The sequence below is a fragment of the Rhinopithecus roxellana genome, chromosome 18, assembly GCF_007565055.1.
Source record: "Rhinopithecus roxellana isolate Shanxi Qingling chromosome 18, ASM756505v1, whole genome shotgun sequence".
Classification (NCBI taxonomy): domain Eukaryota; kingdom Metazoa; phylum Chordata; class Mammalia; order Primates; family Cercopithecidae; genus Rhinopithecus; species Rhinopithecus roxellana.
In genome coordinates this window covers 79,368,471-79,512,649 of record NC_044566.1, presented here as the reverse complement: position 1 = coordinate 79,512,649, position 144,179 = coordinate 79,368,471, and the positions used below count along the sequence as shown (strand labels likewise).

The window sequence follows — 144,179 nt, the reverse complement described above, 5'->3', positions numbered from 1 at the left end:
CTGACTTCACATCACTACACTCCAGCCTGGGAGACAGAGCTAGACTCTGTCTCAACAAAAAAAATTAGTTCAAATATTGTATCTTGTACAATATGGTACATTTAGGAACCTTCTTAATAGCACTCACGGATCAGTAGAAATGCCGAATCTAATTCACATATTCCTTCACATATTTTGTCACTACCTTGAAAGTATGTTTAAAAACTAAAATTAAGACAACTATACAGAGAAGACACAGAGTAGCCAGTCAAATAATAGCTTAAAATATCCAACATACCAAAATGGAGTCACTGAATCTGAGAATAAGTTGTAAGGTCATGTAATGACAAAACACATCCTATTAATCCAAAACTTTGTCAAGAATGGAATGGTTGACTCTCAAAAAAATGCTTGACTCTCAAAAAAAGCAGTTTGGGTTTACTATTAAGTAAGTATTTTTTGTTTTCTTTTTTTTCATAAAAGGAAGAAAATCTTTTATTTTATTTTATTTTGGGGGGTCTATTATAAATCTTTACTTTTTAAGATTTGAACACTTGCAGAATTAAATATAAAAGCAATCCAAAATCATAATATTTTCTAAAAATAGTTTTCCATTTGGGGCTTGTGGCCCTCTTCAATAAAATCATTCTGAAGATTTAAAGGAGTTTCAGCTTCAAATGTCTCAGAATAAAGATCCCTTTTAATAGGGGCTACAGAAGTCCTCCTGCTCCTTTAAAACTAGCAGGCAAAGCAAAACAAAACAAACCTCCTAGAAAGCAAACATGACCCTTCTCAATACAGAGCTTTCCCCACCCCAATTTGTAGGTTTTCAGAGACGACTGGGGAAGTAGGTAACAGCCAGCAAGTCATCCTGTGAAGAAGGCCTGGAGCGAGCCCTGGAGTTGGGGCTCCCTAAGAAGGGCCGCAGCAGCAGGGACTTCTCACTCCACCTCTCCAGTCTCTGATCAGCACGCATTCGGGGAAGCGCTCACACTTGGAAAAGCTTCCAGCAGGCAGCTCTTCAGTCTTGACCAAGGCACACGTGGTCCATGGACAATTTTATCCTGTGAAGTGGTTTCTCACAAAGGTTGGCCAGCACGTACAAATGCCTCAATGCACACTCGCACGTGGGGGAGTGCCAGTTGAAACAGTGGGTCTGGAAGTCGAAGTGCGGCAGGGCCTCTGAGGGGCAGCTATGCTCCATGAGCGGTGCTCTCTCCCACAGGAGCCTCGGACGCTGCCAGCAAGGAGGCGATCTTGCGCACTGACTTCTCAGTGAGGTGCCTGGCATCCAGATGGCTCTGGATCTCCTCCGTGAGCTGCCTAGACTCCTCCAGATCACTGGTGTTCATCAGTTTGCTTTTCATGATCGCGAGGGGCACATCAGAGCTGGGGGTGAAGTCATCAGGCTGGGGGTGTGTGACGAGGCAGGGAGATAGGAGAACTGGCTTTGTGTTACATACCCTGAAACTGCATCACTTTGATGGTGGAGATCGTTTTGTTTCCCTACTGCATGACGTGGCTGGTATTGGTGTGTGATTTTACCAAGTGATACTGCTTGTAAGATCTGACTCTTTAGTCAGATCTTCCATGTCTGAGTCTTCCATCCAGTTGACGCTGTACCAGTCCCCCAGGTACGTGGACCTCTTCTCATCTTAGTAACAGGCATAGGACAACTCTCTGCAGTTGGCAGTAGTAGTTGCATAAACATTGATGCCACCAGACAGGTGGTTCATCATGGACCCAGACCCACAGGCTTCAATGCAGAACACCATCTTTTGGTACATTTTATGTTTGTACATGTAATGGATAGTCTCATTCAGATCCTTTACATGAAGATCTTCATTGGGAAAAACCAGTATTCCAGTAGATCCATGGTCAGTGAAGTAAACAAACACGTGATCCTGGGGGCCGCTCTCCAGGACTTTCCTGATCCTATGTCCTTCACTGCTTCTGCATAGCCTGTCAACATAGCAAGGAAATTTTGTGGGGTAACATCCTCTCCAGTGCAGTCCTTTGGGACTCCCTGATAGACATCCGTGCCATTGGGCCTGTTGAACACAATTCCTGGAGTGGGATTGTCTTCAGAGTGAGCAATGTCATCATACATCATCACAGTGATCTCGTCAGGAATCCCATTCTGGTAAATGATCTGGTAGTCATGACACGCATCTGCCTGGAGCCTATAAGTATACCAGCCATTTGAACCTGCCACGATCACCACCCAGTGCTTGTCTCCGTCTTCAGGATCATCTATGGGAACAGCACCAGTGCCCAGTGCCACGATGAGGAACACAGCTACTTTCCAAACCATTCTACAGTTTGGAGTTCAACTGCAGAAACTTGTGGCAGGAGAATGTGGTGGCAGCGGTGGTGGCGTCAACGACAAAAGTCCAGGGTGGTGGCGGCAGCGGCACCGCGAGAAAATCTTAATTATACATTTGAAAATAATTTAAAAGTACAGCATAACATTCTCAGATAAAACATATCCAAGCAAATACAATGGATATATTTGGCATCATGGGAAAGTTGCTGAAAGTATTTATTTAGTTTGCTAAATCTAATAAAATATATCTTATTGTACTTTCTGCACTTATTTACAGTAAATGTGTAACAGTGCTTGTTTCTCCTTGACAGTACTTTTTAAAAATTGTAGTCGTTTTCCAACCTTTTATTTGACTTCAGCTTATTTTTTAAAACATTTTAACACACAAACAATATACCCACTTATACTTGTTTCCTATTTTTTCAGTTGTATTGTACCATTTGAGATTTCCTTTCTGATGTATTATTCTCTGGTTATTTTGTCAAAAAGCCTGTATGTATGGTAAATTTCTGGATCCTCGTATGTCAGAAAATTTCTGAACTTAAATTTCTCTACAAGTCTCAGTCAAACATTGTCCTTAAAGTCATTTCTCATTTTTTCTTCCTGAAATTGTCAGTTATAAGAAACAGCTGGTATCTTTCATTAAAATAAATTTTATTTATTTATTTATTTATTTATTATTTATTTATTTATTTATTTTTTGCAATCTTTTGGATTGGACCTTTAAACAAAATGCCCCAGGTTTCATTAAAGTGTGTTTATTTGTAGGTTTTTTTTTTTTTTTTTTTTTTTAAATCTCAGTTGGCTGTTGGTATTCTTTTTTTCTGAATAATGCTTTTTAAATCTTCTTTACAGAAAGTATTGGATTATATTTTCTTCAAATATTCTCTTTTTTCCCCCTTCTTAGGAGCTTTAGGTCTTTTTTTTTTTTTTTTTTTTTTTCCTATTTCTTACATGGATTTTGAATCTTATGGATTTATTCTTAGTTTCTCTTAGCTTCTCTTTCAAGCCGCATTTTGAAAAAATTCGTATTTCTATTTCCATGTATTAATTACTCTCCAATCCTTTTCACTTGTCTAATCCAAGTAATATTGATATGAATAATCACTTTTTTTTTAAATTTGCAACTTGTTAATACAAACTCTTTATATAGCCATCTTATGTGATTCTTCCCTGACTCTTCTTCAGTTCTATTAGGTAATAGCAGTGATGCCATGGATCATGTCAAATATTCAAACTCTTAGTGAACACCCAAAGACAGACACTCAGATAGCCATTGCTTTTCTAATGAAGACAAAACTTTGAAGCACCTGCTGCTTCCATGAACGTATCCAAAATATTCATCCGGCTTTTTGCTAATGTTTTTCCCCCCGTTTCTACCTTCCATCGAGGATAATTCCAGAACATTGATCTTTCATCTGTTTGGCTGAAGCTTTGCAGTTGTGGCTGACTTCTCAGGCCTATAAAGAATGCTCGGATCCTCTGGATCAGTGAGAGTTGCCTGTCTCTCTCTCTCTCTCTCTCTTTCTTTCTCTTTCTTTCTTTCTCTCTCTCTCTCTCTCTTGAGAGAGAGATAGAGGAGGGACGGTGAGGGAGGGAGGAGGGCTGCGGAGGAGAGATCGAACGAGAGGGGGTCGGGGGGTGGGATGACAGGAGTAGAGAGCTCAGAAGGACTGACGGCCGGGGGGCACGTCGAGGTACGTTTGTTGGGTCTGTCTTGCTGGCTGCGTTCTGTCGGGATTTCTTCGCGGGCGTGATGGGATTTCCGTCTTCGGAGGAAGGCTCCTTCCTTCCTTCCTTCCTTCCTTCCCTTCCTTCCTTCCTTCCTCCTTCTTCTTCTTTTCTTTCTTCTTTCTTTCTTCTTTCTTTTTTCTTTCTTTCTTTTTTTTTCTTTTTTTTTCTTTCTTTCTGCCATAGACTAGAATATAGATATAATCTATTTTGTGGAGTCAATATGTTGCCAAAAAGTGAAATAGAAAGATATTTCAAAACTTTATTTTTATGATTGAATTGCATTTTAAAATTATGCATCAAAATTATTGAACATATGGAAATAAAACCAAATATGTTTAAAACAAAAATATATTGTCACCTATTGGCAGAATTAATATTTCTGCAATTGTCCCCCAGTATAATTTATCTTAGTTATTTTTATACTTGAGATTATAATTCATAAATTTGTGGCTCATTTACATTCATTAAATTACATTAATGCTATCATGTAATGCTGTAACTTATTACATATGCATATACAATATATTTCTAGGTCATTAAATTTAACAGAATATAATTTTAATAATAATATTAAATTGCATGAATATAACATGATATGCTTAGTAATTTTCTTGATTTCAGATTTTCAATTTTCTTACAATTTCAGCAACAGAAATGAGGCTGACAGGCCCTTCAATTTACAAAACTACCTTTGCCTTTCTCTTAGACTTGTACTTCAAATGGATTAACAAGGTCAAAGAACATTTCTAGATTCCAAAGTATGAGTCTTATCAATATATATTCAAAGAGTTTTATCAATTTTTGTATCTATATTAAGCACCATATTAGAGCATAAGTATTGGCAACATATTATTTAATGTTTAACATTCTGGAATCTGGATGAATGTGTTTTAACCCTGACCTGATACTTACCGGTCTTGAGATCATGTGGAAGTAGCTAAGTCTCAATCTTATCATTCAGCAAATGGACAATTATGATTGGCTTGTAAGGTGGTTGTAAAGATTTTTTTAAAAGATGATTTAGGGAAGGAGGGAAGATGGCAGATTAGGGGCAGGAATGACTTGTAGCTACCACTCAGATGGACAAAACAGTGTGTGGAGACTCATATCATGAACTTTTGCTCCAAGAACTACTGAAGAAGCATACCAGGAAACCTGAAAGAGTTAACAGACGCTTTGAAAGAAGTGGCTTGCTGATGCAAACTCTGTGAGACAGCTGAAAATCGTTGAGTATCCAAAGTGTGAGGGGGAAAAGTACACCTTAGAACATACATCCTCACCAGAGAGCCTGAAAATCCAGATTATGGGAGAATAATTTAACTTTGCCCAGAGCTGAGGCAAATTTGGAGAGCTGGGTGAAATATAAAAGAAAAAGCAATGGGAAAAGCCTTGGAAGCACTCCCAGGCCCTAGAAAAGCCCAGGGAAGCCATTTCTGAATTCATCTCACATGGATCCTTGGGGCAGGCTGCTAATGGAATTGGGGAAAGAACACAGGGAGAAGGAAACTTCTAGCTGAACTGTATAGTGATTTTGACCCAGTGCAAATTTTCCAGGGGAGAATCTGGGGATGGAGGTGAATAAGAAGTACAGATATGAGCACACAAGTCGCACTGGGGAAAGGCAGGGCCTGAATGTCCTGCTTGTTTTCAGTGTGTAGAGGCTTGTAGCAAGGCACAAGTTCCCAGCCCTGATCACCAGCTGCCAGCCTAGAAACTTGGGGCCGTTGGGGAAGCATGAGAGGAACAAACGGGCCCTTCTCACTGCAAGGGAGCTGGATGAGGCTGGTCACTGCCAGCTTTTCTCTACTTCCCTGGAGACCCACATGAAGGAGTGGAGGTAGCCATAACCACCCTGGGGTCTATCTGCCTAATAACCTAACCCCCTTCCCCCACAGCAGCCACAGCAAGCCCCACCCAAAAATAGTCTGAGCTCAGACACACCTAACACTGCTCCCACCTAATGGTCTTTTTCTACCTGCCCTGGTAGCCAAAGGCCAAAGACATCATCTCTTGGGAGCTCTATGACGCTGCATGTCACCTGAGAAACCCCAATACTTACCTAGGCTACACTAGAGCAAGCTTGTTTCCTCTCTACACCACCACACCTGATGCTCTCTTGAAAGTGCCACCTCCTGGCTGGAGGCCAAAAAACTCAAGCCATTACAGCAGAACAATCCTGCCCCAAGAAAGCAATAGCTAACTCTACTGCCTGTAACATCCTGGCTAACCAGAGGTCCTGAGTCTGTCCATGTGATAAGTTTACTGCCAGCACAACAAGCATTAGAAAAAAACAGTGTACTGAATAAAACTACAACCAAAGCCCCCCACAGAGTCCCCTTCACTCCCCTGCTGTCTCCACCAGGGCAAGTTCTGGTATCCATGGCTGAGAGACCTGAAGTCAGATCATACTGCAAAACTCTTTGCAGATACTTTCCAGTACCAGCCTGTAGCCTGGTAGCTCCACTGGGTGGCTAGACCCAGAAGAGAAATAACAATCACTGTAGTCAGGCTCTCAGGTAGTGCCATCCCTAGGAGAAGGGGGAGAACACCACATTAAGAGAGCAAGCACCCTGTGGGTCAAAAGAATCTGAAGAACAACCCTGGAGCCCCAGATCTCTCCTCTGACATAGTCTACCCAAATGAGAAGGAACCAGAAAAATATTCTGGTAATATGAAAAAGCAAGACGTTTTAACACCTCCAAAAGATTGCACTAGCTGACCAGCAATGGACCCAAACCAAGACAAAATCTCTGAATTGCCAGAAAAAGCTAATCAAGGAGGCACCAGAGAAAGGTGAATACCGACTTAAAGAATTAAAAACAATGTTACAGGCTATGGATGGAAAAGTCTCCAGAGAAAAAGATAGCATAAATAGAAAACAATTACAACTTCTGAAGATGAAAGACACACTTAGAGAAATGCAAAATACACTGGAGAGTCTCAACAATAGAATTGAACAAGTAGAATAAAGAACTTCAGAGCTGAATTAACCCAATCTGACAAAGATGAACAAAAAAGAATTTTTAAAAAATGAACAAAGCCTCCAAGAAGTTTGATATTTTTTTTTTTTTTTTTTGAGACGGAGTCTCACTCTGTCGCCGGGGCTGGAGTGCAGTGGCCGGATCTCAGCTCACTGCAAGCTCCGCCTCCCGGGTTCACGCCATTCTCCTGCCTCAGCCTCTCGAGTAGCTGGGACTACAGGCGCCCGCCACCTCGCCCGGCTAGTTTTTTGTATTTTTTAGTAGAGACGGGGTTTCACCGTGTTAGCCAGGATGGTCTCGATCTCCTGACCTTGTGATCCGCCCGTCTCGGCCTCCCAAAGTGCTGGGATTACAGGCTTGAGCCACCGCGCCCGGCCATAGAAGTTTGATATTATGTTAAATGACCAAACCTAACAATAATTGGTGTTCCTAAGGAAGAAAGGAAATCTAAATGTTTGAAAAATGTATTTGAGGGAATAATTGATGAGAACTTCTTGGTCCTTGCTAGAGATCTAGACATTCAAAAACAAGAAGCTCAAAGAACACCCAGGAAATTTATCATGAAAGTATTATTGTCTAGGCCCATAGTCATCAGGTTATCTAAAGTCAAGATGAAGGAAAGAATCTTTAGAGCTGTGAGGCAAAAGTATCAGGTAAACTATAAGGGAAAACCTGTCAGAATAACAGAAGATTTCTCAGCAGAAACACTACAAGCTAGAAGGGATTGGGGTCGTAACTTTAGCCTCCTAAACCAAACAATTATCAGCCAAGAATTTCATATCCAGTGAAACTAAGCTTCATCAATGAAAAAAGGTAGTCTTTTTTCAGACAAACAAATGCTTAGAGAATTTGCCACTACAAAGCCAGCCCTACAAGAACTGCTAAAAGGAGCTCTAAATCTTGAAACAAAACCTCAAAATACACCAAAATGGAACTTTCTTAGGCATAAATCTCACAGGACTTATAAAATAATAACACAATGAAAAAAATACAAGGTATTCAGGCAACAATGAGCATTATGAATAGAATAGTACCTCACATCTCAATACTAACACTAAATGTTAGTGGCCTAGATGCTCCACTTAAAAGATGCAGAATGGCAGAATGGATAAGAATTCACTAACCAAGTATCTTATGTCTTCAGGAGACTCATGTAACACAAAAGGACTCGCAGAAACTTAAGGTAAAGTGGTGGAAAAAGATATTTCATACAAATGGACAGCAAAAATGAGCAGGGATAGCTATTTTTATATAAGACAAAACAGACTTTAAAGTAACAACAGTTGAAAAAGACAAAGAGGGACATTATATAATGATAAAATGACTAGTCTAACAGGAAAATATCACAATCCTAAATACATATGCACCTAGCCCTGGAACTTCCAAATTTATAAAACAATTACTACTAGACCTAAGAAATTAGATAGAGGGAACACAATAATAGTGAGGGACTTCAATATTCCACTGACAGCACTAGAGAGGTAATCAAGACAGAAAGTCAACAAAGGCACAATGGATTTAAACTACACACTAGATCAAATGGACTTAACAGATATTTACAGAACATTCTACCCAACAACTGCAGAATATACATTCTATTCATTAGCATACGGGACATTCCCCAGGATAGACCATATGATAGGCCACAAAATGTGTCAACAAATTTAAGAGAATTGAAATATCAACTACTCTCTCAGACCACTTTGCAATAAAGTTGGAAATCAACTCCAAATGAAACCCTCAAAACCATGCAAATACATGGAAATTAAAAACCTACTCCTGAATGATCGTTGTGTCAACTATAAAATCAAACTAGAAATTTAAAAATTCTTTTAACTTAATTATAATAGTAACACAACCTATCAAAACCTCTGGGATATAGCAAAAACAGTGCTCAGAGGAATGTTCATAGTATTGAATACCTACATCAAAAAGTCTGAAAGAGCCAGGCACAGTGGCTCACACTTGCAATCCCAGCACTTTTGGAGGCCAAAGTGGGTGGATCACTTGAGGTCAGGAGTTTGATACCAGCATGGCCAACATAGTGAAACTCCATCTCTACTAAAAATTAGACGAGTGTGATGGCATGAGCCTGTGGTCTCAGCTAATCGAGAGGCTGAGGCAAGAGAATCTCTTGGACCTGGGAGGCAGAGGTTGCAGTGAGCCAAGATAGTGCCACTGCACTCCAGCCTGGGTGACAGAGGACAGAATGAGATTCCATCTCAAAAAAAAAAAAAAAAAAAAAAAAAAAAAGGGAAAGAGCACAAATAGACAATCTAAGGTCATATCTCAAAGAACTAGAGAAACAAGAACAAACCAAACCCAGCAGAAGAGAAGAAATAACAAAGATCAGAGCAGAACTAAATAAAACTAAAACAATAAAAACAATACAAAACATAAATGAGATAAAAAGTTAGTTTTTTTTGAAATGATAAACAAAATTGATACACTATTAGCACAATCAACCTGGGAAAGAAGAGAGAAGATCCAAATAAGCTAAACTAGAAAAAAAAGGAAGATATTACAACAAACCACAGAAATGCAAAAGATCATTAAAGGTTACTATGAACACCTGTAAGAACAGGAACTAGAAAATCCAAAGAAGATGAATAAATTCCTGGAAATATACAACCCTTCTAGATGATTTCAGGGAGAAATATAAACTCTGAACAGACCACCTCACATCAATCAAAATGGTGATTGTTAAAAAGTCAAAGAACAACAGATGCTACTGAGGTTACAGATAAAAAGAAATGCTTTTATACCATTGGTTGGAGTGTAAATTAGTTCAACCATTGTGGAAGACAGTGTCACCATTCCTCAAACATCTAGAAGCAGAAAAACCATTTGACCCAGCAATCCCATTACTGGGTATATACCGAAAGGAATATAAATATTCTATTGTTAAGATACATGCACCCTGTAAATAGTGTCATTTATTGCAGCACTATTCACAATAGCAAAGACATGGAATCAACCCAAATGTCTAACAACAATAGACTGGATAAAGAAAATGCGGTACATATACACCATGAAATACTACACAACCGTAAAAGAGAACAAGATCATGTCCTTTACAGGGACATGGAGGGAGCTGGAAGCTGTTATTCTCAGCAAATTAACACAGGAACAGAACAACAAACACCCCATGTTCTCACTTATAAGTGGGAGCTGAATGATGAGAACACATGGACAGGTTAAGGGAATAACACATAGTTGGGCTTGTTGGGGAATTGGGGAGAAGAGCATCAGGAAAAATAGTTAATGGATGCTGCGCTTAATACCTGGGTGATGGGCTGATTTGTGCAGCAAACAACCATGGTACATGTTTACCTGTGTAACAAAGCTGCACATCCTGGACAGTTAGTGGATTTACATTTGGTGTATCTATTGTATTTAATTGATTTATTTTTCTATGCTTGCACCAACCCATGTAATTTTGATTGCTGTATAATGATACAAAGTAGGGTACATCCTCCCAAAACTTCCAAATTTCAAGGGTTTTTTGTTTTGTTTTTAACTATAGTGACCATGCTGCACAATAGTTATCTTGAACTTATTTCCTCTCACCTAGTTATAATTTTGTATCCTTTGACCAACATCTCCTCAACCCCCAGTTCCAAACTCCCACCTCCAAACATCCCAGCCTCTAGTAACCTCCATTCTACTCTCTACTTCTGTGAGAGCCACATATATACTTCAAAACATCATGCAATATATACAATTATATGTAAAGTCATTTAAAAGTGAATACATGTATGAAGTAATAAACAAATGTGTCATTGTAATAATCAAAAATGTTTTTGTTTTTTTTCTTTATCTTATTGTTGTCTTAGGCTAGCTCTTTTGTGTTTACAAGAAAATCACTTTATATTTGTAATTTTATTTAAAATACCTTTAAAATTTTTCACATGTTTTAAATCTGTAGATTATTTTAGATAGAATTGATACATTAAAATGAGTCTCCCCGCCTGGCGTGGTGGCTCACGCCCGTAATCCCAGCACTCTGGAAGGCTGAGGTGGGCAGATCACCTGAGGTCAGGAGTTCCGGACTAGCCTGACCAACATGGTGAAACCCCTCTTGTATTTTGTAAAAATACAAAAATTAGCGAGGTGTGGTGGTGCATGCTAGCTACTCGTGAGGCTGAGGCAGGAGAATTGATTAAATCCGGGAGGCGGAGGTTGCAGTGAGTGGAGATCAAGTGTCATTGCACTCCAGTCTGGACAGCAAGAGCAAAAAACTCCCTCTCCCCGCCCTTCCCCACCGCAAAAAACAGTCTTCCAATTCTGTAGGTGATAAATCCTCTTATTTATTACAATCTTCTTTAAATTTCTTAAGAGTGTTTTATGAGTAGGGACATGTCCATCTTTCGTTAAATATATATGCAATATTTAAATATTATTGAAGTTTTGGAAATGTTTTATTCAAATATTTAAATAGCCGATTAAAGCTTTGCTTCTTTTCTAGTGTAATTGTTTAAAGTTATGTTTCCCTCTAAGCATATTTGAACCGTATTTTATTTTATCACACAGTTCAATGACTGGCTGGGGAACTTGTACTGGCTGGTACAAGTTTATTTACTGCTTTGTTAGCCCGAGATGTGTTGAAGCCCGGCAAAATTTATGAAGCTTCTTCAACTTGTTGGTATGAAAACAACCCCGTTTCTCCTGTGGTAGGCAGCAAGCAAAACCTCTGTTCAGTTCCTTCAGTCTTCCAGTTATTGTTTCCCACATGAATTTCCTTGAATTCAACCTTGCACACACACAATTCAGGTTTCAGCCATTGTCTTCTTATTAGAGGTAAGCATTCTTATTTATTTTTTTTTTTTGGTTAGTTTTTATTTGTTTGTTTTCCCAGAGATAGTGTATTCCCTTGGATAATTGTAATATCTTTTTTTTTTTCTTTTTCTTTTTATTTTCCTATTTTATTTTATTTTTTTGAGAGAGAGTTTGGCCCTGTCGCCCAGGCTGGAATGCAATGGTGAGATTTCGGCTCACTGCAACTTCCACCTCCTGGGTTCAAGCCATTCTCCTGCCTCAGCCTCCCAAGTAGCTGGGATTAGAGGCACGCGGCACCATGCCTGGTTAATTTTATGTGTTTTTAGTAGAGACAGGGTTTTGCCATGTTGGCCAGGCTGGCCTTGAACTCCTGACGTCGTGATCCGCCCGCCTCGGCCTCCCAAAGTGCTAGGATTACAGGCGTGAGTCACCGCGCCTGGCCCTTTTTCCTTTTTCTATGAGGGAAATTTTATTTTATAATTAATTTTGATTTTATGCATAATATAATTTTTTGGTTATAGAATTTCATTTTCCCCCTCCTGTTCTTTATCTTTATGCTATTTTTGTCATATAGTTCAGTTTAACAACTTAAAACTAATGTGCCTGGTTATAATCTTCTTTAAATTACTTCGTGCTAATGCTAATTTCAACATCAAAAACATTTGTGTGTTTTTTTTTTTCCACTGTAGATTATGCGTTACATTTTTCCAGCTTCACTAAAAGGCTCATAATTTATATTTCACTGGCCATTTTCATTGTTGCGTACATTCTGGGTTATGTTATCTTCTTTTACAAAATGATGTATTTTATTCAAGCAGAGGGTCAAGTTATCAGCAGATGACCTGATCTTGTGTGAGCTGATATTAGAAGTTTATTACAATTTGCCTTGTGTCCAAGGACCCACACCTTGTTCTCACCATATGATACTTTTCTGCTAAATTGTGACCTCTCTCAAATTTTCTGAAAAGATCCAATTGTTTACCAAATTCTAAATTGATAGTACTTGACTCTGTCTTCATAGCAGCAAATAGTTACTGAAATCTCAGCTCAGGTATTTCTGCATATCAGCTATTGTTTTCTTTCGGATCCTGTTGTCTGGCCCAAAATATGCCTACATTATGACCCAGTGAAAGGCTGGAAAATAATTTATATTCAGATTTTGGGGCTCTCCTTCTACGATTTCCCCTTTCCTTCAATTTCCTGTTATTCTGTAATCCAAAACTCTGATATCTCTACCTAGTAAGGCCACTGAATTCTGTTGAACTCTAGTCCTTGTGTGTTAGGCAGGCAACGGAGTGGCCTTCTGGAAAAGTCAGTTAAATAGAGACCTCATCCAGAGGGTTTCCCTTTTCTCTAGAGTATATCCTCCAGTTTCAGTCATATTTGGTCACCCTGGAAAATCTTTAAAAAGTAGTTAATTGTCATTGGTAAGAGGGTTCATCTAATAAAATCTACTAATCAATTATTAGAAGCAGTAAGGCTCTGCTAGATGTACATGTACATACATATAAATTTTATATCTATTACCATCTCTTTCCAGAAAATTTCTAATCCTGCATGTTCACCAGTGATATTTGGGAGTATTCTTCCTAAATTCCTAAGAACAAAAGATGTTATATAACTTCTAAAACATTTATAGCCATACAAACAACATAAAGTGATATGTTTTTATGACTTTAATTTGCATTTTTTTGGCTACTAACCTATGTTTGGCTATGATTTTGATTTGCTTTTTTACTTTTTTAAATTCACATTGCTTTTTTAGTTTATAATTAATGTTCAGTTTTTACCTTGTCAGTTTGTGAGAGCTCTTTCTAGAAGTACAGCAGGTCCTCAAATAACATCAATTCCATTCCACCTCATTTTGTTTTAATACTGATGAGAAGAAAATCAATATCAAGCCAGGTCCACTCTCTGAGTGGAGTGTGTTCATTCTCTCTTGTTTGGATGGGTTTCCCCTGGGTATTCTGGTTTTCTCCCACACCCCAAATATGTGCGTGTTTGGTGAATTGGCATGTTTACTTGATCCCCATCTGAGTTAGCATGGATGTGTGTGTGAGTGTGCTTTGTAATAAGATGGGGGCCTATCCAGGCATAGTTCCTGCCTTGGGCCGTGAGGTTCCAGGACAGGCTCTGGCCACCTGCCACCCTGAGCTGGACTAACCATGTTGGAAAATGAATGAATGAATGAATGAATACAAATTTTTGTCAAATAGAAATTTGGGGAAAATTTCCAACCTGCTTAAGATAAGCATGCAATGGCAAAATAATAAACAATAAAGTGTGGTTAAAATAAAAAACAATGAACCCACCATAATGGCTATTGTTCATTTTTGAACTGTGTGGTGGTACAAAATGCACATCACAATTTTCATTTTGTACACATTTATTTGATTTAACTCACCACTGAGACTAATGCTTTCATTCATCGAGTCACCAAAAATTTGATAAATAATTACCTTTTTAGTTTTGATTAATGTTTCTTAAATACATGGATAGCTCATATCGACTTCAGTGTTTAATAAAAGAAGTATTTTGGGTCTTTGTCTAGAAATTTGGTGGTGCTTTTGTGACCTGAAATATGCAGTAGAAACCAAACTCTTGTTTATGCCAAATTGGATAATGGTAAAGTTGGTTTTTTATGTCATTTCTATGGAAGTTGCAGTTTCCTAGATCCTATCAATGATATTAAAGATTTTCTGTATTAAAGTATATGTTTTACCATTAGAATTTGTTGCATAATATATTTTGTTTTACAATCAGAATTATCTAATTAAGTCTGAAGTTTAATCAATATCATAGAACGAACACAAAGTAAGGCCATTTAATAAGGGAAATATAAACATAAATAAATAACTAATAATTCCATGGTGCTTAAAAAGTGCTGGGCATTGTGCCAAAAAAATATATTTATACATTTAATCCTTCGAGCAATCCTAGGATTAAAGAACTATTCTTATTCCCATGTTAATAAAGTAAAATAGGTACTCTGTTTAGTATATTGCCCAAGGAAACAACTATGAGTAAATGGAAAAGTCAAATTTTAAATCTCGCCAGTCTTGCTCATGACCTGCATTTGTAGGCATCACAAAATACTGTTTCATGTATATATGTACAGAAGTATTTTATTGACAATGTTTTTTGCCTGTTCCTCAAATCAGATTACTCTTGGTCTTAAAATACGATTATTAATTTCATTTTAAAACCAGTTATTTACTATGTTTTTTTCTACATATATCAAAATATAGGAGCACACAAGTTTGTTGATATTTTAGTTCTTATTTTAAATTCAGGGAGTACATGTGAACATTGGTTACAAGCGCATACTGCATGAAGTTGAGGTTTGAGGAAAAACTGAACCTATCACTCAAGTAGTGACCATGGTATTCAATGGTAATTTTTAAATCCCTGCCGTGTCCCCACTTTTGTTGTAGTTCACAGTATCAATTGTTCTCATCTTCATGTCCATGAGTATCCAGTGTTTAGCTCCCACTCATAAGTAAGAACATGCAATATTTGGTTTTCTGTTCCTGTGTTCATTAACTTAGGTTAAGGCCTCCAGCTACATCCATGTTGTTGCAAAGGACATGATTTCATTCTTTCTTATTGCTGCGTAGTATTGCATGGAGTATTTATACCATGTTTTCTTTATGCAATCCACCATTGATGGGCATCTAGGTTGATTTCACATTTTTGTTGTTGTAAATAGCACTGAAATGAACATGGGAGTACATGTATCTTTTTGGTAAAATAATTTATATTCTTTTGATATATACCCAGTAATGGGATTGCTGGGATGAATCGTAGCTCTGTTTTTCGTTCTTCGAGAAATCTCCAAACTGCTTACCTCAGGAGATTAATTAATTTACACTGCCACCAGTGGTGCATAAGTTTTCCCTTTTCTACACAGCCTCACCAGCATCTGTTTTTTTTTTTTTTTTTTTTTTTTTTTTTTGGCTTTTTAATAATAGTCATTCTGGTATTTCATGGTAGTTTCTATTTTCATTTCTCTGATGATTAATGATGTGGAGAATTTTTCATAAGCTTGTTGACTGCATGCATGTCTAGTTTTGAGAAGTGTCTGTTCATGTCCCTTGTCCATTTTTTAACGAGGTGGTTTGTTTTTTGCTTGTTGATTTGTTTAACTTCCTTATAGATTATGGATACTAGGCCCCCGTTGGATGCGTAGTTTCCAAATATATTTTCCCAGTCTGTAGTTTGTCTGTTTACTCAATTGGTAGTTTCCTTTGCTATGCAGAAGCTCTTTAGTTTAATTGGGTCCCATTTGTTCATTTTTGTTTTTGTTTCAATCGTTTCTGTGGATGTAGTCATAAATTATTTGCCAAGGCTTTGGCCAGGAAAATATTTCATAGAGTTTCTTCTATGATTTTTATAGTTTTAACTCTTACACTTAAGTCCTTTATCAGTCTTGAGTTAATTTTTGTATGTTGTAAGATGTATGGGCCCAGTTTCATTCTTCTGCTTATGGATGTCCAATTATCCCAGCACCATTTATTGAATGGGGAGTCTTTTCCCTGGTTGATTATTTTTGTTGACTTTGTCAAAGATCAGTCAGTTTGGGGTATGGCTTCATTTCTGGGTTTTCTAATCTGTTACATTGGTCTATGTGTTTGTTTTCGTACCAGTACATTCTGCATTGGTTACTGTAGCCTTGTAGTATAGTTTGAAATGTGATGACTCCAGCTTTATTCTTTTTGCTTAGGATTGCTTTGGCTATTCTATCTCTTTTTTTGGTTTCATATGAATTTTAGAATAGCTTTTTCTAATTCTATGAAAAAATGACGTTGATAGTTTGATAAGAATAGGGTTGAATCCATATATTGCTTTGGGCTGTATGATCATTTTAAGAATATTGATTCTTCCAATTCGTGAGCATGAAATGTTTTTCCATTTGTTCGTGTCATCTCTGATGTCTTTCAGCAGTGTTTTGTAGTTCTCCTTGTAGATATCTCTCACCTCCTTGATTTGCTATATGCATAAGTACTTTATTTTTTTGTGGCTGTTATAAATGGGATTGTGTTCTTGATTTGGTTCTTACCTTGAACATTATTGGTGTATATAAATACCAGTGATTTTTGTATGTTGATTTTTTATCTTGAAACTTTACTGAAGTAATTTATCAGTTCCGGGAATCTTCTGGGAAAATATTTAGGGTTTTCTAAGTATAGACAGTCATATCACCAGTGAAGAGTATTAATCTAACTACTTCTTTTCCTATTTGGATAGTTTAATTTATTTCTTTCTTGTCATAATTTTCAGCATTTCAAATAACAAATTTTTTTTATATATTTATCCCAGAAAATGATTATACTTTCCTTTAAAAGAGGTAATATGATATATTCATATTTTCCCCCAGAGTGAGAAAGGGAAATGTAGTATTTGACTTCGCAAATTAAGATTGAGTTAGTAAATTAACATACATGAAAGATGATTTGTAATGATAATGACTCATTAAAGTCTTTGTATGTCCACCCTTATAAAATATATGTTTTATAATCCATAGTTTTACTTTGTAGATAGTGGTTTCTTAGTATATATTTGTTAAATTGAATCATGACCAAAAAAAATACAGATGGCTCTTGTAAAGAATCATGTCAATTTTACTAATGCATTCTACCATGACACTTTACAAAAATAAGCAACATAAAAATGATAATTATATTGTTAAAGAGTGTCCCCACATGTTGTGAAAGTATCACAGAGCCTCCCTTTCTACAGCAAATCACATCCTTTCTACACCAAATCAGATCCTGTTGTCAGTGCCAAAATAGATGGCACAGGAAATCCACCACAACACAGACCATCTGCAAGAAACATCTGAGAGAGACTTCTGGTTTTAGGCTTGAATACCAACCAATCAGACTTCACTTGCCCCAGCCAATCAGGTTTCAGCTTTACTAACCAGTCAGAATTCAGCTACACCTACCACTCTGAACTAAGCTAGTTTTAATCCTTTATTTCCCAAAACGGATCAGATTGAGAATTTGGGTAGAAACTTTTTATATAAAACCTGAACCCTTTCTTTCTTCTCTGGAGTGCACCTTCATTTTACACCGAAGGCTATGTCTCCTAGTTTGCAAACTGTTCACTGGAATAAAGTCTTTTTCCTCCAAATTCCTTTTCAGAGAACCTTTGTTTCACAATATATTGATTTTTACCTTGTTGAAATACATGTGAGTAGATCTGAAATAAAAGATACTAATTAAATTGCACCACAGGATCTCATGAAGATAAAGAGAAATCCTACAGAGATAATGCTGGATGGGAAATTATTAGTCAGTAATAAGAATTTGAGTGATTGAATAAATATAGCTTTAAAAGTTGATGTTTGTTATTCAACTTGGCATCTGTGACATAAAGGGAATAAAAGATTTTCCCATACCACTGTGTCTCTGAGGTATGTAGTTCAAATAGCAGTGACATCTATCTACCTAGAGAAACAGGCATGAACATCTCTGTCTATAACTTCTTTCCATTCTACAAATTGAGATTGTGTATGAGTATCCTCACATGTTGCACAATTAAAATTACCTTTAGCAACAGGAAAAAGAAAAAAAAAAAAGATAAATGGTTTTAACAGAAAGATTTCTGTTAGTTTTCCATATCAAAGACAAGGTGATCAGGAGATTAGAGGGAACTCAATACCCATGATGCATGCCTCAGAGGACTGAAGTTAAGTGTAGTCTAACAGTGTACTGCTTGTGTTTGCATAATGGCTCTCTATTTCCATCGGTGCCAGAAGACATTCTTTTATATCCTGAGAATATGGATCTAGCTCTTATTCCCAACAAAGTCAAACTCTGACTAAAAGTAACCTAGATCAAAATCAGCCTCTAGGGGTAAAATGTGATATAACATAAATCTATGGCATTTACATATTTTTTTCCTTGTGTGAGAGTAAAAGCATCTCTTCAAAAGCAGTATAAGATAACCATGTTTAGAGATTAAACCAACTATATTTATACACATTTATCTTAGAGTCATGCTTCCAGCAAATGCTACTTTCTGAAACACAAGCTCAAACTTGATTTTTTAAAATAGTTTTTGGCCTATATTAACTATCACAAGGCTACACTTTTTAAAACAGAATTAATTCTCACATTTATTACTTTTTGAAAATCTAATACCTTTATGGTCTGTTTATATCCATTAAGTCAAATTCTTATTATACTGATTTACCTTTAATTCTAGGTCATGACATGAGAAGCAGCAAAAGAAATGAGGAACATAGTAGCAGCATCACTGACACTAGAAAAGACAGTTGAAATCAGAAAATAAAATAAAGCCATACATAAAGCTTTATAAAAAAGCCATAAAACAATTATGAAACAAAAATAAATATATTTGAACATTGTAAAAATCACATTGGATTTGTTTTATTTTTGTATTATCACTTAAAAAGAAAGAAAATACTTGCTTACATTGTATGTAATATATTACATATGTATATATTTAACAACAGTATATGTATATTTATATGACATATATTTGCATGTATATATATGCACTTCTTTATTTAAAAAAGAAATAATGTCAAAATACAGAGTTACTTAATGCTGAATTATATATCAATGCCAAATTCTTTATAAAATCTCTCTTTAACTGGCACTATAGAATGAGCCATTATTATAAAAATATAAAAAAGTAAAGTATAAATATGACATGTATGTAAAATATTTGGTATTTGTTTAACTACCTCATACAATTTTTTGTGGTATTCTGTTAGATTCAGATGCAGTACAATATGTAAATTTACTTTAGATTGAAACTCAAAGCTTTTCTTTATGGGTAGGTAAATGGTTTTGGTTTCTTGTTTTTAAAAAACAAACATTAATATAATTATTGACATTTATATCTAAATGATATCTATATCTGAAACATGAAAGTAATTCTATACAAGGAATTATATAAAAAGGAAGTTGATAACCAGCTTTTCTAATCTTTTAAGTAGTATAATAAGACCAATGCTTTGCCATTTTACTAAAAATACGTATTCATGCTATTGTCAAGAGGACAAATTATTTATATGTTTTAAATAACTCTTTCACACTGAGGAAAGAGTAGTTTAAACTGCTGAATACATTTATGATATTTAAACTTCATGATGTGAATTAAATAATGGTTTTAGCTAAGATAATTTTACAGTAAGCTCTAATAGATTTTAGGAAAAGAAGCATACATAACATTATTTATGGATATAAAATTTTCTGTTAATTATATACCCACAGAAAAGATAATTTACTTTAAACTATTTTAATCTTTAATTTTAGATTTATTCATGATACACTTTCCCAGCTCTGAAATTAGAGGATTTTGTTTTCACTTAATGCATTATTATTAACTTCGTTTCTCTAAGAATTAACAGTCAGATGGTTCTAATCAAGCAAACTCTTTCCATTAAGAAATGCAAACACATATCAGATTTTATCATGTGATTTGTGTTTGAGTTAGATCTAGCCATTCAAAACAACTAGTTTTCAACTCACATTTTGGTCCTAGTGCTAAACCTCCTTTAAAAAATAATATTTTTCTAGAACTGTAAAACTATACTTACATTACTTGAGTTAAAAAAAGAAAGCTACTACTTATAAATATGCAAGTATAAAGAAAATCCAAAGCCAATACATGTGTTTTACAATCTTATTGGTCGTTAATTTTTTTTTCAAGCTCTACAAATGAGGCAAAACATAGCCAGCAAGTTATTTGAGTATCAATGGGACATCACCAGCCTAGAGAAGAATCATTAGACTCTAAGGGACATATAACTCTGACAAACTATTTACAATTAAATAAATTCCACACACGTAGACATTTACAGCTTTGGTGCTTTACATATATCAGTGTCATTTAATCTTTACAATAACCCTATACTGTATTTTTGCTACATATGCTACATATGCAAAGTCTTCTAACTATTACAGATATGTCGGTTAGGAGGACTGGCTCCATTTATATACAAGAAAATTACAATTCAGAGTTTAAATAACTTAATTCATACAGCTAATAAATGATGAAGTTGGGAATTCTAATCTATCTGTCTCCTGAGCTCATGCTTTTTCACACTTAACATTCACAAATTATCTCAAAGTAATTCTTATTTTGAATGATAAAAGTAAGATTTTATGGTCATAGAGTTCAATCACATATCCAGGTCTTAAATTGCCACAAATAGGTGCTATACACACTATACATTAGAGAGAAAACACTGAATTTCAAAATAACCTTTGCTGTTTCGCGACACCTCTCCCTTTCCTCTACCCTTACCCCAGCCAACACTTAGAGAGATCTTCTTTATATCCAAATGATATGTATAATAAATTGAATTCCTTTTCAGGAATCTGGTTTACCAACGTTTTAACCTTATGTCTCTCTTCATCACCCTGCCAAATCTTTTGTAATTATACTTCATGAAGTGTTTTAAGTCTTCTCTTAACTTTCCTGAGGCTCTCTCTTGAATGTATTTTATCTAATCATATGTTCTTACTCTAATTTGGGGGCAAAAATATCATTTTCTATTTCATATTATCTCATAAGATGTTTTTCTCACATTTTATTTTATTGTTTCATTGTCCTTATTAGTATTTTCTCTACCTTCCCTTTTAGCACCATCTGTGAGTTCTCTGACTTTGCATTTACTCTCTTTTAACAACAATTAGGATGGTAAATAAGATTAAGCTGCACTAATCTTTGTTTTGTCCCCAGTAGGTTATTTCCAATTTTTGCACTGTCTCATACTAATAACCCTGTTAACAGCTTCATAGAAATATCGTAATAAGCGTTCTGAACCAAATTCAACTGAATTCACTAGTTTACTACTGGGCATGATATGAATACATTCTGTAATTGAAAAATTTATAACATTACTTTTTAAAACCTGAAATAATTGCACTTTCATTAGCTTTACATATTTTTCATTGCTTAGTCATTATCAATTTCAGGTAAAGTTATACATGCAGAATTATTCTAGTTATTCTTTAAAGACATATTTTTTCTGAATACTATTTATCTGAAAAAATAAATTGTATTGTTAAATCATATATTAATATTTCAATCTACATAATCTTTACATTAAGTAAATCATTATTTGTTGTTGATTAACGTGAAGGTAGGATAAAAATGACAGAAGCCACAAACATTCTCTGTAAAGTATAGAAGCCTTTAAAATTTAGTCCCAATACAGAAGTTCTTCTAAGTTTTCTATTTTTCCCTGTATAAATGATAAAGAAATTTACTCAGTCTCCCAAGAACTGGGCATGAGATTGGCAACATGGGTAGAATGAAAAAGCAGTTTGGAACTTTAAAATAATCAGTTCTTCCAAACTAATCAGTCATTCAGTTACTTCCAAATTAATCCAGTCTTTCAGATTTATTTTTATTTTTACCAGTGTTCTTTGTATTTTTCCAACGTTGTTCAAGAGAAACAATGCATATGTGGTATGAGACAACTGTTCACCTTTTCCCACTTTGGTTTTCACAGATTTGTACTGGGAGGGTCTCATATTCTGAGGTTTTTAGGTGTCAGACACGATTTCCAAGTTTTCCACTGTTATTTGATGTTTTATTTTCCTTACTTACATGATATATAATGACTGCTCAGAGCTAATTTTCTTTTAAGCTTTCATGCCTCCTCTGCACACATCATTCTACTGAGAGATCTCCAGTTTTGATCAAGACAATTTTCCAATTGCAAAACCCCAAAGAGAGTTTGCTAATTCTTACCTTCACCTTAAAAATTTCAGTAGAATGACCACATATACAATATAAATTTTAATTGTATTAAATAATAAATTTATAAAATATGACTAAGTTTAATTTGAAATGTATTTCATAATATGATATGTTTGGGTGAGGGAGAAGGGACAAGATGGAGGAAGGTGAACAAGAAGGCACAGCCCCTGTTGCTTCTGGGTTCTTCATCACCAACTTACCCGCGAGTGGGAAAATGCAGCCCACGCCCGGGAAAATGCAGATCAACTGAGCAGGCGCCCTGTGACATCAATCTGAGGAAACCGAAACTTACCCAGCCACGCCTATGGAGATGCCCCTATCAGGCCCTTATCCTGCCCAGTGCCCTCCCCCTTCCAGTACCAATGCATGAAAGTCTGCCGCGGGCAGGAGCGGGCGTGACTTCTTCGGCCCCTCTTACTGGTGGACCAGAGAACCTCACCTGAGAGTGCCAGCACAATTTCCCTGGCCCCCCACACCTGAGGACCAGAGAACCTCCCCCGAGAGTGTGCACGTATTTGCAATAAAAGACTGCCACTTTCTTATGTACTTTGGCCTCATGTTTAATTATTTAGCTCTCCTAAATTAAATTAAATTAAACAAAACATGATAAATATATTAATTTATTCATGCTACATATCATGAATAATAGGCTATTCACATTTATTTTGGAAATCATTTTTATTATTCAAATAAAAGAATAGTATACACTTTTCGTTTAAAGTAACACAATTGTTAAGCAAAGTGGCTTTCAATTTATTTGTTTTCTCTTTACAAAATATATAGATTTAATTGTAAGGGGAATCACTAGAAAAAATGTGATGCTTAATTTTCAGTAGAAAAAAGCATAACCTCTCCTTCCATACTAAATAAAAATTGGCCTTTGGAATTCCATAAGGATGCTAACTTCCTAGTTTGCAAGTTAGATGTGAAGCTGTGTGACGGGTTAGTTTTATGTGTTCATTTGACAGGCCACCAGGAGCCTAGATATTTTGTTAAATACTCTTCTTAGTGTGTGTATGAGGATGTTCCTAGATGAGATAACATTTGAATCATGGATTGAATAAAGCAGATAATCCTCCCATTGTGAGTGAGCCTCATCCAGTACATTGAAGGTCTGAATAAAATGAAAGGCTGGGTAAAAAAAAATTCTCTTCCTCTGCCTGACAATCCTTGAGTTGGGTTTTTGTTCTCCTGCCTTCAGGGTTAGGAACTTACATCATTGACTCTTTGGTTCTCAGGCCTTTGGACTAAAACTGGAATTATACCATCAGCTCCAACAGGTCTCCAACTTCCTGAATGTGGTTCTTGGGACCCTCAGCCTCCATCTTGTGTGAGCCAATACCCTACATTAATCTTAACACATATATATCTTATTGCTTCTTTTTCTCTCAAGAATTAAGACTAACCCAACCTGTAATAGACATGTATTCTATGTTTTTATTGTGGACTCACAAGTGAAAAAAACATAAGGTTATTCCAAGAAGTAATATGTAAAGCAGCTAAATTATAAATGTATAAAAATAAAAATGTCTAAATCATTAGCTAGCTGCATTCATCATAGTACCACATTAACAATTAGTTGTGATTATTGCCTCCTCTATGGTGCAGTTTGTCATGAATCCAGTACTACTTTACAATTTAATATTCCTTTAAAATAGCCATTTTTCAAGGAGTGAACATCAGATGGGCAAATAATAAAACACAGATGGACGCAAATATAGAAAGCAAGAAAATCAGTGTTCAAAGTTAGGTGAATTTCTAGGGTAAATTTAAGTGATTCAATACGCCCATAGTACAGGTTGTTAATCAGCCACAGACAATACTTCAGACAGATTCAACTCTGTGTATTCATTTAGAAACACTGATGTAGCTTTCTGTAAGCAAAGACAATAATTATGAACTCATAAAATTTCCCCAAAACAGTTAAAAATAACTTTGGCAACAACACTCTGAAATGATTTTATATATATTTTACATTTAACAATATTTGTTTACCATAAATGCACTGTATTTAATTATTATGACTACATCTTTCCATAAAATGTTAAAAATTATATTAGGTTAAAGAGTTCAATAAATAAACAATAATATGCAGAAATAATTATTATCTCTTGTCTTTCAAAAACTCATCTTGGGTTTATGATACAGACATGATAGATACCTCAATTAAAAAGGGGAATTCATTTTGTCATAGCAACTCTTCTGTCTATAGACCTGTGAATAAAACATCAAGCAGTAAAAGCTACATTATTAATTAAACTACATATCCCTTAGCCCAATTATCTACAAGTGATAAATATAAATTGTTTATCCCTACAAGTTTCTCCAATGCTAATTCTTATTTATTGGCTTTGAAAAATATACGTATTTGTTTGAATATACCTATGTGATATTTCATTAAATAACCAATTTTAAAACAATAAGAACAAAATACTTGGAGGAAAAAATAATGTGTAGAGTGAGTGCATTTTAGAAAATAATTTTAAATTGATTATTTTGTATATTCTGCATCAAACACAGTTAATAATGGTAGTCTGTATATCCACAGTCAAGTTAGAATAAATAAAATTTGAATTTTCTGCAAAATATTTAAAATGGTATAAATTAATTTACTAAACCTAATGCAATTAAATTAATTCTCACATTTAACAAAAAGTTACTATTTTAAAGTACTTTTACAATTTAACCATCTAGTTTCAAACAACACAGTTACAATTATGATACTACCAATACTCATATAATCATTGTTTTGTTTCTTAAACTTAGATATTAGGCATCATTATAATTTATTCTTTATTTTCTAACTGAAAGGATATGCTTTCCCATATAAGAAAAAATCTTTTATTTTATTTTATTTTACTTTTTTTTATTTTTTTTATTTTTTTTTTTTGTTATACTTTAAGTTCTAGGGTACATGTGCATAACGTGCAGGTTTGTTACATATGTATACTTGTGCCATGTTGGTGTGCTGCACCCATCAACTCGTCAGCACCCATCAATTCATCATTTATATCATGTATAACTCCCAATGCAATCCCTCCCCCCTCCCCCCTCCCCATGATAGGCCCCAGTGTGTGATGTTCCCCTTCCTGAGTCCAAGTGATCTCATTGTTCAATTCCCACCTATGAGCGAGAACATGCGGTGTTTGGTTTTCAGTTCTTGTGACAGTTTGCTAAGAATGATGGTTTCCAACTGCATCCATGTCCCTACAAAGGACGCAAACTCATCCTTTTTTTGGCTGCATAGTATTCCATGGTGTATATGTGCCACATTTTCTTAATCCACTCTGTCACAGAGGGACATTTGGGTTGATTCCAAGTCTTTGCTATTGTGAATAGTGCCGCAATCAACATATGTGTGCATGTGTCTTTGTAGTAGAATAATTTATAATCCTTTGGGTATATACCCAGTAGTGGGATGGCTGGGTCATATGGTACATCTAGTTCTAGATCCTTGAGGAATTGCCATACTGTTTTCCATAATGGTTGAACTAGTTTACAATCCCACCAACAGTGTAAAAGTGTTCCTATTTCTCCACATGCTCTCCAACACCTGTTGTTTCCTGACTTTTTAATGATTGCCATTGTAACTGGTGTGAGATGGTATCTCATTGTGGTTTTGATTTGCATTTCTCTGATGGCGAGTGATGATGAGCATTTTTTCATGTGTCTGCTGGCTGTATGAATGTCTTCTTTTGAGAAATGTCTGTTCATATCCTTTGCCCACTTTTTAATGGGGTTGTTTGTTTTTTTCTTGTATATTTGTTTGAGTTCTTTGTAGATTCTGGATAATAGCCCTTTGTCAGATGAGTAGATTGCAAACATTTTCTCCCATTCTGCAGGTTGCCTGTTCACTCTGATGGTAGTTTCTTTTGCTGTGCAGAAGCTCTTTAGTTTAATTAGATCCCATTTGTCAATTTTGGCTTTTGATGCCATTGCTTTTGGTGTTTTACACACGAAGTCCTTGCCCATGCCTATTTCCTGAATGGTACTACCTAGATTTTCTTCTAGGGTTTTTATGGTATTAGGTCTAACATTTAAGTCTCTAATCCATCTTGAATTAATCTTCGTATAAGGAGTAAGGAAAGGATCCAGTTTCAGCTTTCTACTTATGGCTAGCCAATTTTCGCAGCACCATTTATTAAATAGGGAATCCTTTCGCCATTTCTTGTTTTTCTCAGGTTTTGTTAAAGATCAGATGGCTGTAGATGTGTGGTATTATTTCTGAGGACTCTGTTCTGTTCCATTGGTCTATATCTCTGTTTTGGTACCAGTACCATGCTGTTTTGGTGACTGTAGCCTTGTAGTATAGTTTGAAGTCTGGTAGCGTGACGCCTCCAGCTTTGTCCTTTTGACTTAGGATTGTCTTGGCAATGCGGGCTCGTTTTTGGTTCCATATGAACTTTAAAGCAGTTTTTTCCAATTCTGTGAAGAAACTCATTGGTAGCTTGATGGGGATGGCATTGAATTTACAAATAACCTTGGGCAGTATGGCCATTTTCACGATATTGATTCTTCCTATCCATGAGCATGGAATGTTCTTCCATTTGTTTCTGTCCTCTTTGATTTCACTGAGCAGTGGTTTGTAGTTCTTCTTGAAGAGCTCCTTTACATCCCTTGTAAGTTGGATTCCTAGGTATTTTATTCTCTTTGAAGCAATTGTGAATGGAAGTTCATTCTTGATTTGGCTCTCCGCTTGTCTGTTACTGGTGTATAAGAATGCTTGTGATTTTTGCACATTAATTATATATCCTGAGACTTTGCTGAAGTTGCTTATCAGCTTAAGGAGATTTTGGGCTGAGACGATGGGGTTTTCTAAATATACAATCATGTCATCTGCAAACAGGGACAATTTGACTTCTTCTTTTCCTAACTGGATACCCTTGATTTCTTTCTCTTGTCTGATAGCCCTAGCCGGAACTTCCAACACTATGTTGAATAGGAGTGGTGAGAGAGGGAATCCCTGTCTTGTACCAGTTTTCAAAGGGAAATTTTCCAGTTTTTGCCCATTCAGTATGATATTAGCTGCGGGTTTGTCACAAATAGCTCTTATTATTTTGAGGTACGTTCCATCAATACCGAATTTATTGAGGGTTTTTAGCATGAAGGGCTGTTGAATTTTGTCAAAAGCTTTTTCTGCATCTATTGAGATAATCATGTGGTTCTTGTCTTTGGTTCTGTGTATATGCTGGATTACGTTTATTGATTTGCGAATGTTGAACCAGCCTTGCATCCCAGGGATGAAGCCCACTTGATCATGGTGGGTAAGGTTTTTTATGTGCTGCTGAATCCGGTTTGCCAGTATTTTATTGAGGATTTTTGCATCGATGTTCATCAGGGATATTGGTCTAAAATTCTCTTTTTTTGTTGTGTCTCTGCCAGGCTTTGGTATCAGGATGATGTTGGCCTCATAAAAAGAGTTAGGGAGCATTCCCTCTTTTTCTATTGATTGTAATAGTTTCAGCAGGAATGTTACCAGCTCCTCCTTGTACCTCTGGTAGAATTCAGCTGTGAATCCATCTGGTCCTGGACTTTTTTTGGTGGGTAGGCTATTAATTATTGCCTCAATTTCAGAGCCTGCTATTGGTCTATTCAGGGATTCAACTTCTTCCTGGTTTAGTCTTGGGAGAGTGTAAGTGTCCAGGAAATTATCCATTTCTTCTAGATTTTCTAGTTGACTTGCATAGAGGTGTTTATAGTATTCTCTAATGGTAGCTTGTATTTCTGGGGGTCGGTGGTGATATCCCCTTTATCATTTTTTATTGCGTCTATTTGATTCCTCTCTCTTTTCTTCTTTATTAGTCTTGCCAGCAGTCTGTCAATTTTGTTGATTTTTTCAAAAAACCAACTCCTGGATTCATTGATTTTTTGGAGGGATTTTTGTGTCTCTATCTCCTTCAGTTCTGCTCTGATCTTAGTTATTTCTTGCCTTCTGCTAGCTTTTGAATGTGTTTGCTCTTGCTTCTCCTGTTCTTTTAATTGTGATGTTAGAGTGTCAATTTTAGATCTTTCCAGCTTTCTCTTGTGGGCATTTAGTGCTATAAATTTCCCTCTACACACTGCTTTAAATGTGTCCCAGAGATTCTGGTATGTTGTATCTTTGTTCTCATTGGTTTCAAAGAACATCGTTATTTCTGCTTTCATTTCCTTATGTACCCAGTAGTCATTCAGGAGCAGGTTGTTCAGTTTCCATGTAAAGTGGTTTTGATTGAGTTTCTTAGTCCTGAGTTCTAGTTTGATTGCACTGTGGTCTGAGAGACAGTTTGTTATAATTTCTGTTCTTGTACATTTGCTGAGGAGTGCTTTACTTCCAATTATGTGGTCAATTTTGGAATAAGTGTGATGTGGTGCTGAGAAGAATGTATATTCTGTTGATTTGGGGTGGAGAGTTCTATACATGTCTATTAGGTCCACTTGGTGCAGAGATGAGTTCAATTCCTGTATATCCTTGTTAACTTTCTGTCTCGTTGATCTGTCTAATGTTGACAGTGGAGTGTTGAAGTCTCCAATTATTATTGTATGGGAGTCTAAGTCTCTTTGTAAGTCTTTAAGGACTTGCTTTATGAATCTGGGTGCTGCTCTATTGGGGACATATATATTTAGGATAGTTAGCTCTTCCTGTTGAATTGATGCCTTTACCGTTATGTAATGGCCTTCTTTGTCTCTTTTGATCTTTGATGGTTTAAAGTCTGTTTTATCAGAGACTAGGATTGCAACCCCTGCTTTGTTTTGTTCTCCATTTGCTTGGCAGATCTTCCTCCATCCCTTTATTTTGAGCCTATGTATGTCTCTGCATGTGAGATGGGTCTCCTGAATACAGCAGACTGATGGGTCTTGACTCTTTATCCAGTTTGCCAGTCTGTGTCTTCTAATTGGATCATTTAGTCCATTTACATTTAAGGTTAATATTGTTATGTGTGAACTTGGTCCTGCCATTATAATATTAACTGGTTATCTTCCTAGCCTCGATGGTCTTTACATTTTGGCATGTTTTTGCTTCTTTAGTGCTTCCTTCAGGGTTTCTTGTAAGGCAGGCCTGGTGGTGACAAAATCTCTAAGCATTTGCTTATCTGTAAAGGATTTTATTTCTCCTTCACTGATGAAACTTAGTTTGGCTGGATATGAAATTCTGGGTTTAAAATTCTTTCTTTAAGAACGTTGAATATTGGCCCCCACTCTCTTCTGGCTTGTAGAGTTTCTGCCGAGAGATCTGCTGTTAGTCTAATGGGCTCCCCTTTGTGGGTAACCCGACCTTTCTCTCTGGCTGCCCTTAAGATTTTTTCCTTCATTTCAACTTTGGTGAATCTGGCAATTATGTGTCTTGGAGTTGCTCTTCTCGAGGAGTATCTTTGTGGCATTCTCTGTATTTCCTGAATTTGAATGTTGGCCTGCCCTACTAGGTTGGGGGAGTTCTCCTGGATGATATCCTGAAGAGTGTTTTCTAACTTGGTTCCATTTTCCCCCTCACTTTCAGGCACCCCAATCAGATGTAGATTTGATCTTTTTACATAATCCCATACTTCTTACAGGCTTTGTTCATTTCTTTTTCTTCTTTTTTCTTTTGGTTTCTCTTCTCACTTCATTTCATTCATTTGATCCTCAATCGCTGATCCTCTTTCTTCCAGTTGATCGAGTCGGTTTCTGAAGCTCATGCATTTGTCACGTATTTCTCGTGTCATGGTTTTCATCTCTGTCATTTCGTTTATGACCTTCTCTGCATTAATTAGTCTAGCTGTCAATTCTTCCACTCTTTTTTCAAGATTTTTAGTTTCTTTGCGCTTGGTACGTAATTCCTCCTTTAGCTCTCAGAAGTTTGATGGACTGAAGCCTTCTTATCTCATCTTGCCAAAGTCATTCTCTGACCAGCTTTGATCCGTTGCTGGCGATGGGCTGCGCTCCTTTGCATGGGGAGATGCGCTCTTATTTTTTGAATTTCCAGCTTTTCTGCCCTGCTTTTTCCCCATCTTTGTGGTTTTATCTGTCTCTGGTCTTTGATGATGGTGACGTACTGATGGGGTTTTGATATAGGTGTCCTTCCTGTTTCATAGTTTTCCTTCTGACTGTCAGGACCCTCAGCTGTAGGTCTGTTGGAGATTGTTTGAGGTCCACTCCAGACCCTGTTTGCCTGGGTATCCGCAGCAGAGGTTGTGGAAGATAGAATATTGCTGAACAGCGAGTGTACCTGTCTGATTCTTACTTTGGAAGCTTCCTCTCAGGGGTGTACTCCACACTGTGAGGTGTGGGGTGTCAGACTGCCCCTGGTGGGGGATGTCTCCCAGTGAGGCTACTCAGGGGTCAGGGACCCGCTTGAGCAGGTAGTCTGTCCCTTCTCAGATCTCAACCTCCGTGTTGGGAGATCCACTGCTCTCTTCAAAGCTGTCAGACAGAGTCGTTTGCATCTGCAGAGGTTCTGCTGCTTTTTTGTTGTTGTTTTTTATCTGTCCCCTGTCCCCAGAGGTAGAATCTACAGAGACAGGCAGGTTTCCTTGAGCTGCTGTGAGCTCCACCCAGTTCAAGCTTCCCAGCGGCTTTGTTTACCTACTTAAGCCTCAGCAATGGTGGGCGCCCCTCCCCCAGCCTCACTGCTGCCGTTTCGGTTAGATCACAGACTGCTGTGTTAGCAATGAGGGAGGCTCCGTGGGCGTGGGACCCTCCTGGCCAGGTGTGGGATGTATTCTCCTGGTGTGCCCATTTGCTTGAAGCACAGTATTGGGGTGGGAGTTACCCAATTTTCCAGGTGTTGTTTGTCTCAGTTCCCCTGGCTAGGAAAAGGGATTCCCTTCCCCCTTGTGCTTCCCAGGTGAGGCGATGCCTCACCCTGCTTCAGCTCTCGCTGGTCGGGCTGTAGCAGCTGACCAGCACCAATTGTCCGGCACTCCCTAGTGAGGTGACCCCAGTACCTCAGTTGAAAATGCAGAAATCACTGGTCTTCTGTGTCGCTCGCACTGGGAGTTGGAGACTGGAGCTGTTCCTATTCGGCCATCTTGCTCCTACCCCCCAGGAAAAAAATCTTAATGTATAGCTATTATTTAAAAATTGTTTAATATCTTATGCCAACTTCATATATATATATATATATATATATATATATATATATATATATATATATATTTAACATCTTGTTGGCGAGATCCAGAATACACTTCATTTAGTATGTGGAGATTACACTTTTTTCTATTTGGTGCAATTTAGCAAAGCATGAGTAAAAACAATTAAATATATATCCAATTCTCAATGATTCACACTAATGGAGGGGAAAAAAGGTATATGTAGCATGAAGACAAAGTAAAAATCCTAACTCATTTTTAGCTTGAAAGTATAATTCATCACATCCATACCTTTCTGTGGCAGTTCACATTTAATATCTTTCTGTGGTAAAGTCCTGTTCATCAAAGCTTTAACATCAAGAGTTCAAATAACCTGACCAGACTCTTTTGAAATGTCAGGCGTGCAAAAAATAATTTAGAAAACTCACATGTTACTAAAGGTAAACTGGAATTAGAGCAACACAATCCACACTATTTATAAACATTCTTATTTTTTGATTTAATACATATGCAAACCTCCTTGGTAGTTATATTTATATTCTTTCATTTACCAAATATTTACTAGATGTTTGTTACCTTCTGGGCAACTTTTCATGTGCTGAAAATGTATCCTTGAAGTAAACATAGATCCTGCTTTCATAGACATTGCATTTTTTTTTACTGGGAATCAGATAATCAGCAACCAAAAAAATAGATATATGCCAGTGGAGGTAGATGTTAAGAAAAATAAGAATGGTGAGAATGCCATTTTAGATAGGGTTATCATAAAATATCTATTTATTATATATAATTTCAGTAGAGACACAAATAAAATGGAAAGTGATCCAAGAATACAGCTGAAGAAAATACTGAATGCAGAGGGAGCCACAAATGTAAAGGCCGTGTGGTGGGCTCAGCTTCCCATGTTTCAGGAACAGCAAAAGACCACATAGTATCTGAAGGTGAATGAGGGAAGCAGATTATGTAGGGCACTGTGTGGTTTGGGTTTTAGTCTGAATGATATAGGAAGCAACTGGAGGATTTTGAACAAGACTGATGTGCTCTGTCTTATAGCTTAACAGAATCTGTCATGTGGACTTTAACTGTAGAAAGAAAAGTATAGATCTGTGGTAACAACTTAGGGTGCTGTAAAAACTAAGATGGTGGTGGCAAGGAATATTTTGATCACGTATTTACTATAAGTTGTGTTGTTCTTATTTTTTTAGATCTATAAACTTATTTTTAGACATTTTTAGTTCACATTCTTGAGTATGACTACACTTTCCACTGCTTCATTAAAAAGTTACATAAAAAGGTCAATGATCACCTCATTCACTTTTCACTTTAACATCCCCTTTCAACTCCATTAAAATTACTCTTCCTAAGACCTCATAACCAATTCTGTTAAACACAATTTAAACTGAGCCTATGTAACTATTTTTTTCTTATTAGCCCTTTGGTTTTATCTTGACTTCCACAGAGATTTATTTTAGAAAGCATGAAGTGTATTTAGATCTGTTAAGCAAACCGAATTCTTTTTTTTTCCACAGTAGAAATATCATTTCTCCCATTGTGCCATGCACTTTCTCATTTCAATACTTTTGCCTTTCCGGCAACTCAAACTTTAATGCTTTCTCACTCTTCTTTACCTTCTTGACTCGAGGTCAAATGTCACTTAATCAGGAAAGTGCTTCTGCACCTGTAGGATCAGATACTGTGTTATATATTTTAATTCAGGGCAATGACCATACCTGTACTTTTACATGGAAACTGTGCCAACTTGATTTATATCTATCTCCTCCAATTATATTAGTGCTCTTGATAGAATGAGACCCCAACCCTAGACATGCCACAAATAGGAGTTCTAAAGATATTTGTTAATAAATTATTGGAAAATAACATCAAACTTACCTTCATTTGGGATTCCATTTTGTGTTCTGAATTCTTGTTGCCGGGAGTATGGATATTTTCTTTTATTTTTTTCACTAAAAATTTGAAGAAATACATTATATTCTGATTTTATTTCTACTAATGCTTCTGTTTGTGTTTTAAAATAGTCTTTCATCTATGTTTCTGTCCAAAACTTCCTCTCTTGTTATGCTTCCTAATCTCTGCGCCCTAACAGATTGAGATTTCTCTCATGCTCTGCTTCTCATTTTTTGTGCTTGTCAATGTTATAACCATCATTGTTGTAGTAGAATTACAAATTTATTGATACTTCTCTTTAAAAAGTAGATTTTATTGTGCATTTCTGTTGCAATAATACTTTAGGATATTTGCCATGGTTTTGTAATCATATTTATAATAATTATTTATTCATAGACAGCTATTTACAAGGCTCACAGTGGACTCTTTTATATTCCAATTTTCTTATTTTTTAATGAGCTCTTATTATTTTTTAAGAAATGTTATCCTGACTTCTGAAGGTAAGACATGGTTTTCGGGAGGAATTTGAGTAATTTTCAACAACATGTAGTTTAATAGAGTTGGCAGATAAAATGCAGGACACGCAGTTACATTGAATGTCAGATAAAGCACAAATAATTGTTTAGTAAAAGTGATTGCATTTATTTGCATGTCCTATACTATCGGGGGAACCCACCCCCAGTAATTCAATGTGAGTCCTTTTCTATTTTCCCTAAGAGTCAGTCGGTCTGAGAAATAAAGGGAAGGAGTACAAAAGAGAGAAATTTTTAAAGCTGGGCGTCTGGGGGAAATATCTCATGTCGGCAGGTTATGTGATGCCCCCCAAAGCTGCAAAACCAGCAAGTTTTTGTTATCATTAACAGTGATTTTCAAAAGGGGAGGCAGTGTGTGAATAGGGTGTGGGACACAGAGATCACATGCTTCACAAGGTAATAAAATATTACAAGGCAAATGGAGGCAGGGTGAGATCACAGGACCGGGACAAAATTAAAATTGCTAATGAAGTTTCAGGCACGCATTGTCATTGATAACATCTTATCAGGAGACAGGGTTTGAGAGCAGACAACGGGTCTGACCAAAATTTATCAGGTGGGAATTTCCTTGTCCTAATAGGCCTTAGTGCACTATGGGAGACCGGGGCTTATTTCATTCCTTCTCTGCAAAGGTAAAAGACAGACATTCTTAGAGTGGCCATTTTAGATACCTTCCCCTAGGAAGGCATTCTCTTTCTCAGGGCTGTTCCTTGCTGAGAAAAAGAATTCAGCAATATTTCTCCTATTTGCTTTTGAAAGAAGAGAAATATGGCTCTGTTCTGCCTGACTTTCAGGCACCCAGACCTAATGGTTATCTCCGTTGTTTCCTGAACATCACTGCTATCCTGTTCTTTTATCAAGGTGTCGAGATTTCATATTGTTTAAACAATTTGTGCAGTTAACACGATCATGACAGGGTCCTAAGGTGACATACATCCTCAGCTTACAAAGATGACGGGATTAAGAGATTAAAGACGGGCATAGAAAATCACAAGAATATTGACTGGGGAAGTGATAAAAGTCCACGAAATCTTCACAGTTTTTGTTCAGAGACTGCAGTAAAGACAGGTGTAAGAAATTATAAAAGTATTAATTTGGGGAACTAATAAATGTCCATGAAATCGTCACAATTTATGTTCTTCTGCCATGGCTTCAGCCAGTCCGTCTGTTCGGGGTCCCTGACTTCCTGTGACACTATACACAGAGAGTAGGTAAGTAGGTGCCATTCTCTAATGCCATGCTAAATGTAGTAATCAATATTCTTTAACACAAACAAACAACAAAAAAAATTTTCCATAAAACTCTTGACAATTGCTTTGTGGCATTTTTAAAGTAGGAAACTATTTTTGGGTAGCCTTAATTTCTTCCTTGTTTAGAAAACTTATTTTCAGACTTAAATTCTTATTTAATAATGAGAATTTTTATAAATTATATGTGTCAATTAATTTTAAAATTAAATTTAAAATTATGGTTCCATTCTGGAATGTTAATTCATTTTCAAAATTATTTTTTTCACAGAAAGCCATGAAACTTAGATATTTCTTCCAGCAACTTTGACTCTTGCTTCTGTTCAATTTTCTATGAACTCCATTTATAATTGTTTCTGCTATGGCTTTCATATTTGTCATCTTTCTAATTATTATTATCATGTACATTTTTCTCCAAATTAGGGAAAACTTTTCAACCTTGTCTTGTACATTACTTATTATAATAGCAGATCAATATTTGTAATACTGTTTTTTCCTGCAGTATTTCTAATTCTATTTTAAATTATATTATTCTATTATGTGTTCTTATATTATCTTCTTTCTCAGCTAAATATTCAATCTTATTTATTTTTCTTATATTATCTTTATACCTTGCTTAATAAAGTCAATATATATTTGAAAAATATTTTTTAATACAGAACAGATGCCATGTAAAACGCGTTTTTTCTTCCTGAAGGAAATCTTCTCTCTCTCTCAGAACTATGCTCTTACCTTGCCTCTAGAAGAAAAATACCTTAATTTTTGTAATTTATAAAATGATTTAATGTTTATCATTATTGTAGTCATTCTATACATATTCATCCTTGAATAAGAAGAGATCTATTAATGCATTGCCTTTTCCCCTCAATAGTTTTGCTGTTCTTCTGAATGCAGTTAAAATTGCTTTCTTATTTAACCTGTTATATTGACTGATATAAGACAATATTGAAAATGCCATTATTCAGCAGTTGAGGCCATCCACAGTACTAAGACAGTTATCTTGACTCTGTCAGTGAAAGCTACCATAAAATCCAGCTCTAAAGTGTGGGTGGCATAGTATTATTGAGGCTATTTTTCCTCTCAATCTATGCACTTTGGAAATGTAGTGTTTAAATGACTGATAATTTCTGAGGTATATTTGGTTTAGGTATACCTGAATCTATGACTTTGAATGATATTATCTACACTCTCTCCCTCCTTTCATCTCCTGATGTTTTTCAATCCCCCCTTAGTTTTGCATCCCTTTGTGTGGTGGACACGTTTTCTCCTATTGAGTTGGAGTATCTTCCATTTGTGAGGATTGAGGTGCACTGGCAACCTCGCATAATAGAGAGCTTCTTTCTTCAAAAAGTAGTAAATCAATAAGAAAAAAAAATTAAGAAAACTTAATAACCAGGTTAGATTTATTCTGAGCCACTTGGAAAAAAAATTATCAGAATGAGCTTCAGTTATTGTTAAAGACATCATATATATGTAGCCATAGTCCATGTAGGTAGGTTATTGCTATTGTCTTCTTCTACCTCCTACCTTAGATCACATGGATTAAAAATTTTAAAATATTATGCAGGAAATAAATATATATAAATAAATATAGCAAATTATTGAACATTTCCACACTCAAGTTCCAAATCTGGAATATTGGGGTGCCATATAGACCCAATTGGTCAGACTTTTTGCAACTTCTGATTTTGCCATCTATATTCCAATAATATAGTCAACAAACAGCACTCTTTCTAAATGCAAAATATTTAATTATTAGGGAGAAATGGGTATAATAGCAATAAAAATGCCTATTTAAAAATGAGACAAAAGGAAGAATGTTAGCAATCAGAGCTGTTCCCCAAGACATCGTAAACTCCCTTCTTGCATTAAAAAAGAAAAAAAAAAAAATTATCCTTCACTGTCCTCTTAAATCTAGGCATAATGATGTGGACTTCTTTAATAAATATATTATAATTTGGAACCAGGTATGTGACTTCAGGACAAAAGCATTTTCCTGCCACTGTGACATTCTCAGTCCATAGTGATAGTGATAGTATGTATCCACAGGATGTGAAAGTCTGAGCCAGCAATTAGAGAAGTCACCTAAATCTTCTGCGGACTTTATGGGAGTAAGAAGTTAACTTTGTTAAGTGAAGTCACTGAGATTGCTAGGATGTCTGTTTCTTCACATACATAGCCTAACCTAGCTTGAAAAAATATAGGAAACAATATAGAGTTGTTACCAGTTCACCAGTTTATATCATTCATTGTTATAGGCTTACCACGAAATTAGAGCGAACAGCAACTTGCTCCCCTAGTAACACAGTAAATTATTGGGTCAGTCAGCATGGACAAATCTGGTTCTTCCTAATAGAATACTCACACCAGAGGTTTCAGTACTTTTGGGGGCTGCCTGAATGGTTGTATGTTTACAGATGCTTTAGAGCAGGGCTGGAAATTCTCTGGTGATAAATTTCTGTAGAATGCTAGGCAAATTTTCTTTTAAATTTTAGGACAAAAAATAAACTAGCAACCAAAACTAGGCATGTTTTTGTTCATGTTAAGTGATGGACTTTGAACATTGTCAGTGTTTTTTGTCTCTCTTAGATGCAGGTCTCTAATCTTTGCCTAAAGCTTAACTGCTTGACTGTCAACATGGCCTGAAATTGAGACAGAGATGCATAGCTAATCTAGTCCCTGCCCCAAGATGCATCATAATGGAAGATACTTTAACACAGAGAGGGCTGAAAGATATTGAGGCATATTAGTAACTTCGTGAGGTAAGGAGTGTAACAGAAAATATTTTAGTAGAGTTTAGGAATTCAAGTTCCTTCTACTTCAATAAATCTTCCTAGGTGCCATTATTTCTTCCTGTTTTTCCTGCCTCCTGGATTTGAGCATCAATTATAGCTTGGAAAAGTTAATTTTTTTGAACTATTATAAAGGCATGAAGTTATCTGATGGTCTGCAATCTCAGATGTTGGCATTTGATTTAAAAGACTAACTATCAAAACATCGCAGGGTTTCTTCTTCCTTTTGTATACCCTAGATGAGCATTTGCCAAAATCTGAAAAGCTGCTAAATTCTTCCACGTTCCTAATAAATCCCTTAAATTCTAATCTTTGCTAGCATGTAATCTAAACTTCCACTAGTATGTACAAATACCAAAGATTCGCCAGGAAAATACTGGGACTCTGCATGTCTCCTTTCAATGGGACCAAGTGCCTGAGTTTCAACCAGTGGGTGACATGTATTGATGCAAACACGTTTTTTTCAGGTTTGATGGATTTTCAGAAGAAATAGAGAATTTCGTTTTCTGTAAATTCTCAAAATTTTAAATCCTTGTAGGTAATTTAATTAAAATAAAATTAAACAAGTTTGTATGCCAAATTAAACATATCTGTGTGTCAAATAGAATCCATGGCTTATAAATTGAAACCTCAGGATTACCAATAAGCCCATTGAACTCTCATGAATGAGGCAATGAACAAATGTATGAATAAGTTTCTCAACCACTTTGGCATAAAGAGGGAAGGGTGACAAGAACATCTAATCCTGTGGTCAAAAACATCATTGCATAATCAAAATACCTACTGCTACCACTTACTTAGATGTCTAAACTTGGACAAATTACATACACCTTCATTTTCCTCATATGTAAAATAAAGAAATAATAGTACTCCATAAAATTGTTAAAAGAGTTACATGATGTCATCCATGTAAAAGCTGGCAGTCCAGTGACAGGCAAAGAAATACTCAACAAATTTTTGTTATAAGGTAGATGGTAAATATTGAAGATTTTCTAAAATTACTGAATTTGGAAACTGAATTGTAGAAAGTTAAAGATAACCCCAAGATGATCTTCAGTTTTTAATTGTACCTAAGCATTTTCCAGTTATTTAATTCAAATTCCAGGCAAATATTCCTGTCAACACCACTTAGCCTTATAATAGCCTGAAAATAAAAACTGATCTTCAGGATATCTGGCCCTTGGAACTTTTTTTCCTGTGTCAAAATTCACCTGTGTACTTTTATTCTAATTTTCATTTATTGAATTTTTCGTGATGAAGAGAATTTTTTAGGTGATGAAGAGAATCTGATAATTACTAAACATTGGTAATGTATTCAGCTGCAACAAAATAAATGGAACATAAGAGAAATAATTGTTGGGAGGAAGACTAGAGATTTTTTATCCCTTTGTGCTGTTCAGATATATGCATTCTTTTGTATATATTTTCCTGTAATAACATTAATTTCCTATGCATAGTTAACAACTTTATGGAATTCCATCACTGTTAGTAAACAATCTGAACTTTAAAGGGGCACTAATGAGTTGTGTATTTAGTCTGAGATTCTGACTATTCATTCCAAATGAATTGCTCATGCTAAATGTTTCTAAAAGGCAATTTCTCTATCTGTTTTCAAATGACTGAACAATATGAATAGTATCTCAAAATTTAAATCTGAAAACTACTACAACTACACATGCAGAAAAAAACACATTGTCATAGGAAAATATAATAACTTAAGTTTATCTTTTTAAAATACAACATTGTAAAAATTATTACTTATTTCCTGGAACATAATTTTCTATAATGGTTACTAGCTAAAATCTGAAACTGCATTGGAGTGTATATATATATATATAAATATATATATATATATATTTAAGCAAGTAAATATTTTTCTCTCACCTATTGACATAATTTGCACATATTTTTACTCTCAGGTTACTTTAGACTTTAGTAATGTTGACCAAAAAATGAAATAACAGGCACTGGAACTTGCAGAAATCAGATTTATTCTGAGCCAAGTTTGAAGATTTAAGCCTGGAGAACACAAACTCAGTGCAGACCAAGAATGTATTCCAAAGCAGATTAGATGAAGCACAGTACATATACATTTCCTAATAGGGGGATACATACATCACAGAAGACAGGAGAAGCGGGTAGTTAAGCAAGAAGTACATTCTTATAATTCTGATTGGTGCTCAGAGATGCTATACATAAGATAAGGTAAATATGCAGTTGAGGGAGCAGGGAGAAAGTTTAGGCATCTTAGGATTGGGTGGAGGGTGACTGATTGCATCTAGTCTTATTCTATATCTGATAAATAGGTTTATAACCAGTATCTGTCAGTAAAATATTTAACTCCAGTTACTCAGGCAAGAGCTTAGCTTTAGCTTATAGGCCTAGGTTTTAATATCCATGTGCCTGACTGCAGCCATTTTGGGCCACTGTTAAGATTTTCTTTTGAATTTTGTTTTTTCTGACAGTAATAAGGTTTATATTTTTAATTGTATGTAGATATTTATTATGGTGTTTTTGTAAACACAATTTTGGGTAAATGATAAACTGTATTTGCTATATTAATGTGTTAGATAAGATGGAATTTTAGAATTTGCACTGTATTTTGTTCTATTAAGGGACAGTTGTTTAGGAGAAAATGTTAACAGGACTTTCCTGAATTTTTGTATTTGTAGTATCTAACAGGGGTCAAATTTAACATGGTGCCCTGTGGCAGTTGACTACTAACAGGGGAAATTAAGCCTCCATTTTTCCAAATGTTATTGCAATTGATATATAATGTTCTACATCAATACTATTCTACTCTAAACTAGCTAAGATTATGCATGCTAGAAGAATAAGGACATTGGTATTCTGACAAACTATTGGCTCTGTTCTCCCCACCAACATATAAATCCTGGAGGAAATATCAGAAGAGGGAAAGAAAACGATGACAGAAACAGTTTAGCTGTCTTACAAAAGACTGAAGAAAACTCTTGGAAGCAATGATAGATTCCAAACCCCTTTCTACTTATGATCATTTGTCTACATTTAGAGTGCCTGGCATTATTCAATAGTGTTGTATTGTGACAAATTTCTCCCCCAATAGATTCAATTTTGATTATCCTTTTGTGTCTCCAAAGTTCCTCAAATTGTTCCCTGTTATTGACTCTTGTGTATCCCGAACTTGCAGAATATTCTCTTTTTCTGGGCCTCACTAACAAATCTATCTATAGATTTTTATACTTCATTCAAACCTTTTAAACTTCAGAACACACTGAGATTTGTCTCTTTATCATTCACCCCATACACTGACCTATTCAATCCCGTTAGGCGAGACATGATGGAGGACTGAATAGCCACCCCAATAGTGATTCAGAAAAGAAATACAGCGACAAAAATTGATGACAGATTCAGAACTAGATATAATAGGTAAGTTTCTAATGTCCAGGAAAAAAAGCTGATACTCAGATATCAGTAGGAAGATCTAAGAATCAAAACAGGAAAATGTCAAAAAAATCTAGTATACGGAGAATATATCCATGGAGGAAACTGAAGGTTAAGAATTAAGAAAAATCATCTAGGTACTAGAACAAAGGGAAAAATATCAAATAAATACATCAACAAAGTCTTTCTGCAGGCCATTGGATATTGTAAAAGGCTGCATAATATCTGGTATCACTGCTTACACTATTGGAGCTCTTCATCTAGGTCAACTGAAAAAAATTGTGAGCATTAATGAGAGCACTAATCAGAATGTTTTCACTTTACCATACACACAGTTTCTCATTCTTTTCTCCAGGCCTTTCTACTAGCAAATGAGAATGATCATCTTCTCTCTTTCTTTGTATCTGTTGCAAAATATTTTCCCCTTTGACTGTGAGTAGGTTTACAAGACAATTATTTATTTCATATGTGTGTGTGTGTGTGTGTGTATGTGTGTGTGTGTGTGTGTGTGTGTATGTGTGTGTGTGTGTGTGTGTGTGTGTATGGAGGAAAGTATATATATATATATATATATATATATTTTTTTTTTTTTTTTTTTTTTTTTTGAGACGGAGTCTTGCTCTGTCGCCTGGTCTGGAGTGCAGTAACGTGATCTCGGCTCACTGCAACCTCCACTTCGCGGGTTCAAGCTATTCTCCAGCCTCAGCCTCCCAAGTAACTGGGATTACAGGTGTGCACCACTGTGTCTACCTAACTTTTGTATTTTTAGTAGAGCTGGGGTTTCACCATGTTGACCAGCCTGATCTTGAATTCCTGACTTCAATTGATCCACCCACCTTGGCCTCCCAAAGTGCTGGGATTACAGACCACCACGCCTGGCCAGAAAGTGTATTCGTATGATTCTCTTTATTCCCCACATCTTTTCTTTGATCCTTCATTTCTGATTTTATTATTAACTATTTCATATTCATTTTGTGCTTGCATTCAAATCTAACAGTATTTGATTTTCTTTTCAAACTGTTCCAGCTTTGGCCATTCAAAGTTCATTTAGTTGTATCTTTGTCTTCTTCTTTGTCATCGTTCTAGCAAACTGTTTCTATTTTTTTTAGCACTTCTTTATTTGATAACATTACAAGATCCCCAAGATGTATCCTCTGTATTTCTTGCCCCATCCATAGAATAATCTATTTATTCAAGATGCCCTGGTACCTTTTATTGGAGAACTGTATGAGAAAAAAATCCTGTGACACAGGTCTGACTGTTACCATTTAGGCCTTGTGCTTCCAAACCCTCTTGACTGACAGACGAGGAAATATATGTGAGTATACTAATTCTGTGTATGCACATATCTATAATTACTTATCCATTTAATGATCTGTAGGTATATTAAGCTAAACATGAGGCTGTATAGAGGTCACCATAACTAATCTATTACCACATGTATCATTCTAGCCTTCTACTCTTTTGCTTATCTTCCATTCCAACAGTAAGAAATTTGGCTTTCAGTATCTAACATCCAATTATTTAATGGTTCAATTACAGTTTGCATACATAGAGGTATTCAAATTGCCAACTTGAATTCTATCCCTGCAGAAAATGACTTTATCAGCTAGGTTATGGTATTCATGTACAGTTCATTTTGCCTTAATCTTGCTGTCTTCACTCATTCCCAAAGTTACTTAGGAAAGCACCTCTCCTCTTGTTCCGAGAGATTATTTCATATATTTCTTATACAGGTAGATTGCTTAGTCATAATGGTATCCAATCCTAGTATCTCTTCATCTCCTAAATGATTTCTGCAATTTACACACATCAACATTTACTCTTTATGGTTTGAGGTTCTCTTTTGTGTTGCCAAATACATTAGCGTCACGTATCAACAATTACCATAATCATAGAGAATATTTTCACCACTTAAAAAGCCTTCTAGGCTTTACCTATTGAAATTTCACAACATCTCCTCCCCCTACCTCCTCTCTCCCCTGGAAACCACTAATCTGTTTACTATTTCTATAATGTCTTTTAAAAATGTCATATAATTGGAATCATACGGGATATGGTCTCTTCAAACTGCTTTCTTTCACTTAGCAATACACATTTAACATATGTCCCCACTTTCCTGTGGCTTGGTAGCACTTTTGGTCTGGTCATTGTTGGATAATATTGCGCTGTTTGGAAGTACCACAACTTGTTTATTCATCTGTTGAAGGACATCTTGGTTGCTTCCAGTTTGGGGCAGTTACAGATAAAGTGGTCATAATTTCTGCATACAATTTTTTTGTACAGAAAAATAATTTCAATATATTTGGGTAAAAATCTAGGACCACAAGTTCTGCATCATAACACTATGATAACATTTGTAAAGACAGTGGAAAACTGTCTTCCAGAGTAGCCATACCTCATTGAAAAGACTGTCCTTCCTTTATTGAATTATTATTGCTCCATTGCCCAAGATCTGTTTATTATATTTCTGTGTGTCTACTTCTGAACTCTTAATTCTGTTATGCTATTTGCCAAACCTTTCACCAGTACCACACTATTTGATTCCCGTAGCTTTAGAGTAAGTCTTGAAGTCAGGTATAGAGGTCCTCACCTTTGTTTTTTTTTTTTTTTTTTTTTTTTTTTTTTTTTTTTGGTGTTGTGTTTGCACTTCCTTCCTTCTATATATTTTGCTTTTTCACATATTATTTAGAAAATGTTTTTCAATATCTATAAAATAACTTCTGAGATTTTGATTAGAATTATACTGAATCTATAGATCCATCTGGGAATGATTAAGATGTTATCATTTTTGAGCCTGCCAATTCAAGAAAACAGAGTATCTCTACATTTATTTAGATAGTGACTTCATCAGAATTTTGAAGTTTCATGCATGCAGGTCCCATATGCATTTTGTTAGAATTTTATCTGAAGATTTCCCTATTTTTGATGCTATTTCAATTTGTATGCTTTTAATACTCTTAAATTTTAAATGTTCATTGATAAAGAAAGGCAATTGATTTTGTATATTCATCTTATATTTGGAGATCTAACAATATTTGCTTATTTGTTCCAGGTTTTTGTGATATGTTTGGGATTTCTGAGATACATAATCATGTCATTTGAGAGCAAAGAAAATTTTACTTCTTTTCTTATGCACATACTTTTAGTTTCTGTTTCTTGTTAATTGCTTTGCCTAGGTCTTTCAGTATAATATTGAATAGGAGTGAGGAGTAGAAACTTTTGTCTTGTTCTGATCTTAGCAGGAGAATCCGTCCAGTTTTTTACATTAACTATGATACTGTGCTATTTGATATATTCTTTACCAAGTTGAAACAAATTTTCTCTGTTTTAATTTTGCTTAGAGGTTTTATAATAAAAGTGTTAGATTTTTTTTTTCAGATGATACTTCTGTTTCTGTACCATCATGTCATTTAGAAAATTTTATTTATTTTTTAACTTCTCAAACAAGTTTTTCATTTTTAACTTTTATTTTAGATTCAGCACAAATATGCAGGTTTGTTTTATAGATAAACTGCATATCACAGGGGTTTGGTGCGAAAATTATTTTGTCATAGTACCTAGGCAGTTTTCTGACAGTTATGTTCCTCCCACCCTCTGCCCTCAAGCAGGCCCCAGTCTGTGTTATCCTCTACTTTGTGTTCATGTCTACTCAATGTTTAGATCCCACTTAAAAGTAAGAACATGTGGTATTTTATTTTCTGTTCCTATGTTAATATGCTTATGATAATGGCCTCCAACTGCATCCATGTTGCTGCAAAGGACATAATTTTATTTTATTTTTTGGTTGTGTAGTATTCTATGCTGTATATGTAAAACATTTTCTTAGGATTTTCTTGGCTATATGGGCTCTATTTTGGTTCCATATGAATTTTAAAGTAGTTTTTTTTCTAATTCTGTGAAGAATGTCAAAGGTAGTTTGATGGGAATAGCATTGAATCTATAAATTATTTTGGACAGTAGGGTCATTTTCATGATATTGATTCTTCCTAACAATGAGGATGGAATGCTTTTCCATTTGTTTGTGTCTGGTCTTATTTCCTTAAACAGTGGTTTGCAGTTCTCCTTGAAGAGGTCTTTCACATCTCTCGTTAGCTGTATTCCTAGGTATTTTATTCCCTTTGTAGCAATTGTGAAGGTGAGTTCATTCATGATTTGGCTCTCTGTTTGTCTATTGTTGGTATATAGGATTGCTTGTGATGTTTGCACATTGATTTTGTATCCTGAAACGTTGCCCAAGTGCTTATCAGCTTAAGGAGTTTCGTGGCTTAGAAAATGGGGCTTTCTAAATATAGGAGCATGTCATCTGCAAACAGAGATAATTTGTCTTCTTCTCTTCTTATTTGAATACTTTTTATTTCTTTCTTTTGCCCAATTGCCGTGGCCAGAACTTCCAATACTGTGTTGAATAAGAGTAGTAAGAGACGGCATCCTTGTTTGTGCTGGTTTTCAAAGGGTATTGATATTCGCTGTGGTTTTGTCATAAATATCTCTTATTATTTTGAGCTCCAAGACAATCCTAAGCAAAAATAACAATGCTGGAGGGATAACATTACCTGACTTCAAACTATACTATAAGGCTACAGTAACCAAAACAGCATGGTACTGGCACCAAAACAGACATATAGACCAAATAAATAGAATAATAGAGATGCCAGAGATAAAATCACACATCTACAACCATCTGATCTTTGACAAACCTGACAAAAACAAGCAATGGGAAAATGATTCTCTAATAAATGGTGCTGAGAAAACTGTCTAGCCATATGCAGAAAACTAAAACTGGACCCCTTTCTAACACTTTATGCAAAAATTAACTCAAGATGAATTAAAGACTTAAATTTAAAACCCAAAATAATAACAATCCTAGAAGAAAAGCTAGGCAATACCATTCAGGACATAGGCATGGCCAAAGATTTTATGATTAAATCATCAGAAGCAATTGCAACAAAAGCTAAAATGGACAAATGGGATTGAATTAAACTAAGGAGCTTCTGCATGGCAAGAGAAATTAGCATCAGAGACAATAGGCAATTTAACAATAGGAGAAATTTTCTGCAATCTACCCATCTGACAAAGGTCTAATATACAGAATCTACAAGGAACTTAAACAAATTTACAAGAAAAAAACAAACATCCTATGAAAAAGTGGGCAAAGGAAATAAACAGACACTTCTCAAAAGAAGGCATTTATGTGGCCAACAAATATATAAAAAAATGTTCAACATCACTCATCATTAGAGAAATGCAAATGAAAACCATAATGAGATATCATCTCATGCCAATCAGAATGGCAATTAGTAAAAAGTCAAGAAACAACAGATGCTGGTGAGACTGTGGAGAAATAGGAATGCTTTTACAGTGTTGGTGGGAGTGCAAATTAGTTCAACCACTGTGGAAAACATTGTGGTAATTCCTCAAAGATCTAGAACAAGAAATACTATTTGACTCCACAATCCCATTAATCCCATTACTGGCTATATACCTAAAGGAATATAAATTGTTCTATTTATAAAGATACATGCACACATATTTTTAATGCAGCATTATTCACAGTAGCAAAGACATGGAACCAACCCAAATGTTCATCAATGATAGACTGAGTAAAGAAAATGTGGTATATATATACATCATGGACTCCGATGCAGTAATAAAAATAAATGAGATTATGTTCTCTTCAGGGACATGGATGAAGCTGGAAACCATCATTATCAGCAAACTAACACAGGAACAGAAAACCAACCACTGCATGTTCTCACTCATGAGTGCCAGTTGAACAATGAGAACACACAGACACAGGGAGGGAAACAACACACATTGGGGCCAGTCGTGGGTTGGGGGCAGGGGGGCAAGTGCATCAGGACAAATAGTTAATGCATGTGAAGCTTAAAAGCTAAATGACCGGTTGATAGTTGCAGGAAAACACCATGACACATGTATACCTATGTAACAAACCTTCACATTCTGCACATGTATCCTGGAACTTAATGTAAAAAAAAATAGAATTTAAAAATATATCTTGTTTATTGAGTCTACCATTGATAGTCATTTAAGTTGATTCCACATCGTTGTTATTAGGAATAGTGCTGTGATTAACATACACATGCATGTATCTTTGTGGTAGAATAATTGATATTCCTTTGGGTATATACCCAATAATGGAATTGCTAGGTCAAATAGTAGTTCTCTTTTAAGTCCTTCAGAAATCTCCACACTGCTTTGCACAATGGCTGAACAAATTTACATACCCATGAGCAGTATATAAACATTCCCTTTTCTCTACAACCTTGATAGCATCTGTTAGTTTTTTATTGGCTTTTTAGTAATAGCCATTTTGACTGGTGTGACATGGTATTTCATTGTGGTTTTGATTTGCATTTCTCTAATAATCAGTGATGTTGAGCATTTTTTCATATACTTCTTGGCCTCTACATATGTCTTCTTTGGAAAAGTGTCTGTTCACATCCTTTGCCCACTTCTTATTAGAGTTTCTTCTTCTTTTTTTTTTTTTTTTTTTACTTGTAAATGTGTTTATATTCCTTTTAGATACTGGATATTAGACCTTTGTTGGATGCATAGTTAGCAAAATTTTTCTCCCATTCAGTAAGTTGTCTGTTTACTCTGTTGATAGTTTCTTTTGCTGTGCAGAAGTTCCTTAGTTTACTTTGATCCCATTGGTCAATGTTTTTGTTACAGTTGCTTTTGGTATCTTTGTCATGAAATCTTTGCAAGAGCCTATGTCCAGAATGGTATTTCCTAGGTTTTATTCTGGGAATTTTATAGTTTCAGAACTAACATTGAAGTCCTTAATCCATCTTGATTTGATTTTTGTATATGTGTAAAAAAGGGGTCAAGTTTCAAACTTCTACATATGGTTAGCCACTTATCCCAGCACCATTTATTGAATGAAGAATCCTTTCCCCATTATTTGTTCTTGCTGACTTTATCAAAAATCGGATGGCTATAAGTGTGTGGCATTGTTTCTGGGCTCTCTATTCTGTTCTATTGGTCTACATGTCTCTTTTTGTACCAGTACCATGCTGGTTTATGTAGCCTTGCAATATAGTTTGAAGTCAGGTAACATGATGTCTCCAGCTTTCTTAATTTTTTCTTAGGATTTGCTTTGGCCACTCAGGTTTTTTTGTTGTCATTCCATAGGAATTGTAGAATACTTTTTTTTTTTTTTACTTTTGTGTAAAATATCATTGGTTGTTTGATAGGAATAGTAGTGAATCGCCAATATCATTTCGCAGTATGGCCATTTAAATGATATAGATTCTCCCTACCCATGATTTCTTTCTATTTGTGTCCTCTCTGATTTCTTTAAGCAATTACTTGTAATTCTGATTGTAGAAATCTTTCACCTCCCTGATTAGCTGTGTTACTATGTATTTTAATTTTTTTGGCTATTTTAAATGATATTGAATTTTTTGATTTGTCAGCTTTGATGTTGTTTGTGTAAAGTATTAGTATTTGTTGCATACATTGATTTTGTATTGTGAAACTTTGCTGAAGTGGTTTGTCCGATCTAGAGGTGTTTTGCTTGTTTGTTTGTTTTTTAAAAAAGACTGTGGCATTTTCTAGGTATAAAATCAAATCACGTACAGAGATCGTTTTACCTCTTCTCTTTCTATTTGCGTGTCCTTTCTTTCTTTCTCTTGCCTGATTTTTTTCTGGCTAGGACTTCTAGTACTATGTTGAAAAACAGAGTGAGTATCCTTGTCTTATTCCAATTCTTAAGAGGAATCATTCCAGGTTTTGCTCATTCATTATGTTATTGACTCTGCATTTGTCATAGATGGTTCTTGATATTTTAAGGCATATTCCTAAAATACCTACTTTGTTTATGGCTTTTAACACAAAGTGGTGTAAGGATTTCATTGAAAGGCTTTTCTGTGTCTATTAAGATAATCATGTGTTTTTTGTTTTTAGTTATCTTTTTGTGATGAATCACATTTATTGCATTGTGTTTATTGAACCATCCTTTCATCACAGGCATAAAGCTTACTTGATCATGGTAGATTAGCTTTTTGATGTGCTGCTGGATTTGGCTTGTTAGTGTTTTGTTGTTGATTTTTGCATCTATGTTTATCTAAGATGTTGGCAAAAAGTTCTCTTTTGTTGTTGTTGTTTTTGTGTCTCTACCAAGATTTGCTATCAGAATGCTGCTGACCTCATAGAATCAGTTAGGGTGGAAACTTTTCTCCTCAGTTTGTTGTAACAGTTTCAATATGAATGGCTCCAGATATTCTTAGTACATCTGGTAGAATTCAGTTGTGAATCTGTTTGGTCCAGAGATTTTTGTTTTGGTTGGTAGGCTATTTATTACTGGTTCAATTTCAGAACTCTCTACTATTCTGTTCAGGGATTCAATTTCTTCATGTTTCAATTTTGGGAGGTTTTATGTTTCCAGAAATGTATCTGCTTCTTGTAGGACTTCTAGTTTGTGTCCACAGAGGTGTTTCTAATAGTCACTGAGTGTTTTATGTATTTCTGTGGGATTGATGATAATGTCTCCTTTGCCGTTTCTGATTGTGCTTATGTGGCTTTTCTCTCTTTCTTCCTTATTAGTCTAATGGTCAATCAATTAAATTGTTCAGAAAACTGACTTGTTTAATTAATCTTTTACATGATTTTTCATGTGTCTGTTTCATTCAGTTCACCTCTGAGTTTGTGTATTTATTGTCTTCTGCTAGCTAAGGGGCTGGTTTGCTCTTGTTTTTCTGTTTCCTCTAGGTGTGATGTTTGGTTGCTAATTCCAAATCTTTTTAACTTCTTGATGTGGGCATTAAGTGCTATAAACTTTTCCTCTTAACACTGCTTTAGCTGTGTTCCAGGAATTCTCATATGTTGCATCTTTGCTTTCATTAGTTTCAAATAATTGCTTCATTATTGCTTCAATGTAGTTGTTTCCAAAAAGGCATTCAAAAGCAGGTTGTTTAATTTCCATGTGTTTGAATTATTTTGAATGCTTCTTAGTATTGATTTCTGTATTATTGTGCTGTTATCCAAGAGTGGTTGAGATGATTTTGATTTTCTTGAATTTGCTGATAATTATTTTATGAGCAATTGAGTGGTCGATTTTAGAGGATGTGTCATGTGTAGATGAGAAGAATATATATTCAGTTGTTTTTGAATGGAAACTTCTGTAGAGTTTTGAAACTCCATCCTAGAGTTAGGTCCACTTGGTCAAATGTCAAATTCAGGTTCTGAATATCTTTGTTTGTTTAATGCCTCAATGATTGGTCTAATATTGTCATTTGAGTTTTGAAGTCTCCCACTATTATTGTGTGTGAGTCTAAGTCTCTTAAAGGGTCTCTAAGAACTTGTTTTATGAATATTGGTGCTCCTGTGTTGGGTGCATATATATTTAGAGTACTTACATCTTTTTTTCCCATTTGAACACTTTACTGTTATGTAATGCTCTTCTTTGTCTTTTTTTCATTGTTTTTGGTTTGAAGTCTGTTTTCTCTGAAATAAACCTTCTCTTTTTTTGTTTTCTATTTGTTTGGTAGATTTTTCTCCATCCCTTTACTTTGAGCCCTTGGATGCCATTGCATGTGAAATGGGTCTCCTGAAGACAGCGTAAGGTTGAGACTTTATTCTTTATCCAACTTGCCACTGTTTCCCTTTTAAATAGAGCATTTACTCCATTTACATTCAAGGTTAATATTGACATGTGCATATTTCATTTCTCATCATGTTGTTAGCGGGTTATTATGCAAACTAGATTGTGTGGTTGCTTTACATTGCCAATGACCTATGTATTTAAGTGTGTTTTTTTTTGGTGGCAGTAATACCCTTCACCACCGCCCCCCCCCCCCCCCCCCCCCCGCTACATTTAGCACTTCCTTAAGGATCTTCTGTAAGACAGGTCTGGTGGTAATGAATTGTCTTAGCATTTGTTTGTCTGAAAAGGATCTCATTGCTCCTTTGCTTGTGAAGCTTAGTTGGCTGGATATGAAATTCTTGGTTGGAATTACTTTCTTTAAAAATGCTGAATATAATTTTCCCAGCATTATTTATTTAAAAGTATTTCCTTTCCCCAATGTATGTTTTTGTTATCTTTGTCAAAAATCAATTTTCAGAAAATACGTGAATTTATTTCTCGTTTCTCTATTATGTTCCACTCTTCTATGTGTCTAGTTTTCTGCCAATAACATGCTGCGTTGGTTACTATAGCCCGGTAATATATTTTGAAATCTGGTAGTATGGTGCCTAAAGCTTTGTCCTTTTTTCTCAGGATTGTTTTGGCTATTTGAGCTATTTTTAGGTTCAACATAAATTTTAGAATTGTTTTATTCCATATTGTGAAAAATGATATTGGCATGTTAAAAGGAAGTGCATTGAATCTTTGGATTGCTTGGTGCATAATGGTCACTTTAACAATATCAGTTTTTCTGATTCATGACCATGGGATAGTCATCCATTTGTTTGTGTCCTCTTCAATCTCTTCCATCAGAGTTTTGTGGTTTTCCTTTCAAAGGTATTTTCACTTCTATGGGTAACCTTATTCCTAGGTATTTTATTTTATTTTTGGAGACATTGTAAATGACATTTTCTTTTTTATTTCTTTCCCAGCTGGTTCATTATTGATGTATAGAAATTCCACTGATTGATTTGTCTACATTGATTTTATATAATGCAAATTTACTGAAATTATTTATAAGATCTAAGAGTAGTCTGGTGGAGTCTTTAAGTTTTTCTAGATATAAGATTCAGTGATCTACAAAGAAAGACAATTTGACTTCCTCTTTTTCAATTTGGTTTTATTTCTTTCTTTCTCTTTTCAAATTCCTATGTCTAGCAGTACTAGGTTGAATTGGAATTGTGAGAGTGGACATTCTTGTCTTGTTCCAGGTCTTAAAGAAAAGGCTTTCAGCTTTTCTTCATTTAGAATGATGTTAGCTATGGGCTTATGATATGTGATCTTTATTATGTTCAGGTATGTTCCTTCTGTGCCTAGTTTGTTGAGAATTTTTAGCATTAAGGATGTTAAATTTTATCAAACATTTTTCTATGTCTACTAAGATGACTAGAGGGTTTTTTCCTTCATTCCCTTGATGTGATGTATAATTTTCATTGATTTGCATATATTAAACAATCCTTGCATCTCAACAATAAGTCTCATTTGATCGTTTATTGTCTTCTGATAATCTATGGAGTGATCAATACATATCTATTGATCAACCAATACATGATTTGTTGATCATGTATCGATGTGCTGTTGGATTCAACTTGCTGGTATTTTTTTTTTTTAATTTTTGCATCTATGCTCATTAGGGATATTGACCTGTAGTTTTCTTTTTATTTTGATTGCATTCCTGTCTGGTTTTGGTATCAGGATAATGCTGGCCTTGTAGAATTAGTCACTAGTGAGAATTCCCTCTTATTCCAGTTTTTGAATACATTAAGAAGTGCTTTTAGTTCTTTGTAAATTTGGTAGAGTTCAGCAGTGAAGTTGTCAATTCCTCTGCTTTTCTTTGTTGAAAGATTTTTCAGAACCAATTTGATCTCATTACTTATATTGTCCTACTCGAGTTTTCTATTTCTTCCTAATAAAACCTTTGAAGGTTGTAAGTGTCCAGGAATTTATCAGTTTCCACCATGGTTTCCAGTGTGTTACTATGTCATTGTTAGTAATAGTTTTTATTACTTATTTATATTTCTGTGTAGTTAGTTGCTATTTCTCCTATTTTGTTTCTGACTTCATTTATTTGGGTATTCTCTTTTTTTCTTGGTTCATCTAGCAAATAGTTTAATGATTTTATCTTTTAAAAAAATGAACTTTCATTTCATTGATTATTGTAATGTTTTACTCTCTATTTCATTTAATTATCCTCTATTCTTCGCTATTTGTTTTCTTCTAATTTTAGGTTGAGTTCATTCTTACTGTTTTAGTTCCTTGAAGTGCATCATTAATTTTATATTTCTACATTTATGATGTAAATATTTACTGCTATAAACTTTCCCATTAGCATTACTTTTGCTGTCTTTCCTGAGTTTGGTATGTTGTGATTCAATTTTCATTCATTTCAAGAAATGTGTGATATCCTCATTAATTTCCTTTCTTGACCCAATGTTAAATCAGGAGCATACTGATTAATTTCTATGTATTTGTATATTTTCCAAAATTTCTCTTTTTATTCATTTCTAGTTTTATTTTATTGTGGTCTAAGATTATACTGGATATCATTTAAAAAATAATAATTTGTTGAAACTTGTTTTGTGTCCTAACATATGATCTATCATGGAGAATGTTTCATGTGCTTATGAGAATGTGTATTCTGTCACTATTGAATAAATTGTCTTGGTAATGTTTGTTAGGTCCTTTTGATGTAAAGGCAGTTTAAATTCTACCTTTCTTTGTCAACTTTCTGTCTAGCTGATCTTTCTAATGCTGAGAGTGTTAAAGTCTCCAACTGTTATTTTATTAGAATCTATGTCTCTCTTTAGATCTAAATCATATTTGCTTTATATATTTGGGTCCTTTACTGTTGGGTGTATATATGTTTAAACTTGTAATATTCTCTTGCTGAATTGATACTTTTATTGTTATATTGCTTTCTTTGTCTCTTTTTTACTGTTTTTGACTTAAATTCTGCTTTATCTAATTTAATGTAGCTACTCCTGCTCACTTTTGTTTCCTGTTTGCATGGGCTATCTTTTCCATCCCTTTCTTTTCAGTCTATATGTGTCTTGACAACTTGACAAGGGAATTGAGTGTCTTTTAGGCAGCATGTATTTGGGTCTTTTTTTTCTTGTTCCCCCCCGCCCGTCTTCAGCCAGCCTATCTTTTATGTGGAAAGTTTAATCCTTTTACATTCAAGATTATTACTGATATGTGAAGGCTTATTTCTATCACTTTGTGTATTGCTTTCTAGTTGTTTTGTATATCCCTTTTCCTTTTTATCTATCTTATGATGATTATTATTTGGTCATTTAATATATTGATGACATGTGAATTCTTTCTCTTCCTTATTTATGTGTTTGCTCTAACAGTGGGTTTTATCTTTTTGTGGGTTTTCATGACACTGTGATTGCACTTCTAGGGTTTATGTCTCCCTAAAGCATTTCTTGTAGGGTCAGTCTAATGGTGATGAAGTTTCTTTTTCTTTGATTGTCTGGTAAAGACTTTTTCTAACTTCATTTATAAAGAATAACTGCCGGGTATAATATTTTTGACCAAACTTTTTTTTTGCTTTTCTCTTTCAGCACTTTAAAAATATTATTTCATTCTTTTGGCTTGTAAAATTTCTGCTGAAATATCCACTATTACTCTGATAGGAGTTCTCTCATAAGTGATTAGATACTTTTCTCTTGTTTTCGTAAATCTCTTTGTCTTTGACTTTTGGCAGGTAAGTATAAAGTTCCATAGAGAAGACATTGAATTGTATCTATTTGAAATCTTTGAGTTTCCTCTATCTGAATGTATAGATTTCTTTCTAGACATAAGAAGTTTTCAGCTATTATTTGTCAACTCAATTTTCTATCACTTTATTTTCTCTTCACCTTCTGGGACATTAATAATTCAAATATGGTCACTTTATGACATCCTATATGTCACATAGAATTTGTTCATTCTTTTTCTTTCTTTTCTTTTTTTTTTTTTTTTTTTTTTGCTTTTACCTGACTGAGTTATTTCAAAAACCTGTCTTCAAGTTATAAACTGTTTTCTTCTACTTGATTTAGTTTATTATCGAAGTTTATTATTGTGCACTTCTTGTTGCATTCAATTAATTATTCATTTCCAAGGTTTCTGTTTTGTGCTTTATCATAATATCTAACTATTTGGTAAATTTCTCATTCACATCCTGAATTTTTCTTTGATTTATTTGCTTTATTATGTATTTTCTTGTATCTCACTGACCTTCTTTAAAAACATTATTTTGAATCCGTTTGCCAGCATTTAATAAATTTCTTTTTCATTAGAATTTGTTGCTGGAGAATTATTGTGTTCTTTTGGAGGTGTTATATTTTCTTATAATTTCATGTTTCTTGTTTCCTTACATTGATATCTGAGTAACAGTTGCTTATTCCAATTTTTTGGATTTGCTTTCATTGGGACTTTTTCTTTAAGATTATTTATGGTGTTGATTGGGTAGAGCAAGCACTTTGGCTTTGATTCTGGATACATACTCTAATGTATACTTTCCATATACTTTCTTTGGTTGTAAAGAGTATCAGCAGTTTTTGTGATTTTCTTTGTTTTTTAGGACACTATTGTTAGTGGAGGCTGTGGTAAAGGTTTTTCTGGGGACCAGGATGTCAGGTGGACCATCCTTAAGTCCCAGTGGCAGTGGTAGTTTAAACCTGTCTGTCATTAGTCCCCCAGCTTCCATACATTGACACCAGTGTTATTGTGGTGGGTGGGCAAACTTTGGTCCTCTATGTGGCTTGCTCAGTATATGGCAGTGGCATCATTGGCCCCCGTGAGTGAGCGGGTTCTTGGGTCCCTAGGAAGAGTAAATAAAAGAGATCATAGCAGTAGCGGTAGTGTGACAGCTTTTTGCCTCCCAAGTAGTTTGTGCTAATGTTGGCAGTGGCTGACAGGGCTGGTGTGTTAGTTCATTTTCACGCTGCTAATAAAGACATACCTGAGACTGAGTAATTTATAAAGAAGAGAGGTTTAATTGACTCATAATTTTGCACGACTGGGGAAGCCTCAGGAAACTTACAATCATGGTGAAAGGGGAAGCAAACATGTCCTTCCTTACGTGGCAGGAGGAAGAAAGAGACTCCAGCAAATGAAGAAGCCTTCTATACAACCATCAGATCTGTTAAGAATTCACTCATTATCATGAGAAAAGGATGAGGTAAACCACCCCCATGATTCAGTTACCTCTACTTGGTCATTCCCATAACATGTGGGGATTATGGGAACTACCTTAAAGTTCCATAATGATATTCTTTGACTCCATGTCTCACATTCAGGGCATGCTGATGTAAGAGGTGGGCTCCCAGGGCCTTTGGCAGCTCTGCCCTTGTGGCAGTGCAAGGTACAGCACCCCTCCCAGCTGCTTTCACAGGCTGGCATTGAGAGTCTGTGCCTTTTCCAGGCACATAGTGCAAACTGTCAGTGAATCTACCACTCTGGGGTCTGGAGGACAGTTGCCAACTTCTCATAGCTCACCTAGTCAGTGCCACAGTGGGAACTCTGTGTGAGGGCTCTGACCCCACATTTCCCTTCTGCACTGACCTAGGAGAGTTTCTCCATGAAGGCCCTGCCCCGTACCAAACTTCTGTCTGGAAATCCAGGTGTTTCCATATATACTCTGAAATCTAGACAGAGGTTCCCAAACCTCACTTCTTGACTTCTGTGTATCCAAAGGTCAACACCATGTGGGAGCTGCCAAGGTTGGGGTTTGCGCTCTCTGAAGCCCTGAGCCAAGCTATACCTTTGCCATTTTTAGCCATGGATGGAGTGGCTGGGATGCAGGGCAACAAGTCCCAAGTCTGCATAGAGCAGGGGGGTCCCTGGACACAGCCCAGGAAACCATTTTTCCTTCCTAGGCCTCTGGGCCTGTGATGGGAGGGGCTGCTGCAAAGACGTCTGACATGCCCAGGAGACATTTTCCCCATTGTCTTAGTAATTAGCATTTGGCTCCATGTTACTTATGCAAATTTCTGCTGCTGGATTGAATATTTCCCCAGCAATTTTTTTTCTACTGCATCATCAGTCTGCAATTTTTTCAAACTTTTACACTCTGTTTCCTTTTGAATACTTTCCTGCTTAGAAATTTCTCCTGAGAGATACCTCAAATCATCTCTTTCAAGTTCAAAATTCCAGAGATCTCTAGGGCATGAGCAAAATGCCACCAGTCCCTTTGCATAGCAAGGGTGACCCTTACTCCAGTTCCCAACAAGTTACTCATCTCCATCTGAGACCAACTCAGCCTCAACTTTATTGTCCATATCACTGTCAGCATTTTGGTCAAATCCATTCAACAAGTTTCTAGGAATTTCCAAACTTTCTCACATCTTCTTGTCTTCTGAGCCCTCCAAGTCTCTAGGAAGTTCCAAATTCTGCACATTTTCTCGTCTTCTTCTAAGCCCTCCAACCTCTTCCCATCTCTGCTGGTTAACCAGTTCCAAAGTCACTTCAAATCTTTGGGTATCCTTATAGCAGCACTCCACTCTCTGCAGTGCCCATATCCTGTATTAGTCTGTTCTCACGCTGCTAATAAAACATACCTAAGACTGGGTAATTTATAAATAAAAGAGGTTTAGTTGACACAGTTTTGCATGGCTGGAGAGGCCTCAGGAAAATTACATTCATGGCAGAAGGGAAAGCAAATATGTCCATCTTCACATGGCAGCTAGAGAAAGAAAGAGAGTCCAGTGAAGGGGAAGCCCCTTATAAAACCATGTGATCTCGTGAGAGCTAACTCACTATCAGGAGAGCAGGATGAGGAAAACCACTCTCATGATTCAGTTATCTCCACCTGATCCCTTCCCACAACATGTGGGGATTACAGAAACTACAACAGAAGATGAAATTTCTCTGTAGATACAGCTAAACCATATCAGCTGGGAAGGTTTGTTCTCAACCCCACAAATGGAAAGTGCATGTGGGTACCAACTGTGGTAATATTGGCAGTTTGGATGTACCCATCCTCAGGCCCACAGAAGGAGCACTCAGGTTTTAAACAATGGCGGTGGAAGGGGGAAGGTAACCCTCAGGCCCTCGGACTGTATGCCTGGGCACTGGTGCAGAGTGGAGCCAGGCTAAGCCTGTCCCAGTCCCCAGATAGGGTGTGTGGGTGTGGTCTGAGGTGGGCAAGGGGTGGGGTGATTTTAATTCTCCCTGTGCATGCTCATGTGGGGGCAGCAGCAGCCACACAGCAGCTCTGTGGCTGAGGAGGATGTAGTTGTTTTCCATGGAAGCAGCCATAGGCAGGCAGCTGGGGATTGTGAGCTTTGGCTTCAGGTGATGACTGTGGCAGAAGAAACTTTTCCTCAGGGAGTGTAGTCCCTGTGCTGTTGGAGGGACAGATTTGCTGCCAGTAGCAGTTGTGGGTGAGGAAGTCTGTCCTCAGGGCATGTGAAAATACGTGGTAGTCCGTCTGCTTGGGTTGATGGAAATGGCTTGTTTCTCAGTTCTAGTACCAGTGAGCAGTGATGGCAACTGTTCAATAAGGATACCATGGAACTCCACAAATGTGGAGATGCAGGAGCTGTTGGTCCCCAGGGCAAGATGCACTCTAACAGGAGCTTGGTTCTCAAAATGGCACCATGCTTTAGCTACTTAAGATGAAGGGTGTGTGTGAGACCCAGAGTCAACTCCCTCTCTGGAGCAATGCCATCTTGCCACGTCCAGGAAGCCCTCTACTCTAGTGTCAAGAATAGTGATGCTCAAGGGGTTCTTGGTGACCAGAATTTCAGGAATCTGCAATGGAAATGTGGACTTCTAGGGTTCTCTCATTTATGCTTTCCCCACACTGGGGAGCCTCTCTGGGCTCTCAGTGAAGCCCAAAAAAGTAGGATGCCTTACTTTCCTCTCTTTTCTTGCCTTTGGTATTTCCCATCACTTCTTTGTTGAATGTCAGTATTCTTTCTTAGATAATCTATTCAAAGTGTGATTATCTACTTGCTATTTTAGTTCTTAGTGGAAGGGGCAAGTACCACATCCCTCCAGTCAGCCATCTTGAATCCCCTCTGATTTTTATCTTTTAAAATTCACTGTCTCTGTCTTTTAATTGGTTATATTTTAAATCAATCACATTGACACAGTTGGATTAATATTTTCCATGTTTGTAACTGTTTTCTAATCTTTGTTTTGTTCTTTTTGACTCTTATATTTTTGGTTTTAAGTGAAACCTTTCATATGACTGTATTTTCTCTCTCTTTTTATCATATTTTATACTTTAAAAATATTTAGCTAATAACCTAGCTCTTTCAATTAACATTTATAACTAATCTATGTCTACTCTTAAATAGTAGCATAGTGTGTAGTACATTGTGTGTAGTCTTTCTCATTCTTATGGGATCTTTGGGGTGTCGCTTTTCTGGCTGGAAATCTGTGGTCGGTGTGGGCTTTGTCCGAATTTTCCTGGGCAAGGTACACCGTGACTGAGCCGGGAGCTGGGTTCCGAAGTAGGCGCTGCTCCCCCTTCTGCCCTGGGCTCCCCAAGAGCAGCCCAGTTCCCCCCGCCATGCCCCACCCACCTCCGCTCGCCCTCCTCGGTGCAGCGGCAGTTGGGAGAGGCAGTGGGAGCCAGGGTCCAGAGCCATGGAGGGTCGAGGCCTGGGGGTGGATCTCGCCCAGCCAGACAAGGGTAGAAGCAACCCATTTGGTTGCTAACGGGAGGCGGGGCACAGGGCACCCACGCCGCCATTGCTGCTCCCGCACCCACTCCTGCCTCTGCAGCCAGCGCCTCCCAACTGCAGACTGCCCCTTGCTGCCATCCTTACCTCCCATTCTTATACGACTTCTGTAATATGTTTCACTTGTTCATATGGTATAGTCACATAATATGTTGCTAACAATATTTTTAACTTACCATTGCTATTTAGATCAATTTATTTAAAAATAAAATATTTCATTTTATATTTTTATTCATTCTTTTGCTTTTTTATATAGATCAAATTTCTGACCTACATTTTCTTTATCTGGAAAGACTTTATTTTATCCATTATTGCAGGCTAAGTCTGGTGGCAATGAATTATTTCAGTTTTTGTTTCTCTATGAAAGTATTTTTCTTTCACTTTGAAAGGATAATGTTGGAGATAGAATTCCAGGGGGAAACTTTTTTTTTTTAATTTCAAGACCTTAAATATTTTATCCTGTTCTCTTCTTGATTGCATACTTCCTGTCTAGAAGCCTATTGGAATTTTTATTGTTGTTTCTCTGTATGTAAGAAATTAACTGGATTATTTTGATATTTTCACTGAATTTAGTTATCTGAAGTTTAAGTATGAACTGCCTAATTGTAGATTTTCTGGTATTTATGTTGAGAGACCTATAACTGTGGCTTGTTGTCTATCTTTAATTTTGGAAATTTCTTGGCTACTATTACTTTAAATATTTCTTCTGCCCCCTTCTCTTTTTCTTCTCTTTCTGGCATTTCAGTTACTTGTCTCTATTCCTCATTTGATTATTGCACAGTTCTTAGATATCCTGTTCCTTGTTAATTCCGTTTTTTTTTTTTTTTTTTTTTTTTTAATTTGTGTTCTGGAAATTTCTATTGGCGTATCTTCCAGCTTGTTAATTCTTTCCTCATCCATTTCCAGTCTACCAATGAGTCCATCAAAAGCAATCTTCATGTACTTTATAGTGTTTTGATTTCTAGCATTTCCTTTCATTATTTCTTAGAGGCTTTGTCTTCTGATTACATTACCATTTTTTTGGCACCTTTTCTACTTTACCTGCTATAGCCTTTAATGTGTCAATCATAGTTACTTTGGATTCCTGGTCTTATATTTCCAAAATCTGTCATATTGGAATCTGGTTCTGATATTCCTTTGTATCTTCTCTCTGTACTTTTACTTGTCTATTAGCCCTTTGTAATTTTTTGTTGAGAACTGGGCATGATGTTTTGTGTAATAAGAACTGATGTGAAAAAAAAAAAAAAAAAAAAAAAAAAAAAAAAAAACCTCTAATGAGAGGTTTCATGTTAGTTTGATTGAAATGTGGACTGTTTATTTATTTATTTATTTATTTATTTTTTCTGAGACAGGGTCTCACTCTGTTTCCCAGGCTGGAATGCAGTGGTGCTATTTTGGCTCACTGCAACCTCCACCTCCTGGGTTCAAGCAATTCTCATGTCTCAGACTCCCGAGTAGGTGGGATTACAGGTATGCACCACCACACCTGGCTAATTTTCATATTTGTAGTGGAGACAGGGTTTTGTCACGTTTGCCAGGCTGGTCTGGAATTCCTGATCTCAAGTGATCCACCCACCTTGGCCTCCCAAAATCCTGGGATTACAGTTGTGAGCCACCATGCCTGGCTGTACAGTCTTAATTTTTAGTATGGCTGTTTAGGCCAAAAGATTCAAATTTTGTGATGTTGTGGTATTTTCTTTCCTGTTGTCTTAGGTTTCCCAAATAACTAAACCTTAAATAGAGTCTATGTCTTATAACTCGTAAGGCCGTAATCTATTACACTGAAGACATTTTGATATGTTAGATATGTATTGAAAAAGACAACTGCTTTATAATCTTATTCATAAATCTCATCTTTTGGGTATACATCACTGTGCTGTGAACTTCACAAATGTTTCTGACCTTTTAGTTCCCCTCAGGTCAAATAGAATGAAAAGTGCAGGATGGGGATTAGAAGATGTCCTTTCCTCTATATCTTTTCCTGTGGAGAGTAGGTTTGCTATGAAGAATAATTTGGATGTATTTTAAAGTGGTTAATTTTCCTCTCCTCTGTCAGACCCAAAAGGAGACTTTTTCTGGGCTCTTCACTATTAGTTCTTATTCTTCACTATAGGAATATTAGGAGTTCCTTGAGGTAAACCCATACAAGTGTGGCCTAATTCTATGGTCCTTAAGAGTTTCTCACAGTAGTGCAAATCAGTCTCCAACATTTTGTTTAAATTACTAATTATCTGTTTGTATTGCGTTTGCTTCTCCTGATAAAAGATTTCAACAGTGATTTTTTGTATTTCTTGTCCTTTTAGATTTTAGGGAGAAAGTTTGTCCTATGACCTCAATTATCTGATATGTCCAAGAGAAGTTATTGATTTTCTATTTGCTCATCTTTTTCTTACTATAAGCATGGCAGTGATGACTTCTGAGTCTTTATACATCAGTGATGAAACTGTAAGTTTAAAAAAGTTATGTTTTGGAAGATACAAGGTGAAATTTAAAGACACTTCCAATCTACATTGTCATTCTAGTACACTGGACATCTGTCAGGATGATCTAAGATATGCTCATTTAGATCTAACATAAAATAATTCTTACAGCTTTGCAACAGCAAAGGTCTACTTCTTGCTCATATTAAAAGTTTGTCTTGGATCAACTGTGTCTTCAGTCCTGATTTATGTCATTACAGATTCAAGGACAAAGAACAGCTCATCCTCATGCCATGTATTTACCTAAGAGAGACAAGAGAGATGGTTGGGTCGTCATTTTTAAAATATTCTGCTTGGAATTAGCACATGTCATTTTTATATTTCATTAGACTAAACAAGTCACACAGGCAAGGTTGTTGTCTACAGTGTGGGAAATGCCACCTCCATTAATATGACAGGCCACGTGGAATGGGTTCCTAAGTATTCTGAACAAAAGTAAACTCTAACCGAGGTAAAGATATGGATGTTCATATGCTAACGAATGAAGTGAGTATCACTTGTTATAAGTAAATCATAACCGGATTTTTGTTTGTTTGTTTGTTTGAGACGGAGTCTCACTCTGTCACCCAGGCCAGAGTGTAGTGGCGCCATCTCTGCTAACTGAAACCTTCACCCCCCCCATCTCCCGGGTTCAAGTGATTCTCCTGCCTCAGCCTCCCAAGTAGCTGGGACTACAGGCTTGTGTCACCACACTCAGCTAATTTTTGTATTTTTAGTAGAGATGAGGTTTCACCATGTTGGCCAGGCTGGTCTCAAACTCTTGACCTCAAATGATCCACCCACCTTGGCCTACCAAAGTGATGAGATTACAGGCGTGAGTCACTGTGCCCAACCACAACCGTACTGTATTAACCTTCCTTAAATATTCTTGTAATTCACAATTAACTAGACAATTTCTCAAGTCCCCTCAAACTTTTGGAACCAGTGCCTTCTTCCTTTGCTAATTCTTCATGCATTATTTTTCTTTTTCTTTTAAAGAATCTGTTCAAGCCCGGTGCTGTGGCTCACGCCTGTAATCCCAGCACTTTGGGAGGTTGAGGTGAACGGATCATGAGGTCAGGAGATTGAGATCATCCTGGCTAACACAGTAAAACCCCATCTTTACTGAAAATACAAAAAATTAGCCAGGCGTGGTGGCAGGCACCTGTAGTCCCAGCTACTTGGGAGGCTGAGGCAGGAGAATGGCATGAACGCAGAAGGCAGAGATTGCAGTGAGCCGAGATCGCACCACTGCACTCCAGCCTGGGTGGCAGAACAAGACTCTGTCACAAAAAAAAAAAAAAAAAAAAAAAAAAAAAAAAAAAAAACCTGTTAAATCAATGTCATTTAATTAATTTTATAATTTTATTGCTTTTACTAGTCAAATGAACTACATTACTAATTTTAGATTTATATACTAATCTTGAATATTTGGTGAATGATTAGATAACTTTAGGCATCTAATGTGAGACATTAGAAAAACTTTAGATTTTCTCTTTGGGCTCCATTTCTGTCCCGACCTCTCATTCCGTCCAATTTTATACTGTGCTTTTCTGGTCAATATATATGAGAACAAGTTTTTTCAGTGTCTCACATACTTCACAATTGGGGCTATAAGAGACGATTTTCATGGATAGTATAAACATATTATTTATCAAAATAACAGGCAAAAATGTTGCAAACCCCTTGACAGATCTATATGTCATGATTGTCTAAAAATGGAGCAAACCACTTGGATGCATTACAAGCATAGTTTGTTGTACAAATGCCTTTATACTTTGTATACAAGTTATACTAAGAAAAGTACTCTAAGTTTTAATCAGCACTGCAGGAAACATTTTATTGCCTTTTACATGGTCTCTTTACAAAGTAGCTTTTGCTTAATTAACTCCACCTTTACGTAACCAAAGATTAGTTTACAAAACAATATTAAAATAAATTCCAAAAGGAGCATTTGTTGAAATAAGTTGGTTAGCCATTACTGCAAGAACAGCTTTGTGCCTACTAATGATTGGATTTATAACTGATGTCTACTACTTTTAATGTTGCACTATATTTTCCTAAATGTTTCTCAGCACAGTAGCTAGATACAAATTAAAAACAAAAGTTCTCCTACTTTCTATTTTCTTTGTAATTTACAAATGCAATAAAAGATTAGTTCATTAATGCAAAGGACAAATATGGGCAATACTTAAAGCTATATACACTCATACCCAAACAGAAGCATGCAAATTATTATGGCAATAAATATAAAATATAGGAAATGTAGAAAGTACAAATTTCCCTTTTTAATAGAAAATCTGTGTGCTGCATTTTAGTGCTATAACTTGTCAAAGACTCCCAACCAAATTCATGGAGAAAGCAGCATAATACGAGATTAACATGTTATGGTAATTCAAGTTAATGTGTGCATCTTAATGAAACTCCATTAAAGGAAATGTATTAAATGAAGCAGTGTTTCACATGTTTAGTGCAACCATAATGTGAATTATCCTTGATTAGACAGCAATGGATCAAATAAATGTAACGTATCATATTCATATATACAGTGGCAAAATACTTCTTACTTATCACTGATGATAAATGTAAGCTGTTAAAGATTTACAATATGTAAAGAGAGGAGAATTTTTCTGACAATAATATATTTAACAACCATTTTAGTAGCCTAGATAGCTATGGGAAGAAAGAAATGCTTAACAAGGTGCAAGTCCAATGTAAGAGGGGTATGAGATGAACTTCATTAATTGTCAGAGTGGTGTATTTATTTATTTGATAACTGCTCTAGTTTAATCAAGGTACAAGCAGATTTAGTGTTGCCTGAGAGAGCCCACTTCCTGGTTTATAGATGTCAGTTTTCTCTCTATGTCTTCATTTGGTATAATGACCATCAGAGCTAATGCATGCTGCATAAATAAACAATGCAGTTAACTTAGTACTTATAATATATTAATAAAAATATAGTATTCCAGAGAGTTAATACTATTCACTTTGAAATATGATTAAACCAACAATTATATAAAAAGGTTCTTTTATATGACATTTTGTTTTAATTTTTCTTGTTTTATTAAATTATCACAAAATTTTAATAAGATTTATCCTTTGCCACACACTATCTAGAAAAAGAAAAAAAATATTAAACATACAAATAAGCATTGAACAAAATAACCACTGATCATATTGATTGCTTTAAAATAACCTATTGATGCTACCTCTTGCTGATTCCCACCACAAAATGTAATTCATATAAGATTATTTGTGTTATTGACCTCTTTTCTTCATATTTTTCTTCCTCTCCCCCTACCATTTTATTCATCTTTCTTCTGTCACTTCCTTTCTTCCAAATGTGTAAGAGAATGGAATTTATATGTTGGGGGATGGATAATGTCTAACACAATTTTCTAAAACAAAGAGTAAGTTTATCATTGTCATTCAGCTGAAATGTTTTTGAAAGAGAAAATAAATCTGTAATCTGTCATTTTTTACAAAAAAGCTAGACTTGAGTAATTCATCCTCACACATATGGTAACTGGGCAGCTTTTCATTACATGGAATCGTGGTGCAGTACACTAGAGAAAATGAAAGGATGATAGAGGCAGAAAAAGTAGATGTCTCTATGGATGAGACAAAGAAATATTAAAAGAGCAACATAAAACTATGTATGTTACTGCAGTAGCAGCAGCTGTGTGAACATAAGTAGCACTAAATTATACATGCATTGGCTCAAAGAAGAATTATGTTGCTCATCAATAATAAGTAATTTATGAAAAAATTATCATGTGACATGCAAGCACATTTATAAAAAAGTAAAAGCACATATGCCACTATAAAGATGTTTAAATACTATTCACCACTATATTATTTTCATCAGATCAGATGCACTTTTTAAACTCTGTGCTATGTGAAGGACAGACAGTTTATATGTTCAGAATTTGTCACAAGAAAACTTAATTTAATTTTACCATTTAGGGAGACTAAAAATAGATGCCTCTTATTTTTCTTTCAGAAACTGTTCAAAAGACAAAGTTAAAAAAAAAAAAAAAAAACAGCCTCTAAATCATATAAAAGTAAACATCCTATTTTAGGCCAACAGACACATTCCCCAATTATTCAACTTGTCAACCACTAGCTGACAGTTAAAATACCAGAATAAATGGAACCAACGATCACCATCATCGTTTATTCCTCCATACCTGGGACTGTACTCCACAATTACTCCTAGAGTACACAGTTTGCATTCAATATGTGATTCTCCTTAGGTCACATGATAGACTTTCCATTATATTTTTCATGTCTCTCGCCAGGTTATTTCCTTCTCCAATACTTTCAAAGGGTTTGTTTGGTGATGGAAATAAATATTCTGCCATAGATATTGAGTCTTAATGCAAAGCAGTTCTTCGAGGATAACACCTAAATCATGATAGTTCCCTCTCTATACCCCAAGAAATGTCAAAGAATCATTGCATCTTCAGTAATTACACCTAGTAAATTTTATTCAATCTTCCAAAATCATATTATTTAAATATTCATTGGTACATTGTTAATAGGTAAAATTGTTTGTTATTTATACTGCATGTATGAGAGTAAACAGCTTATATTTTTACTTTTACTATATGCATTAAATATTCATATTTTTACTGAATTAATTTATAAAATGCAACATCCATCCTGAAAGACATAAAATAATATAATATTTGAATTTCTTGGTATTAGATCCTATTAATGGGAAGTTGGATTTGAATCACCACAACAGAAAAACATAGCTCCTAAATTAATCCCCAAACTTGAGCCATTTTAAATATCGTAAGCCCCTTTCATGAAAGGGAATCTGAATTCCTTGAGGAATAATATTGCTAGACTGTAAAAATTTATACTGCAAAACTTCATCCCAGCTTTCTCCAAGAGGACAAGTACCCACTTATCAGAATAACTCTGTATTAGGGAAGGGGCCATAACCAAATATTTTGACAATTTTTCATTTATTGACTTCAATATTCTACTCTCCCAATCTGCACATCTATTCTGTTTGTAGATCATTTCCTCATTTTAATGATCTGCAATTTACTTATAAAAGGATATTTGTTTGTATAACTTCTTATTCATTTGAGTATTTATTAAGTCTTTCTTAGTAAAAAGTAACTTTCAAAGGATTAGATACTTTTTCTCCTTTGGTGCTATATTGCAGTACTGAGAAGATTGCCTTGAAAGACAGTAAGCACCATACTTGTTGACTAACTGAATAAAAGAATTAAATTCTTCAAATCATGTCATATAACAATTTAGTTACTCACTGTTATAAATGAAGCTAACTAAACATAAACAAAGCTAACTGTAACTAAACGTAAAGGAAACAGGTAATTAAATTTTCTGTCAAATTATTTTAAATGACAATTAAATTAGAATACACAAACATACACACACGTAGCATATAGGTAAAATTATATTGAAAAGTAGGTGTTCCTTTCTTTAGTTTTCTTTTATTATTGAACAAATACCTATTGAACACCTACTATGTTCCTGAACTTTTCTGACATTAAAAATGCAGCAATCAATCTTGTTGCTTCTCACATTCAAGTTGGTGAAGACAGCTTTCAATAAATAAATAGAAAACTCAATGTATTTTTACTTATGATATATGTCAGGAAAAGTCTCTTTTAAAAAAACACATGTATCAAAATATGACATGTACCTCATATTTATATACACCTATCAAAAACCCACAAAAAGGAAAAACCTTAAAAAAATGGAAAAGGCACAGTGGGTAGACATAGACACCTTTTTTTTTTTTTTTTTTTTTTTTTTTTTCTGTTATACTTTAAGTTCTAGGGTACACGAGCACAACGTGAAGGTTTGTTACATATGTATACATGTGCCATGTTGGTGTGCTGCACCCATGAACTTGTCATTTACATTAGGTGTATCTCCTAATGCTATCCCTCCCCAGTAGATTCTTAACGATAATGAGACAATTAGCTATGTTGCTTTCTTGAAGAAAAACCTCACAAGTCAAACAAAATAAAAGTGCAAAGACTGAGTCAGGACTATGTTTTTCACACTTGAGGATGGGCAAGAGGACCAGTGCTACTGGAGAGGATCAAGCAAGGAAGGAGTGATTGGTGTTCAGACCCAAGCAGCAGCCAACATCCAGCTATTTCGGAGCACTACAAGTCATGCGTAGGCTTTGGATTTTATCTCCAGTATTATCAGAAGTTATTGGAAGATATGGAGAAGGTATTGCAAGCTGTGGAGAAAACATACACACACAACCAAAAAGAATATTTAACATTATAAAGATCCTAATGACTGCTCAATGGAGAATAGCCCATGTTGGGAAAGTAGGGAAGATAATGTGATGTGTTAGCAAAGTACATGTGCATGTTGGATGTGGTATTGTTTAAATTTTACTCCTGCAATACTGAGGGAAGAAATAAAGAGAAAAAGAATTAGGGAATAGGAAAGGAAAACATAATAATAGAGAAAATACAAAAGATAGATTAGAAAAAGTGAATAACCAAAGGGAGGAAAATATTTATAGAGAAGAGATAGAAGGACATTCGGTGAATTGAATGTTAAGATGAATATTAACTGGAATAGTGTTATTTTCATGCATTACACTGCCATCTAATACTATTTCTACTATTCCTTGAAATTCTAAAATGTATTTAAAAATCAGAAAATGCTGAAGCTGAAAGAAAACATAGTCTACCTCACAGTTTTCATGTGAGAAAGTTCAATTTGGAATAACCATATTCAAGATTATTAGTTGACTAGTGGCAGAGAGAGCATGATTTACCCCAAAATAGTTTTTAACTATTAAAATAATTAATAATAGTGAAGGATGAGAGCCAGCGTTCTCATTACTGAGAAGGTATAGGCTTCAGATATGCCAGAAAATGAACTGCATTGTACCATACTTAGATTCAGAGACATCAGTATAAATTCATGTTTAGCTTAATAAAATACAGACAGATACAAAAATACAGCTATGTACATATACATGGGTTAGTACAGATACAAGTAGGTCTTTGTTCTGTCTACAGAGTATCAGAACCAATAGGTGGTGTGTGTGTGTGTATGTGTGTCCATGTTGTGTGTGTGTATAAACATTTATAATAAAGGGGTCCCTCATGCAAGATTATGGTGGCTGACAATCCCAAGATTTTCAATTGGCAACTGAAATCGGAGGGAAACTGATGGTGCAGTTCCAGTCTAAATACCACTTGTCCAGATATCTAGGGACCCTATGGCCACATCAAGTTATTGCACGAAGTTAACCTTCACAAGTAGCATATAAAAAGGATGAGAAAAAGTTACCCTACAGTAGAGATATCTGGAAAACACTAAGTCACATGATATATGCCAACATCATCAGTAATAAATAATGATAATAGTACGTACTCTTGATATGATGTGTTGAAAATGTCACTTCACCCCTGTGGTCACCCTTCACAAAACCCATAACTCAAGTCTAGCCACGAGTAAAACTTTAGCCAAACACAAACTGGTGGACATTGAACAAAATATCTGACTAGCACTCATGAAAACTGGCAATGCAGGAACAAGAAAAGTTTGATAAACTGTCACAGAGCAGAGGAAGCTAAGAAGAAATAAAGATTAGGATGGGAGTGGTGGCTCACCCTTGTAATCCCAGCATTTTGGGAAGTTGAGGCCAGAGGATCACAAAGTCAGGAGTTCGAGACCAGCCTGGCCAACACAGTGAAATCCTGTCTCTACTAAAAATATAAATATTAGCTGGGCGTGGTGGCACGCGCCTGTAATCCCAGCTACTCAGGAGGCCAAGGCAGGAGAATCGCTTGATCTCATGAGGCAGAAGTTGCAGTGAACTGAGATTGCGCCATTGCACTCCAGCCTCGGTGACAGAGACTCTGTCTCAAAAAAAAAAAAAGAAGGAAAGGTTAAATGTATTCTGAATGGAGTTATGGAATAGAAAACAGACATTTGAGTAAAACTAATGAAATCTGAGCTAAGTATACAATTTAATTAATATCAATATATCAGTATTGGGTCCCTAGAAGTAGTAAATGTATAGTAATGTAAGATGTTAACAATGGAGAAACATTGAGAGCTTAAGGGAACTTCTGGATTATCTTCACTTCTTTTAAAAATCCAAAACTCTTCTAAAATAAAATGTTCATTAAAAATACAGAATGATAATTCTTTTTTTCTTTTTTTTTTTTTCATCCTATGTGTCTACTTTCTTTCTTTCTTTCTTTCTTTCTTTCTTTCTTTTTTATTATTATACTTTAAGTTCTAGGGTACATGTGCATAACATGCAGGTTTGTTACATATGTATACTTGTGCCATGTTGGTGTGCTGCACCCATAAACTCGTCATTTATATCAGGTGTAACTCCCAATGCAATCCCTCCCTCCTCCCCCCTCCCCATGATAGGCCCCTTCCCAAGTCCAAGCGATCTCATTGTTCAGTTCCCACCTGTGAGTGAGAACATGCGGTGTTTGGTTTTCTGTTCTTGTGATAGTTTGCTAAGAATGATGGTTTCCAGCTGCATCCATGTCCCTACAAAGGATGCAAACTCATCCTTTTTTATGGCTGCATAGTATTCCATGGTGTATATGTGCTACATTTTCTTAATCCAGTCTGTCACAGATGGACATTTGGGTTGATTCCAAGTCTTTGCTATTGTGAATAGTGCCGCAATAAACATACGTGTGCATGTGTCTTTATAGCAGCATGATTTATAATCCTTTGGGTATATACCCAGTAGTGAGATGGCTGGGTCATATGGTACTTCTAGTTCTAGATCCTGGAGGAATTGCCATACTGTTTTCCATAATGGTTGAACTAGTTTACAATCCCACCAACAGTGTAAAAGTGTTCCTATTTCTCCACATCCTCTCCAGCACCTGTTGTTTCCTGACTTTTTAATGATTGCCATTGTAACTGGTGTGAGATGGTATCTCATTGTGGTTTTGATTTGCATTTCTCTGATGGCGAGTGATGATGAGCATTTTTTCATGTGTCTGTTGTCTGTATGAATGTCTTCTTGTTTTTTCTTGTAAATTTGTTTGAGTTCTTTGTAGGTTCTGGATATCAGCCCATTGTCAGATGAGTAGATTGCAAAAATTTTCTCCCATTCTGTAGGTTGCCTGTTCACACTGATGGTAGTTTCTTTTGCGGTGCAGAAGCCCTTTAGTTTAATTAGATCCCATTTGTCAATTTTGGCTTTTGGGGCCATTGCTTTTGGTGTTTTAGACATGAAGTCCTTCCCCATGCCTATGTCCTGAATGGTACTACCTAGGTTTTCTTCTAGGGTTTTTATGGTATTAGGTCTAACATTTAAGTCTCTAATCCATCTTGAATTAATCATCATATAAGGAGTAAGGAAAGGATCCAGTTTCAGCTTTCTACTTATGTCTAGCCAATTTTCCCAGCACCATTTATTAAATAGGGAATCCTTTCCCCATTTCTTGTTTCTCTCAGGTTTGTCAAAGATCAGATGGCTGTAGATGTGTGGCATTATTTCTGAGGACTCTGTTCTGTTCCATTGGTCTATTTCTCTGTTTTGGTACCAGTACCATGCTGTTTTAGTTACTGTAGCCTTGTAGTATAGTTTGAAGTCAGGTAGCGTGATGCCTCCAGCTTTGTTCTTTTGACTTAGGATTGTCTTGGCAATGCGGACTTTTTTTTGGTTCCATAGGAACTTTAAAGCAGTTTTTTCCAATTCTGTGAAGAAACTCATTGGTAGCTTGATGGGGATGGCATTGAATCTATAAATGACCTTGGGCAGTGTGGCCATTTTCACAATATTGATTCTTCCTATCCATGAGCATGGTATGTTCTTCCATTTGTTTGTGTCCTCTTTGATTTCACTGAGCAGTGGTTTGTAGTTCTCCTTGAAGAGGTCCTTTACATCCCTTGTAAGTTGGATTCTTAGGTATTCTATTCTCTTTGAAGCAATTGTGAATGGAAGCTCATTCATGATTTGGCTCTCTGTTTGTCTGTTACTGGTGTATAAGAATGCTGTGATGTTTGCACATTAATTTTGTATCCTGAGACTTTGCTGAAGTTGCTTATCAGCTTAAGGAGATTTTGGGCTGAGACAATGGGGTTTTCTAAATATACAATCATGTCATCTGCAAACAGGGACAATTTGACTTCTTCTTTTCCTAACTGGATACCCTTGATTTCTTTCTCTTGCCTGATTGCCCTAGCCAGAACTTCCAACACTATGTCGAATAGGAGTGGTGAGAGAGGGCATCCCTGTCTTGTGCCAGTTTTCAAAGGGATTTTTTTCCAGTTTTTGCCCATTCAGTATGATATTGGCTGTGGGTTTGTCATAAATAGCACTTATTATTTTGAGGTACGTTCCATCAATACTGAATTTATTGAGCGTTTTTAGCATGAAGCACTGTTGAATTTTGTCAAAAGCCTTTTCTGCATCTATTGAGATAATCATGTGGTTCTTGTCTTTGGTTCTGTTTATATGCTGGATTACGTTTATTGATTTGCGAATGTTGAACCAGCCTTGCATCCCAGGGATGAAGCCCACTTGATCGTGGTGGATAAGCTTTTTGATGTGCTGCTGAATCCGGTTTGCCAGTATTTTATTGAGAATTTTTGCATCGATGTTCATCAGGGATATTGGTCTAAAATTTTCTTGTTTTGTTGTGTCTCTGCCAGGCTTTGGTATCAGGATGATGTTGGCCTCATAAAATGAGTTAGGGAGGATTCCCTCTTTTTCTATTGATTGGAATAGTTTCAGAAGGAATGGTATCAGCTCCGCCGGCCAGGTGTGGGATATAATCTCCTGGTGTGCCCTTGCTTAAAGTGCAGTATTGGGGTGGGAGTTACCCGATTTTCCTGGTGTTGTGTGTCTCAATTCCCCTGGCTAGGAAAAGGGATTCCCTTCCCCCTTGCACTTCCCAGGTGAGGCGATGCCTCACCCTGCTTCAGCTCTCGCTGGTCAGAATGCAGGAGCTGACCAGCACTGATTGTCTGGCACTCCCTGGTGAGATGACCCCAGTACCTCAGTTGAAAATGCAGAAATCACCGGTCTTCTGTGTCGCTCGTGCTGGGAGTTGGAGACTGGAGCTGTTCCTATTCGGCCATCTTGCTCTGCCCCCCACAGAATGATAATTATTAAACTATATTTCAGTAAGTCATTTTACTCTGAAGAAAGAGAATAATCCTATGAATACCAAGGTACAATTTGGCTGGCCTCAGACTTTCTCAGAAATACTCACTGTTTAAGAACTTCTGTTCTTAATGTAATATGTTCAAAACTTGAGTAAAATAAATTTTAAACCAAAAGGTGTTTATAGCAAAGTTCATAAATCAAATGTAAAGGACATAGTATGATTTATACAATATACAAACAAGGGCAACGCATTTTAAACATAGGAAAAAACCATAAAAAATCCTTAAGGCACAAACTTTCTTAGAAAAAATATTTTTTTTCTTTGTTGGTTTTCTTGAGTTGGAGTCTCACTCTGTCGGCAGGCTGGAGTTCAGTGGCGCGACTCGTCTAACTGCAACCTCCGCCTCCCTGGTTCAAGTGATTCTCCTGCCTCAGCCTCCCAATTAACTGGGGCTATATGTGCATGCCACCATGCCCAGTAAATATTTGTATTTTTAATAGAGATGGGGTTTCACCATGCTGGCCAGGATGTTCTTGATCTCTTGAACTTGTGATCCACCTGCATTGGCCTCCCAAAGTGCTGGGATTACAGGCATGAGCCACCTGAAAACGCATTGGCCTGTTTTCTTATGTGATCAATTGGATAAATGGTAGTTCAAACTAATTCTTGAATGGAGAGTTCATGATAGATAGTTTGAGCACCAAATTTATTTCAGATGCATATATTATAAACAACTATAGAAATCAAGCAACCAACAAAATTTAATATTGTTTTTTGAATATTTAAATTTTTAACATTAACAATAGAATAAAAAAGAAGATAATATATTGGAGAATTAAATATGTACACAAGCTTTTCATCATTGTCCATAAATTTTAAATAAATCATATGACTTAAACTAGTTATGCCCCAAACTACCAATTGTATACTATTTAAAAAGCCCATTCAGGGCCATGCCTCAGTCAACCATAAATTAATATTCGGAAATGAAGGAATTTTTTAATGTTTAATTTTTAATTTTTGTGGGTACACAATAGGTGTATATATCTATGGGTTACGTGGGATATTTTGTACAGACATACAATGTATAATAATCACATCAAGTAAACAAGCTATCCATCACCTCAAGCATTTATCTTTTGTGTTAAAAAGTCTAGTTATACTCTTCTAGTTATTTTGAAATGTACAATTAAATTACTATTGAATATAATCATCCTGTTGTGCTATCAAAAACCAGATCTTATTTATTCTGGATAACGAAAATGTGCTGCATATAAACAATGCAGAGCTTTTCATTTTGGTACAAACTTTTTCATTTATTTCTAAGATATTTGTGTACATTAAATTACAGAGAAGGTAAGAGATTACCTGCTGCCCTCCCTTAGACAAGTCCTTGAAGTATGAACATCTGGCTAATCATTCTTGCAATCTGCCACTTTACTTCCCTCTTCATAAACTGATCTTTTTTTTTTTTTTTTTTTTTTTTTTTTTTTGAGACGGAGTCTCACTCTGTCGCCCGGGCTGGAGTGCAGTGGCTGGATCTCGGCTCACTGCAAGCTCCGCCTCCCGGGTTTACGCCATTCTCCTGCCTCAGCCTCCCGAGTAGCTGGGACTACAGGCACCCGCCACCTCGCCTGGCTAGTTTTTTTGGAATTTTTCGTAGAGACGGGGTTTCACCGTTTTAGCCAGGTTGGTCTCGATCTCCTGACCTCGTGATCCGCCCATCTCGGCCTCCCAAATCAAGCTGGGATTACAGGCTTGAGCCACTGCGCCCGGCCATAAACTGATCTTTTGATCTCTTTTATCCCTTTAGAGGTCTGTCTTATGAATCTATCCATCAAATTACAAACTCCAGGACTTATTAATATTTTTTGACAGGCGGCCATTATCTGACCCTGGTAGCCTACCTAGAATTCTGATTCTTATACTCCTCAGTATTTCTTCTTGTCTCTTGAAGACTCATTGTTTCATACAACAATATGTGTGTTGCATGCACATCCAAATCTCAAACATCTGATTAATACCAAGCCACGTACACAGACACACACAAATATACACACATTCAGTCTTGTAATGAGATCTCTGGATATTAAAACATGCTGTAACAGGTAGATACATACTTTTTAAATCTAAGTTTCAAAGAAATAACTGAAGTTTATAGTAACAATGTCAAAGAAAAAAAAATGCACCAGAAGGAGTTGACAGGCAAGGAAGACATTACATTAGACTACTATAATCCAGGGAGAGATTGAACTCAGCTCCTCTGAAACAAAAGGTACGAGGATTTTTAACTTTTGAGGTGAGCTAGTGGAAAAGATGTTAGGGGGGAGTTTGGACAAAATGATTAGGTCATCAATGTTTATTAATTGTTGCTTATAGAAGTTAGGCTCCTGCCCTCCCACAGAGACTGGGAGATAGGGACCCTATGTACTTCAATGATTTTATTTCAAAAGACTGTCTTCCAGGTTCTGCAGAAAGAAATTTTGGGCTTGTAAATTAACAAGAGGCCAGAAGAAGATTTACACTTCAAAGGGGCACAGAAAGAATTTGCAGTTGCAAGTTTTCTAAAGTAAATTATCCAAGAGAGACCAGGGACCTAGTGTCAGGAAGAAGACTGTCACTCTAAAGTTTAATCAAGTTGGAAATGACATTAAATTAGAAAAAAACTTTGTCTGCATTGGTTTTCCTCTACATATATAGTGTTGTTTGTTTAGTATTAAACTAAATGCTGATACATAATGAATTCAATTACTGAAATTTTATACTCTGACTTATAAAACGTTCAAAAAGATATCAAGACTTACAGTTTTAATGGACATTGGTATATATTTTACACAGAAATATTTTGTTAAAACAAATGTGAGCAAATGAAAATTTCTCTTCATTTATTTATTTGAATGTTTATGTTTGTTTAAATTCATTGATTTTGTTTTAAAACCTGAGTTTAGAAAGTAATAGTTTTAACTTTTTGGGAGAAAAACGCAAAATGATATGCAGTAACACACACACACACACAAAGAAAAATTTTGTGTAGATGATTTAAAACAACAAAAATTACTAAGCTATGTGACACAATTATTATTTTTCATCACTAATCAGAAGTTTGAGTAGAAAAGGGAAAATGGCAATGTTTCTTTCTCTGCACCTGTTAGTGAACCTTAAATGTCCATCAGTCTGATTACTGCTGACATGAACTTTTCACTGACATGGATTCCCCTTGAGGACACGTGTTGTTCCCATGATATGATGGGAAGTATGAGCAAAATATGGGCTGGACGTAGTCACATGGAGAATCTGGAGCAAAAACCAGGCCAAAAAGTATTTCAACCTTCATTAAGCATTTCAAAAATTGAGCAAATATAGAGAAGGAAGAGAAGTTTATGTTCTAGGACTGCCTATAGCCTAGAGGCCTATAAGCCATAAGCCTCTTGAGTTGCTAGATCACTTAGGTGATCATGAAAATATAAAACAAATTGGTAAGTTTTAACTTATGAAAATAATCTTTGAACAACATCCAGCTAAACACTGAGTGAAAACAGCACAACCATAAATACCATGGATCTGGTATTTGAAGTGATAACAAAACCTACTTGGTTTCAGTATAAAAAGCGAAAAAAAAAGGGATAAATGTCTATTTGTTATCAATATGAAAATGTAGGAATATATGGACACTAAATTCACATAGCAGGAGAAAGGTATTTAAAAACAAAATGTTAAACTTCTAAGTTAATCCACTAAAAATAGAAATAAGATAGTGATTACAGATATTTTGGAGAAAACTGTATATAGAAAAGTGCAATATGCAAAACTTGAACAAATCAATATAATGTATAAAAAGTATAAAGAATGCAAAAAGAAAACATATTAATAAAACATATGAAAATAAATGGGAAAACCAAAATCAAGTATGTGAAATTAAAACAATCTCTGTTTATTCATTAATAAACAGAGATTATATATTGGAGTAGACATGATTCAGCTGTATGCCATTTTCAACTCTTCTCGGCACTCATTTTTTAAAGAAATAGTAGAATTAGAAATGAACAATAGTAAAAGGTTAAAACAGTTAAATATTTTTCCCACTCATCCTGATCCCTAGGATTCTGTGCCCTAAAGGCAAACATGTTATCAATTAATTACATTTTTCCAGAGGTAATGTTTCATATGTGAAAATGTATATGTGAAAAACAACATAGCAATTGATAGTCACATAAATATAACAGATATATTAAAAAATGAAGAATTACAAAATATAATTAACTTCTGAACAATACAGGGATTAACAGCACCAACTCCCCATGCAAGAGAAAATGGGTGTGTAACATTTGACTCCCTCAAAACTTAACTAATAGCCTACTCTTGACAGAACCCTTATCAATAACATAGTCAATTAACACACTTTATATGTTACGTATATTATATACTGTATTCTTACAATAATGTAAGCCAGAGGAAAATGTTATTAAGAAAACTGTAAAGAAGAGAATATGTATTGACTATGCATTAGATGAAAGTGGGTAAAAGTCTTCTCATCATCTTCATTTAGAGTAGACTGAGGAGGAGGAAGTAGAAGAGATGATCCCATCGTCTCAGGGCTGACAAAGGCAGAAGGAAATCCACACATAAATGGACCTGCACAGTTAAAACCTGTGTTATTCAAGGGTCAACTGTAATTTCTTCCCTACTGTTCGAATATTAATGAAAAGTAAGCAACTGCACAATGGTTATTGTTGGATAAAATAACATTAGTTATAAAATCTGTAAGTAAGATATGTCTGGAAGAAACTATAGAAAACAATTTAGCTTATACGTTAACCTTTTGTGAGGAGCTATGCTGTTGTTTAAAACTCTCATGCAATGAATTACTTCTGGTGTAATACTCTTTAAAATCACTGATGGTTTTGTTTCCTAAGTAGTATGGTAAGATTTTTGCATTTTTGTCAAAATTGCAGTTTAAATTTTTGTGTTCTAACTTTTTTGAAAGAGGTTTTTTTGTTTGTTTGTTTGTTTTTGTTTTTGTTTTTGTTTTTGTTTTTGTTTTGAGAGGGAGTCAGTCTGTTGCTCAGGCTGGACTGCAGTGGCGCAATCCCGGCTCACTGCAAGCTCTGCCTCCCAGGTTCACGCCATTCTCCTGCCTCAGCCTCCTGAGTAGCTGGGACTACGGTGCCCGCCACCATGCCCTGCTAATTTTTTGTATTTTTAGTAGAGACGGGATTTCACTGTGTTAGCCAGGATGGTCTCGATCTCTTGACCTCATGGTTTGCCCATCTCGGCCTCCCAAAGTGCTGGGATTATGAAAGAGAATTTTAACCTAAAAAAGATAATTAAGAATCCTTTAATCTAATAAATTTATCTTGAATAAGTTATAGGGCTTGAAGTCTATTTATTATTAGTGGCATATCAGAGACCCTGCTATATATAAGCCGAAAAATATACTCTAATACAAGAAAATATGGAAACCCAAACCTATCTAATATCCAACTTGCTTATGGACTGAAGTATTCGGAAGATAGAATTCAATAGTTGTGTAAGTTTTAGGCAGGAAAAGATTTATCATTCAATCTTGCGTAACCATGTGAAAATAGATTTGTAGAGGCTCACAGCAAAAAGAGTTTAACTTTTAATCCAGCTCCTCTATGTCTAAGGCATGTTATTCTAAAAATGCACAGTTTCTTTTCTCAATCTGCTGTTCTTGGGAGAAGGACTTGGCACCTTTCTCTCCAAAGAAATCAGAAAACTGAAGCCAGGGAAACTGCCACTGAAGAGAGGGGGGAATTCAGGAAAGCAAAGAGACAAACAGGGATCTCCATCTTTTGTCTACCTGTAATTTTGACTGACTCTGGAACTGCCTGCACAGAACGGCTAAACTAAATACAGAGTATGAACTTAGATAAGAGTTGCTCCCCAAGAAATAGAGTCACAAGTTCAAGTTCATAAAGATAACTCTTTGTAAATTCAAAAGAAACACGCTCCTTTAGACAAAAAATTAACGTAACAGACTCTAAACTCTCTGAAAGGGTATAATGTGTAGGATATAACTTAAAGTTGCCTAACATAGGAAGAGCAAAGCAAAACATATCCCAACAAAAAAGAAAAATCAAGTGATATAGACACTGAGATAACCCAAGTGTTAAAAATGGCAGTCAGCAATTTACTATATGTACTTAAATCATAATGCCAATACCAGTGAAAAAGCAAAAGAATTTCAGGATAAATATACATTTTCCAGTGTACAGAAGAGAAAAAATATTTCCAACTACACAAATATCTTTGAGATAATATAAATTGATTAAACATGTACTTAGTTGGTGTTACAGAGAGGGAGTGTATATTAGAATAGAAAAAAATTTGAAGAAATAACGGCTAAATTTTTCCCAAATTTCATGAATGCCAAAAATTTACAATACCAGTTTTTTTTGTTTGTTTGTTTGTTTTTGTTTTTGGAAAAGCAAAAGTCATTTATTAACCTTTTGTATTACATGAAAATTCTGTTTGAGAGAGAAAGTTAAATTTTACCCTTACATTAGTTTGCTATTAATGTTAACCCTAATTTTAATGAAAACTTCTAGACAATTTTATTTAATTTTAACCAGTTTGTAAGATTTTTACATACCCATTATAACCCTTGACAAGTTTTGCTAAAAAGTATATTAGCATTTTAAGAAAATCTTGTGGTGCTTTTAGTGTTTAATTTACAGAAAAAAACATCTAATACCAATTTGAATTTAGTTAATATGTTTACATAGTTTTCTTTGCAGGATTAATTTTTAACAATGTTTTTACAATCTGCTTAAACCATGCATTTTATTTAATTTTAAGACAAGTTTTTATTCTTAAGCAAAATGTACATTTTTATGCCTTCTTATAATTTTTAACTAAAAACACTTTTTACTGTTTTTATATACCTTACATGCAAATCCATGTTCAGTAGTTTTAATTACATCTTTTTTTTTTTAATCGCATCTTCTTTTTTTTTTTTTTATTTTACTTTAAGTTCTAGGGTACATGTGCATAACGTGCAGGTTTGTTACATATGTATACTTATGCCATGTTGGTGTGCTGCACCCCTCAACTCGTCAGCACCCATCAATTCATCATTTATATCATGTATAACTCCCCAATGCAATCCCTCCCTCCCCCCCACCCATGATAGGCCCCAGTGTGTGATGTTCCCCTTCCCGAGTCCAAGTGATCTCACTGTTCAGTTCCCACCTATGAGTGAGAACATGCGGTGTTTGGTTTTCTCTTCTTGTGATAGTTTGCTAAGAATGATGGTTTCCAGCTGCATCCATGTCCCTACAAAGGACGCAAACTCATCCTTTTGTATGGCTGCATAGTATTCCATGGTGTATATGTGCCACATTTTCTTAATCCAGTCTGTCACAGATGGACATTTGGGTTGATTCCAAGTCTTTGCTATTGTGAATAGTGCTGCAATAAACATACGTGTGCATGTGTCCTTGTAGTAGAATAATTTACAATCCTTTGGGTACATACCCAGTAGTGGGATGGCTGGGTCATATGGTACATCTAGTTCTATATCCTTGAGGAATTGCCACACTGTTTTCCATAATGGTTGAACTAGTTTACAATCCCACCAACAGTGTAAAAGTGTTCCTATTTCTCCACATCCTCTCCAACACCTGTTTTTTCCTGACTTCTTAATGATTGCCATTCTAACTGGTGTGAGATGGTATCTCATTGTGGTTTTGATTTGCATTTCTCTGATGGCCAGTGATGATGAGCATTTTTTCATGTGTCTGTTGGCTGTATGAATGTCTTCTTTTGAGAAATGTCTGTTCATATCCTTTGCCCACTTTTGGATGGGGTTGTTTGTTTTTTTCTTGTAAATTTGTTTGAGTTCTTTGTAGGTTCTGGATATTAGCCCTTTGTCAGATGAGTAGGTTGCAAAAATTTTCTCCCATTCTGTAGGTTGCCTGTTCAGTCTGGTAGTATTTTCTTTTGCTGTGCAGAAGCCCTTTAGTTTAATTAGATCCCATTTGTCAATTTTGGCTTTTGCTGCCATTGCTTTTGGTGTTTTAGACATGAAGTCCTTGTCCATGCCTATGTCCTGAATGGTACTACCTAGATTTTCTTCTAGGGTTTTTATGGTATTAGGTCTAACATTTAAGTCTCTAATCCATCTTGAATTAATCTTCATATAAGGGGTAAGGAAAGGATCCAGTTTTAGCTTTCTACTTGTGGCTAGCCAATTTTTCCAGCACCATTTATTAAATAGGGATTCCTTTCCCCATTTCTTGTTTCTCTCAGGTTTGTCAAAGATCAGATGGCTGTAGATGTGTGGTATAATTTGTGAGGACTCTATTCTGTTCCATTGGTCTATTTCTCTGTTTTGGTACCAGTACCATGCTGTTTTGGTGACTGTAGCCTTGTAGTATAGTTTGAAGTCAGGTAGCGTGACGCCTCCCGCTTTGTTCTTTTGACTTAGGATTGTCTCGGCAATGCGGGCTCTTTTTTGGTTCCATATGAACTTTAAAGCAGTTTTTTCCAATTCTGTGAAGAAACTCATTGGTAGCTTGATGGGGATGGCATTGAATCTATAAATAACCTTGGGCAGTATGGCCATTTTCACGATATTGATTCTTCCTATCCATGAGCATGGTATGTTCTTCCATTTGTTTGTGTCCTCTTTGATTTCACTGAGCAGTGGTTTGTAGTTCTCCTTGAAGAGGTCCTTTACATCCCTTTTAAGCAGGATTCCTAGGTATTTTATTCTCTTTGAAGCAATTGTGAATGGAAGTTCATTCCTGATTTGGCTCTCTGCTTGTCTGTTACTGGTGTATAAGAATGCTTGTGATTTTTGCACATTAATTTTGTATCCTGAGACTTTGCTGAAGTTGCTTATCAGCTTAAGGAGATTTTGGGCTGAGACAATGGGGTTTTCTAAATATACAATCATGTCATCTGCAAACAGGGACAATTTGACTTCTTCTTTTCCTAACTGGATACCCTTGATTTCTTTCTCTTGCCTGATTGCCCTAGCCAGAACTTCCAACACTATGTTGAATAGGAGTGGTGAGAGAGGGCATCCCTGTCTTGTGCCAGTTTTCAAAGGGAATTTTTCCAGTTTTTGCCCATTCAGAATGATATTAGCTGTGGGTGTGTCATAAATAGCTCTTATTATTTTGAGGTACGTTCCATCAATACCAAATTTATGGAGCGTTTTTAGCATGAAGGGCTGTTGAGTTTTGTCAAAAGCCTTTTCTGCATCTATTGAGATAATCATGTGGTTCTTGTCTTTGGTTCTGTTTATATGCTGGATTACGTTTATTGATTTGCGAATGTTGAACCAGCCTTGCATCCCAGGGATGAAGCCCACTTGATCGTGGTGGATAAGCTTTTTGATATGCTGCTGAATCCGGTTTGCCAGTATTTTATTGAGAATTTTTGCATCGATGTTCATCAGGGATATTGGTCTAAAATTCTCTTTTTTTGTTGTGTCTCTGCCAGGCTTTGGTATCAGGATGATGTTGGCCTCATAAAATGAGTTAGGGAGGATTCCCTCTTTTTCTATTGATTGGAAAACTTTCAGAAGGAATGGTACCAGCTCCTCCTTGTACCTCTGGTAGATAATTCAGCTGTGAATCCATCTGGTCCTGGACTTTTTTTGATGGGTAGGCTATTAATTGTTGCCTCAATTTCAGAGCCTGCTATTGGTCTATTCAGGGATTCAACTTCTTCCTGGTTTAGTCTTGGGAGAGTATAAGTGTCTAGGAAATTATCCATTTCTTCTATATTTTCTGGTTGATTTGTGTAGAGGCATTTATAGTATCCTCTGATGGTTGTTTGTATTTCCGTGGGGTCAGTGGTGATATCCCCTTTATCATTTTTATTGCATCTCTTTGATTCCGCTCTCTTTTCTTCTTTATTAGTCTTACTAGCGGTCTGTCAATTTTGTTGGTCTTTTCAAAAAACCAACTCCTGGATTCATTGATTTTTTGGAGGGTTTTTTGTGTCTCTATCTCCTTCAGTTCTGCTCTGATCTTAGTTATTTCTTGCCTTCTGCTAGCTTTTGAATGTGTTTGCTCTTGCCTCTCTAGTTCTTTCAATTGTGATGTTAGAGTGTCAATTTTAGATCTTTCCAGCTTTCTCTTGTGGGTATTTAGTGCTATAAATTTCCCTCTACACACTGCTTTAAATGTGTCCCAGAGATTCTGGTATGTTGTATCTTTGTTCTCATTGGTTTCAAAGAACATCTTTATATCTGCTTTCATTTCGTTATGTACCCAGTAGTCATTCAGGAGCAGGTTGTTCAGTTTCCATGTAGTTGAGCAGTTTTGATTGAGTTTCTTAGTCCTGAGTTCTAGTTTGATTGCACTGTGGTCTGAGAGAAAGTTTGTTATAATTTCTGTTCTTGTACATTTGCTGAGGAGTGCTTTACTTCCAATTATGTGGTCAATTTTGGAATAAGTGTGATGTGGTGCTGAGAAGAATGTATATTCTGTTGATTTGGGGTGGAGAGTTCTATAGATGTCTATTAGGTCTGCTTGGTGCAGAGATGAGTTCAATTCCTGGATATCCTTGTTAACTTTCTGTCTCATTGATCTGTCTAATATTGACAGTGGAGTGTTGAAGTCTCCCATTATTATTGTATGGGAGTCTAAGTCTCTTTGTAAGTCTCTAAGGACTTGCTTTATGAATCTGGGTGCTCCTGTATTGGGTGCATATATATTTAGGATAGTTAGCTCTTCCTGTTGAATTGATCCCTTTACCATTATGTAATGGCCTTCTTTGTCTCTTTTAATCTTTGATGGTTTAAAGTCTGTTTTTTCAGAGACTAGGATTGCAACCCTTGCTTTTTTTTGTTCTCCATTTGCTTGGCAGATCTTCCTCCATCCCTTTATTTTGAGCCTATGTATGTCTCTGCATGTGAGATGGATCTCCTGAATACAGCAGACTGATGGGTCTTGACTCTTTATCCCGTTTGCCAGTCTGTGTCTTTTATTTGGAGCATTTAGTCCATTTACATTTAAGGTTAATATTGTTATGTGTGAACTTGATCCTGTCATTATGATAATAACTGGTTATTTTGCTCGTTAGTTGATGCAGTTTCTTCCTAGCCTCGATGGTCTTTACATTTTGGCATGTTTTTGCAATGGCTGGTACCGGTTGTTCCTTTCCATGTTTAGGGCTTCCTTCAGGGTCTCTTGTAAGGCAGGCCTGGTGGTGACAAAATCTCTAAGCATTTGCTTATCTGTAAAGGATTTTATTTCTCCTTCACTTATGAAACTTAGTTTGGCTGGATATGAAATTCTGGGTTTAAAATTCTTTTCTTTAAGAACGTTGAATATTGGCTCCCACTCTCTTCTGGCTTGTAGAGTTTCTGCCAAGAGATCTGCTGTTAGTCTGATGGGCTTCCCTTTGTGGGTAACCTGACCTTTCTCTCTGGCTGCCCTTAAGATTTTTTCCTTCATTTCAACTTTGGTGAATCTGGCAATTATGTGTCTTGGAGTTGCTCTTCTCGAGGAGTATCTTTGTGGCGTTCTCTGTATTTCCTGAATTTGAATGTTGGCCTGCCCTACTAGGTTGGGGAAGTTCTCCTGGATGATATCCTGAAGAGTGTTTTCCAACTTGGTTCCATTTTCCCCCTCACTTTCAGGCACCCCAATCAGACGTAGATTTGGTCTTTTTACATAATCCCATACTTCTTGTAGGCTTTGTTCTTTTCTTTTTCTTCTTTTTTCTTTTGGTTTCTCTTCTCACTTCATTTCATTCATTTGATCCTCAATCGCTGATACTCTTTCTTCCAGTTGATCGATTCGGTTACTGAAGCTTGTGCATTTGTCACGTATTTCTCGTGTCATGGTTTTCATCTCTGTCATTTTGTTTATGACCTTCTCTGCATTAATTAGTCTAGCTGTCAGTTCTTCCACTCTTTTTTCAAGATTTTTAGTTTCTTTGCACTGGGTACGTAATTCCTCCTTTAGCTCTGAGAAGTTTGATGGACTGAAGCCTTCTTCTCTCATCTCGTCAAAGTCATTCTCTGACCAGCTTTGATCCGTTGCTGGCGATGGGCTGCGGTCCTTTGCAGGGGGAGATGCGCTCTTATTTTTTGAATTTCCAGCTTTTCTGCCCTGCTTCTTCCCCATCTTTGTGGTTTTATCTGTCTCTGGTCTTTGATGACGGTGATGTACTGATGGGGTTTTGGTATAGGTGTCCTTCCTGTTTGATAGTTTTCCTTCTGACAGTCAGAAGGACTGTCTGTTGGTCTGTTGGAGATTGCTTGAGGTCCAGTCCAGACCCTATTTGCCTGGGTATCAGCAGCAGCAGTTGCCGAAGATAGAATATTGCTGAACAGCGAGTGTACCTGTCTGATTCTTCCTTTGGAAGTTTCCTCTCAGGGGTGTACTCCACCCTGTGAGGTGTGGGGTGTCAGACTGCCCCTAGTGGGGGATTTCTCCCAGCTAGGCTACTCAGGGGTCAGGGACCCACTGAGCAGGCAGTCTGTCCGTTCTCAGATCTCAACCTCCGCGTTGGGAGATCCACGGCTCTCCCCAAAGCTGTCAGACAGAGTCGTTCACGTCTGCACCGGCCCCCGCTGCTTCCCCTGTTGGTCTTCAGCTGTGCGCTGTCCCCAGAGGTGGAGACTACAGAGACAGGCAGGCTTCCTCGAGCTGCTCTGAGCTCCACCCAGTTCGAGCTTCCCAGGGGCTTTGTTTACCTACTTAAGCCACAGCAATGGCGGGCGCCCCTCCCCCAGCCTCGCCGCTGCCCTGCGGATAGATCGCGGCAGACTGCTGTGTTAGCAATGAGGGAGGCTCCGTGGGCGTGGGACCCTCCCGGCCAGGTGTGGGATACACTCTCCTGGTGTGCCCATTTGCTTAAAGCGCAGTATTGGGGTGGGAGTTACCCAATTTTCCAGGTGTTGTGTGTCTCAGTTCCCCTGGCTAGGAAAATGGATTCCCTTCCCCCTTGCGCTTCCAGGTGAGGCGATGCCTCGCCCTGCTTCAGCTCTCGCTGGTCAGGCTGCAGCAGCTGACCAGCACCGATTGTCCGGCACTCACTAGTGAGATGACCCCAGTACCTCAGTTGAAAATGCAGAAATCCCGGTCTTCTGTGTCGCTCGCGCTGGGAGTTGTAGACTGGAGCTGTTCCTATTCGGCCATCTTGCTCCGCCCTTACAATACCAGTTTTATTGAATATGTTAATGTTTCCACTTCACCTTCAAAAATGACCCGGACTGGTTAATACATTATATATAGTAAACTGGATATAAAACAGATATTCACATAGAGTCAAGCTTGCATTGTTTGTTACTTAAGTTGCCCCTGAATTGAAATATATACACAACATAGAATACAATGAATATGTGAATGCTCAATATACAAATTAAGATAATTTTACACTAAGCTTTACATTTGCTAAGTTGAATTGGCTCCCAAATTATAAAAACGATTAACTACCATTTGCTGACTTTGAATAAACAGATTTTCATGCCCTGAGACAGCTTTTTTATGATATGGTACCATTGGAAGGTGAGATATCAGGTTCATATCATCTAGCCACAATATGAATGTTCTTTCAAGTTTAATTAAAATATTAATACTCTGTGTCTTGTCGAAAACAAGTTTTGGAATATATTTGGAATTCAGTATCTAGTCACTTTCCAAATTGGATGGCACACATGCTAAACACCTTGAAACCACGTTTTCACAAAAATCTGCGAGCTGAATGATCCTTTCTCAATATATGATCCAGGAATGATCCTTCCTTTATGTGAAGGAATAATATATGAACAAATGATCCTTTATATGAAGATATAAAATTCATTTCTCAAATATGAGTAAATGAATATATTAATTTCTTTGTCAGTCTAAATAAAATAATTTTAATTTTGAGAACATGTTTTGTCTCTCTGTTTTATTATTTGCTTCACTTTTGACTGAAGAGTCTTAAACCTATTTGTTGATCAAGTCCCAGCAAAAAGATTAAGATGAAAAAAATTTGTTGAGACCTGAGAAAGCAATAAAAAGAGATACATTGATGGAAAATTATAAATATTTATAATATACATTGATTTCAATGGAAATTTAAACAGATATAATTAATTTAGAATGCTAAACTTCTTATTTGAACCTTATTTTATTAAGTTTGATAGAACTATACTATTCTCACACTAAAACCTATGCTATTCCAATACAAACCCATCTTATATGGGATACATTTGTGGGTATTGAGTATTAGTAAATAATTATAGTTAAACATAGTAAACTTAGTAAATTAATGATAGTTACTATCATTAATTCTGATTTATCTATTGGGTCATTATTTTGGAGATAAATATTTAATTATTTTCATGTATGAGCAAATCTTATCCTGTCTGTGGGTTAGGTTATGACTTCCATGTGTTATATACATAAACTAATGGAAAATAATTCTACTGAGATTCTTTTTCTTTTTTTTTTTTTTGAGACGAGTCTCATACTGTCACTTAGGCTGGAGTGCAGTGGCTCACTGCAATCTCCGACTCCTGGGTTCAAGCTATTCTCCTGCCTTAGCCTCCCAAGTAACTGGGACTACAGGTGCCCACCACCATGCCCAGCTGATTTTTTGTATTTTTAGTAGAGACGGGGTTTCTCCGTGTTGGACAGGCTGGTCTCAAACTCCTGACTTCAGGTAATTCGCTCTCTTGGCCTCCCAAAGTGCTGGGATTACAGGCATGAGCCACTGCACCTGGCCAATTCTTCTTATATTTAAACCTAATATGGACTGCTGTATTTGTGGAAAATAATATGGATGGAAAATAATTCTACCAAAAATGGTTTATAATTATTAATGAGACACTATAAATAATGTTTTATCTTGATATCCCTAGCAAATATGGCTGAGCAAAAAATTAACTGACAATTCTCTATATGTAAGTGCAAACCCAGCAAATATAGAGGAAAGGAAAAGAAGAGTGAATGATCAATTATGGAGAATAAACACAACATGTTTCATTAGAAGTCTTGCTTGTTGGAAATAACTATGAAAAGAAAAATGCATACACATTTATGGCAGCACAATTCAAAATTGTAAAGATAAAGAACCAACCTAAGTTCCAGTCAACCAATGAGAGGATAAAGAAAATGTCTATATACACCATGGAATACTAAGCCATAAACAGGAACAAACTCATGTCTTTTCCAGCAACTTGGATGGAGCTGCAGGCCGTTATTCTAAATGATATAACTCAGTAATGAAAAAGCAGATATCATATGGTCTCACTTACAAGTGAGAGCTAAGCTATGAGGACAAAAAGGCATAAAAATGACATAATGGACTTCAGGGACTCGGGGAGAAGGTTGGGAGGGAGGTTGTATAAAAGAATACTTATTGGGTACAGTCGTACACTGTGGTTTTTGTACACTGTGATGGGTGTACAAAAACCTCAGAAATCACCACTAAAGAACTTATCCATGTAATCAAAAACCACCTGTATCCCCAAGCTATTGAAATTAACAAGATTAAAAAATAAACATAAATAGAGAAAAAACACTCTGTACCTTAAAAAAATAAAGATAAAAAGTCTTGCTTTTTGTTTGTGCAGTAGCACCCCTTGTAGCAGTGCCACATGTCACGTCCCCATTGAGGTTTTATAAAATCAGAGAACCTCAAAGTAATCTCCTGGGAAGGAGAATAGGAGGATTATTTTTAGAAATATTTTTTCTTGGCTGGGAGCAGTGGCTCATACCTGTAATCCCAGCACTGTGGGAGGCCAAGATGGGTGGCTCATCTGAGGTCGGGAGGTCGAGACCAGATTGACCAACATGGAGAAAGCCTGTCGCTACTCAAAATACAAAAAAAAAAAAAAAAAAAAAAAAAAAAAATTAGCAGGAGTGGTGACGCCTGCCTCTAATCCCAGCTACTCGGGAGGCTGAGGCAGGAGAATCCCTTGAGCCTAGGAGGCAGAGATTGTGGTGAGTCCAGACTGCGCGATTGCACTCCAGCCTGGGCAACGAGAGTGAAACTCCATCAAAAAAAAAAAAAAAAAAAAAAATTCTTTTATTGGTTAAATCTGCCTCATTAGGTGCAACTGACTTTCAGGCAAGAATGAGGGTCTCTCCTTCTCCATAAGTTCTGCATCGTGTGGATAATGTTCTGTGTGTAACAGTGGTGGTGAACTGAAATCAATGATTAAAAAAGAGCAATGTTACATTCAAAACGAGAAGTAAACCATGTGTCTGATTCTGGAATAAGAGTGGATAGGGAGGCAGGTAGGGCCAATCAAATCTGGGATAAAATTTTAGTTGAGTCATTCTGCCTGATCTCATATGGCAACAAGAGGTACCGACTCTTTCTATAGAGGCATCAAATAAGTCCCATCCTACAAGTTGATGGCCAGTTGCAGCCTCCTAAAATGATTTAAAACGGGTTAACATGTCAAGCTATTCACTCCAAGATTGCAGTTGATTCTGGTACTCATCAGCTGAAGTGAGCTTATATGTCTACAGACATACATATACACACTGTTAATCTGAAAGCAATGAAAACTATTTCAGAGAGACTATGATATAATATTAGGATTCCAAACTGAAGATATTTCAAAACTTTGTTTTTCTGCTTTAATTTGATTCTTTCTATTTTTCAACTTTGCTTTGTATGTACCTTAATATAAACATGCTTTTCTATTTTGCCTGTATAGTTATCCTTCCAGATTAGGAGCAATGCTTCACATCATTAGAAAGTCCTTGCTCATTACTGCTATATCTACCTTTGCATATCCCAGATAAATTTCTGTAATGTTCGAAGCCTAGACTAATTATTTAAACAGAAGGACAATGACAGTTCACTAAACAATTCAGAGTCAGTAAATCTTACAGAGAACAAACTATACAGGTTTACAAATTGTGTGAATTTCCAGAGTTGATACGTGGGACTGTATATCTTTGGGTAAAAATTCAAATTAATTTTAAAGCTAAAAACACTAGTAATTCACTGTAAATATACCTTAATGTTAAGCAATTAATCTTAAAGACATATTATTTTAACAAGTGTGTAACGCTAGATTAGTTAACTAGGAAGTATACAGATTTAGCTAGGAAGAATAACATTATTATTGGTAACAAATACAAATCTGAAAAACCATACAATAATTATTATTGGTAACAAATTACTGTATTTAAATTTGAAAGTATTTCAAATATTTCTATAGACAATAATACAATATAAAATCATCTACCATTACATTTTCCATATAGTTAATCTTAAGAAACATTGATAAGTGATCATGTATGTCTAATATTTATTGAGTGATGAGATATTAGACTTGATACACATCTATTTTAACTCTATTTCACAAAAGCCAGTGACTCAGTAATAGTGAATGCCCATTATCAGTAACTCTGTATTTAAGACTAGGTCTTTTGCCAACAAATTCTTAAGAATAGCATTATATCACTTTGTTTAGTAAAGTGTGTATTTTCTCAGATATAAACAATATTTAATTTTATCATATTTGGACTCTACCATACTATCTTTTGATATGATTTGGAAAATACACTTACTAGGTTATTTCAAAATAAAACAATACATAATTTTAGGAATTCGGTTTCAAATTGCTTGTCATAGCATTTATTCACCACAATCAAGAGGGGGAGTTTCAGACAGATCTGTATTCCAATTGAAGCTTGACCACTTGATGGAAAAGCTATTGATGCAGTAGAGGCCTTAGTTTGCTTTCCTGAGATATAATGCTTTATACTGCAAGATGATGCAAAGGTGAAATTAGAATGAAGCTAAATCACAAACTATCACTTTCCAAAATATAATAAAATTATTTGATGATGGCACAATGAAATGGACATACCTTGTTTTATGATTTTTTGAAAAATGTATCAATTAAAAAGAAGCAAATCAACTTTGAAGCTAATGAAGTTTAATCTAAAGGGCAACTCACTTTTATGAAGACCTACCAAAGCTTTCTAATTAAGCATGCACAGTTTTGAATTCTATGTCTCACCGAAGATTCCCACAGTGCACAACATTTAGAACTGGCAAAACATGAATATTTTCCTTTGCTTATGATAGAAACAGGAAGTTCTGGAATGGTTCCGAGGGCTCCTAAATTCTTTGCTACTCACCACAATCTCCATTTGTGAAACTCCTAAGAATTCTTATATAGCCTCTATGTGGGGATGTAATAGAGTGTGAAGATTATATTTCCTCTCTTTGGAAAGGGACAATTAAATAAAGGACAAGAGACAAATGAAATAAAGGATATGAATAACCATGCCTACATACTTTCTTGAATAGAACTGAAATTTCTTTGTTCATGTTGACTTGGAGAATAATCCGAAATCTGAGATAATTCAGTCTTTGGGATATACTCCCTAACTAAGTAGTAGTAGTCTTAATATGGTTTATTTAACTATTCAAAATCTTGGCCAGAGCTAAGACATCTTGTTAAGGACTACATGGAGGGTAGATTGAGTTCATTCTACTCTACTTTTCTCATCTTTACTTTTGCCTCCTTCTATCTGTTCCCTCTTAGATCTCCCTAAATTCAGACTACATAAACTTTGATAGAGTATGACACAGCACTCAAACCTTAGCTCCACTGTGGAAAAATAAATAAATAAATAAATAAATAAATAAATAAATAAATAAATAACAAAAACCTCAGATGAGGTGGAAAGAGGATCAAAGAGAAGTCACACATTTTTATAAAAATGAGATATTCCGAGCCTGGGATGCACTCTCAGGAGCTCAGCTGATCTGGGAGGAGAAAGCACCACCTTCTCTTGTTCCATTTTCCCCATGGAACAATGCACCAATCAATGGCCAGGTGCGTCAGTTCAGACTTTGGGATCATCTCAATGTTTCAGGATCCTCAAGCAAAAAGCTAAGGCAGTTTTATGGACCATGGAGTCCAGGAGAGGGAGAAGGGGAAGGGCTAGGACTGGAAAGTACTGAATACTGAGTCAGGGTAGAAAAAGTGTCTTTAAGTTTCCGCATTCCTCCCTCCCACTCACATCCTTTTTAAGGAGTCCTCAGCAGATGCACCTAAAGATCTCTGTCCGAGGCATCAGATAAAGACAAAGAGGTGTGAAGATTCCTGAACTAGGACTGCAAATATATGTAAGAATATGACCAGCCAGGAGTGCCTGAATCCTTGACCTGGCTTTCTTCAAAGATTGCAGTTCATATTCTGTATACCAAGATTGGTGTGAGGATGGCAACATTCACTGTGAAAACTGTCAGGTAAAGCATTTGAAATTGCTTACACTTCAGCAAAAAAATACTGGAGAGTTTTTAACCAGCAGCTGGATTCCTCATGAACCAAAAAATATCACCAAGTGAAAGAGAAAAAGGCTGGCAAATTACGGAAACATGCTTAAGAAAGAAAGAGAAAGAATGAGAAAGGAAAAAAAAGGAAGAGAGAAATAAAGTCAGATGTGAAAATAACGAATAATTAAAAAAAATTCTTCAGAGCCTGTGATACTATAGAATAGCTTAAGATAAACATGATAAGTTAAAAATTACACTCAAATTTTAGGCGAAAAAAAAAAGTAGTAAATGACTGAAATTATTTATTTTAGCTTCATAAATTTTCTTAATTTGTACACTAACTTCAATGCAATGAGACTCAAAACTATAAGATTTCTTATAACTCAGAGTTGAAATAATTTAGAAAAAAGGAATTTTCACCCAAAGGTACAAGTTAAGGATGAAATTAACATAGTCATAGTGATGGTAAATACATTATAGATATCAAATAATAAAACTAAAGAAAGCAATATATTTGATGAACTGACAAAAAATCCAAAATAAAGATAATTAGAGTATCTGTGGAGAATATACAAATGAAATGGGAAAGGCATTTAAAAGATGTCAGAAAACAAAAACAATGTTCTGAAGTAAACACTGTATTTTCAATACAAATAATATAGGATGTGTGTGTATGTGTGATTACAGAATGATAAATGACTATATACATATACATATATTTATATACACAAACACATACATTTGCAATAAATGGATTGAGAAAAATTATTCGAGTATCTAACGAGAAGAAAAGGAAGCAATTTACTTACAATTTATGGAAGGTGTTAAGCAGATGGACCTCAGGCTCACTCACAGAATTTCATTCTTGAGGAGAGAAGATGTATCAAGTTCTATAAAATGCTAAGAGTTTCTGTATTCCAATAATATTTAACCCAAACATAATGTTATTCAGTTAGAAATGCAATATAATTTTCAAATATAAAGCAGTTGTGAGAAAAACATGGATAAAATTTAATTATTTAAAACATAATTCAAATTAATAAAGGGATAAGAATAGTTAACTTGTATTTTATTTGAAGGTTGAAACTGGTATTAAATGGTTGGTACAATATTAATTAAAATACAGAATACATTTTTCATAATTTGTGATAATCTGTAACAATGTAATTCACAGTGGTTGAAATCTAAAGTGAGGGAAAGTGTTGGCAAGAATTAAAGTGATAATTGTATCTTATTTATTAATAAGGAGTACATATACACTATTCATTTATATATTTTATATTTATATGTAAAAATATAAATAAAATAATGGAGCACCAGCCTCTTAATATTTTATATAATCTATATTTTTAACCACATAAGGATATCTTAAAAAAAATACCTCCCTAGGTAATAATTTTGAATTTTTCTACATCAGTTAAAATCCATGTAGTAAGTATGTATCAGTGTTTCAAAGTGAAAACAAAGACACAAATAATATATTGCTGCATGAAAAGGAAAAATATATCATATTTACAACTTATTTTTATATACTATATATTTAGGTATATATAAAATAAAAAAGCTGTTTATGATGTATTTAAAGAAAAATATGTTAATAGTATTTATTCCCATATTTTACCAATATTTTGTCCACGCATTCCATAGTAGTGCTACTTAACTAATTCTATTAATAATTCATTTGAAAACCAAATTGTTTTTACAGGAAATACCATATTCACATCAATATTTTAGCAGATTATGTAATATTTGATTAATTAAAGTAACAGTACAACTGTCATAAATTAGGAAAACATATAATGTATAGTTTGGAAACATTCAATTCAATGTACAAAATGAAAAGTGCACAAGGGATATAGAAAGTTGCTACCTGTTCTTAGTATGTAAAAGTGTTAATACTATTTCCATATTCCACAGAATGAGAAAGAAAGTAAATATCAATTGCAGGAGAAGGGGAGAGAGAGTGAGAGAGAAACAGGAAAACTAAGATAAAGTGTGTTATGCTTTGGCACAAAAGACCTGAAACAAAATTAATATTTGCTCAAAACATTAAAAAATGTGTTATTTTAGTTCACTTGGTTATGAACATGAAAGTGCACTTACCTAGAAACCTTGCTCTTGATATGTTTTTAAAATATTCTCTTTAAAGCTTCAAGATTAGGAAAAAGTGTTGCACAGTCAACAATATATTTAAAATGTAGGTTTTATTATGATTTAAGTCATTGGAACAATGAGATGCCAATTTAAAAGATTAAAGTCTGAAATAGGTGCTCCTGGTGGAGGGTTTTGACTGCAAGTTGTCCAGGTTCTTGGCATTTTGAACAAAGAATTGGGCAAAATGAACAGCAAAGCAAGGAAAGAATGGAGCAACAAAATCAGTGATTTATTGTAATCAAAGTATGCTCCACAGGGCGGGAGTAGCCCGAGCAGAGGCTGAAGGGCCCTGGTTACAGAATCTTCTGGGATCCAAATACCCCTTAGAAGTTTCCAACTGGCCACTCCGTGTACACCCCATGCAAATGAAGTAGTGGCCCGCAATCAGTCTGATTGGTTGTGGAAAGCAACCAGAGGCTGAAGCTAACTTATAAAGTTATACTCCTATGCAGACATCTGATGTACCTTCAATTTTCCATCTGCGAGGCAAGAAGGTAGGAATGGTGAGGTTGCAAAGGGAGTAGACTGTGGTCCTTTTGTTACTTAGGTGTGGAAAGTTGGGATTTTCCTTTCGATTTAGGTCTAGGAAGTTATCGTGAACCGGCCTTTGATTCCCTTCCTCCAGACCCTATTCTCCTGCCTCATAGGCGCTAAACTTTTTCATTTGAGTTGCTGTCACATTTATGTTTTCTGTGTGGTTGATGGCTTGTGTGTCAATGTCTGATGAGAATAATTACGATGCTGTCGTTTCTGTGCCAGATGCTGGGGCACACTCTAGATCTTGTTTACCATTTTGCGAAACCATTTTTGATGACCTACGGGGCAAAACCAAAATAGACTATTCTGAAAAGACACGTTCAATGGAGCATACATATTTTTATGAAGTATGTGGCTAATTCTTGTATCAGAAAATTGGCAATTTTCTTTAAAAATCTACTGTTGTTTCTCAACAACACTTGAAGGGTGTTTAGATTTTCAATGTGGAAAATCAGTATTTTTGAAATACAGATAAAAAATCAGAGAGAGTGAAATAGACTCCAGGAAATAAGAAAGGTTTTTTCCCCCTCTACGTTCAATTTTTTGCACCTGTCAACAGCAAGCCTATCTCTATAAATTCTACTATGATATAAAACATTTTGATGTTTTACATTGCCATGGATCAAAAGACAAACCTGAGGAATTCTTTTTAAAAATAAGCCTTTGATAAAGAGTGAGAAATCATTAATCATGGAAAAATGATGTGTCTTCACTTTTCACAAGGACTCAGTGGGAAAGTTCCTATTTTACCACAAAGGCAGCTATAGACAAGAGAACCAGAGGAAAGTCCTTTCTAACCCATAACAGGATGGCAGAGACTGAGAAAGAAAAGATTTTCTTGGCCGGGCGCGGTGGCTCAAGCCTGTCATCCCAGCACTTTGGGAGGCCGAGACGGGCGGATCACGAGGTCAGGAGATCGAGACCATCCTGGCTAACACTGTGAAACCCGGTCTCTACTAAAAAATACAGAAAACTAGCCGGGCGAGGTGGCGGGCGCCTGTAGTCCCAGCTACTCGGGAGGCTGAGGCAGGAGAATGGCGTAAAACCCGGGAGGCGGAGCTTGCAGTGAGCTGAGATCCGGCCACTGCACTCCAGCCTGGGCGACAGAGCAAGACTCTGTCTCAAAAAAAAAAGAAAAAGATTTTCTTGAAGACTCTAGAGTGGTACTCATGGACTAACTTCAAGTTTCCTTGAAATTTTACTTGGAAGCTTTTTTTTTTATGCTATGTTTCAGATTCATTATATGTAGACTACATTTCTGAGATAACTTAGTATCTAAATTTTACACATATTTGAAACAATTGAATTACAGATATTGTGTTATTTAATTTTACACATTCATTGAAAGACCAACTGGTTTCTTGAGCATTTACTATGAGCCTTTATGGGACTTGTAATTAAGGAGAGATAAATTTTATATTTAAAAATGTAAATATACATAATGTAAAACTGTGAAGAGAAATTTGAAAGAAAAAATGTCATAATAAGAAATGGTTATGTAAATTCCAGAGGGTGAATTTCTAAAACAACAAATGATGTATTTCAGAAAATGAAATAGTAGTTTTTCCTTAGTGTTTTTTTCCATTTATCAAATCCCCACATTATACAAAGCTCTGTATTGTACCAGTAGTAAATTACCAATGGCATTTATCTTCCTTAATGTATAATAAAAAGTATAGATTTGTACTCCTAAAAGAAATCTCAATTACTTCACATGCTATTACCGCTCTTTCACAAATCTGGCAACTAATACTCAGATATTTATTATATATCAATATATTTAATCATTTAAAAGTAACTCTTACATATATATGCACACATATACATGCATAGATGTATATACATGTGTAATTTACAAACAAATTTTCAAAATTTTTTGTTATATATACATATATTATAATGTATTGATAACTTAATAAAGATTAATGAAGCTAATATATAAGAAAGCTTATATTATTCATTGATTACACAATTCTGGACAAAATATTTATAAATTTTTGTAGTACTCTTTTTGCTCATAAGCTGACTGCAATATGTGAATCAGGTAAATCAAAGTGCCTCATTGTTAATAGCTTCATGGATTAAACAAGGAATTAAGGGAAGAGTAGCTGTGCCCTCATCTTGATTTTGACAGCTCATGAATTACTAATACTTTCTGGATTAAAATATATATTACTGGAAATTATTTGATTAAATAGTTAATGTTGTGATTTTTTCACAACGGAATGTTTTAATTTAGTCTAGATGGCATTCTGTATGCCATTTCTGATTTTAAGGTTATGAAGTATGTTTAAATAAAAAGATGTGTGTGACATATATTTATATAATCCTACTTCTTGAGATAACAATGGCTACTATTTTTGAGATTTTAATTAGTATATTTATCTGAGAAATATCAAGAATGGTAATGATTGTAATAAAGCAGAAAAATCTCTGGACTTGAAGTAATTTATGCCAGGTTTGATACATAATTTAACTAATGAGTCCCAATGTGACTTTGGACAATTGAAGTGCCAGAGTTTCTATACATCTTGAGAAAATATTTCACCTAAGTACTATAATTACCGTAAAGATAAAATGAGATAATATAAGAAATTTTGTCATATAAAAAAGTGCAGGAAGAAAACCATACAACAATATTATTGTGATTTATTCAATTGTATAAAATTGCCTAAAATAAAATTAATGCATGGATTTAAAAACATACAATGCATTAATAATTCAAATTTTTAGATAGATAATGAGCTTAGGTTCATTTTCTTTACTATTTCTAAGATAAATTTTGCTCATATTTATTGTAATCATTCACTCATTTTAGTAGCTTTCTAAATTATTAAGAGAATGTATACTGTAAGATTAAGTAGTATAAAGCACCATAACATCTATTTTTGATTAAAAAAATTAAACCAGCTCATATAGAATTATGAGTAATTTTATACTTCAGTGTGTTTTACTGTAAAAATGTAGTTAGATTCTTACAAATTGCCTAACATCCTAATAATATGATTTGGAATCTCTCATGAATATATTACAACATGCTTTTGATATCATGGAAATATGTAGCAAACATAAGTGAACGTAAGTTCTGTGTTTAAGAAATTTAAATTGTAAATATTTCAAGTAGATACTATTTTAAAACCTAAGTTAATAAATGTGAAAATGTAAAAAAAAAAAAAAAAAAAAAATTGCTGTTCCACTCCTGAACTTCCCAAATCTTATATCCTCACATTTCAAAACACAGTCATACCCTTTCAAATGTCCCCCGAAGTCGTAATTCATTCCAGTTCTAACCCAAAAGTGCAAGTCCAAAACATCATCTGAGACAACTGAAAGTCCTTTCCATTTATGAGCTTGTAAAATCAAAAGCAAATTAGTTACTTCCTAAATACAATGGGGGTACAGGCGTTGGGTGAATATACTCATTCCAAATGGGAGAAATTGGCCACAATGAAGAGACTACAGGCCCCATGCAAGTCTGAAATACAGAGGGGCAGTCAAATCTTAAAGCTCCGAAATGACCTTCTGTGACTTCATGTCTCACATACAGGTTATGCTGATGCAAGAGGTGGGTTCCCATGATCTTGGGCAGCTCTGCCCCTGTGGCTTTACAGGGTACGGTCCCCATCCCAGCTGCTTTCATGGACCGGCATTGAGTGTCTGTGGCTTTTCCAGGCACAGGGTGCAAACTCTCAGTGGATCAACCACTCTGGGGTGTACAGGATGGTGGCCTTCCTCTCATAGCTCCACTAGGCAGTACCACAGTGGGGTCTCTGTGTGGGGGCTCCCACTCCATATTTCCTTTCCATACTGCCCTAACAGAGGTTCATCATGAGGATTCCACCCCTGCAGCACACTTCTGTCTGGACATGCAGGCATTTCCATGCATCCTCTGAAATCTAGGTGGAGGTTCTCAAATTTTAACATCTGTGCACCCACAGGCCCAACACCACGTGGAAACTGCCAAGGCTTGAGGCTTGCATCCTCTGAAGCCACAGCTTGCACATTGGCCCGTTTTAGCCATGGCTGGAGTCGCTGTGATGCAGGGCACCAAGTTTGAGGCTGCACACAGTAGGGGGCCCTGAACCCAGCTCAGAAAACAATTTTTCCCTCCCAGACCTCCAGGCCTCTGATGGGAGGGGCTGCCACAAAAAATCTCTGACATGTCCTGGAGACATTTTCCCAATTGTCTTGGTCATTAGCATTTGACTCCTTGTTACTTATGCAAAGTTCTGCAATTGGCTTGAATTTCTCCCCCAAAATGGGATTTTCTTTTCTACTTTATCATTAGACTGCAAATTTTTCAAACGTTTATGCGCTGTTTCCTCTTGAACATTTTGCTGCTTAGAAATTTTGTCCACCTGATATCCTAAATCATCTCTCTCAAGTTCAAAATTCCACAGGTCTCTAAGGCAAAATGATGCCAATTTCTTTGCATACTAAGAGTGACCTTTACTGCAGTTTTCACCAAGTTCTCATCTCCATCTGAGAACATCTCAATCTGAACTTCATTGTCCATGTCACTATCAGCATTTTGATTAAAGTCATTCCACAGGTATCTAGGATATTCCAAACTTTCCCACATCTTCCTGTCTTCTGAGCTCTCGAAGTCTCTAGGAAGTTCTGTTGTACCTGAGCGAGTTAGAGAGAAACACCAAACTTAGAGACAAATTTAGGAGTCCTTTATTAGCCGGCGACCCAGAGAGGGCTAATGCTTGAAATTCTCTTGGCCGCGAAGAAGGGGCTTGATTTCCTCTTATACTTTGGTTTAGAGAGGCGAGGGAAGCTTAATTGAAGCAATTCTACAGAAGTAAAAACATGCAAGAAGTTAAAAAAAGGCAAACGGTTACAAGGAAACAAACAGTTCCAGGTGCAGTGGCTCTAAATCTATCACAAGGCAATAGGTATAGGGGACTCTGCCGGATACAAACGCAGGGCTTTATGGTGTTATTTCTTGAGCAAAATCCTGGGAACTTCATACATTGCTTGTTTCATTACCTTATCAGTTAACTGGACTTTTTGATATGTTGAGAGTCAGTTTACAAAAGTTAACTCATTGAGGAAGGAGGTGGGTAAGGAGTCCTTGATGTCTTGTAAATGAAGGAGCCAAATGGAGTTCATCCAGTTTTCTCAGCTAAGGGAGAGTCTATTCATGTGGAAACAAGGCTAGGTAGTTAAGGGGAGTCTATAAACAAGGTTAGGTATTATAGTTCCAAAATTTCCCCCATTTTTCTGTCTCTTCTGAGCCTTCCAAATTGTTTCAACCTCTGCCTTTTACCCAGTTCCAAAGTCTCTTTCACATTTTTGTTATATTTACAGCAGTTCATCACTCCTGGTACCAATTTACTTTATTAGTCCATGCTCACACTGATGTAAAGACATACGCAAGACTGGGTAATTTATAAAGGAAATTGGCTTAATCGACTCACAGTTCTAGATGGCTGGGAAGGCCTCAGGAAACTTACAACCATAACAGAAAGGGAAGCCAGCATATCCTTCCTTACATGGTGGCAGGGAGAAGAAGAATGAACAAAAAGGGAGAAAACCCCACACAAAACCATCAGATCTTGTGAAAACTCATACATTATCACAATATTAGTGTGGAGGTAACTGCCCCCATGATTCAATTACCTCACATTGGGTTTCTCCCATGACAGATGAGGATTATGGGAATTACAACACAAAATGAGATTTGGGTGGGGGCAGAGCCAAATCATATCTACATCTCTCTGGGGTGCAGCCCCAGGAGGCAAGTGAAAGACCTTTGGCCACAATCACTGCTAAGTTCTCTTCTTCTACCACCTCCAAGTTGTGGAACAAACATAAATCTTGAGATTGTCACAAATGCAGTGGGCAGCCTGAGAGTGCCAATCCATAATCTATAGCCACCACTCAAGTGGGAGAAGAGCCCACAAATTCAGAGCATTGAGGAGAATCATGGAGGCAACTGTGAGAAAATATAGGAAAGCCACATGACTGGACAATGGCCTACCAACTGACCACTCCGCCTAAGTGCCACCAACTTGATTGCACTTCAAACTTCAACACTAAGAATACTTTGGTAACATACCTTCCTGTGAAACCAAAGACAAGAATCAGTGAATAATGATGACTCTGCACAAAGTCTCGACCCTATGCAAACACCAGAAAAGAAGTCCACTGACTGAACTCAATTTACACCACAGATTAAGAAGAAAAAACACCCACACAAACCAATGAGAAAGAACATGGCAAGAACTCTGGTAACTCAAGTGGCCAGAGTTACTTATGTTCATAAAACGACTTCACTGATTTTCCAACAAGGGCTCTTAACAAGACTGAGATGGCTGAAATGACAGAAATAGAATTCAGAATATGGGTAGGTGGGAAGATCACTGACGTTCAGGAGAACAGCAAAACTCAATCCAAGAAAACTAGGAATCACAATAAAATGATACAGGAGCTAACAGACAAAATAGCCAGTATTAAAAAGCACCTAATTGACCTGATAGAGCTGAAAAACACACCATAAGAATTTCCCAAATGCGATTACAAGTATTAAAAGCAGAATAGATGGAGCTGAGGAAGAAAATCTGAGAGCTTGAAGACAAGCTCTCTGAAACAGACAGTCAGACAAATATATATATATATATATATATATATATATATATATATATATATATATATATATATATAAAGGAATGAACAAAACCCTCTAAGAAATATGGGATTATGTTAAGAGGGAAATTTGTGAATAATTGGTATCAGTGAAAGAGATGAGGAGAAAGCAAACCAATTGTAAAACTTATTTTAGGATATTGTCCATGGAAACCTCCCCACCTCACTAGACAGGCCAACATTCAAATACAGGAATTACAGAGAACGCCAGCAAGATACTACACAAGAAGATCATCCTCAAGAAACATAACGATAAGATTTTCCAAGATTGAAGTATAGAAAGAATGTTAAAGGCAGCTAGACAGAAAGGGCCAGTCACTTACAAAGGTAATGCTCTCAGGCTAACACAGAACCTTTCAGCAGGAACTTTACAATCCAGAAGAGACTGAGGTTCTAAATTCAACATTCCTAAAAAAAAGAAATCTCCAATCAAGAACTTCACATAGAGCCAAACTAATCTTTATAGGTATAGGAGAAATAAAATCATTTTCAGGCAATCAAATGCTGACAAAATTAGTTTCCACCAGTTCTGCCTTGCATGTGCTACTGAAGGAAACACTAAATATGAAAAGGAAACACTGTTACTCGTCACTACCAAAACACACTTAAGTACACAGGACAGTGACACTATAAAGCAACCACATAAACAAGTCTGCATAATAACCAGCTAAAAACAAAAGAATAGGGGCAAATCCACACATATCAATATTAACCTTGAATGTACATTGGCTAAGTGCCCCAATTAAAAGGCAAAAAGTGGCAAGCTGAATAAAAAAGCAAGACCAAATTGTATGCTGTCTTGAAGAGACCCATCTCACTTGCAATGACAACCATATACTCAAAATAAAAGAAGGGAGGAAAATTTACGAAGTAAATGGAAATCAGAAAAAAAGCAAGGGTTGCAATTCTAATTTTAGATGAAACGGACTTTAAGCCTACAACAATCAAGAAAGACAAAGAAGAGCATTATGTAATGGTAAAGGATTCAATTCAACAGAAAGACCTAACTATTCTAAATATATATGCACTAAACACATGAGCCCCCAGATTCATAAAGCAAGTTCTTAGAGAACTATGAAGACACTTAAACGCGTACACAAAAATAGTGGAAGACTTCAACACTCTACCTATAGTATTATACAAAATATTAAGGCAGAAATTTAACAAAGCTCTTCAGGACCTGAATAGTGGAACAAACAGACCCAATAGACATCTATAGAACTCTTCACCCAAAAACAATAGAATAAACATTCTTCTCATCTGCACCTACACATCCTCTAAAATGGACTACACAATCAGACATAAAACAATCCTCAGCAAATGAACAAAATCTGAAATCATACCAACCACACTCTTGGACCACAATGCAATAAAAATAGAAAAGAAGATTTAAAAAATTGCCCCAAACCATACAATTACATGGAAATTAAGCAACCTACTCCTGAATGACTTTTGGATAAATAACAAAATTAAGGCAAAAATCAAGAAATTCTTTGAAACTCATGAGAACAAAGATGCAACATGCCAGAATCTCTGAGACAGAGCTAAGGCAGTGTTAAGAGGGAAATTCATGGCACTCAATGTCCACATCAAAAACCTAGAAAGATTTCAAATTAACAACCTAATATCACAACTGAAAGAACTAGAGAAGGGAGAGAAAACCAACTCCAAAACTAGAAATAAGAAAACAAGTAACCAAAAATCATAAGTCAATTGGAGGAGATTGAGATACAAAAAATCGTTGAAATGATAAACAAATCCAGGAGTTTGTAGATTTTTAAAATTTAATAAGATAGAAAGACCACTAGTTTGAATAACAAAGAAGAAAATAGAGAATATCCAAAAAAACAAAACTGGAAATGAAAAAGGGGGACATAACCATGGACCCCACAAATTACAAATAACCATCAGGGACTACAATGAACATGTCTAGGAACAAAAGCTAGGAAAAGCTATGAGAAATTGATAAATTTGTGGACACATACACCTTCCTCCTAAGACTGAAACAGGAAGAAATTGAAGCCCTGCACAGAACCACAGTGAGAAATGAAGTTGAATTAGTAATAAATGGCCTACTAACTAAAATAGATGACCACTAACCAGTAATAAATGTTCTACTATCTATCTCAGGACCAGCTGGATTCACAGCCAAATTTTGTCAGATGCAAAAAGGAGAAGGAGTACCATTCATCTGAAACTATTCCAAAAAATTAAGGAGGAACTCTAGGCCAGAATTATCCTATTACCAAAACTTGGCAGAGGTGCAATAACAAAAGAAAACTTCAGGCAAATTCTCTTGATAAACACTGATGCAAAAATCATCAGCAAAAACAAACTGAATCCAGCACCACATCAAAAAGCTAATCGACCATGATAAAGTAGGCTTTATTCTTGGGTTGCAAGGTTAGTTCAACATATGCAAATCAATAAATGTGATTCATCACAAACAAAACTAAAGACAAAAACAACAGGATTATCTCAATAGATGCAGAAAAGCCTTTTGATAATACTCAACACGTTAAAAACTCTCAATAAACAAGATATTGAAGGAACATACCTCAAAATAATAAGAGCCATCTATGACAAACCCACAGCCAACATCATACTGATGAGGAAAAGTTGAAAACTGGCACAAGACAAGGATACTATTCCTATCGTAAAAACACATTTGCATGCATATGTTCATTGCAACACTATTCACTACAGCAAAAACGTGGAATCAACCTAAACACCCACCAATGGTAGACTGAATAAAGAAATTGTGGTACATATATACATGGAATACTATGCAGCCATAAAATAGAACAAGATTGTGTTCTTTGCAGGGACATGGGTGGAGCTGGAGACCATTATCCTTAGCAAAATTTTGCAGAAAAAGTAAATCAAATGTCACATGTTCTTACTTATAAGTGAGAGCTAAATGATGAAAATACATGGACATAAAAAGAGGAAGAACAGACACTGGGGCTTACTTGAGGGTGGAGGATGAGAGAAGAGATAAATTCAGAAAAAATATTTATCTGGTACTAAGTTTAATTTCCAGGTGATACAATATTCTGTACACCAGTCCCATTTGACATGAGTTTACTTATATAAGAAACCTGCACATGTATCCCTGAACCTAAAAGAAGTGAAAATAAAAAAGAAAAGAATGAAACCAAAAGCAGGTTGTAAGACCTGGGTGCAGTGGCTCATTCTTGTAATCCTGTCACTTTGGGAGGCCAAGTCAAGCAGATCACTTGAACCCAGCAGTTTAAGACTAGTGTGTGCAACATGGTGTAACCCTATTGATACATAATACAAAACTTATCCTGGCTACATAATACAAAACTTATCCTGGCATGATGACACTCCACTATAGTCCCAGCTACTTGCAAGTCTGAACTGAGAGGATCACTTGAGTCTGGGATGTTAAGGCTGCAATGAGCTGTAATTGCATGCCTGCAATCCATCTTGGTGATAGAATGAGACTCTTTGTCAAGAACAAAAACAAACAAAACAACAATAACAACAACAACAAAAGCAGACTGAAAAATTAAGAAAAATATGTACTTTGTTTTATTGTGTGATACTGGTGGTTGTACAACTTTGTGAATATAATCACTGAATGGTGTACTTTAAAGCATGTTTTTTAAAAATTTAAATTCTATTTTAATAAAATAATTATTATAAAACAAAATATAATTTAAAATATGAGCAAAACCTCCAAAAATATGAGAGTATGTAGAGACCAAATTTTTGATTCTTTGGCATTTTGAGAGAGGAGAGAGAATAAGCAAATAGTAAAATATTTTTGAGGATATAGTCCATGAAAATTTCCCTAATCTCATTAGCAAGATTGACTTGGAAATCGAAGAAATACAAAGAACCCCATACAGTTACTGCATAAGACAACCATCCCCAAGGCACAGAGTTATCAGATTGACCAAGGTCAAGGGAAATGAAAAATCTTAAAGGCAGCTAGAAAGAAGAATGAATTCCCATACAGAAGGACTTCATCAGGCTAGCAGTAGACCTTTCAGCAGTAACCTTCCTAGCCAGAAGAGATTGGGGACCTACTTTCAGAGGCCCCCAGTCTTTTTAAAGAAGAAAAATTCTAAACCAAAATTTAATATCTCACCAAACTAAGCTTCATAAGTAAAGGAGTTACAAAATCCTTCTCAGACAACCAAGTGCTGAGGGAATTTATTTCAAGTAGACCAACCTTACAAGAGGTCTGTAAGGGAGTGCTAAACATGGAATAAAAGAATGACACATGCTACACAAAAACATACTTTACCACCTAGCCCACAAACACTATAAAGCAATGAAGCAATTAAGTCTACATGATAATCAGATAACAACATGATGACAGCATAAAAATCACATGTATCAATACTAACCTTGAATTTAAATGGGCTCAAATACTCTACTTAAAAGACATAGAGTGGACAGCTGGATGAAAAGACAAGACCCAACAATCTGTTGCTTTCAAGAGATCCATCTCACATTTAACAGCATCCACAAACTCGAAGTAAGGAAATGGAGGAAGGTTTAACATGGAAATGGGAATCAAAAAAGATCAGAAGTCACTATTCTAATATTAGAAAATTATAGATGAATATCTAATATTAGATGAAGCAAACTGTAAACCTACAAATATTAAGAAAGATTATGAAGGGTATTACATAATGGTAAAGGGTACAATCTAACAATAAGACTTAATTTATCCTATGTGTCCATGCATCCAACACTGGAGCACCTAGATTCATAAAACAGGCTCTTCTTGGCCTACAGGAAGGCTTAAACAGTCATGCAATAATAGTAGAAGACTTCAATAATTCATTGAAAACATTAGACAGATCATCAAGGCAGAAGACTTAAAAAGATACTTGGGAATTGAACTTGACAGCTTGACCAGTTTGACCTAATAGACATCTATGGAACACTCCACCCAACAACCATAGAATATACATTAGTCTCTTCTGAACACAAAATATAGTCTAAGATCAACTACATGCTTGGTCATAAAGCAAGTCTCAATAAATTTAAAAAACTGAAAGCATATTAAGCACACTCTTAGACCATAATGGAATAAAAATATAAATCAATATCAAGAAGATCTCTCAAAACTACACATATACACAGAAATTAAACAACTTGCTCCTGAGTAACTCCTGAGTAAACATCAAAATTAAGGCAGAAAGTAAAAAATGTACTTCAAATTAATGAAAATAGAGACACAACTTACCAAAATCTCTGGCATGTGGCAAAAGCATTGTTTAAAGGAAAGTTTATAGCCCTCAATGCCTTCATCAAGTAGTTAGAAAGATTTCGGCCAGGCGTGGTGGCTCATGCCTGTAATCCCAGCACTTTGGGAGGCCGAGGCAGGTGGATCACGAGGTCAGGAGATCGAGACCACCCTGGCTAACATGGTGAAACCCCATCTCTACTAAAAATACAAAAAATTAGCCAGGCGTGGTAGCAGGCACCTGTATTCCCAGCTACTTGGGAGGCTGAGGCAGGAGAATGGCATGAACCCAGGAGGCAGAGCTTGCAGTGAGTCGAGAGCACGCCACTGCACTCCAGCCTGGGTGACAGAGAGAGACTCTGTCTCAAAAAAAGAAAAATAAATAAAAAGAAGTTAGAAAGATTTCTAATTAACACTCTAACTTTGAATCTAAAGGATTTATAAACAAAACTATAAACCAACCACCAAGCTAGCAGAAAAAAGAAATATCTAAAATTGGAGTAGAACTTAATGAAATTCAGATGCAAACGTCATACAAAAGATCAATGAAACCAAGAGTTAGTTTTTCTAAAAAATAGACCAGGTGTGGTGGCTCACATCTATAAACCCAACACTGTGGAAGGCCAAGGCAGGTGGATGACCTGAGATCAGGAGTTCAAGAGGAGTCTGGGCAACATGGAGAAACCCTGGATCTACTAAAAGTAAAAAAATTAGCTGGAAATTGTGGTGGACACCTGTAGCCCCAGATACTCAGGAGGCTGAGTCAGGAGAATCACTGAACTCAGGAGGTAGAGGTTGCAGTGAGCCAAGACAGTACCACTGCACTTCATCCTGCACAACAGAGTGAGACTCTGTCTCAAATAATAAATAATATTGATAGACTGCTAGCTAGATTAACAAAAAAAAATCCAAATACGTGCATTCAGAAATGACAAAGATGACATCACAGTTGATCTCACAGAAACAGAAAAGATCCTCAGAGGATATTATGAACACTACTATCATAAAAATTAGAAAATCTAGAGGAAATTAATAAATTCCTAGATACACACAATCTTACAAGATTGAATCAGGAAGAGATTGATATCCTGAATAGACCACTATTGAGCTCTTAAATTGAATCAGTAATACAAAACCTACAAACTAACAAAAGCCTTGGACTAGATGGATTCATAGCTGAATTCTACCAGATGTATAAAGAAGAACTAGTAACAATCCTACTGAAACTATTCTAAAAAATTGAGGAGGATGACTGTGTTCTGCTCATTCTATGAAGCCAGCATCAGCCTAATACTAAAATTTGGCAAAGGCATGACAAACTAAGAAAACTCAAGGTCAATATCCCTGATGAACTTAGACCCAAACATCCTCAACAAAATACTAACTAACTGAATTCAGCAGCATAGTAAAAAGCCAATTCACCACAAACAAGTAGATTTTTTTTTTTTTTTTTTTTTTTTTACTGTGATGCAAGTTTGGTTACCTCTCTATCAATGTGATTCTCCACATAAGTAGAATTAAAAGCAAATACTACATGGTCATCTCAATAGACACAGAAAACACTTTCAATAAAATTCAGCATTCCTTCATAATAAAATCCCTCAACAGAGTAGGCATTGAAAGAACTTACCTCAGAATATTGGCAGCCAACTACGTCAAACTCATAGCCAATATTATACTGAATGAGCTGAATGGGCAAAACCTGGAATTATTCTCCTTGAGAAGTGGAACAAGGCAAGGATGTGCACTATTGCCACTACCATTCAGCATAGTAATGAAGGTAATGAAAGATATGATTGTCAGAACAATTAGGCAAGACACAAGAAAGTAAAAGATATCCAAATGAGGAAAGGAGAAATTAAACTATCTCTCTTTGTTGGTGATATAATTATATATTTAGAAAACCCCAAAGACTCTGATGAAAATCTACTAGAACTGAAAAACTATTTCAGTAATGTTTCAAGATACAAATTTAATGTATAGAAGTCAGTAGCAATTGTATACAAAATTAATGCCCAGGCTAAGTGTAAAATCAGGAACACAGGCCTGTTTACAATAGCAACACATACAAAGAAATGAAATACCTAGGAATACAGCTAACTGAAGAGGTCTACCAAAGTTCTCTACAAGAACTACAAAATGCTGCTGAAAGAAATCAGAGATGACACAAATAAAAGAAAAACACTCCATGCTTATGTATTGGAAGACTCAATATTATTAAAATAGCCATATTGCAAAAAGCATTTTATCGATTCAACCCTATTCTTATCTAACTACCAATGTCAATTTTCATAGTACTAGAAAAAAGCTATTTTAAAATTCATATGGAACCAAAAAAGAGCCCAAATAGCCAAAGCAATCGTAAGCAAAAAGAAAAAAGCTAGAATCATCAAACTACTGGACTTCAAACTACATTACAAGGCTACAGTAACCAAAACAGCCTGGTACTTGTATAAAAGCAGACATTTAGACTGATGGAACAGAATAGAAAACTCAGAACTAAAGCCCCTTACCTAACAAAGCCAACAAAGACAAATGATGAGGAAAGGACTCCCCATTCAATAAATGATGCAGGAAAACTAGATAGCCATACTCAGAATAATGAAACAAGAGCCTTACCTCTCACCATTTATAAAAATTAACTCAAGATGAATTAAATATTTAAATACAAGAACTCAAACTATAAAAATCCTAGAAAGAAACCTAGGAAATACCTTTCTCAACATTAGCCTTGGCAAATAATTTTTGGCTAAGTCCTCATCATAGCGGGACAATTGGGGTAAAGTGGCTAGACCATGTTGCTGTCTGTGTTGACTAACTGGAGTATGCTCTTGTGAGAATGGGACTTAATCTCAGACAATTCTACCAAAGGATTGACAGCAAAGTGCTGTCTACCTCTGCAGCATTTCAAGCATGTGGGGGAGAATAATTCCTTCATTCCTGTGAGAGGAGTTGCATGACACACATTATCTTTTACAACTGTTTTAAACTATGCTAATTAATCTTTGGCCTGACTAATAGATATCTGCTTCTTTTCACCAAGGAGCTCACTAATATAATGAGTAGCAGTGAAGAAATCAAAATTCATTCTAACTGTACTTTTGTACTCATTTGTAAACATATAAAACAGTGTTTTCTATCTTGGATATCCTTAGTAATAATAAATTTGCTGAGGAACATACTTTTTTCGTATTTGTCAACAGAGGGACTCAAATTTGTATGTAGTTGATTCAGAGAAGAAGGTCTTATCTACCAAAATAGCCTATAATATTATTGAAAACAAAGACTATTTTTGTTTGTTTCTATAATTCCTAAAGTATTTAGAAATATGAATAATTATGCATAGATGGCATAAATAGACAATAGGGACATAAATGTAACAATTCTACATGTGTTTATTTAAAATGTACTGCCATATTATTACATTCATTAGCTTAGCTTCTTTGTAAAAACCTCAGACCCAACAATCTAATAATGTCTAAAAAACTTGCATAATTAGTATGAGAGGTACAGTTGTGTCCTGATTTCTGATTCTCATTCCCCTATCTATGAGTCTCATTATTAAAATTAATTCTCCTGGGTATAGAAATATTAGATAATAATCAAGGCCACGTGAGGAATATCATGAAGTATTAAAGTCTCATTAAAACATCAGCACAATTCAGTACCCAACATTCACAGAGATACAAACTGGGTTACTTCCTTCATCAGGACTGAGTGCAGTTATCTAAATAACTTTAACTATTCTGTAGGTGATCCAAATGCTAAGCATCATAACTTTTTTCCATGATAATCTGGATTTATCAATCTCAAGATGAACCATTTAACTTCTTTTAAAAAATTATCTTTTCAAGGACTTTGTTGCATCTTTATTGTCAAAATTTATCTTCCCCAACATTCATTTTTAGACAAGTTAAAAAATTGAATTTAGAATTATAGTCATCTAGGAGACATAATAAATTTTCTGTTACTCCTTAATTATACCGGGTTTTCATTATTATTTATTTTGTTGAAACAATAAAAATCATTGCACCATTTGTTTAAAATGATACAAAGTGAAATAAACCAATTAATTATAATAAGTTCATTATTTTAGGTTGTAATGAAATATATAATATGAATGATGCATAAAATTTATTAATATACTACATGTATGTCTATAATAAATATTTTTTCTCCTTTATCAAATACAGTTTTACTATTTTAAAACAGATTAATAGTATGTTCTTTATTTTGTACCACATTAACAGATATCCTTCATAAATATCACTTTATTGGATATACCTAATATAAAATATAGATTAGGAGTTTAAATCAAAATGTCATTAATTATCTCATCCTTGTACTAATCCATTCTATCAACTTATTTGCAATTTATGATTTATGAAATGTTGAAAGTAGGCACTGTGCAGTTAAAGTAATCACTCTTACCATATTGTCATTTAGGAGAAAAAAATGTCAAGGAAAGAATGAACAGATCAAAAGATCAGTATAATTTCTATGAATTACTAATGTTTTCAACTTAACTTTAGATAACATGCATTTTATAACTTTCTACAACATTGACTATATTATATGAATTATAACAGAGTATAACAAAAAAAAAAGCACAATAGTCAGAAACTCCCATATTAAAGTACCCATTGAGTTCAATGTGGTCTGCTTTGACCAGATTTTTATTCCATCTTACTGAATGGCACACACTGGATGAGAGATGTATGAAGGGCTCATCTAAGGGACACAAAAATATACAGTAAAGTATAAATTATATGTTCTACTATATTGGATGTTGGATCAATTTTTTGTCTTGGGATAAATCTGTCTCTGAGAAAGTTATCACAAGCAACACACACATGACTAAATAAAAAATAAACATGCATTTTAAAAAATTTCCTGTACTATGTAAGAAGTAAAATCACAGTCCTCAGAAAGACCTAAGATGCTCTAGCAGGAGAATATTTATTTCTGTTATTCTGCTCTTGAAGTAACACTCCATGTTTTTCTCATAACACAAATTGCAAAGAAAGTTAATGTCTTTGGCTCCTTGCCAAAGATAATCCTTGTCAGTGGATTATCTTCTTTGGAGTTAAGAACTTTTCATTCTCTAAGTTGCTCCTGCTAAAGACCAGAGCAGGAAGTAAGTGAGAAATACCTTCTGTTTTATTGAATGTCTATAAAATCCCAAGTAGCCTCCTGTGATTGTTTTTCCCTCTTACCAATTTATCATTGCCACCTCAATCTGCATCTCATTAACTTTTAGTGCACTTAACTTTACTAAAATATATACTTATTATATTTTCTGATAGCTCAAAAATTCTATTGGTATAGGAGTAAGGACAGAAGAAAAATTAGAGGCATTGAAACTAAAATAAAAATGAGAAAAATAAAAAGATGGTTGAGTTTATGAAAATTTTATAAATAGATGAACATGGCAAACGATCAAGCCAGATTGAAGTATGTGAAGAGTTGATGTGATGGTAAAGCAAAAAGTTCCATGATGCTATTGGAAGTCTAAGGGAAGAGAGAGGGAAAATTATCATCAAAACTAATTCTTTAAATCCAAATTTTATATTTTTTAATGCTTTATAGAAAAAATATTAGATAAAGAATATAATAAAAATACAGTAAATTGAGGGATGTAAAAGTGTGCATATGACATTTAGAAGCAGCTAGCAATGAGTCAAAAACAGAACGCAGGAAACATGCTAAGTGAAATAACTCAGGAAAGGAAAACCAAACATCCTATGTTCTCACTCATGTGGGAGCTAAACTATAAAGACACAAAGGTATAAGAATGATACAATGGACTTTGGGGACTCAGGGGGAAAGGTGGGAGGAGTGTGAGGGATAAAATACTACGCACTAGGCACAGTATACAATGCTTGGGTGTTGGGTGCACCAAAATCTCCAAATACAACACTAAAGTACTTACTCGTGTAACCAAACACCACCTGTTCCCCCCAAAACCACTAAAATAAAAACATAGGACGGGCTCGGTGGTTCACGCCTGTAACTGCAGCATTTTGGGAGGCTGAGGCGGGCAGATCACGAGGTTAAGAGATTGAGACCAGCCTGGCCAACATGGTGAAAACTCGTCTCTACTAAAAATACAAAACGTTACCTGGACGTGGTGGCAGGCGCCTGTAATCCCAGCTATTCGGGAAGCTGAGGCAAGAGAATAGCCCAAACCCTGGAGGTGGAGGGTGCAGTGAGCCGAGATCACACCACTGCACTCCAGCCTGGCAACAGAGTGTGACTCCATCTCAAAAAAATAAAATAAAATAAAAACATAAAAACATAAAATGACAAAACAAGAATAAAAGAATTGGTAACAAATTAGGTAATAAAAACAAGGTCAATGTTTTATTCAACTGAATTCCTCTATGAATTATAAGTTCTATCTAAAAACTAGCTTATATTTTACCTTTAAAAATAATCTTTAATATTTGGGATAAGATTCAATATCAAGATATCTCATTAGAAAACTATTAATGACACTTTACTTGCCGTCCATCTCTTCTTGTAGACAAATGACTACATGTTTGACTATATATGTGCATATATATATATATATATTACACATAGTACATTAATAATGGGTAGTTTTAAATTTCTCATTTTAACATTCATAAGTCAGGGAGTTGACACTATGCATATTCACTCAATCCTTCTCTTATTTTTCCTTTTTTCTTCCCTCTTTAGGTAAATTGCACATTTAATAAACAGAGGAGAAAATATGATACTGTTGTGAAAGCTGTTCCTAATTACATGATTTGCTCAAAGCTCATTATCTTTTGCATAATAATGACAGATAATTTAAACTTAATGCATAGGCAATTTCTTTGAATATCTACACCAATAACTTTAGAAAGTCAGTGATCTCAGGGCTGATGTAAGAATTTCTAGGACAAATTGAAAACTGAACTAAAATTTCATTTTCCTGTAACTTCTTCCCAAGTTTTTTTTCCTTAGGTTTGCTCAGTGAGTTAAAAATTTCTCAAATATTAAAGATTATTTTATTTATTTTTTTTGAGACGGAGTCTTACTCTGTTGCCAGGTTGTAGTGCAGTGGTGTGATCTCGGCTCACTGCACCCTCCGTCTCCAGGGTACAAGCGAGTCTCCTGCCTCAGTTTCCCGAGTAGCTGGGATTACAGGCGCCTGCTACCATGCCCAGCTAATGTTTCGTATTTTTAGTAGAGACGGGGTTTCACCATGTTGGCCAGGCTGGTCTCAAACTCTTGACCTCGTGATCTGCCCACCTCAGCCTCCCAAAGTGCTGGGGTTACAGGCGTGAACCACTGCGCCAGTCCTGTGTTTTTATTTTAGTGGTTTTTGGGGAACAGATGGTGTTTGATTACATGAATAAGTTCTTTAGTGTTGTATTTGGAGATTTTGGTGCACCCAACACCCGAGCAGTGTATACTGTGCCTAGTGTGTAGTCTTTTGTCCCTCACACCCCTCCCACCCTTCCCCCTGAGTCCCCAAAGTCCATTGTATCGTTTTTATACCTTTGTGTCCTTATAGTTTAGCTCCCACATGAGTGAGAACATAGGATGTTTGGTTTTCCTCTCCTGAATTAGTTCACTTAGCATGTTTCCCAGCATTCTGAGTTTTGACTCATTGCTAGCTGCTTCTAAATGTCATACACACACTTCTGCATCCATCAATTTACTATATTTTTATTATATTCTTGTATCTAATACTTTTTCTATAAAGCATTGAAAATTGAAAAAAGTATAAAATTTGGAATTAAAGAATTGGTTTTGATGATAACTTTCCCCCTCTCTTCCCCTCAACTTCAAATAGCATCATGCAACTTTTTGCTTTACCATCAGTTCTTCACATACTTCAATCTGCCTTGATCATTTGCCATGTTTATCTATTTATAAAATTTTCATTCACTTAACCGCCTTTTTATTTTTCTCATTTTTATTTTAGTTTCAATGCCTCTAATCTTTCTTCTCTCCTTACTCTTATACCAATAGAATTTTTGAGCTATCAGAAAATATAATAAGTTCATAGTCCATAGCAGTATAATAAATATCATGCATATTGTTTTTCTCATATTCTTGCCTACTCTACCCTTAGTTTGAGGAGAAGATGGCCTGATGCCGTGGGCTAAAGACATTTCTAGCCAATGGGGATTATTTTATTTTTAGGGTCTTGATTGACAGCCACAGTTGCTTTGACCTCCTAGAGGTCCCAGCATAAATGGAAAAAAAAGAAAAAAAAAGTTAGAAAAATAGAGCTCTAAATAAAAGATGAAAACATGGGACACAGTGATGCACTGTTTCAAGACAGTTGAAAAGACAACTTTGATGATAATTTATTATTTATTCCTCTTCTAAAGCATGCTACCACATTATATTTATTCTAAGTATAGCCTCTCACATAACTTAAATGATTTCCTTATTATTACTCAGCATAGTACCACCAGAATCCTTCTTTATTAAGTATTAATTTAGTGCTTAACAAGTATCTAGTATTTTAGAAGGACTAGTGGATAATAATTATAAGTAATACATAAATGTACTTATAATTATTAGATAATGAGAATGTTTAGCATAACTTTGTATTAAGTATTGTTGCAGAAATGAACATGGAGCTGCAAAAAAGAATAGGTTTGCCAATTAGAACTTTTCAGACTTGAGATTTAAATTTTTCCACAAGTGTTAGAAGAAGAAAGAGCAGCAGAAACAGCAAATGTAAACATTCTGAGGTTAGTACATACTTGCAACTGTGCCAGTACGATTTAAGCATAATCAGTTAGGCTTAGTGTGACATGGGCTGAGGTTTGAATAAAGTCACTGTAATGCAGAACCTTGAGAGCCAGGGAAAGAAACACAGATTTAATTCTAAAGGCAATGAAGAGCAGTCTATGTGACAGATTTTAGTGGGATGAGCCACTTAATCCAATTTATATTTTAAATGATTGAATTTATTGCTCAGTGGCAAACTTTGCTACTTGTAGTATGGCCCATGGAGAAACAGTATCAACACCAGCTAGAAGCTTGTTAGAAATGCAGAATCTTTGGCTCCACTGCAGACCTGCTGAATCAAGTCAACATTTACAAATTTCCAAGAGAATCCCTTATATAATGAAATGTGAGAAGCACTGGTTTAAGACACTCTTCTTTGATCCCACTGATTTTGTGCTGCTACAGACAAATTAGAGCCCTCCACAGGTCTCATCCTGTAGGTTTTTGTTTTTCCTCTTCTGTTTTTTTCTCAGTGCATCATGGCTTACCACATCATTTTATATATTTCAAGTCTTCTTTTCTTCTCAGTTTCATCCTCATCCTGCTGGAGTGTATTTTCAAGTAATTGCCTCAGAAAGGGTTCAGTGAAGGTGTATCGGAATATGTGCACAGTCGAAGTTTGGCTGCTTTTAGAATTCAAAATTAAATACTTTTCTGCAGAACTGTAATGACATTTGTCTCTTCTAGAATCTGGCATTGCTCGTGATTAGTATGATGTTAACATGAAACTTGTTCTATTGTAAAGAATCTTTTTTTAAATTTTTTTTTTTATTTTTTGCTTTTACTCTGGAAGCTTTCATAAAAATTTTTAAGAACTTGGTGTTATTACATGCGAATATGCTTAGAGTTGGGGGGTGTTTTCCTTTGTATTAATTTGATGATATTTTATTGTTTGTCTCTAGAACTGTTACTTGCGTTATATTGGACATCTAGTTTTTTAATATATATATTTTCCCATTGTTTTATGTTTTGTATCTTTTTTTGTGAAAAACAAAACAAACAAACAAACAAACAAAAAACAGGCTTTTATATCTAGAAAATGGCCTGACACTGACAGCTAGGCCTTAGTGTTGTTAGAAACTGGCCTAACACTCCAAAGTAGGTTACACTGTTTGGTGGTGGACAAAAATAATTGCACAGACATCAACAGGAGACAAGATCACTGTGAGACGGTGATAAAGTGAGACCAAAATAAGGTCACCGTACAACTCATAACTTATGAAATATATCCCTCTCTCAGCTCTCATGAGTGATTGCAGCTTCCTGTGTTCTGCTCACGGTATGATACAATTTATTTAAATATTCAGTCAAAGAACTTCTCCTGCCTCCTAACAGCACCCACTTCAAAGTGAATGCCAACTTCCATACACTTTTTCCAAAATGGTGCAATAAAAGTCCAAACCTAGTAACAGGTTCTTTCTAATACTCTTTTACTGAGACTATCCACCATGCCTTAAAGTGTGTTTCTGTCTCTGCAATTAGTAATCCACCCAACTTGTTCATCCACAGCTGCACTTCTAGTGATCTTTTGCTGGAAGGCATTGATGAAAGTAGTCTCTTAAAATAGACAGGGGCAATTTTAGTTTCACTTGGCAAACTGGTAAACTGAAACTTTAAAAGTTATTTGATTTATAGTGTATTTTTATCAGAAATTATTTTCATTTCACACCTCCTCAGCAATGCATTTGAATTCTCTGTCAACCTAGAAATATTTACCCTCTTTAGTTTTATCTCATACTGCAGATATTGGCAAATACTACATGCCTTCCTATAAAACTAATTATTATGTCTCTGTTCTACAGTATTCTTACTTCAAGTTAGATAATTATGACTACTATGTTGAATGTGTGCACTACTTAAAGATCTTTAGGAAGCAAATGACTCACTTTAAAAATTTTTCTCTATTGTTAGTAATAAATTTTCAGCACTATAGGAGTCCTAAGGAAGGGGTTAAGAGAGATATTCTGGAATATCATAGCACATGGGCAGCACTTTCTCCCCTTGAAATAAGAATTGGTACTGGTGACAGAAGGGATGCATATACATCAAGTCATGGGAACTTCGACTCAGAGATGTTTTAGGGGCCATTGATTCCAGGTCACTAATTTCACAGGTGGAGAAAATTGTGTGTATATATAAACACACACACACATATACACACCCAAAATAGTTTTTTTTTTAAGCTCATCAGATAATTTGTTTATGGAAAAATCTCTATCCTAATGGCAGTTGTGGATGCCAATATTGAAAAAATACTTAATTCTTGTTATTGGGAATATTGAAAGGTGGTTTTTTTAAATCAGAATTTTAAACTACGTATCACAAAATTATAACACTCACACAATTAATAGTATTAAATTTACATTGTATTTTATTATTCAATATATGTGACTCTAAGTTCCCTATATTAATTAATGTAATTTATTCTTATTGACATTTATTGCACAGAATAATATCTAACTTCTAAGAGAGCAAGAAAAATCTCCAGCTTAGTGATATATTATTTACTTCTCACTTTCTCATTGAACGTTTCAGTGGGTGATTCTTTCTATTTAGTGGAGTTTAATTTCATCTCTTCAATGACTAATTAGCCTGACTACTGATATAAATCTCTGAGGAAGCAATATTTCTGTAAATCAGATTGTTCATATAATATACATTGTAGCGAAATATTATGCTCACTATATTTTGGAAATTGTGAAAATAAAAGAGATTTAGAAGTCAATAAAATTCAATTTTGTTTTATACATTTCATAACTAATGAGAGATATTTTTAACAACTATTAAATATACTTTATATCTTTTGTAATCAGTGCTCTAAAACTTTGCAACATGATAGACTGCTGATTTTAAATTAGTAAATTGCTAAATTGGGTTCCCAGTGTAAGAATGAAAACTGAACCTCTTTTGTACAAGTAATGCTTGTGCAGGATTAATCACTTCTACATCTTTGCAGACAATAGTCATTTTTGTACAATATAGGTATATTATATGTCTAATTAAACATCGTGATTTATTGATCTTTGCAATATGTGATATGTGAGTCATTCTTTATCTGACATTCCTCTACATGCTACAAATTCATCAGGAAAGGAAACAGACACAGTTTATGTCCTCATGGATTTCATAGTTTGCTGGAAAAATTCAGTACTTAAGAGCAAACTAACATGGAAATACTGAAATTTAATCTGAAAACTGTTAAGCTGAGATCAAAAGAATGACCAGCAGTTCCCTGGTGAATTTAATATAGGAGGATGGGTAAAATAAAATTTCCTTCAAAGGAAATCATGTGAAGGCTCATATTTTAAAGACAATTGAGCACATTCTAAAATGTAAGAGGTGTTGTTTTGATGAAGTGAATTGAGTTACATAGATATAGATGAGAAAGAAGGCTAGAGATGAGAACATGCATCAGCTTGTGAGGATGATGTATGGCAAGAACAATGAAAAGCCATGAAAGCATCTTCTACATAGGTGTGACACATTCTGCTTTGTGATTTTTAAAGGTGACAGTCATTATGGAATAGATTACACATTGTAGGGGAGAAATAAAAGGTGTAGAGAGATACACTCTAGTTAAGATATAATGGAGGAAGGAATGAAGTGTTAACATGAGTCTAGAAAGCAGTGGATGTTTTCAAAACATACAGGAAATATTCTGTCAGCAAGATCAAATGGCAGATTATAAATAGACTGATGAATCGTGAAGCACAAAAGGATATTTTAAAAGTCAATCTTTTACAATTGAATTGATGACAGTGTGAAGTTAGAAAGTCATGAATAATTGAAAATCAATGACATGTTGTAGGTTTGAACAGTTGAGAAAATAGTTCTAACATAGAAATAGGAGTGTGGCATGCACAGAGAAGAATCATTTAAGGGATATGTGTAACCATCTACAGAAATACTATGAATGAATATACTGAAAAGTGGAAAGAAATCAAGTGCATGGAATATTTGTTAAGAGCAACCAAGAAAGAGAAATCTTCAGTAAAGGGGATGAAATTAAGTTTGTCAAATACTGATTTAAAAACAAGAAATGTAAAGGTCTTGAACTGTAACTGTACTAACCACATACGACTCACAGGTGTCATTAGCAAAAATACAGTGTCTGTGAAGAAGTAGGAACAATAGTAGATTGGACGGTATGATGCAATATTGAGTTATAAAGATATGTTTGCTGAAGAAAAATGTTTAGCTTTGAAGAGTGGTAAATAGTTGGGGATAGCTATTGTGCTAATTTTACTAGTTTTTAATTTAAGAGATTTGAGCTTTCTTAAATACTGATGAAGAGACTAATATAATTTGAATAAAAATAAGATAGAGTGAAATCAATAGCATGAACTTGTCATTAAGGAAGCTGATTAAGGACACTATGCAGACAGTGCAAATCATGGTGGTAAAAAATTAGGAAGAGTATCAGCTTTCCATTGTGATGGGAGAATAAAACGGAATGTGTGCAAGTGTAGGTAGGTTTGCATATTTATAGAGGAAACTCCCTTTGAATTATTAATATTGTTTCATTGTCCTCCTTAAATCTTTGAACCTCCTTTCTCACACATACCCTTGGTAGTTAAGTCTTTGGCTGGGCATGTTTAAGGGAGGGGGTTCAAAGATTTAAGAAGGGCTATGGAGCAATGTAAGATAGTGACTATTTCACATCTACCACAATGGTTGAAAATTTTGAAAACTAACAAATTAAACGTAAATATGGTGGTGGAGCAACTCAGATCATTGTCGCCCTGCTGGTCAGAGCGCAAAGGGATACAATCATTTAAGAAAACTGTTTGGTGGTTCATTTAAATTTAAATTTATATTTACATATCTATATTGTGACCTAGCAATTCTATAGCTGGAAATTTGCACAAGGAAATGAAATACATACTCACAGAAAGACTTCTAAGAAAATGGTCATAGCAGCCATAATAAAAATTGTCAAAATCAAAAGATAAGTAAAATATGCACCCATGGGATCACAGATAAAAAATATAGTATCTTCATACAATGAGTTGCCACTCAGAAAGGAAGAACAATATACTACTCATGTATGCAAAACCACAGTTCATCTCAAAAGCATTATGTTGAGTTGAAGTAGTTGGAAACAAAAGAATACATTCAATATAATTTTATTTACCTACATTTCTATAACAGAGTAAGCAAAATTATTCTTTGATAACATGAATTAAAAAGTGATCACATCATTAAAAATTGATAAGCCTCCTTGCCAGCATATACTAAGAAAAAAAGAGAGAAGGTACATAGAACAATAACTCCTTGTTTCTGCTTCCTTCCAGCCCCTGAAAAACCACCATTCTGTTCTCTATTTCTGATAGTTGACTATTTCAGATACAGTATATAAGTGGAATCATAAAGTATTTGTCCTTCTGAGACTGGCTAATTTCACATAGTATAATATCCTCCAGGCTTATTCATGTTGTCACAAATAGTAGGATGCCCTTCTTTTTTAAGAAGAAAATTGTGTATGCATATATATTGTGTGTGATATGTATATATGTGTATATATATACATACATATCACAAATTCTTATACATTATATGTGATATGTATATATGTGTGTATATATACATATCACAAATTCTTTATCCTTTGATCTATCAATGGGCATTTTCGTTTTGTCCGTATCTTGGCTATTGTGAACAACATTGCAATACACATAGGAGTGCAGGTGTCTCTTAGTTAACAATATGAATTTGTGCACTACAAATTTTGATAAAAGGGTACCTCTCATGTTAACTATTGTTACCACAAAAGTATTTTTAAAAAGCACACAAGAAAAATTTTGGACATGATGGATAAATGTATTACCTTGATTGTAGTGATAGATCACTAATGTATGCATAGGTCCAAACTCAGCAAATTGTGAATATCAAATGTGCATTTGTTTGTATGTCAACTATATCTTAATAAAGCCGTTACAAAGAAAGGTGGTTCAGGAGGGAGAGAGAATGGAAGAAAGAAAAAGAAGGGAGAGAGAGAGAGAAGAAAAATTACTAATATCAGAAATCAAAGAGGGGACATTACAAACATCAAATGACACTAATAGGATAATAAGAAATCTAATGAAAAACTCTATGTCCATAGATTTGATAATCAGTATAAAGTAGAACAATTCCTTGAAAATATAATTTTTCAAAATGTTCACAAGAATGAAACAATTTACAATAGGTCTATCTCTATTAAAGACATTTAATCAATAGTTAATAGCTTTCTATAACAGAAATCTCCATCTACATGAGTTCAGTAGTGAATTGTAAACATTTAAAGAATAAATCACATTGGTTACCTACAATTTATTCCAGAAGACAGAAGCAGGAGGAGTAATTTCCAATTCATTCTATGAGGCCACTAGTATCTTAATATGAAAAAAAAAAAAAAAAAAGACATTATAAGAAAAGAAAACTACGAATCAATATCTCTGCTCAAGAACATAGATTTAAACTCCTCAACAAAAAATTCTCAAAAGCAGTTTAACAATGTCTAAAAATAAGTATATACTACAGCCAAGTAGGATTTATACCAGGTGTGCAAGACCGGGTCAACATTCAAAAATCAAATGATGTTATCCATCACATTAAAAGGCTAAAGAAGAAAAAAAATACATTATCATATCAATAGAATAGGAAACATCATTCGGCACATGATACCATTCACAATAAAAGACTCTCAGCAGTTAAGAATCGAGGGGAAATTTCTCTCTTTGATAGAATACATGTACAAAACAACACACAACTAACCTCATCCTTGATTATTAGAAACTGGATGCTTTCCCATTAAGATAAAATATAAGGCAAGAAACTGATCTCTCATTACTTATTTTCAGCATCCTTCTGAGACATCCTAGGTAATGAAATAAAAAAAGAAAAGTAAATGATTATGCTTGTTGGGGAAGAACACATGAAACTCTTTTTGTTTGCACATAACATGATTGTCTATGCAAAAAATGTGAAATAACTGACAGAAGTTCCTAGAATTAATAAGCAATTATAGTACAGTGATAGAACGAGGTGAATATAAAAAGTCAATCACTTTTCTATATACCAACAATGAACAAGTGAAATTCAAAATTAAAAATACCATACCATTTACAGTAATACTCCCCAAAATAAAATACTTAGATATAAATTTTTAAAAATATGCACAAGATCTACATGGGGAAAACTACAAAGTCTGATGAAAGAAATCAAAGAAGAAAGAAAGAGAGGTTTTATGTTCATGGAAAGAAAGATCCAATATTTTGAACATGCCATTTCTTCCCAAGTTGATCTATAAATACAATATAATCACAATCAAAATCCCAGCAAGTTAATTTGGGCATAGCAACAAATTGATTCTGAAAGCTTACATAGAGAGGCAAAAAATCCAGAATAACCAACACAATATTGAAAGAGAAGAACAAATTTTGATGGAGAACATTACCCAACTTCAAGATTTACAATAAAGCTACAGTCATCAAGACAGTGTTGTACTGGTAAAAGAATGGACAAACAGAACAAAATATAGAGCCCAGAAAGAGATCTACATAAACATAGTCAGGTGATCATTCAAAAAGGAGCAAATGTAATACAATAGGACAAACTAGTCTTTAAAACAAATTGTACCAGAAGACTTGAATATTCACATGTTAAAATAAAAGACTCTACATATTTTTATACCCTTTACAAAAATTAACTCATAATGGAACATATATCTGAATGTAAAACATAAAACTATAAAACTCCTAAAAGATAACATAAGAGAAAACCTAGATATTACCATAAGGCATGTTTTATGAAATAAATACTTGATAAATAGATTTTATTAAACTTAAACTTACACTTTTTAAAAGACAACATCAAAAAAATGAAAAGATGCAGACTGCAAGAAATTATTTGTAGAAGTTAGATCTAATAAAGGACTATTATGTAAAATATGTAAAAGACTCTTAAAATTCAATAATAAGAACAGAAAAAAGTCTAATTAAAATGAATAAAATATTTGGATAGGCACCCATCAAAAATATATACATATGGTAAGTAATCAGGTGAAAATATGTTCAAAATTATGTTGCCAAGAAATTGCAAATTAAAATGAGATACCACTGCACACCTATTAGAATGGCACACTCTTATCATGCAATCCAGCAATCACTCTCTTTGCTATTTAACCAAAGGAGTTGAGAACTTAGGTCAACACAAAAATTTTCACACATATATTTATATCAGCTTTACTCATCACCACTGATACTGGAAAGCAACTAAAATGTTCTTTAGTAGGCAAACAGATAAATAAATGGTAGTACATTCAGAGAGCAGAATATTATTTATTACTAAAAGGAAATGAGCAACAAAACCCTGAAAAGACATGGAGGTGCTTTTAATGGAATATAACCAAGTAAAGACGCTAATCTGAAAATTCTATATACAGTATTTTTCCAACTAGTTGGTGTTCTGGAAAAAGCAAAATTATGGACACAGTAAATAATAAAAAATGAGTGAATGCTAAGGGATCAGTGGCAGGAGGCATGAATAGGTGGAGCAAAAGGATATTTATGGCAGTGAAAATACTCTGTATGATTCTATCAACATCATTATATGTTCCTGTAAACTCATAGAATGTACAATAAGAAGAATGAATTCTTTTTTTTATTATTATACTTTAAGTTCTAGGGTACATGTGCACACCGTGCAGGTTTGTTACATACATATACATGTGCCATGTTGGTGTGCTGCATCCATTAACTAGTCATTTACATTAGTTACATCTCCTAATGCTATCCCTCCCTGCTCCTCCCACCCCACGACGGGCCCCAAATGTGATGTTCCCCATCCGTGTCCAAGTGTTCTCATTGTTCAATTCCCAGCTATGATTGAGAACATGCAGTGTTTGGTTTTCTGTTCTTGCAATAGTTTGCTAAGAATGATGGTTTCCAGCTGCATCCATGTCCCTACAAAGGACATGAACTCATCCTTTTTTATGGCTGCATAGTATTCCATGGTGTGTATGTGCCACATTTTCTTAATCCAGTCTGTCACTGATGGACATTTGGGTTGGTTCCAAGTCCTTGCTATTGTGAATAGTGCCACAATCAACATATGTGTGCATGATTTATAATCCTTTGGATATATACCCAGTAATGGAATGGCTGGGTCAAATGGTATTTCTAGTTCTAGATCCTTGAGGAATAGCCACATTGTCTTCCACAATGGTTGAACTAGTTTACAGTCCCACCAACAGGGTAAAAATGTTCCTATTTCTCCACATCCTCTCCAGCACCTGTTGTTTCCTGACATTTTAATGATCAACATTCTAACTGGTGTGAGATGGTATCTTATTGTGGTTTTGATTTGCATTTCTCTGATGGTCAGTGATGATGAGCATTTTTTCAGGTGTCTGTTGGCTGCATAAATGTCTTCTTCTGAGAAGTGTCTGTTCATATCCTTTGTCCACTTTTTGAAGGGGTTGATTTTTTCTTGTAAATCTGTTAAGTTCTTTGTAGATTCTGGATATTAGCCCTTTGTCAGATGGTAGATCCAGATGGGCTAAGAATGAATTCTAGTTTAAACTATGGACTTTGGTGGTGACAATGTGCCACTGTAGGTTCCTCAATGATAACAAATGCACCACTCTGAGAGGTACTTTGATAATGGGTGAACTCTGCAGGAGTGGGGCTAGGGGATATATATGGTAAATCTCTGTGTCTTCCTCTCAATTTTGCTGTGATCATCAAACTGTTCTAAAAAAATATCTTGAGAAAAAGAAAATGCATCTAGAACTTCCAGTAGATAATTAGGTAGTGATAATTTTAATGGACTTTAAAATGAAAGAATAATAGGCAACACATGGCCAAATTAAAATAATGCTATTTTTTGTTAAAAGAAAATATATGACAGGGTATACAAATTTCTCAAAAAGAGGGAAGAACACTGGATGTTGACCCCTCTTAGATTATAACTACCAATCTTTCTATACTATTGATCTTGGTTTGTTGCAAGAGAATTTGTTGTAGCTAAATGGAATATTTTATCTTAGTAAATTATTTTTTTAAGTATATTCAAATAGTAACCACACTTCATTACTCAGGATGAATGAAAAACAGTGCTTTCACAATGTATTACTTAAGATTAATAGAATTCAAAACTAAATTTCACATAGAAACTCACTATGTAGAACAACTTTCATGACATTTAAAGTATTAAATAACTATTCTTGCATTTATCTACTGAGAATTTTTTATTATTCGAAGCATACCCAAATGCTGCCTTCTGAATTAAAAAAAAAAATGAAAATAGGACCTTTATATCTTTGTACTTACTATGGATTTAAATATAGAACTTGACAAATGTCCCAGATTTTTAAAATTTATTCATGTTTCCCAATGCTGATCAATCACAGACATTAACTGTACATTATTTTTCACTTTTAACACCATTCAAACCACCACCAATTTACCACCTTTCTATTTCTTTCAAATATCTGTCAAAATATTTGCCCTCTGAGCAAATCTCAGATACCATACCAAAGTAATGGGCAGTAATATCAAGTGGTTAGAATTTGGCCCATCTCCCCATGTCTTATTTCTCAGAGAGCAAGCATATTGTATTTTTTTAGATTAATGGAAGAAAAAAAGGAAAATCTTGCCCCTTCTTATTTTCCTCTAAAAAGTTATGTGACAGACTTAGTTTACTTTGTGTACTTGTTTAAAATATTCTTATTTCTCCCATTTCTTTCCTATCCTTCGCTTTCCAATTTGCTGTGATTCTATTTGGCTATTACATTAAATGCATTTTATTTTTCTTACAAATCTCTAGCTATTACATATGTAAGTTGAGATATATTTGAAACACAAAATTGGTGTTTACAAGTATGTCACAGAGGAAATTTCTTAACATTGTACAGTTATTTTTAATATCTTGAAATAAAGAACAAAGTATCACTGCTGTGATAAATGGCACCATTTCAATTAAGATATGACTCTTAGATCATCAATTTAAAATTCAAAGCTTAGATACTAGTAAAAAAAGTCGATCCTATTTTATTAAATCTCCCTTTGAGTTATTGTTTGAATCAATGAGAAACAACTGGTTTGTACTTAATTTTAACTGATTTTCATACAAAAACATGCTACCATTTACCAACAATTGAAAAAAGTTCTTATGTCATTCCTGATTAAAAGAATTATGAAGCCTTCTCAACATATTTTTTCTAAGTTTACAAAGCCTTATAATTTTCCTTAGAAAATCTCCTAAGAGTGGAAAAGTCAGTTGAAAGCTCCATTCTTGCTCTCTCAACATAAGAAGCAAATGTGTGGTGTTCTCTAATGTGGAAGAAATATTTAAGCAGATTTATTTTCAAATATACTTTATAAATTTCAGGGAAATAATGTCCCTTTGAGTTAAGAAGAAGACATAATTGTCATAAACAGAAAGTAATAAAGGCCAATTTTTAATAAAAAATATCTGTATATATTTTCAGTGTTTAATCTCTCAGTCTGAAATGTTCAGAGATTTGTATTTACTTTGTACAGGTGAAGGGAAAAGGTTCATTTATCTCTGTTTTTTCCCACAATATGCTGATTATACTTTTACTATAATTTACACAATAGCTTTGATTATTGTGCAAATACATATAGTTAATATATTTAACACACTTGAAGTTTTCTTACTAGTTTCAGGATAAAATTGAAATTTCTCATGCAAAGGGTGCATGGCCTGTGTGTACTTCTTTTACCCTTCTACTCCCTCACTTAGCAAATTATGGTTTTTCCAAACATAAGACACAATCTGATGTATCTTTTGCTTAAGGCATATTCTTCCTCGGTGCTTGCTCTACCTCACACCAGGAAAAATCCTCTTTACCTTTCAAACACCACTCAAATATATCTTGGTGAATCTTTCCTAGTGAAACGGTCCCCACTCACCTCCACTTGTCTCCAGACAGAGTTAAATACTCTCTTTACTGTAAGTGTGATATATGTTTATATTATTTTGCACAAGGTAGAGTTGTTTATACATCAATATATCTTATTAGATTATAGTTATCTTGTTGACAGGGACTATTTACTATATGTCACTATATCTGCATCAGAGAAATTTGTTCCTGGCACATGATAGGAAAATAAAATCTCTCTCCTAAGGAAAAAAAATGACTAATTGATTAACTCATTTCTGCCTGAGGTTGCAGTTTTTTTGAATTTGAAAAATCAGACCTTGATGATGACCTTGAGCAGTAGGATAGAAATAAATCCCACATGCTTAGAGTTCCAATAATGGAACACTAGGCATAAATGGATTTTAATAAGAAAAAATATTGGATGGCAGGCAAATTGATCATTTGCTCACTAGTATCAAAAGTAACTATTTTTGAATCTTAGAATCATCTTTAGAATTGTTAGATAATTTAGATAATTTTTGTCTTGTTTTTGTTTTAAACCTAACAGATACTTTTCTAGATAATTTTATGTGCATTTTATGATTTAATATTCACGGAATTATTGTTGTGGTATTTTAATATTTATTTTACAGATGAAGAAGCTGAGGCTTGAAAGACTGAAGTAACATGCCCAATGTCATACAGACGGGCTACAGGCAACATATGAATACTATCCTGGCTTCAAAACCAATATTCTTCTGGTATTAGTTGAAGATGCCCATTAGGTGCCAGGGAAGAAGCTTCAGGAGAGAAAATAAATCACCCACTAGAGACCTAGTCCTTTAACTTTTAAAATTTATTTCTTGTAAATTCTTTTGAGAATAGATTTTACTTTGCTCAAATTAGGCATTTACCACTTGAAAGTTAGACAGTTAAAAACGGATTATTGCAATCATGTTTTACTTGCTGTGGTTTCCCCCAAAATGAAAATATTAAAGAAAATATTCAGGCCGGGCACAGTGGCTTATGCCTGTAATCCCAGCACTTTGGGAGGCTGAGGCGAGTGGATCATGAAGTCAAGAGATTGAGACCATCCTGGCCAACATGGTGAAACTCCGTCTCTACTAAAAGTACAAAAATTAGCTCGGCGTGGTAGCGTGCACCTGTAGTCCCAGCTACTCGGTAGACTGAGGCAGGAGAATCACTTGAACCCGGGAGGCAGAGGTTGCAGTGAGCCAAGATAGCGCCACTGCACTCCAGACTGACGAAAGAGCGAGACTCCGTCTCAAAAAAAGAAAAATATTCTAGCTAAATTCTGTAGATAAACCGAAGCATTCACTGTTTTATACTTGCGTACAGTGTGCTCTAACTGGAACTTTACATTATGCCTTAAAGCTTTTAAAGTTAAATATATTCACTTTGACCTGTATTTAAACCTCCTTTGAAACCAACATTTTATTGGTTTTAACTATATTGATTTTTCAATTGAAGATAGCATTCCATTCACATGAAAATTCATTTGTTACAGCTTTCCATTTATAAGATCCTGCATCTTGATTTAATGTTATTTTCTCACAGAAACCAAAGTTTGTAGGTCAATCTTAAAGAATGAGTACAACCACAAATATAGCAGATGCCTCATAAAATTATCTTCTACTGCTTCTCTGTGACCTCTGTCAAGGAAATAAAAGTCAAACCCGCGTCAGCGTGAACAGCTGTGGATGCCGCTGTTAGAAGCCCTGACCTATCCTCCCAAGGGTAGTGCCCAACTGGGAGAGAACGGTAATTTTCGCAGAGTCAATATTATTAACGCCAACATAAATCAGAAAATACTGCCTCAAATCTAAAAATTAGATGCCACTGTTCATAAAAAGAAGCAAACTTCCTTTGTAATAAATCAACCCAAGTTCTATGTAGATGTTTATGGAAAGATAATGAAAATTATATAAAGATTTTTATATCCCTCGAAAGTTCATTTACAATAAATATGTAAATGGGTAAATTACACATTTCTTTTGCTCAGTGAAGTACATTAGAAATTATACTCTTCTTTCCTGCTGAAAGAGCTTTTAAGCAGATATTTACAGTGCAGAAGACGGTAGAAATAAACCTTGCAGTTATTTTCATTAGGTTTCACTATTTGCAACTTACCTTGCTAGACCAATTCATAAGTAGTAAGGAAGATGTAAAACCAGGAATTTGACTCATATGGCCAAATTATTCAGCAAAATAAATGTTTTCATATCATAACTTTTCCACTTGATCAATAAGTCTTTTTATATATAAATCCAACTTTATGTGTGTATATAGACATACACACATGTATACACACACATAAAACATATACACTTAACATCCATGTAAAAACATACACATATATGTATCACACACACATGCCCACACACATTTACATTCACATATTTACATATGCGGGAACACACTCTGGCTTCTCTGGTTTAAGGTTTTCTAATAATTTCTTACTAGCCTTTTGCTAACACTGAATATATAAACTTTAGCCCAAGAAATCTCTGAATAAAAGGAAAAGGGCTATATGTGTTTCACTAATTAAAATTTGTGTTTCAGTTTAAGCATGTGATATGGTTTGGCTGTGTCCCCACCCAAATCTCATCTTGAATTGTAGCTCCCATAATTCCCACATGTCATTGTGGGAATTTCTTCAAATTCTTGGAGAAAAAAAATCTGTGTTTTCAAGCTGGAGTTAGAAGACTACTTGTAGCATTCCATTATACCAACATCACTGTCGAGTCCCTGGGAATAGCTTTAAGTGGATGGCTCAAATGACTGAAAGTTTTATGAAAACGCTAAGTGAAAATTCAATGTCATTTTAAATTAGTATTGAAAGCTGCCATTGTAACTCCATTCAAACTGTGTTAGATTCCTAAAGGCAGTGATATACCTGCTATATGGATAGGGTGATTAACTGAGATACATGCATGTGCGTATATGTTAGCTGTATGTCCATATTTATTTTCCATATTCAAAGAACATGTGTTTTAAATTATCTCCTAGTGTAATTTTTCTGAGAGATGACTAAAGGAGGTAAACATTGAACTAACTCTTGTTTCTACGCCCCTGCTTTCTATTCTTACTTATGCTCTTTCAAAATGCCCTATTTTCTCCCCTTTCTATTAAATCTCAGCCAGGTATAAATCTTGTTATTTTAATGCCTCCCCTTAACTATCTCAATTTACATTAGAATATCTATTTTCCCCATAGTATTAAGCATAATCTTATATGCATAGCCCCTCAAAGATTCCTTTACACCTAAGAAAAACTCATTAAACATTTGGTGAATTCATCAGTTGTAGTTAATAATAAATACTTGTTTATTCTTGAATTTTCATTCTATAATCTCTGTTTTAGTCCAGAATTCTATTATCAATAAATTACACCAAGGATTATAAAGAAGTAATACTCAAAAGCGTTTTTGATTCTACGTGTTTTTTGTTTTTTGTTTTTTGTTTATTTTTGAGATGGAGACTTGCTCTGTTGCCCAGGCTGGAGTGCAGTGGCGCGATCTCAGCTCACCGCAACCTCCGCCTCTTCAGTCAAGCCTCAGCATCCTGGGTAGCTGGGATTACAGGTGAGCACCACCATGCCTGGTTAATTTCTGTATTTTTAGTAGAGACAGGGTTTCGTCATGTTGGTCAGGCTGGTCTTGAACTCCTGACCTCGTGGTCAGCTTGCCTCAGCCTCCCAAAATGCTGGGATTATAGGTGTGAACCACTGTGCCTGGCCTTGACTCTAGATATTTCTTTATTTCTCAAAAAAATAGCTTCTGGCCAGGCGCGGTGGCTCAAGCCTGTAATCCCAGCACTTTGGGAAGCCGAGACGGGCGGATCACGAGGTCAGGAGATCGAGACCATCCTGGCTAACACGGTGAAACCCCGTCTCTACTAAAAAATACAAAAAACTAGCCGGGCGAGGTGGCGGGCACCTGTAGTCCCAGCTACTCGGGAGGCTGAGGCAGGAGAATGGCGTAAACCCGGGAGGCGGAGCTTGCAGTGAGCTGAGATCCGGCCACTGCACTCCAGCCCGGGCGACAGAGCGAGACTCCGCCTCAAAAAAAAAAAAAAAAAAAAAAAAAAAAATAGCTTCTAATGTAGTACAAAATACAGGCAGTATTTGTTTGATGGAGAATTAAAATCATGTACAAGGGGCCTTATTCCCACATGTGTTCTCTGCTGCATTAATAGCAGATGGGACTATTAATAATTTCAAACATAAGCATAGCTCTATGTATAATATAGTTACTTTACATAAATATTTTATTATATATATTTTTTATTAATCTAAAAATTCATGATTATCCATTAGAATGATTTTACAATAAAAAATAGTTTCTCTAATGTAAATTGTATCCCATAATTCTTTTCTAGTTCCTATTCCCCTGGTATAATTTCATATCTCTTTACTTTCAAAATCTATTTTGCATTAAAAGACTTTTCTAGATAATATATTGCTGAATTTTTCTCTGTCCATCTGTGTCTCTGTTTGAAGGTGAGGTATGTATAAGTGCACATTTCAAAAGAGTTTAAGAAAACTTTTTTATTAATGTATATATATGTAGTTATTGTTTTTATAATTTTCAGTTATTTTATTCTGTGTTTCTGTTTCTCTTAAGTTTCCTTCTCTTTTTTTCCTTTTTCCAGTTTCCATTGAAGTTATAATTTATTTTCAATTGGTTTTATGGTTGTACATTGCATGTTTACATTTCTGACTTTTCGATGAGATATATGATTTTTACTTTTGGCACTTTGTTCCTGCTCTATATTTCCAATATCTGCTCTTATTTCTTTGAGAGTATTTAACATCTTCACTATACATTTTTTTTTTTTTTTTTGGTTTGGTTTACTATATATGGTTCAGGTGTATCAGAATATTATGCTTCTATTTTTATTTTTAAAAAATCTTTGTATATAGCAGTTGAACTCTTCAGATGTTCAGTTTTCTTTGTGAGCTCACATCCCTTGAGATATCAACTACTTGCCTGGCGATGTCAAAGGAGAGGCACAAACATCAGTGGTTCCTTTCACTTTCTAAAGTCATCAGTTGCTGTATAACCCAAGAATTTAGTTTACTCCAGCAATTCTGTTTCACAGATAAATAACTTCCCCTAATTCTCTCTCAAGTGTTGCTATTTCCTAAGAACTATTATACTTGGATATAATCACATACCCTCATGGTCTACACCTACACTCTGTGACAAGGGCTTCCAGAGACCCACCAGTTCCACATTAGTTATGCCCCGTTCTAGTCAACATTAAGAACAAACTTTTTTACTTATCTCATACTCCAGACTAGTGATGGGTTACTCACGTTCTTTTCAATCTTGGATTGTTGATTTAATGTGAAAGATACACCAGGGCAGTGATGGAAAGAGGGTACAAAGGGAGTAACTAAAACATCTACTCTGTATTATATGTGGCACACAGGCTCTTTCTCTTTTTTTCTTTCTGTCTTTCTTTCTTTTTTCTTTCTCTTTCTTCTATCTTCTTTCCCTCCCTCCCTCATTTCCTTCCTTCCTCCCTTTCTTCTTTCTCTTTCTTTCCTTTCTTTCTCTTTCTTTCTCTCTCTCTCTTTTTCCCTTCTGTCTTTCCTTCCTTCCTTCCTTCCTTCCTTCCTTCCTTCCTTCCTTCCTTCCTTCCTTCCTTTCTTCCTTCTTTCTTTCTTTTATTCTTTCCTTCTTTCTCTCTCTCTCCTCCTTTACAGAGGTGGAATCTCTCACTATTTTCCCCAAGCTGGTCCCAAATTCCTGGGCTCTGCTTATCCTCCTGCTTCAAACTTCTTAGTAGCTGGGACTACAGGAATGCATTACCACACCTGGCTTCACACCAGCTCTTATTAGAAATTACTAAGTGTGTGGGGGGGGGGGGGTGGAGGGCGGAGCAAGACCGCCAAATAGGAACAGCTCCAGCCTCCAGCTCCCAGCGCCAGCGACACAGAAGACAGGTGAGTTTTGCATTTTCAACTGAGGTACCGGGTTCATCTCACTAGGGAGTGTCTAACAATGGGTGCTGGTCAGCTGCTGCAGTCCAACCAGCCAGAGCTGAAGCAGGGCCAGGCATTGCCTCACCTGGGAAGCACAAGGGGGAAGGGAATCCCTTTCCTTAGCCAGGGGAACTGAGACACACAACACCTGGAAAATCAGGTAACTCCCACCCCAATACTGCACTTTACCAAGGGTCTTAGCAAATGGCACACCAGGACATTATAACCCACACCTGGCCAGGAGGGTCCCACACCCACAGAGCCTCCCTCATTGCTAGCACAGCAGTCTGCAATCTAACTGCAAGGCAACAGCAAGGCTGGGGGAGGGGCGCCCACCATTGCTGAGGGTTAAGTAGGTAAACAAAGCCGCTGGGAAGCTCGAACTGGGTGGAGCCCACAGTAGCTCAAGGAGGCCTGCCTGTCTTTGTAGACGCCACCTCTGGGAACAGGGCACAGCTAAACAAAAAGAAAAAAGCAGCAGAAACCTCTGCAGACACAAACGACCCTGTCTAACAGATGTGAAGAGAGCAGTGGATCTCCCAACATAGATGTTGAGATCTGAGAATGGACAGACTGCCTGCTCAAGTGGGTCCCTGACCCCTGAGCAGCCTAACTGGGAGACATCCCCCACTAGGGGCAGAGCGACACCCCACACCTCACATGGCGGGGTACACCCCTGAGACGAAGTTTCCAAAGCAAGAATCAGACAGGTACACTCGCTGTTCAGCAATATTCTATCTTCTGCAACCTCTGCTGCTGATACCCAGGCATACTGGTTCTGGAGTGGACCTCAAGCAATCTCCAACAGACCTACAGCTGAGGGTCCTGAGTGTTAGAAGGAAAACTAACAAGCAGGAAGGACACCCACACCAAAACCCCATCAGTACATCACCATCATCAAGGACCAAAGGCAGATAAAACCACAAAGATGGGGAAAGGCAGGGCAGAAAAGCTGGAAATTAAAAAAATAAGAGTGAATCTCCCCCTCCAAAGGAACGCAGCTCAATGCCAGCAACGGATCAAAGCTGGATGGAGAATGACTTTGATGAGTTGAGAGAAGAAGGCTTCAGTCCATCAAACTTCACAGAGGTAAAAGAGGAATTACGTACCCAGCGTAAGGAAACTAAAAATCTTGAAAAAAGAATGGAAGAATGGATAACTAGCATAATCAACGCAGAGAAGGCCATAAACGAACTGACAGAGATAAAAATCATGACACGAGAAATACGTGAAAAATGCATGAGCTTCAGTAACCGACTCGATCAACTGGAAGAAAGAGTATCAGCGATTGAGGATCAAATGAATGAAATGAAGTGAGAAGAGAAGTCTAAAGAAAAAAGAGGAAAAAGAAATGAACAAAGCCTGCAAGAAGTACGGGATTATGTGAAAAGACCAAATCTATGTCTGATTGGGGTGCCTGAAAGTGAGGGGGAAAATGGAACCAAGTTGGAAAACACTCTTCAGGATATCATCCAGGAGAACTTCCCCAACCTACTAAGGCAGACCAATATTCAAATTCAGGAAATACAGAGAATGCCACAAAGATACTCCTCGAGAAGAGCAACTCCAAGACACATAATTGTCAGATTCACCAAAGTTGAAATGAAGGAAAAAATCTTAAGGGCAGCCAGAGAGAAAGGTTGGGTTACCCACAACAGGAAGCACATCAGACTAACAGTGGATCTCTCAGCAGAAACTCTACGAGCCAGAAGAGAGTGGGGGCCAATATTCAACATTCTTAAAGAAAAGAATTTAAACCCAGAATTTCATATCCAGCCAAACTAAGTTTCATACGTGAAGGAGAAATAAAATCCTTTACAGATAAGCAAATGCTTAGAGATTTTGTCACCACCAGGTCTGCCTTACAAGAGACCCTGAAGGAAGCACTACACATGGAAAGGAACAATCGGTGCCAGCCATTGCAAAAACATGCCAAAATGTAAAGACCATTGAGGCTAGGAAGAAACTGCATCAACTAACAAGCAAAATAACCAGTTAATATCATAATGACAGGATCAAGTTCACACATAACAATATTAACCTTAAATGTAAATGGACTAAATGATCCAATTAAAAGACACAGACTGGCAAAATGGATAAAGAGTCAAGACCCATCAGTCTGCTGTATTCAGGAGACCCATCTCGCAAGCAGAGACACAAATAGGCTCAAAATAAAGGGATGGAGGAAGATCTACCAAGCAAATAGGGAACAAAAAAAAGCAGAGGTTGCAATCCTAGTCTCTGATAAAACAGACTTTAAACCACCAAATATCAAAAGAGACAAAAAGGCCATTACATAATGGTAAAGGGATCAATTCAACAGGAAGAGCTAACTATCCTAAATATATATGCACCCAATACAGGAGCACCCAGATTCATAAAGGAAGTCCTTAGAGACTTACAGAGAGACTTAGACTCCCATACAATAATAATGGGAGACTTCAACACCCCACTGTCAACATTAGACAGATCAACGAGACAGAAAGATAACAAGGATATACAGGAATTGAATTCAATTATGCACCAAGCAGACCTAATAGACATCTACAGAACTCTTCACCCCACATCAACAGAATATACATTCTTCTCAACACCACATCGCACTTATTCCAAAACTGACCACATAATTGGAAGTAAAGTACTCCACAGAAAATGTACAAGTATAGAAATTATAACAAACTGTCTCTCAGACCACAGTGCAATCAAACTAGAACTCAGGACAAAGAAACTCAATCAAAACCGCTCAACTACATGGAAACTGAACAACCTGCTCCTGAATGACTACTGGGTACATAGTGAAATGAAGGCAGAAATAAAGATGTTCTTTGAAACCAATGAGAACAAAGATACAACATACCAGAATCTCTGGGACACATTTAAAGCAGTGTGTAGAGGGAAATTTATAGCACTAAATGCCCACAACAGAAAGCTGAAAAGGTCTAAAATTGACACTCTCACTTCACAATTAATAGAACTAGAGAAGCAAGAGCAAACACATTCAAAAGCTAGCAGAAGGCAAGAAATAAATAAGATCAGAGCGGAACTGAAGGAGATAGAGACACAAAAAACCCTCCAAAAAATCAGTGAATCCTGGAGTTGGTTTTTTGAAAAGATCAACAAAATTGATAGACCACTAGCAAGATTAATAAAGAAGAAAAGAGAGAAGAATCAAATAGATGCAATAAAAAATGATAAAGGGGATATCACCACCGACCCCACAGAAATACAAACTACCACCAGAGAATAGTATAAACACCTCTATGCAAATAAACTAGAAAATCTAGAAGAAATTGATAATTTCCTGGACACTTACACTCTCCCAAGACTAAACCAGGAAGAAGTTGAATCCCTGAATAGACCAATAGCAGGCTCTGAAATTGAGGCAATTATTAATAGCCTACCAACCAAAAAAAGAGTCCAGGACCAGATGGATTCACAGCTGAATTCTACCAGAGGTAAAAGGAGGAGTTGGTACCATTCTTTCTGAAACTATTCCAATCAATGGAAAAAGAGGGAATCCTCCCTAACTCATTTTATGAGGCCAATATTATCCTGATACCAAAGACTGGCAGAGACACACACACAAAAAAGAGAATTTTAGACCAATATCCCTGATGAACATCGATGCAAAAATCCTCAATAAAATACTGGCAAACTGGATCCAGCAGCACATCAAAAAGCTTATCCACCATGATCAAGTGGGCTTCATCCCTGGGATGCAAGGCTGGTTCAACATTCGCAAATCAATAAACGTAATGCAGCATATAAACAGAACCAAAGACAAAAACCACATGGTTATCTCAATAGATGCAGAAAAGGCCTTTGACAAAATTCAACAGCGCTTCATGCTAAAAACGCTCAATAAATTCAGTATTGATGGAACGTACCTCAAAATAATAAGAGCTATTTATGACAAACCCACAGCCAATATCATACTGAATGGGCATAAGCTGGAAGCATTCCCTTTGAAAACTAGCACAAGACAGGGATGCCCTCTCTCACCACTCCTATTCAACATAGTGTTGGAAGTTCTGGCTAGGGCAATCAGGCAAGAGAAAGAAATAAAAGGTATTCAGTTAGGAAAAGAAGAAGTCAAATTGTCCCTGTTTGCAGATGACATGATTGTATGTCTAGAAAATCCCATCATCTCAGCCCAAAATCTCCTTAAGCTGATAAGCAACTTCAACAAAGTCTCAGGATACATAATTAATGTGCAAAAATCACAAGCATTCTTATACACCAGTAACAGACAAACAGAGAGCCAAATCAGGAATGAACTTCCATTCACAATTGCTTCAAAGAGAATAAAATACATAAAAATCCAACTTACAAGGTATGTAAAGGACCTCTTCAAGGAGAACTACAAACCACTGCTCAGTGAAATCAAAGAGGACACCATGCTCATGGATAGGAAGAATCAGTATCGTGAAAATGGCCATACTGCCCAAGGTAATTTATAGATTCAATGCCATCCCCATCAAGCTACCAATGAGTTTCTTCACAGAATTGGAAAAAACTGCTTTAAAGTTCATATGGAACCAAAAAAGAGCCCGCATTGCCAAGACAATCCTAAGTCAAAAGAACAAAGCTGGAGGCATCATGCTACCTGACTTCAAACTATACTACAAGGCTGCAGTAACCAAAACAGCATGGTGCTGGTACCAAAACAGAGATATAGACCAATGGAACAGAACAGAGTCCTCAGAAATAATACCACACATCTACAGCCATCTGATCTTTGACAAACCTGAGAGAAACAAGAAATGGGGAAAGGATTCCCTATTCAGTAAATGGTGCTGGGAAAATTGGCTAGACATAAGTAGAAAGCTGAAACTCGATCCTGTCCTTACTCCTTATATGAAAATTAATTCAAGATGGATTAGAGACTTAAATGTTAGACCTAATACCATAAAAACCCTAGAAGAAAACCTAGTTAATACCATTCAGGACATAGGCATTGGCAAGGACTTCATGTGAAAAACACCAAAAGCAATGGCATCAAAAGCCAAAATTGACAAATGGGATCTAATTAAACTAAAGAGCTTCTGCACAGCAAAAGAAACTACCATCAGAGTGAACAGCAACCTACAGAATGGGAGAACATTTTTGCAATCTACTCATCTGACAAAGGGCTAATATCCAGAACCTACAAAGAACTCAAACCATTTTACAAGAAAAAAACAAACAATCCCATCAAAAAGTGGGCAAGGGATATGAATAGACATTTCTCAAAAGAAGACATGCATACAGCCAACAGACACATGAAAAAATGCTCGTCATCACTGGCCATCAGAGAAATGCAAATCAAAACCACAATGGGATACCAATCTCACAGCAGTTGGAATGTTGACCATTAAGAAGTCAGGAAACAACAGGTGTTGGAGAGGATGTGGAGAAATAGGAACGCTTTTACACTGTTGGTGGGATTGTAAACTAGTTCAACCATTATGGAAAGCAGTATGGCAATTCCTCAAGGATCTAGAACTAGAAGTACCATATGACCCAGGCATCCCATTACTGAGTATATACCCAAAGGATTATAAATCATGCTGTTATAAAGACACATGAACACGTATGTTCATTGCAGCACTATTCACAATAGCAAAGACTTGGAATCAGCCCAAATGTCCATCTGTGACAGACTGGATTAAGAAAATGTGGCACATATACACCATGGAATACTATGCAGCCATAAAAAAGGATGAGTTTATGTCCTTTGTAGGGACATGGATGCAGCTGGAAACCATCATTCTCAGCAAACTGTTGCAAGAACAGAAAACCAAACACTGCATGTTCTCACTCATAGGTGGGAACTGAACAATGAGATCACTTGGACTCGGTTAGGGGAACATCACACCCCAGGGCCTATTATGGGGAGTGGGGAGGAGGGAGGGAGGAGGGATTGCATTGGGAGTTACACCTGTTGTAAATGACGAGTTGATGGGTGCTGACGATTTGATGGTTGCAGCACACCATCATGGCACAGGTATGCATATGTAACAGACCTGCACGTTATGCACATGTACCCTATAACTTACAGTATAATAATAATAAAGAGATATATAAAAAATTAAAAAAGAAACAATATAAGCACATTCTTACAGAAAAAAAGAAATTACTAAGTCATTCTCTGGTTGTACATTCAGTTGCCACCCTGTTTATCTTGCAATTATTATTCTAGAACCACCATATAGACATATATAGCATTTTTACCCTGTAACATTAAAATGGGTTATAAATTACACAAATATATTATATATATATTTTGACATATTTAAATGGTAACAACATTTGAATATAATATGTTCATAGTTGTATCATATAATGAATTCCAATATCTCATAGATAATCTTTTCTTTTCTAGGTTTTGGATATAATAATTTCTCAGAAAGTAGATTTAAGGTTACAATAATGTATTTCCATAGTTTAAAAAATGTTTCCCAGACCAAAAAGTAAGAGCATGAAGTAGCACAATGGCAAAACAATATAAAACAAATGAAAATGTTCTAATAACTGACCCTGAGCTTAGTAGACTAAGAAAAGTTGATATTGTCAATGAACTGGGTACATATTAGTCTCCACTTGACCAGTACTTCCCTTTCCACTTTAGGACTCTCCTCTCCAGAAGCAGTACCTCAAACAGTAAATAGCTATTCAGAATGTTTATTTAGGAGAAACTTCAGAAAGGGGCATGGATATCTCCATAAGAGGTATCTCTGTTTCCACTCCCACACACACACCTGCCACACACACACACACACACACACACATATCAAGTGATCATGGATCACGAACACGAGATTTTGCATTTTTCCCTAGAGCAAAGCTACATTCTGGATTGTAAACCACAGCTACCTCTTGTGACTATGTTACACTTGTCTCTGCTTCTACTACTCATGCATTAGCCAATTTTCTGTGCATATGCTTTCATTCAGGAAGATTCTCAGCATCTTGCTTTTATGAGATCATTGGAATGTAATTTTTCTGGCTGGAAACCTGTGGCCAGTTGTGCCTTTGTCTGAGTTTTGCTTGGGCCAGCTGGGCTTGTTTCATGCACTCGGCCCTGCAGGCTGTGCTTAGATCACACTACTGACCTAGATCCCGCACCTCTAAGGGAGACTGCGAGTCAGGCGTGGAGTGACAAGGAGTGTGTAAGCAAGCATGGGGTCCAATCACTATGTAGGCAGACATGCTGGCTACTGCTACCGGGTGGGCAGCTCCAGGTGCCTGCATAGGCGTCAGCTCTCTGGGAGACTGTGGTTGGACCAGGAGCACTGCAAGCAGCTTCCCTGACTGGCATAGTGGAGCCTGGAAGTTTGGAGATGCCAGAAACCATGGGGCCCAAATAAGGAGTCACAGCACTGGCTCAGGGAACTCATAGGCCTGAGCTCCCTGAAGGGCTGCAGCTTTTCTCTTCTTCTTTTCACTTGCAACATGGCAACCAAAGAGCATGTTTCAACCCTGTGTGTGTCATAGCTCTTTCAGCTTCGCCATTTGGTGGGACCCAAGTTCTTTCCCTGCTACCAGGAAGAATGGGATACATGGACAAGTAGAGGGTGAATAAGACAAAAAGGAGCTTTATTGAACAATATAACAGCTCAGAAGGGGCCTGGAGTGGGAAGCCCCTTTTCATGTCCAGGGTGTCCTGATGAGTGTTCAGCTCCTAGCAGGGAGGAGACCCTAGAGAAGGAAGCTCCTCTCTCCAGGCAGGTCATCCCATCACCTCTGCAGCTCTCAGCAGAAAGGGTATCTCCTCTCTGCAGTTGGTTGTCCAGGCATCTGCTCAGCTCTGACTGAGCCTGGGGCTTTTATGGGCCTCAGAGGGGAGGAAGTGTGCACCCATGGGTCCATGGGTGACCATTGAAGGGCCCAGAAAAAACATCACAAGTTCCCACTCCACTCTGTGGAACTGGAAACCCACCCCACAGCCATCAGGTCCTCCCCAGCCTGAAGGTGGGGCCTCACTGAGGACCTGCCCCTTTCTCCCCAGGAACCTGTCTGCCTCCTACTGCCGTTCATGGTGCCTGGGTTTGGCCCTGACTTTGCTCCAAGATCGGAGCTGGTGAGGCACTGACAGCGGAGAGAAGTCGGGCAGCAGGAGCAGGCACTTCCGAGCCTTCCTCAGCCCTCAACAGGGCAGGGTTGCCTCCGTCCACAGCCACTATTTGGGTGCAGCTGCACCTGGGTAGATGGGGGTCCTGCATACTCTGTGGAGCTGGAGGCCCAAGTCTGCAGCCGTGATTTGGATCGCTGCCTCTGTGCCCAGCATGGGGGGTCTCCTGCCTGCTCCTGGGCTCCCGCCTGCTCCATGCAGCATGATGCCCTGGCCATGGGTCCCTGCTGCAACCAGCATGATGGCACTATTATGATATAAGTAATCCTCTATGATAAAATAGTACTACACATTTGTACATCATACACCAAAACAACACATAAAATTCAAAAAAATAGAAATGGTTTACAAGTAATATATACAAACTATCTGTAAGTATCTATAAATGTAGAAAGGAATGTGTGTGCATTAGTATATTGCTCATAATACTCATGCATCTTGATAGCTGGTGGAATTATTTTATTCAGAAGATTATTAGAAATAGTCTTTTCTTGTATCACTAGTTATTTTATTATGTCATTTCAAATAACTGAGATTTTGTATATTTAAGCTGCTAAAATATTTCATGAGATTATGAATTATTTTTTGTTTCTCTTGGGAAATGATTATTATTTAAAGATAATTCATCTTATTTCTATTAAATTAATCCTATATGATTATTCATTAGAAAAAAATAGCTTACTATCTATTGCAGCAATATTATTACATGAAAGTAGCATACATAATCATGATTCTTTATTCTTTAGTAATTTCTCAACTGAGAAAAACTTAGAGGATGTTAAAATAGCTTTTTGAAAGAAAAAAGAGAAAACTCACTAACATTGTATAGATAGACAGAGGTGTGTTTATGAATATATAGAATTTTGTAATGACATTTTAGACATATTTTAAATATCTTGTTGATATTTCCAGTTTATTCATATTGTACATTCATTGTTGGTTAATTTTCATAAACAATAGTTTTATGTATTAAAAATACATGGGTGAAATGCTTCACTTCCCTGCTGCAAAAACTGGATTTTCAGGGCAGCAGAACCATCATCATCTAAGTGCTTGTTAAAAATGCAGAATCTTGGGCCCCATCCCAAATCTACTGAATCAAATTCTACATTTTAACAAGATACATACTAAAATTAGACATAGAGTTTTCATTTGTGAATCTTGTTTAACATGTGTAAATAAACTACTTCCTACAAAATGTACAAGTTTGAATTGCTAAAGTTAGGATGTGTTTTATTCATTTCTTTGCATAATTAATGTACAATTCTAACAGTGGTGATAGTTTTTAGGCAAATGACGTTTACTTGATTCTAAGCCATATTGATTTCTTCTTCATTCATGCTTAGTTGATTTTACTTAGATACATGAATTCAGAAATGAAATGCTATAGAAGACTGTATTTTAAGGATTTATTATATTAATGCATGTTTCTATCAGAAGCACTATGTAAGCTCATGTAATTCTTAACTGTATCTAATGTCGTTCCCATTTGCTCTATTGAGGTTAGAGATAAATTGATGACCTTCAGCCTTAGAGTAGATAAATTGATGACTTTCAGCCTTAGAGTAGATGAGCCAATTATCAGTTATTCCAATAGTTGTTTTATTTACCCCAGTATGCTTTCTAATAGCATCCATGGTAGTAGTGTCTATAACTTCAGAAAGATAATGTACTTATTTATACTATTCATGAACTATGTTGTTTGGTATATTATATATGTAATATTAACTAGATTTAGTGATGGCCATTTTTATATCTGTTAAATAAGATTGTAAAATAAACAGAGTACACATGTGACTTATTGTTTTTCTGTTGGTGGGCTTGATATGGAAGGGAACAAAATTAAACCTACTTGAACCAGTTTTCTTAGGACAATAACCTTACAATTGTAGAGGGAGACTATGGTGCAAGAGTCACTCTTGTCACTCATACACTGTGGTATTACATGTTTTGCTTTGATTACCCTAGCCTCAAATCACCATGGAGTCTACCTTTCAAATTATTTCTGAAACATGACAAAACACTTTTAATGTTAAAAAGAGCAGTATCAAGAATATAAGAAAAGGTATTTAAAGAGAAATTACAGTTTGCAAAAAAGCATTTTGAGATAGAATTACTACATAATTTGCAAGATAATTGAGCTACTCAGTCATTGACTCATACACTCATCTCTTAGTAAGTGTCCCTGCCTTCAGATCACAAGGTCAGGAGATTGAGATCAT

At 35.8% G+C, this 144,179-nt stretch overlaps 1 pseudogene; it reads right to left on the bottom strand.

Moving 5' to 3' along the window:
• Positions 1-944: 944 nt before the first annotated feature.
• LOC104666740 lies at positions 945-2,293 on the bottom strand (annotated as a pseudogene).
• Between the last annotated feature and the right edge of the window lie 141,886 nt (positions 2,294-144,179).